Source organism: Arvicanthis niloticus, chromosome 8 (genome assembly GCF_011762505.2).
Source record: "Arvicanthis niloticus isolate mArvNil1 chromosome 8, mArvNil1.pat.X, whole genome shotgun sequence".
Lineage (NCBI taxonomy): Eukaryota > Metazoa > Chordata > Mammalia > Rodentia > Muridae > Arvicanthis > Arvicanthis niloticus.
The window spans coordinates 12,249,836-12,394,014 of NC_047665.1; the positions used below are offsets into that span (position 1 = coordinate 12,249,836).

Consider the following 144,179-nt stretch of genomic DNA (forward strand, 5'->3'; position numbering starts at 1 on the left):
AGGCCACCCGGGAGCCATTTCTGACCCAGTCTTCCACTTTCTCTTCTCAGCACAGGCCGCTCACTCCTCAGAGGCTATGTTGAGTGCATCTGCATTCCTGACATGGGGCAGACTTGGGCAAAGAGATGCAAAGGTCTCAGGATTCCATTAGTCCCTGGCTCTGGAGCTGGGCACAATGACTGGGCCTGTCAGACCACCGCAGTACAAGAGAGGAACAACTCAGTACAAAACTCCAGTGTAACAACCTGTAAGGTTGACTGACACCTCTCACTTAAGAGAATAGTCTGAGATGAAATTAAATAATCAGTCTTTATTCAAAACAAATAAGCCCTCTTGCTTGCAGGAAAATATGCAAGTAAGCTCCATCCTCTAAGACAGAAGCCACATTCATCCTATGTGCATTTAAAAAGATTTGTAGACACCAAACTGAATCTATAAATTTGATATATACTGCTTCTTTGGAAAGTAAAAACTAAAAGCATTAATTTATGTCAAAAAGTCATGTTAGAAATGAATTTTCTCCTGAGGCTCACCTAAGCAAATCCTTCAGCACAAGGCGGCAGGGCTCCGCCCTGAGGAAGGGCCCTCTACAGTCCCCAGAGCACAGCTCCAGTTCCACCATCCCCACACTTGGATGGGCGGCACTGTAATAGTGGGTCCTAGGCAGCCACAGTTCCCAGGACCACATTCGCCAGCATCTTCCAGATCCAGTGTGCAGAGAGAACCAAAGCTGAATCACCAGGCTCTTAGGAAAGGTGCCCATGGGCACATCTGAACATCCATCCTATGGACTCAGTGCTATACCAGGTGCTTCCTTTGCCCTTAGGCCAGTGAATTTCCAACTCAACAGTCACATAAATACATCAGGCCAGTAAAGACTAAGAAGTCTTTTTTCCTGCCTCCCCCATCCTTACCCAATACACAGACACACAGGCAAGAACTCTTCTTATAAATTCAAGTTCATCATCTGAGAGGTTGATGCCTCCAGTGAGTCTTCCAGCTCCAGGGCACGCTGACTGTATGCTTCCAGGTGCTTTCTCCAAATCTCAACTGAAACAGGAGAACAACCCAAGTGACAGACACTAATAGGTCACAAACCTCCTTCAGAGGCAGGAATGAGTTACAGATGTTCACTCTGCTCAGGTCCCTGATGAGCTCTACTTACCCCACACCCCATCTGCTAGGCTGGCTCTCCCCTAATGACCAGTATCAATCAGAGCCCCTAAAGAGCACATCTCAGTGGACAATGGACCTGAGAGAATGCCTTTGCCCTCCCAAGTTGGTCTTAGGTATAGCTGCCTGTAAGCCACCTCTGTCCACACTTGGCTCAAAGTCTAAGACCATCAATGGTAACTTGCAGCTTCTGATATCTGCTGATTAAGCTCTCAGAGGCGATGGGCAAGAGTGATGGCTTCAGTCCCGTCTAGACCTACCGTGGCCTACTGCAGCTATTTTTTTTTTTTTTTTTTGGTTTTCGAGCTACTGCAGCTATCGTAAGGCACCAGTGCCATGCTGCCCTCCTACCCTCCTGAGGTTCTTTCCCCGAGCACTCACTATAGTGTGGCTCCTCTCCAGTGGAAGCTAGGGTGCCTTCTTCAGTGGACTGGATGGGGTCCTGCATGAGTGGGCTGGGAGGGGTCTGAGGCCCAGGTTCTCCTGCCTGCTCCTGTCGCATCGTCTCCAACATGGTCTTGTATGCCTGTCGGGCTGCCATGGTCAGCTCAACCATCTTGTGGAACTGGTCCTTGAGTACAAGAGAGCACATTGCAGGATGTTTCCCTCCACAGCAAAGCAGAGGAAACAGAGGTTGTGGGGCCTCTACCTATGGCTGTTGCCAGACGAGGAGCCTAACTAAATATTTAGGCCCATGGTGCCTCTATTGGCAATAAACCTAGAGTCAAGTTTAACACTGAGTCACTTTACTCAGTGCTATTATGGAGACAAAGGCTACTGCTTTCTGAGAAGGTTCTGTTTTGGGATGAATTCTTCTTAGGGTCAACTTAACAGACACTATGGCCTGCATGTTGGTAAGCTTATGTCACAGGCCATGACCCCACCTTCTTCCCATGGACAAGGAACTAAGACACTGGGGCTCCACTCACCTGGGCCCCGTCGTAGCTGAAGATTCCTACAATGCTGACAGGAACTGCTTTATTCAAACTCCGCCCCAGTGCCTTGCGGTTGAGTGCAAACACGAAAGGGATGTTCTGCTCGCAGGCGCAATCAATGATGGTGTGCAGCGTGTCATCCAACCCACCTGCTCAAACACAGGTCCACAGGACACAGGTAGGTGAAACATAGCCCACTTACAATCACAATAAAGTCAGCTGCCCATACCAAATTCCACCAGGAAGACTCATTCTCTAAGGCAGACTGCACATTTCCCACTGTGCCCAGGGTAAATGAAGAGTTAGCACCACTCTGTAATAGGCCACTGACCACTGCTTCAGACATACCAGCTCTGTATCATCTCCACCGTCTTAAAGACAAGTGCCAAGTCCTCAGTTACAGATGAGAACTAGAGGCTCGGCTAGGCTAGGGTGCCATCACACTGCAGGGCAGTGCCTGGCTGGCACTGGATCCTTGCTCTTTACTAGCATGGCCTGCTTTGATGAGGTACCAGCAAGGCTGACACAGGAGGAGGTGAAGGAGCACCCTGCACAGGTAACATACCTGACCCCACCTGAGGATGACTCAGCAGAGGGAGTCAGGGTGCTGGGACACACACCTCTATGCTCCAACAGCAGCAAGAAGGAATGAACAAATCACCTATTTACCTCAGAAATCGAAGACCTCAGGAATAAACTCACAAAGCTCTCGAACAATTTTCAGAACACCATCAACATGCTAAAGGAGCAGAACACCTTGACCCCTGCTCTTTCACACACTTAACAAAAGGAACTAAATGTCAACTACACATTGACTTTGAACCCCTGACCCTTGCTCTTGGCACAGGATGACCTAAAGAGATCAAATGTTCACTCTACATTAATCTTGAACTTTAAAAGCTTGAAAACCGTGTGGGGCAGGGAAGGGAAAAGGGCAGCAGGCTGCGTACCCTGCCCTGTGCACTGCACTCTCCCTGGACAGCTGCAGGTGTGGCCCTGGGCTCTCAGACACCCTCTCATGCCATCACTGCTCTACAGCCTTCCCCTCAGGAAACCACAGAAGCATGGAGGCACCAGCTCTGACAGCCCTCCGACAGGGCAGGGCTAGGCATGCACAGAGCATGCAACACGCACTGATGGCACGAGGAAGGGCTGAGGGGTAGAGCTAACTAATAGTCAACCTGCCTCCCAAGCAGGAGACAGAAAGACCTACCCAGGAGGCCTATGACTCGGCTCCACTAGAAGTGGAGCTGTTAGAAAGCTGAAAATGCATCAGGCAGTGGGAGCCAAACCACTTACTTAGGGCTATGGGAGGAAATACTCCAGGGTCTGTCTAAGGGTCAGCTGCTGAGGTCTCTAGAGAGTAGGAAGCCTAGGCTTGCCTTTTCCATAAGCAAGCCTGTGTGACCACTTCAGTTTAGTCTCTACCATATGGCACCAGCAGACACACAGACAGCCTGGAAGGTCACTAGCTCCCTGCCATGTTCTGGCTGGTGTTAATCGTGGAGCAGCAAGGCTGGCAGAGGTGAGCTGCTGGGTTGCACATGGAGAGCAGCGATTGCTGCTCCAAGGTCTGGGTGACTCAGGCCTATTAGGAAACATCCAGGTTTGGAATGGAAATGGTGACTGGAGATCATGGCTCGGGACTCAGTGCCAGGATCTGGACTCTTACCTCCAAGTGTGACTTTGGCTGAGTTGAAAGTTACACACAGGTAAGTGGAATAGGCCAGGGACATGGCTCATGTGTCCCAAATATTCCCCTCCCTTGCCGTTCTAGCCGAATGAAGAGGGTGTGTGAGTGAGGGATGCACTCTTCCTAATGAGTCCTTCCACCATGGAAGCCAGGACACAACACGTCAGGCAAGTCCTCCCAGAGGCATGATGGGAAGGCAGACAAGTTCACTCTCACCTCACACACAGCCTTCTTCCAGGCCAACAGATGGAGTACTGTGACAAACCCACATTAGCAATGAGTGAGCAGAGAAGTTTACCACAGACTGAACAACTCTGCCAAGGAGACCAAAGCCCCCTGCGAGGGCTCTAGCAACCCCACTGGGCTCTACAGCTCCAGCTTGGACAGCAGACTCACCCTCCCCTGTTGTCAGAGGAAGGCCTTTGATCAGGAGGTTTAGTTAGTGTTAGGTAGGACTCAGTTGGTAGCACACTAGAAAGTGACTTCTCTGTTGAAACTAAAGCCAGCTGCCAAGGTGCCCACTGACCATGTGCACGGCTCACTGTGGGGCAGATTACTGGGCACTAGCACGATAGCCCATGTGCTGTGGGTGCTGCAGGGCTGTCACCTTTAGACTGTGTCTTCTCACAGTTGGGAGAGATGATGATGCACTTCAGCTTCCTGAGCTTCAGGTGTTTCAGGACCTCCCTCAGCCCCAGCACGAGCCGGCGTTTTGTCTTGGCCTTGACGGGATCCTTCTGGTACATCCGGTCTTGGAAGCGCACCAGTTCCTTGAGCAGACCCGTGACACAAGCATCTACTTCTTTACTAAGCATCTGGCTGCAGTAGCTGAAAGGAACCCAGGGACAGGGAATGCAGACAGCATCAGACAAAAGCCACAGAGACACCAACACTCACCAGGACCATGCACCTCCCTCTACCACAGTGGGGAATGCCATGGGAGGCCCTGCCCTGCATGCCTTGTGCAGGCTCTATCAGGTTTCTCCTCTATGTGTCACCCTGCTCTGAACACAGGCACCTGGACAGGCTGCCCTGAGGAGCCCTGTGAACAAGGAGGCATGAGCACTGTTGACTGCTTATACCCTGGAGAACTACACTGAAGCCAGGAATGGCAGGCCACACCTGCAACTCCAGTACTCAGGGGCTGAGGAAGCAGAAAAGTGAGTTCAAGGCCAAGGCTAACAGTAAGTCTGTCTCCCAAAAGGAAAATACATAAAAAGGAAGGAAGGAAGGGAAGGAGGGAAGAAGGGAGGGAGGGAGGGAGGGAGAAAACAGAGGACAGTCTGGAGGGAAAAAGAAAGGGACATGACACTGAACCTGGAGGACCCGGTTATTATCTCTGCCCCTCACCCTATCCCAACTTCAAACATGACTAAGGACACCTCTTCAATCATCACTGGCGGGACAGAACCATAGTACACTGAACCAGATACACACTGCAATAGGATTCTATCCCCACTGCATAACTAGCTACTCGGTTAATTTCAAACACAGGATTAAAATGCTTTGCACCAGACACTACAACCTACACTGTTGCCTCCCAACAGGGGGACGTCAGAGCCAGCCCCAACCCAAGCCCTAGCAGCCAGTGCTCACTCACTCCCGGAACCTCCGGCTGTGGATCTTGGGGAAGGTGGCACTGTCAGGGGTAGGCTGGCAAGCCTCTGGGTCCCTCTGGAACTCTGTGCCAGCTGGCTCTTCTGACTCACCCTCAACCACAGGTGTAGAAGACACTGATTCTTCTGTCTTCTCTGGACCTTCAGAGAGGGGGGAAAAAATCACTGTGCATCTCTGCAGGGCTTCACACACAGTGATGGGCCTGCAGAGCAGACGGTCTTGGTGCCAGAGACTCACCAGCAATCCAACTTGCGCAGCGGGGAAAAGAGGAGCACTGCAGCTTTAGGGGAGGCAGGGACTGCTGGGGTGGCTTTCTGGGCTTTCCTAATGCTCCCTCCCCTTCCCCATGTCTCTGTCCTTACTCATTTTCATTGTGGTAAAATAAAGAAAAGTTACCATTAAATGTGCAGTTCAGTGCCAAAATCTACCTTTTACATTTGGACTCTAAAGAAAGTTTAAAAAGCAAGGTTGGCTGCTAAGCACAGTGGAACCCACTTTAATCCCAGCACTCAGAAAGCTGAGGCAGTGACCTCTGTGGATTCAGGCCTGACTGGTCTTTATACTGAAATCCAGGCTAGCAGGGCTACAAGTGAGACCCTGTTTCAAACAACAACAAAGAACCCTAGAGTTAGCAGCACACAGGAGGCTGAGGCAGGAGGACTGCCATGGATAGGCTCAAGGAAGGCCTAGGCCTAGGTCAGTTTAAAGCTAGCAACCTCAGCAAAAACCAAAATCACAACAAAAACCAAAGCAACACAGAAAACCAAATCCAAAACAAGCAACACAAACATATTCGTGTTGAACTGTGGCCATGTGTAACGTACCAGATGGAGTCAGTAATGGAGTCAGTAATAGCTCGGCATCTCCAACCAGTTACTTCCACAGAGCACCAGAGTGAAAGCAAGGTAATTCAAGAACACACTCCTCAGCCTGTTGTGGCAAGCACATCACCCTGGGACAGGGTGGGAACACGGATAAGGCTTATCCACACAGCTGTGACAGAGAGGTGTGGGAGGAGCTGAACAGCACGCATGCTCCAGGAAGAGCTCGTCTTTTCCTAGAGACACCAACTACACTGGAGGGTAGACTCATGTCCACTAGCCACCCTCTGCCCTTCCATACTGGGCACACTTACGCAGCCCGATACATACAGTACTGAAAACACTGTACTGGGCCACAAGCCAGAAAAGGAGGTGGAGTCAACATGGCACACACCACAGTGCAGTGACACAGTCCTCTGGTTGGTACCAAATGGGGGCAGTACCTGGGGAGGTCACTGGGCTGTTGGCTCATGCTGTGCAGTCCTTCAGCTACACACATGTGCACCACGCACACTCTCTGAACATACAATCCATAGAAAGTCTTCTGAAAAACCCAGACACATTCATTTTTATGACACACTTGGTAAATAGCCTTATGGTTGGAAATCCCAGCATCATCCCAAGACCAAACCTTGGGAAGAGGCTCCTCTGTCTGTAACGCTAGATTGTGGAAACCACATCCTCCAGGAACCATGCTGACTTGCATTTTATTTTACCACAAGGTCCATGTGTGTGGGGTTGGCAGAGTCCAGTTTTTACCACAGCTCACCATTCTCACAGTAGCTCCCACCTCAAAGATTATTTCAGGTACACACATACACCCACACACACACACACACGCACACTCAGAGAAACTGGTACCTGTGGGGTTGTCCTGGCTTGGGCTTTGGTTACTGGCACCACTCTCCACGTCCTTCGAGTCATCGCTGGCCACCGTCAGGCTCACAGCACTTTCCTGGAGTCGCTGCTGCATCCTTTCTTGCCGTTCTTTCAAAATTATCTTTAAAAAGCCAAACCGAACCAAAACAAAACAAAAACCAAACCAGAACAGAACAAAACAATTAAAACACCCTACATACTTGCAATTAAAAGATAAGCTCTTCTTCTGCCCAAGAAGTGTCCGAGTTCAGTTTGCCTAGTCATGCCTCCAGATGACTTGCCCCTGCATGCCACGACTGGCATGAGCAACACAGTTCTCTCCGGAAACACAAGACTCAGGCCAGTTGTGTGGAACAAGAGTTACCCACCACAGACATTTAAACAGATACAGAGCACGCATCGTAGGGCCAACCGGTGAACAGAAGGTGTGCAGAGAAACTTCCACAGTCACTGGCAGAGTGCCAGGAAGAAGCATCGTATGTGAAGGAAACTGCAATTCCCCCATGCCTGGTGCCTGGACTGCCACACAGGAACAAGAAGACACTGTCTTTGCCTCACATCCACTGTCTTGTTGGGAGGGTAAAGGATCATCTGCCAGAAAAAACTGACATGATCTGGCGAAACACCAGTTTGTAATATAATCCTTAACAGTCAAAGGTGTGGGCCTGTGCTCTGGGTCAGTGGTGGGATGCTTGCCTACGTAAGCAATGCCCTGGCTTCATTCCCCAGAACCACTGGAAAGACAGAAGGGCCGAGAGTGGCAGGCAAACAGACAGAGGCCATCAGTCTTCCAATGTCTTGCTTCCATGGAACCAGTCCACATACCTTCTTCAGTGAGGTGGGCTTCTTGGCCTTAGGTATCTCCCTCTGCTTCCCCTTCTTCATCAGGGGGGCACTGGAGTCCAGGGGGTTGTGTGGGGTCTTCACCTGACTGGAGCGGCGCCCCCTCTCACCCGAGGAGGCCTCCTTAGAAAGGACAGGCACTGCTCCAACTGTAACACAGGGGTGCCATATGGTCCCTGCCTGGAGGTCCTGGCCAGCTCAGTGCAGGCCAAAGATCAATAACTGTACCTACTACCTTGTCCCAAGAGCTCTCAGAATTTGTCTAGGCATGTCTCTGCCACTCCCCTATGGAGTGTCATGTTAAAATAACTAGTGTTCCATCCACGCAATCTCACTCATGCAGTCCCTGAGTCCCTTACACTTGTCCAGGTAGGCTGCTGCTCACTCACAGCACAGCAGCCTGCAGCTACAGACACTTATCCTCATATGCTGCTGGGAGCAGACACGTGACTAGATGGCCCCCATTTACCCCTGCTCGCTTGCCTGGCACCTAATGGCACTACTGAATCCAGCCCCTCATCTGGACCTCTAAATTGTACAGTTGAAAAAAGCTGAACTTATATAAACTTCACAGCAACAAACCAAAGGGGCTGGAAGTTAGTCCATCATTTGAATGCTTGCTCTGTAGTCATGAGGATCCCAGCACCCGTGTACCAAGCCAGGCATTCTGTGTACATCTGTAACCACAACTCGAAGGGGATCAGAGAGGAGACGACTGAGGCTTGACAGTTTCTGGCCTAGCTGAGAAGGGAGGAGCCCCAGGTTCTGAGAGAAACCCTACTTCAAAAGAAATGGACAGGACAGAGTGATGGAGAATATCCACCACCCTCTGCTGGCCTCCATGTACCTGCACATGTGACATACTTGCACATCCACAGACGTGCCACAGGAGCGCTCCACTTGTACTGAATATACCCTGTCCAGAGTGGTGTCTGTGGTGGTCTAAATGAGAAAGGCTCTCACAGACTTACATATTTGAATGTTTGGTCCCCAGCTAAAGAAAACTGTTTAGGAAGGACTAGGTGTGGCCTTTCGAAGAACATGTCAATGGGACGGGCCTGAGGTTTCAAAAGCCCACGACAGATCCTGCTGCCTGTGAACAGGATGTAAAGCTCTCAGCCACTGCTCTAGCACCATGCTATGTCTGCTTCCCCCCATAATCATTATGGACTAACCTTCTAAAACTCTAAGAGGGGCCTCAATGAAATACTTCCTTTTGTAAGAGATGCCTTGGTCAAAGAGTCTCTTCCCAATGAGAGAACAGTAACGAAGACATTACCCCATTCACCACACAAGGGAGAGCCACACATGCAGAATTCAGAGAAGGCCCTGAGAAAACAGCACCTTACAAGGAGATTTTATGTCACAGAATCTCATCATGTAAGGGGTAACTGGGCCAGCAAATGGTCAGCCAGCAGGAGCACTAGCCCTGCAATGACAAAGTGAGCTCCAGCCCTAGAACCCACAGTAGGATAAACGGGATGTTTGGGTTTTCCAAGACACGGTTTCTCTGTATAGCCCTGGTCATTCTGGAACTCAGTTATTAATCATTACAGATCATACTTAAATATATTTGAGATTTTTTTTGAGACAATACTCTCACCATGCCCTGGCTGTCTTAGAATTCCCTATAAAGACCCTACTGACTCATCTGAGTTTGTCTCTGTCTGTGGGGTGAGCATCTCATCTGCTGCTCTGTTTGTTCTGTTTCCACTGAACTTGGCACTCCTGACACTAATCAAGTGGCACAGATGTTCAGGCTCATTTCTAGATGTTTCCACTCTCCTTCACTGTCCATGTTCATGTTTATCCCAGCACCCTCTGTGGTGGTGGTAAGTAACTTTATGAAGAAGAAACTACTTAGAGAACAGCCCCTGGGGAGCCCACCTGAGAACACGACGGGTCTGGAGGACGGCTTGGCATGTGGGGCATGCTGCTGTTTCTCCAGCGCGGCCAACATGCCCCCCAGGTCCAGCTGCACTGGAGTCTGGCTCTTCTTTCCACTAGTTTTAAAATCATTCTACAAAGTACAAATTTACAAGCTTACTCCTAATACTGTATTTTATACACCAAGATTTACATTTTCCAAAAATAAAAAGAAAATGAATAAAGACTACATTTTTTTTTTGCTTTTGATTTCATTAAATCAAATAATTAAAAATCCACATTATCTGCCCTCATTACTGTGGTTGGTTATTCCTTTCCATTTCTATCTGCATTTCCACTATGTGAATTTCAGTATGTGAATTAATAGCACATACTGATAGGTAAGAGATCAAATTTTACATGAAATCTTTGGCTACAGTAGTCTTTGAAGACGGGATGGAGGCATTCCCTGTAATCCCAACCATTAAGAGGCTGAGGCAAAAGGACTATTTCAATTCAAGGCCAGCCTGAGCTCTAATGTGAGACCTTGTCTCAAACAAACAAACAAACAAACAGATAAACAACCCCCCCCCCCCACACACACAAACAAACACCCTAAACTACATGTCTTCTGGCTCAGAGCTGCCTGGCTGGCTGGAAGAATGCTCTACTCTTTAGTACTAGGCAGTCTGTCTCCCTCCTGACAACCACTGCAGTTACTAGGTCTAATGACAAACGGGATGAATTGCTTCAGCTTAATAGTGACTCAGTTGTTCTCCCTAGAAGAATACAGCAAAAGAAATTCCTACGCAAAGACATTTGGAGAGCAGATTCTCTCTAGTTTGTGTACTAGGACAGTTATACCAAAAGCAACAGTGGTTGTAATCTTAAACTGACCTGTGTCTGCTGTTTACTGTGAAGTTTCGGCGATTCCCCTCTGTGTTTTCTTTCAGACGCAACTGACAGAATGGGGAATTCCTCAGCATCCTGAGGAAAGAAAGCACACCATCAGCGTCCTCCATGGGTGAGGAGCAGCTGCACACAGGCTTTCCCTGATGCACACCTTTTTCTATTAAGAGCCACAAAAATTCTCAAAGGTGATTATTACACAACATCTTCAAAATGCTACCATGGAAGTTTGGGCTTTAAGTCTTGGAACCTGCTTTAAGACCACAGTTCTAATACTCCTGCTGCCCAGGACCCAGGACTGCAGGAGTCCTCACAACCCACCATACTTCCTTATTAGGAGTTTATCAAAACTCTTGTCCTTTAAAAGACTCGTGTTTTTCAACAGAGAAACCCAGAAAGCCACTATCAGCAGATGTAAATATTCTGGGATTTATACCAAACAGAGTGATAGACAAAGGCAATAAGCCTGCTAAAAACAGTTTAAAATCACTTAAAATTATCTTACATCATTTTGTTGGAATTTTGTCAGCATTTTGGGTACCTTGCAGCAAAGTCACATGGGAATTAAAAGGCTTCAAAAAGCATGACATTTTGCCCTACACCTAACTGCTATTCTGGAGTGTTCCAAGACTCCTTGGGAATGACCTTTCTAGTTCTGTGGGAATGTCCTGGGCGGTTCCTTTGGGAGATCTTGTGCCTATACAAATAGCAAGGCTCCCAAGTCAGGTATGGAAGAGTGAAAAAGACAAACAGGCCAGTGTGAAGAACAGGATGGCTCTTTAGTGTATGTGAACACGATCATAGGAATCTTAGAACAACAGTGAGTATTTCTGGAAGTTACTATGTGGGATTCTTCTGCCTGGGGTCTATAAAAAACTGATGGAGTTTAACTTCTCTTTACTAGTCAAGAGTCTCACAAGAACTTGGCGAGAAGGCGGCCTGTGAAAGCTGGCACTGGGAAGGGAGGAACACAGCGCAGGGTAGAATGGGGATGAGCAGCTGTTAACCTCTAGCCAGTTCTCTCCAGTGTCCACCTGCTCAGGAGCTTACCCAGAGCCCTAGAAGATATCCTGGGAACAGGAGGAAAGGGGAGGACAGTGTGTTCGTTCTCTTGTAATTGACAGTTGTCACATAGTCCTGGCTATCCTCTAGGTTCACACTCTGTGGAGCTGAGGATGACTTTCCAGTCCCAATCCTCCTGCCTCTGCCTCCCAACTGCTGGGAACCCAGGCTTGCACTACCATGCTGGGGACTCTCACATTCTGGAGCAGCATGAAAAGGTTTAGATCTTCCATGTCTAAGAAAACCCCACACATTTACCACATAAAGCTCATAAGTAAATTCACATACTTCAATCCTCGGTGGCTCCTGAACCGCCAGGACTTCATAACTTGACTTAGACTTTTCTTTCTTTTTCTTGTTCTTTTTGGAGCTTTCGTTTTGTTCAAGTTCACCTCCTTGTGATGCTTTGGCCTAGACAAAATAACAAAGAGGCTGGCTCAATATTAGGTACTCTTTCAGAGGTCCTGAGTTCAATTCTCAGCAAACATATGATGGCTCACAACCATCTGTAATGGGATCTGATCCCTCCTTCTGGCATGCAGGTATACATACAGATAGTAACTTCATATACATAAAAAGAAATCTTAACAAAAAAAAAAAAAAAAAAAAAAAGGAAAGAGAAAACTGTGGATCTTACAGTATTTAGTGACTCTCTGACCTGTGTCAGCACAAAGTTAAAACAGCAAGTGTAGTGCTTTTCTGGAGACTGGCCCTGGACATGATAGAGTTGAGTACCTTCAGAGGGTCAGACTGTCAAGGAGCTGCTCACAGTCAATGTGTGCTGTTCTTGCCAGCACACGGCAGGTTTCTCTCACCTACATGGGCACCAGACTCCCATGAGCTTCTGAACAAATACCACCCTGACCTGCTGGGCTGACCACCACTTCCCCAGGCTCCCAAACATGCTGCTCTTGCCTGAGGCTGATATGCCCTGGCTTTGGGTTTTTACTTACTACTTATGCATGGACTGGTCGTTCTGTCTGACCCAGCTCATTTCTAGGCTACTCCTCCATCTATCTGACAACTTTCTGGACTTTGTTCTGGGAGCACTGGCAACTACTCTGTGCTCTGTATCTATACAAGTTCATCCTTTCCCATCAGACTGAACTCTTTCAGCACTAGAATGCTTCATGGTTTTGGAACTGTTCTATCCCAGCAGAGTTCCTACCAGGAGTAAAATGCTTGGTAGCTATAGAAAAAATGAGCAACCTTACTAACCCAAAAAGACTGCCTGCTACATTTAAGTAAAAAAGTCCAGTTTTTAAAGGATTGTAAAAATGCTAATTATGGTTTGCTTGTTTGATTATATAAAAGTCTAGGCTGTAAATTAATGGCAGTGCATGTGCCAAGTCCTGGGCTGATTCCCCAATCCCAAAGGAGGGAGGATACAAGCATAAAATGAAACTCAGTGTCTTACTCAGCTTAGTCAGTGTCTATTCCTGCTCAATATCATGGATGTCACTTACTGGCTTGCTTCTCCTGGCTTGCTCAGCTTGCTTTCTTATAGAACCCAGGGCTACCAGACCAGGGATGGCACCACCCACAAGGGACCCTTCCACCCATGATCACTAATTGAGAAAATGCCTTCCAGCTGGATCTTATGGAGGCATTTCCTCAAGGGAGACTCCTTTCTCTGTGATAACTCCAGCTTGTGTCAAGTTGGCACACAAAACCAGCCAGTACAACTCACCCCTTGTCAACTTGACACACAAACATATCACTATTAAGCCCCAACCCTTACTTTCTTATTCATCCCCAAGATCTAAATAACGTTAAAAGTCCCACAGTCTTTACAAATTCTTACATATTAAAATTTAATACCTTTAAAATATCCAATCTCTTTTGAAATTCAAAGACTTTTTACAATTAAAAGTCTCTTAACTGCGGGCTCCAGTAAAATACTTTCTTCCTTCAAGAGAGAAAAATACCAGGGCACAGTCACAATCAAAAGCAAAATCAAACTCCAACCGTCCAATGTCTGGGATCCACTCAGGATCTTCTGGACTCCTCCAAGGGCTTGGGTTACTTCTCCAGCTCTGCCCTTTGCAGCACACACCCTGTCTTCTAAGCTCCAGCTACCTGTACTCCACTGCTGCTGGTCTTGGTGGTCATCTCATGGTTCTGGCATCTCCAAAGCACTGCTGTCTTCCACTGCGACAAGGCTTCACCAATAGCCTCTCATAGACTCTCTTCATGGTGCCAAGCCTCAACTCCTTTGCATGACCCCTTCCATCCTGGACCATTGATTGCAACTGAGGCTGCACCTTCACCAATGGCCTTCCATGGCCTCTCACAGTGCGGAGTCTCAGCTGCTCTCATGACCTTTTCATGTTTTCAAAACCAGTACCAGCTGGGTGACTCTTACACATTACCAAGAACAGCTGCAGCACGAGGTACGACCTTGGCTATCTCTGGAACACAGCCTCTTTGTGCTCTCTGAAAACTTTCCAGAAGATTTCGCATCGATGATTCTAGTCTCTTCTTAATCACCACTAATTTCTTAGCTCCAGCTAACCAGCATCAATAGTCCCAGTAAGGCAAAGGTTTCGTTTTAGTAGTTCTGGTATCTTGTTAATCACAGCTGATTCTTCAGCCCCAACTAACCAAAACCATAGAATCTTCACAATCAAAACAGCAATGGCCCTGATGAGAGTTTTTAATCTTCCCTCTGAAATTTCTCAAGCCAGGCCTCCAACTTCTGCACTGTTTTCAACATTATCTTCCAAGCTCCTACAGAACATCCCACAGAGCTCTTAACACCCAATGGCTCTTCTAGCTCAAAGTTCCAAAGTCCTTCCACAGCTCTCCAGAAAACATGGTCAAGTTGTCACAGGAATACCACACTATGCTGGTATCAATTTGTCTTAGGGTTTCTATTCCTGCACAACATCATGACCAAGAAGCAAGATGGGGAGGAGAGGGTTTGTTCAGCATACACTTCCACATTGCTGTTCATCACCAAAGGAAGTCAGGACTGGAACTCAAGCAGGTTAGGAAGCAGGGGCTGAGGCAGAGGCCATGGAGGGATGTTACTTACTGGCTTACTTCCCCTGACTTGCTCAGCTTGCTTTCTTATAGAACCCAGGACCACCAGACCAGGGATGGCACACCCACAGGGGAGCCTCCCACTCCTGATCACTAATTGAGAAAATGCTTTCCAGCTGGATCTCATGGAAGCATTTCCTCAAGGAGGGAGGCTCCTTTCTCTGTGATAACTCCAGCTTGTGTCAAATTGACACACAAAACCAACCAGTACACTCTGAAAAACAACAAAACCTCTTCTTAATCTGTTTTTTGTTGTTGTTGTTTTGTTTTGTTTTTTAAGCCTGCAGCATGGTATACAATACTCTCCTAATGCTAGCTTCTCTGAAGGGTGGAAATGAAGAACTACAGACAAGGGCCTGGGCCCAGGTTCAATCTCAAGACCAAAGTGAAAAAAGTAACTGAAATTTAAAAGAATTCAAATAGGTATGGAAGAACACTCAGATGACTGACTCTCACAGTAACACCTGCCATTTGCATAACAAGATTTCACAATGGAGAAAAAAGTGTATCACTCAAAGCAGGACTGTCCTAGCTGTAGGATGCAAAGCACCCCCACTAGGCCTCTGGCCATGCAGACCTGGACCAGGCATTTATCCCACAGGTTCTGCCTCTCAAGAGCTGGGGTTGTATCAGCTGTCATGTTGGTCAAGCATGGTGTCTAACTTTTATTACAATTTTTCTAAAATACTTTTTGTTTGATTCCTTTCTTTCTTTTGAGGCAGGGTCTCCCTGTAACTTGGGCTGTTCTGTAACTCACGATGTAGACCAGGCTATTCTCGAGCTCACAAAAATCTGACTGCCTCTGCCTCCTAAGTGTGTGGATTACAGGCATGTACAATGATATAGGGAACAACTGTTTTGAGTATTCTGAAACAGATTCACTCCTGTGTGTTTCCTCACTGTGGACACATGACCAGCCAACACCTATCTATCCTGCCACCATGCCTGTTATACCATGATGTATGCTCAAACTCTGAGACAAAGCAAACCAAACCCTTCCTTCCTTGAAAACAAAAAGAGAGAAGCTTAATAAAAAACCTGCTGCCGGGCAGTGGTGGCGCACACCTTTGATCCCAGCACTTGGGAGGCAGAGGCAAGCGGATTTCTGAGTTCGAGGCCAGCCTGGTCTACAGAGTGAGTTCCAGGACAGCCAGGGCAACACAGAGAAACCCTGTTTCGAAAACCCAAAACAAAACAAACAAAAAACCCAAAACAAAAACAAAACCTGTTAATTTAGAAGACACACATCCCTCACCATGTCTTAGGACACTTGCTTAGATGACAACTTAGAAGCCAAAAACAATCACCAGACAGAAGGCTCCTCTGCCACCTGTACTCAGTCACTAGAGAAGGCCAAAAAAAAAAAAAAAAAAAAAAAAAGACTGATGTGAGTTCAAGGCCTGAACTGCCATGTGTGACCCCCACCTCAAGAAAAAACAAAACAAAACAAGGAGGGAATAATCTACTCTGAAATCCTGTCTTGTAACAGGTAAACTTAGTATTATGTGATCAAATCTGAAATTCAATTATTTTACTACCATTACTTTAGTCGTGTATATTTATTTAATTGCAACTGAAAAAAGTCTGAAGGAAAAAGATGCATCAAATGCATATCAGAGCAGAAACTTTAAGGAGCATCTTTTCTTCAAAGAATTCAGGAGCTGTGTGTCCTGTTGTGGCCGAGTACCAGCATGTCCAAAGGACAAGGGTGTTCTCTCTGTCTCTGTCTCTCTGTCTGTCTCTCTCAGGAAACAAACACACACACACTCAGCCCAGCTGCAGTCTTGCCAGACACGTCCTTTGCTCACAAAGAAGAGCTTTCTCATTTCCTGACTAACATCCCATTCTTTTATCAAGGCTCAAGTACAAACTGCTCAGGCTGGTTGGTATCGGACAGACCACACCACTCTCTGATAGGACCCAGGAAGGATGGTGCCCAGCTGGGGCTACAGCAAATCCATACATTCACAATCGAGGCATGCCTCGTTGTCCCTTTTTCCTATCGTGGTACACTTCATGTAACATAAACTACATCCAATATGCTTAAGTGTATAGATCAGTGGCATTACATCTATATACACATTAATGTTACCAGGTAACTCCAGAGCTTTCTCAAGCCTGTCACCATTAAGCACTAACTATCCATTCTTTTCCCAACCTGACATTTAACCATCTTAACTGATTTGTTTGTTTTTTTGAGACAAGGATTCACTATGTGGCCCAGGCTAGCCTTGAATTTACAATCCTCCTGTGTCAACCTGCCAAGTGCTGAATTCTAGTTTCTGCCACTATACCCAGAGCCATCCTTGATCTAGTAATGCATACCTTTGGAGCAGGATGAACACGCTTTTCCCTGTTGTAGGAGGAATCTGAAGATAAAGCCTCACATGTCACACTAACAGTTTTAACGTCAGCTGATGAAGTAGTCTTCTTTAGGTTTATCATGGAAGTCACATTTTCTGTCACTGCTGCTGAATCTGAAGACACTGTCTGCCGAACAATATAACCCATTGGTGTCCAAGACAACTCTGCTTAAAGATAATCACAATTATTGAACGATCTCAACAGTAAACCAGAGTTCCCCGATTACTCAAACATTCAGTTAATGTGATAATTATTTTATTACTCACAGCATAACAAAAATGACCGTATCAGCTAGGTGGTGGTTGTAGAGAGAATATCTTGTGTACTGAATGGATACATCACCTGTTAATTAAAAAGCCTATGGCCTATGGCTTAGGCAGAAAATAGAGGTGGGACATCTGGGAGGAGAAAAAATTCTGGGATAGAGTCAGGTGGGAAATTGGCCTGGGAAGATGTGAGGAGAGAGATGCATGGTCCCTGAGCACAGGTAACCAGCCAATGTGGCAGAATGTAGGTTAAAATACATAGGTTATCTTAAGTTCTGATTCTAGTCAGAGAAGAGCCTCGCTATACAGCCAAGGTATTTGTAAATATATTTTGAGTCTGAGTCTTATTTCTAGGAGCATGGGGCTGGGAGAAAGAACCGGGCCCCAACTTCAACAAAATGGCATTCAACTTAGAGCAATTAGAACCCAAGTTCAACTTAGAGCAATTAGAACCCAAGCTTACAACATGAAAAACCTGGATAAAAAGCTGGTAAAAAAAAAAAAAAAAAAAAAACCAAACCAAACCAAACCAGTCAGTCTAGCAGGACAAGAGGTCTGGTCTCTTCAAATAAATAAACAAGTAAACAAACAAAAACAGACCAAAGCCAAAGCTTCCAGAAAGCATAAAACAAGCTGCAAGGAAGGGAGTTTCCTGGCCAAGGAGCAGGAGCCTACAGAGAAATAGTTTGGAAGGTGACTTCTTAAAGAAGCCCCTACTAAATTTAAAAGCAGAATATAGAAGTTGGGGCTTCTCTCAAAAGCAGAGTGGCCCAGGGGGAGGAACCAGGCTCCAGTTTCCACCAAGGCTGAATGTAGCCAATATGGCAGCAGATGGTAAAACCAGGAGACCTCCTGGAGACCACAGCAGCTAGATAAGCCACTTCAGGTTCTCCCAAGCTTGGCATGGTAAGTCAGCCAATCCTGTCCTATGGGAATTAAAGCTTTGCATTCAATGTTGGGGAAAAATGCAGCCCTAGGTTCAGTGCTAAATGTGGAAGGCCTAAACACCTCTCCCTGTAAACTAAGGGTTAGGGGTGTGGCCAGGCAGAGCACTGTGTCTGAGCTTCCTAACAGCAAACATAGGAGACAGAGGCAGGCAGCTCAGTGAAAAAGAGCCTGGTCTACACTATGAAGTCAGAGTGGGACCTTCTGCTATCACTTGCAAATGACAGTCTAAGATTCAAAATGACACATTTTTTTTTCCTTAAGGGTTCTATGCAGGTTTTTGCTTAATAAAAAGTAAAAATGTCATTAATAATTTAAAAAATAAATAGATATAAATCTTAAATTTATATAAAGAGAAGGGGTATATAAGTATATTTATAAGGTATGTTTATAATTTGTTGTAATTTCAAATTAAAAGACAATGCTTTTCTGTTGCCAAAAAGCATTTGCCCTAGGAAAGATACATTCTGCTGGTCAATGTGAGGACCCAGAGTTGTGTCTGGGGCAGAGCTGTTCCACTCTAGCCAATGAAAAAGAAAGCTATGTTCATAAGAGCTAACATGGGGTAGAATTTCAATCTCCTCTGAGCAGACAGCCTATCTCCTTGGAATATGGGGCTCCCACAGAGAACTAACAGGAGCTCATGAGAGCTAACTTAAAAATGGGTGTCAGGCTGGCGTGAGTAGCCAGTCTTTATAGCCATGGGCTCCCACAGAGAACTGGTTATGCTCAACCTTGTACATGGCACATACTGTTTGACAGCAGAAGTCAAGGATCTGCAGACCTTCGCTGTCACAGTGACTGGCAACTTACTTCATTACAACACCGTGTAAGCACACTACAGCTACTCCTCTGATGTTCATCAAGTTCTACAGGAGACCAAACAAAAGCACATCCATCATCAGGGATGACAAATGCCCGTCAACCGCCTGTCCCACACCACAGAGCTGCTGAGACAGCCTTGGCAGTGAAGCACTGCCCTGGGGAGCACCATACTAAATACAAGACCACAGAGCCCATGCTCCAAGGAATGCTATGGACCTTTTGCCAGGATAAGCTTCTGTAACCATCTCAGAAACAGAATCCCCTCAACGCTTTCTGAATACCTGGCTTCCTGGGGGTCTTGAAAGCCCACCAGGTTACAACCGTTTTCCTGGCAGGAGAGAAGTTCAGTAGTCGCTCTCATTCCTCATTCTAAGGAGCATACTTCAGGGTGCAAGGCAGTAACAGTTGGAGAGCTAAATGACAAAGCTCCCCACACAGCTACATGCTACCAAGTACTTGTAAGCCAAGGCTGCTCTAGAGACAGTCTTTTAACTATGGAAAAGGTTGGGTTTGTTTGTTTGTTTGTTTTGTTTGTTTGAGACAGGGTTTCTCTGTGCAGTCCTGGCTGTCCTGGAACTCACTCTGTAGACCAGGCTGGCCTCTGCCTCCCAAGTGCTGGGATTAAAGGTGCACACCACCACCGCCCGGCTGAAAAGGTTGTTTTTTATAAAAATAAACCGTGTTTAAAATGCAACGCACTTATTAATTTTTAAGTGGAGAATCTGTTGTTGTATGAGATAGAATCTCACTGTGAAGACTAGGCTATTCCAGAACTAAATATAGACAAGGATGGCCTTTAACTTGTGGCAATTCTCTCGCCTCACAATTCCCAAATGCTAGGGTTATAGGCCAGCATTGTTTTAAAACTTGGTCTAACTTTGAATAATGCAAATATCAAGATATTACTTAAATATATAGATGTTCTGGGACTCTGACACTCATTTAGAACAGGGCTTCTCATTTTACATGGCCTATCATGGATGGGCTCCTATATTTTATACAACACTGATGCTACTGTTTCAAAACTATCTTAAAGGTAGCTCCAAAACAAACAATATTTTAGCACACTGGTGTAAAATGTGCTTAGCAAACAGCATTTTGTGGCTGCTCTTACCTCGTGTACATGAAGGGGAACTGGTAGCAGAATTATTGGTCACAGCTCCATCAGTGTGATCGGTTTTCACAATTTTGCCCTAAAAGGACCCCATCGGATATCATTAGGGAAAAGTCATTTAAAACAACACAGAATTGTATACATTTTAGAATGGCCAAATTATACAAAAGAAACAATCCGGTGTGGGGATGCAGAGCAGGAGGGTGCTCACTCACTGCTGGGTGAGCACATGAGGCCACTATGGCAAAAAGGTAACGGCCTACAACTGAGCTAACAAACATGAAAACACAGACCAGTGCATGTTATCAAGTGAAAGCCACTACAGAACACGTGACTCCAACTCTACAATGTTCCAGAAGACAGATGATCAGAAAGGCTGCTGGTGCTGGGGAGAAAATAAAGGTGAAACACAGATCTTCATGGCAGCAACTCTCCTTTTCATGACATAATGACAGACACATATCATTCTCTGTCCACCTGGAGTGACACAAGTGCCAATTAGGAATGCCAGGGGTAAGAGGCATGCCCATGAAGTTGTGTAACTGTAACACACAACCAGGGTGGGCTGGCATGGAAGCTGGGGATAGACAGGGCAGGCAACATATGACCTCTCTATTTACAGTGACCCTAGAACTGCTCTAAAACAATCTAATTTAAAAAGTACACAAAACTCAGTCCAACTGTTATCTGCTTTCTATTTCAAACAGAAAGGAATCATTAAACTTTCCCCCGAAAACACAACCTACCTACTGTCTTACAGCTTAGGTAGTACCTTTCAACTTCTCTGCCTATAATGTAAACACTGTATATTATTTTCATATAGGTTCGAATAATTGGTTCACACTACTTTAACATGGCAGTTTTATATACTATCATCAGCAGAGGCGGTAGATGGTTCAGTGTGTAAGTGTTGCATGTGGTGGCGCTTGCCCCCCCCCCACACACACATACACATGTAAAAAATCAAATAACCAAAATTATAAACTCACATACTCATATATAACTTTTCAGGGCAGTATCTGTAGTGAGAATTTTGGAAATTCCCATAAGAAATATTATGGGAATATGTTTTGTTTTAGTCCCAGGTGTGGGATACGGGGCTGCTTCAGACTGTCCACAGCAGCTGACTATGACTGTCTCATGCTTTGGTGGGGGCGTGACATTTGGAATTCTGGAGACTTTTCAGAGGGTACATAAACGCTAGGGCCCTGAGGGTATGACAGGCTGTCGTTAGTTGTGCATGGTTAAGTAGTCATGTGCAAAGAAGAAACAAGATCAAACTTGCCCCAAGGAACTCAGGCTCTAATCAGCAGTAAGTGGTCTAATGATGTCTCCCCTTTCCAATCCCTCACTTTATTCAGGGAACTCTTTCCTTTGCCCTCTACCCTTTTCTCTTCTATCTAGTGTTAGGGGGTTGAAAGGGTGGAAGAAAAGGGATGGAGAAGGGTGGAAGAAAGAAGAGCCCACAATGTAGCCAAAGACAGCTACAAGTATCCCTACACTTCTACAATTCAAAAAATTCAACAGTCCAACCAAGCGTGGTGGCAAAGGGCTTGAATCCTAGCATTCAGGAGCAGAGACAGGTGGATCTCTGTGAGTTTGCCTGGTCTACATCATGAGTTCCAGGACAACCAGAGTTACATAAAAGACCTTGTCTAATAAAACAAACAGATGAACAACAACAACAACAAAAAACCCTAAAACCCAATGGTCCTAATAAATGTTCACACACCAAAATACAAAAGAAACCATCAAATCAAAATGCAACATCCACAAAGTCAAGAAACACATGTGCCCTCCCATGAGGTAGGCTCCTTCATCCACTGACTGGGGGCATGCAATGGTGCGTGGTACAGAATGCAAGGACATCCAAACACACCCCAGAGTGACTGCAAAACCAGCATAAGCAGATAGATATGTTTAAGCTGTGCTCTTAGGTGTATGGGTGATTTATCTGCATGTATGTATGTCTGGGAGCCATCTGTATGCCTAGTGCCCACAGAAGCCAAGAAAGGGCTCTGGACTCTCAGAACTGGAGTTACAGATGACTCTGAACTGCCACGTAGGTGCTGGGAATTGAACCCAGGTCCTCTCAAAGAGCATCCAGTGCTCTACCCACCGAGCCATTACTCCAGCCCTTAAATTATTTTTAAGTTTAAAATGAATTTTAGGTTCATATGCCTTACAAATTTATCTGCTTGCCTATTTATTTATTTATTTATTTATTTACTTATTTTTGGTTTTTCGAGACAGGGTTTCTCTGTGTAGCCCTGGCTGTCCTGGAACTCACTCTGTAGACCAGGCTGGCCTCGAACTCAGAAATCCACCTGCCTCTGCCTCCCAAGTGCTGGGATTAAAGGCGTGCGCCACCACTGCCCGGCCTGCTTGCCATTTTATTATTTCAGTATGTTCAAGAACCTACATTACAACTATTGAAGCCCAGCCCAGGATTGGGCTATAGCTCAGCACATGGGCTTCAGTCTAGCTCTTGTTAGTCAGTACCTGTGCTTATCGAAGCCACACACACCAAAGTAAAAACACATGTGCTTTTCATAAAGATAACTGTCAAGCTCACAAAGACCAATCAAGACTACAAATGACTTACTTAATCAAGACGGTTTAAATGAACTATAGCTAGCAATAGGATAGATCCAAATATCACGGTTGTTGTCAAAAAATACTTAACTGGCCGGGTGGTGGTGGCGCACGCCTTTAATCCTAGCACTTGGGAGGCAGAGGCAGGTGGATTTCTGAGTTCGAGGCCAGCCTGGTCTACAGAGTGAGTTCCAGGACAGCCAGGGCTACACGGAGAAACCCTGTCTTGAAAAACCAAAAAAAAAAAAAAAAAAAAAAAAAACCTTAACTGGACAAAAACCCCAGAGGATTTTTAAATATTAAGAACGTAAATGCATACTCCCTAATTGAGGGAACTCTCTTCTACTTCTACGGTGTATGATCATCATTATTTAGAGGAATTTAGAAACTCTTGTTTGTGTGCAGCTGAGGCTATGACATTGTGCATGTGTGGAGAGGTCAGAAGACAGCTCGGGCTTGAGTTCCTGTCCTGTAACAACCTTGAGATAGGGTTTCTTGTTCACCATTGGGAACCTACCCCAGGCTGCTGGCCCAAGCTTTAGGTGATTCTTTGTCGCTGTGTCCCATCTCTCCACGAGAGCCCTGGGCTTACAGACATGGGCTGTGTCTGGCCTGTTCACTGGTTTTAGGCATTCAAGCTAAGGTCCTCGCTCTGGCACGGCAAGCCTTTACTCACTGAGCCAACCCCACAGCTCCCACACTGTGCAGTATTATTTTATTATTTTTATTCAATATTTTATTTATTTACATTTCAGATGCCATCCCCTTCCCCATGCCCCCCACCCACTAATTCCCTATCCCATCCCTCCTCCTCTTTTGCTTTTGCACTGTTTAAATTACACGCAAGTATTAAGGTCAGTTCTAGGTTGAAGGCAGACCAACCTAGAACTGACCTTATTTTAAGACCAACAAAGTATACAGCTGAAGAGATAGCTCAGCAGTTACAATTATGTATAGCAACTGCAGAAAACCTGAGTTTGGTTTCCAGCACCCACGCAGGTAGCTCCCAACTGCACCTAACGCCGACTCCTGGGATCTGATGCACCTGCACTCTGGATGCACCGTTCTGCTCATTCATGTTCATACACAAGCACACATATGCACTTCAAAATGAATCCTTAAAAACATGAAGTGTCAGCACAGTGCTTCATGGTATTTCAGACAATTACTTTAAAAAAAAAAAGAAAGAAAGAAAGAAAGATTTTCCTGACATTTATAAATATTAACGATATAAAAAAAATGGTTGTTTTTTTTTCCCTCAAGACTAAAATGCTCTACTACCAAGCAATCTGTGTAAATCTTACTTCCATTAAGAGAAAAACTTCACCAGGCAGTGGTGGCACACGCCTTTAATCCCAGCACTTGGGAGGCAGAGGCAGGCGGATTTCTGAGTTCAAGGACAGCCTGGTCTACAGAGTGAGTTCCAGGACAGCCAGGACTACACAGAGAAACCCTGTCTAAAAAAACAAAAAAATAAATAAATAAATAAATAAAATAAATCATTGAGAGAGAGAGAGAGAGAGAGAGAGAGAGAGAGAGAGAGAACTTCACTACATGCTTGGATATGTAACATTCTCTGTACAGGTGACCTTGACATAGAGATCAGTCCCTTCCTGGTACTGTTCCAGCTGGCCCACATATTTATTAGGTGAACGGTGACTTGAACTGTGACTTTGATGCAGCCGATAATCTGCCTTACTGTACACACACTTGACAGAGCACTGTGTGGTAATACAATTAGGGCCCAAGCATAGGAAATGCAACAGAATGGCCTGTTTTCTCAGGTATCAGCCACCAGAGGCCTTTAGACCTTTGCAGAAGATGCCTAAAAGAATACCAAGAACAGGGAGAGGAAAACCTTTCCTGATAAGAGGGAACGGGAATGGATGTGTGGCCTTATCTTTTTCCTTTTCCTCTGCTTCCATGCTGTCTGGTCCTCTTCTCTCTTCCTCTCAGGTAGGAATATGCCACAAGCCATTTTTTTTTTTTTTTTTTTTTTGGTTTTTGAGACAGGGTTTTTCTGTGTAGTCCTGGCTGTCCTGAAACTCACTCTGTAGACCAGGCTGGCCTTGAACTCAGAAATCCGCCTGCCTCTGCCTCCCAAGTGCTGGGATTAAAGGCGTGCACCACCACTGCCCGGCCGCCACAAGTCTTTTTAGGAATTAAGGTTATGGTTGGGATCTGAGATGTCATCAAAGGTACTTGTGTTTGAACACATTCCCCTGACCTGATGGGACTGTTTTACACCTGCTTCCGGTTAAAATACGCAGTTTCCTGTCCATACAATGTGAACGAGCCACCACCTTATAACCTACCACACCTTCCTTCCATTATGATGCCCTGCCCCCTCTGAAACCACGAGACAAACAAGTCTTCCCTCCCTGCGATGGGTATCTTAGTCATAACCACGTAACTAACAAAATAATCCAATACTATTCATTCCCTAGAATTATGAGACAGTCACAAAAAAAAGGGGGGTGGGGGTTAATTTGGTGGACTATATATAACTGAGACTGCTGTAGTAATCACTGCTGAATTGACTGTTAATGGTGAGATAAGACAGAGATGTAAGTAAAAAGCCTAGATATTTCAGAAGCTCTATCACGTAAGTTTTAATTTAATTTTTTTTTTTTTTTTGGTTTTTTTGAGACAGGGTTTCTCTGTGTAGCCCTGGCTGTCCTGGAACTCACTCTGTAGACCAGGTTGGCCTCGAACTCAGAAATCCGCCTGCCTCTGCCTCCCAAGTGCTGGGATTAAAGGCATGGGCTAACCACTGCCCCGCTACTATTCCAGTTTTTAAATGAGACATATTTATTTGTGAGTGGGGGGGTAGTATGCAAGGGCTACCTTTTCAAGTGCTTGTTTGGAGGTCAGTGGACAAAAAAGGTCACTATCTCTTTACGTGCTGAGACTGCAGTGGTAGAAAGGGTGCTTTAAGTGGAACTATCAGACCTCTTCCTTCTAAGGCACTCAAGGCCCTTACCTTTGATCTGCTAGGTTTAAAAGAAGCACATCAGATGGTCCTTTAGAAGACAGCAGCACTAGATGGTACCACTGTGCTATCATCAGGCTGGCAGGGTAAAAGCCAAGGCCTCTCCCCAGTACCTTTACCCTAGCAATGAGGCTGGTCTTCATAGCCCAGGCAGGTTTTAACATATCAAGTGTTTAAAGTGATACAACATAAAGGTATGTACAGACGTCAAAAACACAGACCAGTCCTTCTACTTACCTCTACCATATCTGCAACGGGCTTGCCTGCTTCTCCCAGGAGAGACATGTTACTGGCAGCAGAGCCAAGAGGCCCCCACCTGGGCGGCTTCTGTGTCTCTGGCACATTACTGTTCTTTGGACTCTGCAGTTCAGGAAAGTCCAACCTGCTAAACTCAAATTCGGGTTTTGAGGTAGATGCACTTTTTGCAAGGACTCTGGACTTGCGGTCGGGTCGCTTGTGACAACCATCTGTAATTACAGAATGAGAAGTTGGGGTAGAAGTCAGGATGCACCTTGCTCATTAGCACCCAACCCATGGACTGGACTCAGAGAAAGGAGTGCTGCAGCAGGCTGCTGTTAACGCTGGCCTCCATGGCTCTTCATTCTTATAGCTGCACTAGCTACAGACGACAACAGGCATCCACCGGAATGGACATGTCGGGAGAAACACTACAACTGGTGAAAACAGCCAAGCCTGACCGCACAGCTGGTCATCTTAATCACACACTTCCAAGCTGGGCAAACTTGAGGGGAGCCTCACAGATTTCTTTCAAGCAATCAACTCCCCATCCCATCTCTAAGAGCAACGTGAACGGAGGCTGCTGCATGGCGCTTTCCCCCTCTTTCCCATACCTCAGGCATGGACAGTGAAGTGACTGCAGTTCCATGAATTCTCTCAGACAGTTCTAAGGCCAAAGCTGGGACATCTACCATGGAAATTTCCACTTTATGTGCCAGCTGGGTCATGAGTAGAGTAGATGAGAATAGAAACATTTCTTAAACCAAGTGATAGAATTACACAGATGTTCATAGAGCCAGTTAAATACACACAAAGCTGTAAGCTGAGTGTACTGGCGCACACCTTTTATCCATTTAAGAGGCAGAAACAGAAAATCTCTGTGAGTTCAAAGCTGGCCAGGTCTACAAAGGGAGTTCTCGGACAGCAAGAGCAACACAGTGAGACCCTGTCTCAAAACAAAACTAACAACAGCAACAACAACAAAAAGCGAAAGCTATAAATCATTATAGAAATAGCTGTGGGGGCTGGAGAGATGGGAGACAGCTTGGCTGCTCTTCCAGAGGACCCGGTTTAATTCTCAGCACCCACATGGCTGCTCACCATGGCCTCTAACTCTAGCTCCAGGGTACCTGACACCTTCACCCAGATATGCACGCAGGGAAAATACCAATGCACATAAAATGAAAACAAATCATTAAGAAAGGAAAGAAATAGTCCTTTCTGTGATCAAACCGTACTAGTAAATAATTTACAGAAGAACTGATGCAGCTGGGAACACAGCTCAGCAAATGCTCTGTAGACTCGGGGGCATAAGAGATCTTAGACATACCTTTTCCTAAGTACAAGGCTACATATGCCAATAATCCCAGCACTTAGGAGGCGGAGGTAGGAGGCCCAAAAATTCAAGGCCAATCTGGTCTATACAGTAAGGCCTGGTCTCGAAACTAAAAACAACAGAGGTACCAGGTAGACCCCTAGCTTTCAGCCAGGTTGGAACAGAAATTTTTGAGTTGAGAGATGTATGTGTAGTCTCCAGTAACCAGAGTGCCCAGGTCCAGTGCCATATAGCATGGGATTTTCACTATACCTAAATCTTTCTGCTACTTCACGCATTCCCAGAATGAAGAGAGGCGAGTTCAGGAATAAGCATGGACACACAGTAGAAAGACTATGGTTGTGAAGCTTGAGCTCACCACTGGATGCTGTGTGACGGTCCTAACAGGCTAAGGAAACTCTGCCTATACAACCCATCCCAACCTCCCACTACTGCCTGAGAGAAATGACGTGTAGAAACCATAGCATGTCTGATGGCCTCAGCGAAGCCAGGCTCCAGACACATTTCTTGGAGCAGTCATGATGAGCAAGCCCACGGGAATGGTACTGTTTCGAGAAAGCAGGACAGACCGGCATTATACCAGACTTTGTCGCTTTACCAGATTTCAAACTGCTCTCAGCGCGAGAGGACAGGTGACATGACCCTCTGGCTGGTCTCGCCTCACAGGGCACCGCACTGTCAGCCCTTCTATTGCTTGACTTTTGCTCTTCACATGCTCTTCTCTCATCAGAGGATTTTTTCTGCAGGAGAGATAAAAAAATAAAAAACTATAAAATAAGAAAACTACTACCTGGGCTGGAAACATGTCTCAGTGGTGAAGAGCACTGGCTGCTCCACCAGAGGTCCTAAGTTCAGTTCCCAGAAACCACATGGTGGCTCACAACCATCTGTAATGGGATCTGATGCCCTCTTCTGGTGTGTCTGAGGACAGCGACAGTGTACTCACATACATGAAATAAATAAACATTTAAAAAAAAAAAAAAAAAAAAAAGCCAGGCAGTGGTGGCGCACACCTTTAATCCCAGCACTTGGGAGACAGAGGCAGGTGGATTTCTGAGTTCGAGGCCAGCCTGGTCTACAGAGTGAGTTCCAGGACAGCCAGGGCTACACAGAGAAACCCTGTCTCAAAAAAACCAAAAAAAAAAAAAAAAAAAAGAAAAGGAAACGACTACCACACTGATCAACTTTAACAAAGCAAACCAGTAAGTAGCCACAACTCAAACATTTAAGAAAAGAATAGAGCAAACCATTTGTAAAAAGGCTACCACAAAAGGTAAGCAATACTCGGACATCACAGAACACACTACCTTCTGACACTGTGAACACTCAAATGATTAACAGGAGGACTCCCAAACCCACACTTCCTCACCTTAAATACACCTTTTGCTTCCTGAGGAGGAGGGCACACGTGCTCATTTCGGGGCTGTGCTGTCCGAAAGCCTGGATGACACTGTGCTTGGCTGTAATCGTACTGCAGGGTTGGCATTGAGCAAACACTCTGTGCAGACTCTAGGGCGTAAGTGGGATAGGCAAAAGGATGCAGCGCTATCTCGGAAGACACGTGCTGTGCTGGGAAGGTAGGGGCTCCGAAAGCCATGTCTTCGGGATACAGTTTTTGTCTAAAAAGTGTAAATTTCAGTTGCAGATTTCATAACACAAATCAAGGACATTATTTTTAAGATGCTAATTTAAACTTTTTAGTATATTTTCAAGGATCATTTACTTTCCCATTGGAAACTCCCCTATCAATAACCAAATGAGGGCTAGAGAGCTGGTGCAGTAGAGTGCCTGACCCACAAGCACAAGGCCCAAGTTTGGGCTCCAGAGCCTATGTGAAAAGCAGTTCACTGCAGTGTGCTCCTGGAACTCCAGCCTGGAAACGCGGAGTGCAGGACCTTGATGCTCACTGCACAGCCAGTCTAGCTGACTGAGGAACTTGAGCTTCAGTGAGACTCGTTCTCAAGGAATAAAAGAACAGTTGAGGAAAGACTCAACACCAACCTCAGGCTTCCACATGCAAGTGCACACATGTGCATTTACCATACACACAAGTGCATGCACACACATACATACATACATACATACAGCCAAATAGAACCTCCTCTTCTTCCTGCAAAGGATACTGCTGACCTTTTGTTTAAAACTAGTGAACTAGGGCTGGGTAACAGAGCTCAATGGTAGAGAGCTTTCATAAAATGCACAAGGCCATAACTTCAATCTACAGCACCATGAAAAAGTAATGTGAAGTTAAAAACTGAGTTCAGATGCAGTGCCAGTGCAGTAAGAGCATGCTCCAACAGCCTTGCACCCGACTTCTGGTCAAGTACCTGACAATGCCTCAGACACAACAGCCGAAAGGCCATTCATTCCCTTGTAGTGAGAGAAAGTGCACTACAGCCTGCACGGCTTTCCTCCAGGTCCTCAGGAGCCTGCCCTTTCAATCCCCCACCACATCAAAGAGGATGCTGTACATCGCAGAGGCCAGGAGCCATAAAAGATGGGCACTTTAATAATTAGTCAGTAGACTGGGGATTGACCCTGAGGCCCTGTTTATGATAGAAAGAGATCACCACTGAGCTCTGTAACTTGAGACGGGGTCTCAGTAGGCTGTCCAGCCTGGCATGTTATCTGTCTGATCCTTCCTCTGCCATCTTCCCATCAGTAGGCTGTCCAGCCTGGCATGTTATCTGTCTGATCCTTCCTCTGCCATCTTCCCATTTATCCTTCCTTCTTGCGGTTTCTTTTTCCAATACAAATGTGAATTTGTTTGGTTCACTTCTGCTTTGATGGCTCTGAAGATCAAGGCCAGGGCCTGCCAAATAGCAAAGAAGCACTCTACTGCTCAGGGCTATCCTTAGTCCTGACATTTGTGACAGTATCAAGTGTAAACAAATGAACCCTGCAACTGTACTTTCTAAGTACCATAGTCTCCGTCCTTTCTTGGATGAAGTTTTAGCACAGAATACAGTTAGGCTATAGACCCAGACCTTTGCTGATTGAGGAGCTTCCTTTCCTCACCTGCAAGGCGTCCTGTAAGATGTTCTATATGTTTCAGAGTATGTGAGGGTCTAATTACCACCACCTCCAGGAAATAAACCTTTTACATGAGGCAAGGCATTTAGAAAATACATACTCAGTCGCTGGTGATTCCTGCACAAATGGGTAGTAAGTGGCAGGAGAGCCCGGGAAGACACATGCTTCTGAGGACTCTGACCACGCCACATTGAGCCCAGCAAACTTAGGGACAAATGGTTTGACATCAGCTGACAACTTGATGCTATCCTGAGGAAGAAAGGAGGGTGGGGATGGGCTTTAATGCTCTTGAGATTCGCCAAATGCAGACAAACAAAAACCAAAAGAAAAGTGCTCCATTCTAACAGGCCCAATGCTGATGAAAAAGGTGCAGAGCAAAGACAAACATTTGTTTGGCAACAATATCTCCTTGATGCTTTTTGTATTATTAGAAAAAAAAGAGGTTTCTGGACCTTACACGTGAAAAGGACAACGAATTAAAGTCGAAGGAAAATCCAACCTTGTTATATAAGAACCACAACTCGGAATGTTTCTGAGGATTTAAACGTGGAGACAGTTATTTTTACATCTTTCATCTTTATACATGAGCTATACAAGAAACCTGGACCTGGTGTAGCCAAAATATACCCAGAGAGTGCTCGAAGCTGTTGTCTAAAACACATTGCTGACATTTACTGTCATCTAATTTCTCAACAAAAAGCACCAAATATCTGATTTGTACTTAGTAAACCACACAGAACCTTTGCGAGAAAATCATCCCACGGCCATGGTGCCTTGGAACTCAAAAACAGAGCTTTGTTTTGCAATACAGAGTATGGTTATTCTGACAACTTTATCATCGTGTTTGGCCAATTTAGAGTGGATTTGTGACGGCCAGTGCGCCATCTAGCGGTCACGCAAGGTGCGGACGGGAGTCTAAGGAGCCCGAGGCGGTAGGTGGCCTCTGTGGCATCACTTCGCTGGCCGAACCGTGGGAGGGTCGAGCCACCCCACCCCCGAAACTCAGGCCTGGTGGCCCCGCGCGTATGCCTAGATCTGCAGCCCACCCCTTACCTCGCCTTCGGGCTCCCGCGGCCGCTCCGACGCCATGGCGGCCACGGAAGAGCCCGCGCCCTAAAGCCAGCGGCGCGTCTAACCAACGACTCGGCGTTTCCGCCTTCCTGCGCGGCGGCGCCAGGACGTACGTCACCGAAAGGCGACGGAGGCCTTCTCTGCCGGAAGTGCTCGGCGTGGCGGGCCTCCCGTGCCGCACGTGGAAGGCTTGGACAACCACTGCTTTAGGAGGTGGCTTCTGGCCGGTCAGTAAGGGTGCGGCTAAGCTCTGCTTACGTGGACCGGGCCTCGCCTCGTGATGTGACACTAGGAGAGGCCAGGCTGTCTCTGAGCGCCCTAAGGTGCTCACTGATGCTATGCAGGAGGGAGACTCCTAGGAAAAATGAGACCTGCAGATCTAGTCAGTGGTGAGCTTCCAGGAATATGGAATGTGGAGTTTCTAGGCAAGGTAGGATGTCAAGTCAGAGTGCTTACAGGCAGATTAAGAAACCAGAACTAAGAATGGTCGAATGTGTTCACTTATGTGAGACTTATGCTGGAGTCTGGAAGTTCCCGCAAAACACAACTTAAAGAAACCAAGAACAGAATTATGGAGATGGCTGGAAGGACAGAAAAAGATGGCCTGCAATGTGGGGCATTTGGCAAACAGGCAGGCCTTTGAGTCATATGTAGGTTTAGAATTAAACACCAGCACCGTTTTTCAAGCAAGACACCCAGGCAGTGGCCAGTTCTTGTTCAGGTACGCTGTCCTTATAGGTTTAGTGTATCTCAACACACGGAAGGATGTGGCTCTGTAGTGTTTACTGTGTTCAATGAGCTGTAATAACTCCTGCTAAGTAACAGTCTTGTTACTGGCCACTCAATTTATATTTTTTTTTCATGGCTATCCACTAATGTGTACTTAGTTTCTTGATCCACACATACACAAAGATGCATACATGTGGTTTCTGAACTTCTAACTAAAATACTTTTCTCTGAAATCACTAGATTTTTGTAGACTCGTGGACACCATAAAATAGTAGAGTTGGGTTTTTCTGTTCACTTGCAGAACCAAAGTTATTTGGTAAATAAACTGGCAATAAAGCTGTAAAATCTACTTTTATTTAGAGTTACTATTCTATTCTCACTCAGTAACCCATCATTTGGAGCTTAATATCTTTTTAAAGTATGTTCATTTTCCCCAGGAGTAAAAATTGAAGAAACCAAGTCAAATTAATTTCAACAGTAGTGATATAAATGCAATATACAAACTTTATTTTAACAAAACAGGTAAAGTAAAACAGGCATTTATATTAAGAAAAAACTACAAGAAAATTTCTTCAACAACTTAAAATAACCCTACTTGCAGTTGCGTTTAACTGCGCTCTGTTGCTGTGAAGAATACAGCTCCTGCACAGGTGTGGATGAAAGCTTTGTACATTCTTCAAGTATTCACTGAATACTACCTTATATACACATATACATTAAATTTGAAACATTAGATGATCCCAGTTGTACTTCATTTCTGCTGTTCTTTTGGAAGAGGTCGTCGAAAGAGAAGAATATGCGGCTCTGTGGAAAGGAAATATTTATTATTAGGTTTCATGTCAAAACCAGTCATTATCTGAAGTGTTTTAAGATGAATTGTCAGTATAACACTAAATGCAGACAATCTCTTATAGCACTGCTCCACTGTTTTAATCTTTGACCTACTTTGGAAAATAGTTTACCTACAAAAGCATTTCCAGTGAAGAGAAACGTAATCTCTTTGGAAAAAGGACAGCTAATTCAAGTGAGCTACCGGATCTCAGGCTAATTCACATCAAGAAAACAAAGTTGATACCACACAAGCACACTATATATATATATATATATATATATATATATATATATATATATATATATATATATATATTTGCTAAGCAAGTACAAAAGTTCAATCTGTCACACAAAACAAGCCCACCAGAAAGCAACGTGTGGTGGTTATATGCCTGTAATTAATTCCTGCACTTAGCTTAGAAAGGGTTGTTCTAGTCAAACCTGGTCTCTGTAAAAAATGACCTTAAAAGATAAAATTAAACCAGGAGGGTCCACCTAATACTTCTGTATTCAGTGTGATAAAAAGGCCAGCAATCTGTAGCTAAGTTCCTCCACTGCTTTTGTATAGGAAGAATTTTTGAACTCTTAAATATATCTGCCATAATTCCAAGAAAGACTCCAAGAAAGTTTAACAATGCTGTTTTTTCAAGTAAAAAAAGATAGCATCAATTTCTATATATGTGCAGGATTTAAACACTTGTTTTATGCTGAGTAAGCCACTTTATAGGTAGAAAGAATAACATTACTTTCCTTATAGCAAAGCTTACCTGGCTCATGAATCATGTAATGAACCCATCCTAGACTCTGTTGGACACCAAGTCTCCTCCACTCCTCCTCGGACATCAGATGAGTTTTGGGTACTTGTTTAGAGAGTTCTCTGGGTAACATGACATGCCTGTTAAAATATTCAGCTAAAGATTAGTGCCATCTTTACTTCCATCATCACTTTATACAGGTACCTTTGGGATACTTGAAAATTTGAAGGATTTTGTCCTCAAAACAAACTCAATTCTCTAAAGCAACTCTAGATTACGACAGTATCTGTATCAATCTTGGGTATTCCCTATAGCCTATAGTTCTGGCGTTTGATCGCTTATGTTCAAGTATTAGGCCAATAGTAAGCTGCACAAAAACGAAAGGCATTTTATTCTGTAGAATACTTGCTGTTGAGTAGTCTTCCAGGAATAGAACCTTACTTAAAATCGAAGTTGAGCACATTATTTTACACCTTACCCTCTCCTATAGCTTCCTTTGGTCATGAAGCAACGCTTGGTCTACAGGATATCGGTAGAAAATATCCAAGTACTGAAAAGTATATGCAAAGAGCAAGATCATACCCAAGTAAAAAATATTCTCTCCTGTTAAATAGCCTGGTGGTATCAGGATAGCTAGAACAGCAAGGTAAAGCCAGAGGCAATTCTAAAAGAGAGTTGTATAGAAAAGGAAGGAAGGAGCCTAGTCCCAGGATTAGTTGTCACCTCAACTAATTACTTTTAGTTTTAGTTTTGAGATTACTAAACTTTTAGTAAGGGGTTTGGGGGTGGGGGAGACCAAACTAAAGACAGTTAATGTGTTTCCTGTTACTCCATACTAGATCTATAGTTCTTGTATATATATTCCAGTTTGCTTAATGCTTCAAATTAAAAGCAAAACTATGCCTCTGGAACTTTATGTAGACCTTTAGCTTCCCAGCAAAGCGCATTTCCAGAGCTTTAGGGTAGCATGTGTTTCTAACATGAAGCCAACAGTCCTTAGTTTTCCGTGGAAAACCGACACTAATCTTTTCTTAGTAACAGATCTAACATAATTTAATGAACAGTTAAGCTAAGTCAGTAATGTATAATTATTACAGAAACCTTGGAATCTCATTATTGAGACTTAAATTAGCTACATCACTAGTGACTCAACTGTTTGTGACCCCCACCCCCCACCCCTATTATGCTGTGGTGCAAGCTGGCCTCAAACTATCTTTTTTGCCGTAGGCCCCCAAGTGCTAAAATTACAGAACTGGATACAACATCCAGCCAGATGTTTCTTTCTAATGAATTGACCATTAGATTTATAAATTTCTAAAATGGCCAACAGACCATAGAAAGACATTTCTTTAGGCTCCTGTTTGAAACCAACAGCTTCAGTACACTGCTGGCCTTGATTCAGGGCCAAACAAACACACACAATGCACATATGCACAAGCAAATTTGTACCTTTGCCTGCATAAAGCATTTTGTCACCACAAAGTATCTCTAAATGTCAGCCTCATTTCACCCTTTTTGGTTTTAAGTTTACACAATGTTAGCAATTAACAATTTTTGACTAATATAGTCTAAGTCAAGTCTGTGAGATGGAGATGCAAATTCAGCTCTGGAGTTTTGAATTGGGATAGTGCAATCCATAACCCACTAAGCACCAAACTGTCCATAACATCCAAGCTGTGGCTATGAGTGCAAATAATCCTTAAATCAACGTTACCACATAAGGTTAATGATTATACCCCATCACTGGCACTTCCAGCACCTATATAAATATTCTTAGCCACACTCATTCTTGAAATACTTACCACTCATTCTTGAAATACTGCTTAATGTTTTTGTTATTGTTACTGTTTGGTTGCTATAGATCTAGTGGAAGCAGGAAGGATTGCCAAGTTTCAGGGCACCTTGGGTTACCTATTTTTGAGACGAGGTCTTTCTCTGAACTCAGGGAGACCCTTTAGATCCATTCAACTTCCAATATTTAGGACTGTACAAAATACCCCCATGACCTTATATTTTCACTGATATCAGCCCTAAAAGACAGACGTGATGCTTGTCTATTTGCTTTCACAAACAATACTGTCCCTTCAAATACAATGGGCCTCAAGTATCTCCTACATAAATCATGTAGGACCACTTCACCAGGGGTTGGTCATGGTGTACATGATTTTACCTGTATAGAACTGATCATGTACAAGGAAAACTATTCCCAAAACTTAGTTTTGGTTGGAATACAAAAAGTGCCATGTATGACCACTTTACAAAGCACTCAAAGAAGTCCTCAATTTTATGTCTGTAAAGACAGGCTCCCAAGCTGGGCACGATGGCATACAGGTAACCTTCCCAGGACTGTCTACATGGAGTTCCAGAACACTCTTGGCTATAGACACCACCTCAAAAATGCCAAAAAAGCACTCCCATGATATTAGAGAAGGGGCAATCTACCGTTCTAGTAACCATCCCTTGACAAAACCACTAAGTTATGAAATTTATCCAACACATAGTTCTACTTTATACAAAGCATCCTAGGCTCACACCTGTGTGATCACCAGTACACAGTCCCTTTCAAGAGTACCTCTCTAATTCTTTTTTAAGGTTGGTCAATTAAGCTCAAGCCAGGTGTGGCGACACACCCATAATCTTAGCAACTGCTGAGGCAGACAGAATAGCAAGTTTTAAAAAGCCACTTCATGTTTCAAAATAAAATTTCTCGAGCTCTGGATTCTATTACTAATACAGCAGTGGGTAGTAGACTAACTCCTACTTTATATTGGAATTACTTAAGACAGTCCAGCAGTTCCTCCCAAACACACACAACGTATATACCCCAAGTTTAAAAAGTATCTCACTCTGGCAACTAAAGAAAACAGCCCGCTGGGCAGTGGTGGCACACACCTTTAATCCCAGCACTTGGGAGTTCCAGGACAGCCTGGTCTACAGAGTGAGTTCCAGGAGAGCCAGAGCTACACAGAGAAACCCTGTCTTAAAAAACCAAAAAAGAAAAAAAAGAAACAAGCCCATATGCATTTCCACCCATATAATTATTTGCCTAATTTAGAAAGGCAGTACAATTACTTTTGGTCATTTTTAGATATTCCCAAACTGGGCTCTGGGTTACTATAACCACCAAATATTATGCCAATTATCACATGGTTACCATTGTGAAGTTTGTAATTATTATGTAAACATTACGTATTTAAATGTATTAGTAAGAAAAAAACCCACGAGATTTTCCTACTTAAAAAACATTCAAGTTCATAGCATTAGTGCATCGTAAAACAGCCTGGAGAAAGTTTTCTGGCTGTGAAGACTTTTATACTAGGCTTGAGAGAATGGGGGTGGGGCGGTGAATCCACTCTCTTAAAAAAGTGTCTTATTCCTCAAACAGCATGCTGGACACTAACCTAAAAAAAGGGCAGCAAACAGAAAACAAGGTCACTATTTGCCCAAAGGAGGAACAGGTTTTACCCACCTGGTTTCTTGACCGTCTCCCAGAATGCAACGCTCTAATCCCAACCCACAAGAACCCAGCGGCAGAAAGGCCTTTGAAACCACACCCCAAGTCAGCATGGATACAAGTTAACTGTAACCATCCCTAGTAATTTCCACAATCCCATTTGCTAATTATATTAACGTAGGTACTACCTTCCAGCGCATCTCAAGGTTTAAAACTCAAAACTTCCTCAAAAGCCCCAAACGTGGCCAATATACACAAACAGTTGAAGATAATGTAACCACCTCTCCCCAATCCTTCCCAGGGCAACCTCGAGTTTTCAATCTGATCTTGAAGTACTTTAATAAAGCCTCTAGTTACTGCGTCTGGGGCCGTTACCCACCAGACACTCGGTAATCCCCGCCGGGTGCCTTTCCGGGGACTTCCCCACCAGGGCAGTGCGGGCCAGTGCGGTCGTGAACTCCCGGCCGAGGGGTTGCCCAGCCATCTAGTAACCCCCACCCCACCCCACCCCCAGCTCCTGCGAACCCTGCAACGCGACACAAAGCGCGGCTGTCCGGACAGAAGCTTCTGAAGGATCCCGAGTCCCGACCACCGGGTCTGATCTCCCAGGTCGGCCCTCCCCGCAGGCGCTGCTCACCGGTACTCGTAGTGCTCGTCGAAGTACTTGTCTGAGTAGTAGATCTGCTTGTGAGCCATCCTGCCGGCGCGCGGAGGAGAAAACAGGAGCAGGAAACCGGGCGCAAGGAGCTCCACGTCCGCCTGGGGCCGGCGCAACGACTCGAATGAGGCCAACGACCGCAGGCCCAACGATCTGGATTTGAATCCGACAGTCCGTCGCCGATTGGACGAAGCCACCAACCAATCACGCTCCGCGCAGACAGGTAACCAATCAGAGGCCTGTTGCAAGATTGGGAGGGCGGGAGTAAGGATTGGCTAGCGATACAGCGAGGAGCGCCCGGAGATCCCTAGAGAGACGGAGAAGGGCGGAGCCGAGTCGTTACGTGCCTCAAAGCGCGTGCGCAGTGGTTTAGAACGGGCCCAGGGGGCAGAGCCGTTGGGTGGCGGGAGGACACGAGGTTAGGTATCGCGGGTTTGGGGGCCGGAGCACCACCCGCGCGGGATGAAAGCCTGCGTTCGAGGCGGCTGCTCTTCTCTGTGGTCGGCGGACGGTGAGAAAGGTGTACTGCTGTGGAAGCCACTTTTGCTCGCCCTGCCCGGCGCGCCGGAATGTGCGAGCCCGCTTGGGGGCCGCCTCCGCAGACATGGTCGCTTACCTAGTCCGATGGCCGGGGCAGAGGAAGGCCAGCTGCGGAGAGTTCCGGAGCGTAAGGTGCCCTCCGCTGCCCCTTGTAGCAACGCTAATTACGGCTGGGTGCGATCTAGTCCCAGCTTAAAAAGATGTGCTCATGAGAAAAAAAGTTGCCAGGGTGTTAAGTAGTGGTTTGGTGAAGCAAGTTACAAGTAACAATCATTTTCTACAACGAGCAGGTGTCATTTTTCTGTTCAATTTTATGCGATTTGTTAGTTGCAGTGCAATGCGGAGTTCAGCGAGCCCCAGCGTCCTCTCAGTGAATTGCTCTAGTGTGGTTGTTGGAATAACAAACTAACCCTTGGCAGCTGGGCGTACTGACCCACACCTTTAATCCCTGCACTTCATGGCCAGGTCAACTTCCCTACCCCCTCCTCTTTGTTTATTTATTTTTTTTCTTCGAGTTAGGCTTTCGGCTTTCTGTGTGTAGCCCTGGCTGTCCTGGAACTCGCTCTTTAGACCAAGCTGGCCTCGAACTCAGAGATCCTCCTGCTTGTCTCCCCAGGTCTGGGCTTAAAAGTGGATGCACCACCAACTGCCCAGCGTCAGCCTAATATCTTTAACAGAGAGTAACAAAGTGTGACCCTGTCTAAAATTACAAAGACGGAAGTCAGCACAATAGATAGCCAAGTTATTGCAATTTTATTTCTCATGGAGTTGGGTAATCAGGTGCCTGCTGTCATTTTAACGACAGGTTTCCTGATTTCACTTGGCCCTCAGTTAAAGAGAAGGCAAGATCTGACTTCTTGCACAACTTAAAAGTTATTTTTAGCACTAAAATAATAAAGGTGCTAATTGCCTACAACATTACCACGTGGGATGACAGATGGGATTAAAATTTCAACATGTAAATACGAGGAGGATGTAAGCTAAGCATACACTCTAACAGAAATATGCTGAGATCTGAGTGTCTTGTTCTGAAAGATCTTTAGTTACTATTTAAGCAATGTTTCTCAACCTTAGTGCTGCAACCTTGGATGCAGTTCCTCATGCTGTGGTGATCCCCAATCATACAATTATTTTGTTGCTACCTCATAGCTATAATCTTGCTACTGTTACGAATTGTAAATAGCTGATATGCAGCCCCTATGGGAGCCTAGCAGATTGAGAACAGCTGATCTAGAGAAAGAACCCTGCTTTCCCAAGTCTCCCTTGATAGACTCTTAGATCTCCTGCCCACCATCATGTACATTTGCTTACACATGGTTTCTCTGCACTGCTTACTCTCCATGCAGTGAATGTAGAGGGCATGTTTCTTTTATTATCCATGTCTAGAGCACAGTAGAGTCTCAGTGCATGGTGAATACTCAATGAGCTGTTTTTTAAAAGAAAATTTTAAATAAACCTTCAGCAGGAGAATCTATTCCTAAGTAGGCATACCAGTGTACTCTGATAGTAAAGATGTGAATAAGCTGTTGAAGGAGATAAGTCTTTATTCCTAGATAAAGAATCTGGGAAAAACAATCTTTATAGGGGATGTATTTTGAAAGAAAGTACCCAAGTATGAAGGCTTGCTCTATTACCCCATAGGTCAGGCTAAAACAAAAGGATTGCTGAGAGTTCAAGGTCTCTCTAGGTTACATAGTACCGGTCAGCTAAAGTTACATAGTGAGATTATGTTCTCAAGAAACAAATGAAGTACTTTTCAAATATAGAGTAGTGGGATCCATTCCCCTGTACCAATTACACAGGTTTAGCAATTAACATTTTGCTAATCATGTTTCATCCATCCCCTTTCATCTAACCCCCTCATATCTTTTGTCCTGATTTCCTTTTGGAACAGAGTTTGACTATGAAGTCCAAGTTGGCCTTGAACTCATATTTATACACCCCTCCACCCCATTACCACTTAAGAGATTTAGAATTGTATGCTAAAATCATACGGCAAACTGTATGCTAAAAATCAGGGACAGCAAATGTCTATTTAACAATTTCCCTGTGTAATTTACCACATAAGTACTATAAAGCAAAAAGTATTCTAATAGATGCAAAAAGTAATAAACTTCACACACATATAATTCAAACTCAATAAGTCTACCTACTAGGCATTGATAATACTATTCAGAAATTAGAAGAAGGGGAAAGTTTAACTGGGAAGAGTATCCAAAAAGAACAAATTATTAACATAATTCTTACAAAGAAACATTAGAAGTAGTCCCTTAGATTTTTTTCTATTAGCTTTGTCATACACTGTAGACAGTGTATCCTTGGTCCCTCTCAGGAGCCTCTTCCTGTGTATCCTTGATATCCACCACAGTAACAGATTCTTGAAAGTGAAGTTACAAATTTACTAACTAGGCAGCAAAAACATGCCCTTGAAGAGTTACAAGTAAGTGTTATTGCCTTTACCCAATAGAGTAGTCTAAGTGACATTTGACATCTGAAGCTCGTTCCTAGGAGGCATAACAGCTTCTACTTTCTCCAGGAATGCTTGCTTTCATCTGGAAGACATATAGGGAAGACTAACTAGTCTTTGGATTAGTGCCAGCTTCCTTGGAACACAATGCAATCAGAGAGAAATGAAGCAATGGCCCAACCCTGTGAGTTCAGATATCCAACACTCATGTAAAGAACCAGAGTGGCCATGCACGGCTGTAACCCCAGCATTCCAGAGGGAGAGGAAGAGGGGAGGCAGGAGGATTGTTGAGGCTTCTTTGCCTCCAGTGTAGTACTAGGTTCATAGAGACCCTGTCTCAAGGGAATAAGGCTAAGAATAATAGAGCAAGACACTCAGCATCCTCCTTTGGCTTGTGCATGAACACCACTAACATACACACCACCCATAACCCTCACACACATATACACCACAGCCCCCCCACACATATACACCTCACACACCACACACATACATACACACCACCCATAACCCTCACATATACACCACAGCCCCCACACACATATACACCTCACACACCACACACATACATACACACCACCCACAACCCTCACACACATATACACCACAGCCCCCACACACATATACACCTCACACACTACACACATACATACACACCACCCATAACCCTCACACACATATACACCACAGCCCCCACACATATACATCACATCCCACACATACAACACACACACACACACACTTACAGGCTAGAAAGATGGCTCAGTAGGTTAAGGTGTTTGCCACTTTGCTGATAACCTGAGTCCAGCCCAGAGGACACAAACAGTGAAAGGAGATAATTGTCCCCACAAAGTTGTCCTCTGTTCTTTCCTCATGCCGTGACATGTCTCCCCTCCCAATAGATAAATGTAAATAAAAAGAATTAAAGCTCTTTCTCTGTGCACTGTTAACAGTAGTTCTTTTACCTTCTGTTTATTAAATGCATTATTGTTGCCTTTCTGTGTATGGACTATTAATTGTACAAAATGATAGGCTTCATATTTTCTTACCTGTGTATCAAACTTGTTTTTACTAAAAATAATATTTTTATTATTTACTTGTATTTACTAAAAATAATAAAAACGAAAAAACAGGACTGTTTTACGATCTTGAGACCCTTGACTACATGCAATTTTAAAATGAACATTGGGTTTTACTTAGATAAATTGATGCCATTTAACACCAAACTGCTCTTTGCTTTTGTCCTTGCTCCGCTCTGGTCTGTATTGGCCTCATAAAATGAACTGTGCTTTCCCTCCTTTTTTAGCACACAGACCAACTTGCTTAGAGATATAATTTATTTTGGTGTTATATCAGTATGTAGCTCAAAAGTAATTTTATTTCTTGGTTTTGTTGAAACAGGCTCTCTGTGGCCATGGCTTATCCTGAAGCTGTCTCTGTAGATTAGACCCACCTGTCTCTGCCTCCTCAGAGCTGTGATTAAAGATGCATGTCACCACTCCTGGCTGAGCTCAATGATTTCATTGATCTTTTCTAATCCCTCTAAAAGTTTGGGATGTGCTACGGATGGACCTCATCACACTTCTGCGTCTACCTGGTTCCTGTCCAAAGGCTTCTTCTAAAGGAAACATAAAGATGGAAAAGAGAGCTAAAATTATTATTTTATTGCCACTAACCAACTTCCTCCCAAGAGTGATGACTTTCAATAGATTTCACAGTGCTCTTTCCTGTTGAGGCATCTTCCCAGCCTAGGAGGAGCTTCTTAGAAAACAGAGCTCTGGTGTATAGTAAACACTGTCAGAACACTGGGGAAAACTTTACAGAAGCTCCAAATGACCCGTGGACAACACATAGAGAGCCTCCCACATGTCCACTTTAAAATGCCACTTTTAAGATGGCTGTTGTTGCCATGCGCAAATATGATCATATCTTGTGGGCTGTGATGTGAAGAAGATTTCAATACTGCTGCAGTTTATAACCCAACACTGAGATCTTTGTGGAGAAAAGCAGTGGTTGATTCCAGGGGTCAACCTGACTGGGCTAGAAACCATAAGTATCAGTATGGAAGAACATTGGCTACATCTGAAGGACTAATTTAACATATGACAGAGACACTGGCACATTCCTGTGGCGCCGTTCACAACAGCCAAGATATGGAACCAAACTACATGTCTGTCATATACGTGTGTGCGTGTGTGTGTGTATGATAAATTTTATAAGTAATAAAATAATGTCATTTAGAACTAGATGAAACTAGAGACCAGTACATTAAGTGAAATGAGGCAGAGTCTTCTAAGATATATGCCCACGAATTCTCTTAGGTGAACTCTAGAAGTCTCTAAAAGGTATGTACACACCCAGCAGTGGTGGCACACGCCTTTAATCCCAGCACTTGGGAGGCAGAGGCAGGCGGATTTCTGAGTTCCAGGCCAGCCTGGTCTACAGAGTGAGTTCTAGGACAGCCAGGGCTACACAGAGAAACCCTGTCTCGAAAAACAAAACAAAAAGGTATGTACACATATGTATAATATGAAGGTAGACAGGAAACTACTTGTGGGAGGAGGAAAAGGAGGAGGACTCAGGAGGTACCAAACAGTAATGGGGAACTAAGGAGCAGAGTACACTCCACACACTGAGGGTGCCAAAATAAAACCCATTATTTTGCATGCTGAATTAAAATATAATCTTCTGAAAAGGTACTTCACAAAGGATTATAGAGGTGCATGCCTGTAATCCCAGCACCCCAGAAGTTGAAGAAAGCAGTAGACAGGTAATGAGTAGCTATGAAAGGGACTAAAGCTGCCCCAAGATAATTTAGCCTGGGATCGGCAACATTACAACTCTACACTAAATTCTAACCAGCCGTTAGTTAGCCCAGTTAGACTTGTAGACTCTTCAACATCGATGCCATTTTTTTTTCTTGCCTGAAAGTTTGGTTGAGTGTGTGAAGGTGTGGGGATGGAGAGGGACTGGAGATTGACCCCAGGGCCTGGTACAAGGCAGGAAAGCACACTGAGTTACCAGTCCTGATCTGGTAAATGTTCAGGGGAAGTGATTTGCACACCCATCCCCACTCGTGATTTCATAGGCTTTTTTTTTTTTTCCTGGAACTCATCTCATTGACATAAGCAGCTGTATCTAAAAGTTTGTCTTCATAACTGTCACTTTGTTCTGGAGCCAGAGGCAAATGACAGAACTAAGAAAGTATATGGTCACCATTCTGGTCGTCTTGGAGATCAGATACCAGGAGCTCTGTGAGCAAAGCAGAAAGCATCAAATAATGACTCCAGGGTACTACACCTTCTAACGGCAGCCTCAAAAAAAGGAAGATGTAATGTTGCTCTCTGCCTGCTTGCCCTCACTCTCATTGTCTGGTGCATCCACCCTGCTGCTGAGGCGTCCCTTCCCTGGTCATTAGAACCTACTTCTTCCGGATTCCAACACAGATGGAAGACCAGCAGCTCTCTAGAAATTCCTTAGGACTCCAGCATCAGATTAGCACTGTCCCAGGTGGACAGTGGTTGCACACGCCTTTAATCCTAGTAGCGGCAGGCAGATCTCTGAGTTTGAGGCCAGCCTGATCTATAGAGCACGCTCCAGGACAGTCAGGGTTACACATAGGAACCTTGTCTTGAAACTGTCCCCCCCCCCCAAGCCCCAAAAGATGCCCAGTTATGTACAGAACAACTACTAGCCTTTCCACCAGGGGAGAGTGAATCTGTTGTACTATCCAGATCATAGCCTCTTAAGCTTTTCTGATAAATCCCATATAAATTAAAAATTTTAAAGTGATTTGGGGCTGGAGAGATGGCTCAGTGTTTAAGAGGCTTTGCAGAGGACCCAGGCTTGATTTCTAATACTCATTTGGTGGCTCACGACAAAGCACCCCGAGCTCCAATTGCAGAGAATCCAATGTTCTCTCTGCAGGCAGCAACACATTGGTGTGCATATGTATATGTATAATGTATATGTATATACAGGTAAAATATTCATAAATAAACCCAGTACAATTTTAAGTAAGAATTTAAAAATAAAATGACTCTTAGTATCCCTTCCCCCACTCCTTACATTGAGTACACTGACGCTTCTTGGGTCCCAGGCTGGAAGCCCACACACACAGCCCTTCAGCAAGAGCTCAAGGGAATTTTGGAAGAATACTGGGACTCTGACTGACAGGGAGTATCAAGTGTGCTTGAAAACTGTTGTTTGGGCTGGAGAGCTGGCTCAAGTGTTAAGAACACTGACTGTTCTTCCAGAGGTCCTGAGTTCAATTCCCAGCAACCACATGGTGGCTCACAACCATCTGTAATGGGATCTGATGCCCTCTTCTGGTGTGTGTCTGAAGACAGCTACGGTGTGCTCAAATAAATAAATAAATAAAAATCTTAAAAAAGAAAGAAAACTGTTGTTTATGGGGTTGGAGAGACGGCTCAGCAGTTAAGAGCACTGACTGCTCTTCCAGATGGACCAGGGTTCAAGTCCCAGCACCCACATGACAGCTCACAACTGTGATTCCTGTTCCAAGAGATTTAAACCCTCACACAGACATCTGTGCAGGCAAAACACCAATGTACATAAAAAAAATTAATTAATTAAAAAAGAAACCCATCTTGATATGTAACTCTTTCTGATTGCTATCTCATGGTCTTGCTTATGGATTCAGGATTACTATGTCTTTCCAAGTTCTCTCTTCTGAGCCTCCTTTTTATTTTCCTGTGCAAAGGCTTACCATTTTTACCTGACCTGAAACATGGGATCTTCTTGCAGAAGATCTCAAGTGCTGGGATTATAGGCACACATTATCATACCTAGTTATTTTATTATTACGGAGGGAAGGGGTTTAAATTGACTCACAGTTCCAGGGTACCCATGGTAGGGAAGGCAGGGTAGCAGGAGCTGAAGGTAGCCGGGCACCCTACAACCACAGTCAGGAAGCAGAGGTGGGGAGGGGGAGGGGAAGAGGAATGAATGCTGGAGCTTGGCTGCATGTTTCATTCACACCACAGTTAGGATGGATCTGCCCACCTCAACCAGCCTAGATTACTCCAGTTAATATTTCATGGACATGTTCAGGGTTTTGTCTCCGTAGTGAACTGAGTTCCAACCAAGTTGACAATCAGGGTTAAAAATCACAGCTGTCACTAGTTTCTAGAGAAGACACTGAGGGATTGACCTCCCTGTAGCAGGTGAAGCGAGGGAGAGAAGACAGGTGCAGATTAAGGGCAGATGCTAGACTTTCAGCCTGCTTTTGGTTACCTGTAGGCTCCAGTAAGGGCCCAGTGCTTTCCAGCCAAAGCAGTAGCTTAAGTGCCCGTTAGATGAGGTGTTTCTGTTATCTGGTGTCTTCTCAGAGTTTCACTAAGGACCACTGTCTTGGGATTTCTATTACTTTGGCAAAACACCATGACCAAAGCAAGTTGGGGAGGAAAGGGTTTATTTGGCCTACAGTTCCACACTGCTGTTCACCACTGAAGGAAGTCAGGACTGGAACTCGAACAGGGCAGGAGCCTGGTGGCAGGCACTGATGCACGGAGGTCATGGAGTGGTGCTGGTCACTCACTGGCTTGCTCCTCATGGCTGGCTCAGTTTGCTTTCTTATGGAACCCAGGCCCATCAGACCAGGGTTGGCCCCATCCACAGTGGGCTGGACACCCACAGCAGTCACCCAATGTTCTACAGCCAGCTCTTAGGGAGAATTTTCTTTTCAGTTGAGGGTCCCTCCTTTCAGATGACGAGCATGAGTCAAGTTGACCTCAGAGAAGCTAGCCGACTCACCTCCTCCCTTCCCGATGACATTTGCATATTCTCGATCACTTTCCAGTTGCCTTTTCCGTTCACCCAGGGTTGGTTCTGTGATGGCTGCTTTTGTTGTTGCACTTGGCTGGTATCCTTTCTCGGGGAGCTCATGTTGGATTCATGCTGGCCTCTGAGTCTGTGAAGCTGACCTTGAGCTTCCGGCACAAACTCCACAAGTCAGCAGCAAAGGGCAGAAGCCAAGCCATGCAAAGATGCGTTCCCAAGAAATGGGCCGCAAGGTTTCCTTTCACAAGATCCTTGTGCTCCCTTGTTTCTGCTTCAGTCTAGCCTTGTTTGTTTGTTTGTTTGTTTGTTTTCGTTTTAAAGACAGGGTGTCACTGTGTAGCTTTGACCAGCCTAGAACTCACTATGTAAACCAGGCTGGCCTTGAATGGATTGAGATCTATCGGCGTCTGCCTCCTGAGTGCTAGGATTAAAGGTGTGCTCTACCACACCCAGCTCCAGCTTTCTCGTTCGATACCACGAACAACCCAATGCCCACTCCATTTTAATTTTAGACTCCAAAGGATTGTAGTGGCTTTTGAATATTATCTGTGTAGATTAAAGTGTTAGAAATGAACAGTGAATTATCTGTGTCCTACAGAGGAACACACAGGAAAAGCAAAAGTAGCTCCGTAAGGCAAATCTTTATCCCTGATGTCGGTGGTGAGTGAGATTTATCCCTTTGGTAGGAGCTTGGCATCCAATCTGACACATGCTGTAACCTAACTTACTTCTACTAGAATGGGTCTTCTAAGCCAGTGGTCCTCAACCTTCCTAATGCTGCAACCCCTTAATACAGCTCCTCATGTTGTGATGACCCCAACCATAAAATTATTTTTGTGACTACTTCATAACTGTAATTTTGCTACTCTGATGAATTGTATTATAAATATCTGATTTGCAGGATATCTGATATGTGACCCCTGTGAAATGGTCATTGAACCCCAAAGGGGTCATGACCCACAGGTTGAGAACAACTGTTCTAAAGCTTCCAGTGTAGAGTGAAAAATTATAAAGGCCATTTTATGAAATATGTGTAGATTTTTTGCCTTACAGAACTGAAAATAAGATTTCAGGCCTTCACATTCCAGGTGAAGGACACTTGCTGGATTACATTCCTCAAGCCTCGCCCAAGGCAGGAAGGCATTCCTGATTACAGATAAAGATGCTACCACCTAGGTGGGGCCCTAGCCCTATAGCCGGAAAAAGTAAAGATAGCAATCTGAAATGGCCGGATAGGGCACAATGGCATGGTAAAAACCACATTTTTGAGAAGAATGCAGGGCGATTTCCACATGACACTAATCATTTAGAGTGAATACCTCTGAATTGTTCCACTGTTTTCATGTTTTGTATCTTTAACAACCCCATCCCACTCCCCTGGTTTGTGGTTTTTCCCTTTAAAACCCTCCAAGGACTGGCCGAGGGGGTCGGACCTTGACTCCAGCGCGAGTACCTGGTCAGACCGCTGGCTGCCAGCTCTTTCCCTAATAAACCTCTGCTGATTGCATCCAGGTATGGTTTCTTGTGATCTTTGGGTGGTCGCGATTCCGGAGGCTTGAGGAAGGGTCTCCCGAGTATGGGGGTCTTCATTTGGGGGCTCGTCCTGGATATGCGACCACCTTAATCCAAGAACCACGCTGGGAGGTAAAGGGACACCGCGGTTTTTTTCTGTCTGATTGTTGTGTGACCTTTTGTATAAATTGCCTGGTTTTTCATGTACTGATTTCTGGTTTTTCATGTGCGGGTTTGCCTAAATCGTCTGATTTCTCGTGTGCTAGGGTTGCCTAAATCGTGTGCTGTTTTGTCTAGGTTTATTTAAGTTATTTGGTTTCTAAGTTGTTTGTGCCCGTCTATCTGGATTATTTGGTTTCTGAAAAGTGCACTTCGGTTTGGACTGGCAGCTGTTTCTGTCTCGTGAGGGGCAGTAAACCATTTTTGTTTCGAGAGGGGACAAATGAGTGATTAGCAGACGTGCTGGAGAGTCACTAGCTGCTGCACCCCCAGAGACGTTTGGGGGTTCATCTAGGTGCCGGGGAGGACGTGGAATCCCTCTAGGCTGGCACAGGTTTGCATCTAGGTGCCGGAGAGGACGTGGAATCCCTCTTGGCTGGCACTGGCGATTGAGACGGGTTTTTTTTTTTGTTAGTCTTTTTGTGTGTTAACAATGAAAACTAGAGAGAAAAGGTCAGAAATGGCCACCGTGGTTGTTATGCTCTCATGGCAGTGTGTCTATTTTTGGGTTGTTCATTGCTGGTATGTTAGAAATCTGTTAGACTTGGTCCAGCATAGGCTGACCAAGCTGTCTGAATCTGTTAAATCTGAATCTGTGAAGACTGACCGCGTTGTCTGGTTATTGGAGTCTTACTTGGAAGGCGAGAGGCCTTCCAGAGGGTCAGGGAATCTGACCGTCAGGTTTCAAGAGCCTGAGCGCTCCTACTTGGGGAGAAGACGCGGAATCCTTCTCCACCTGGGGTCGTAACCAAATGTGGTTAAGTGTTATTTGTGCCACCCGTGGCAGGGGTGAGCTATCTGTGTTTTATGTACCACCCGTGAGAGGGGTGAGCTATTTGTGTTGTTTTTTTTTATATGTGTGTGTCTTTTCTTGGCAAATCATCTGTGTGTTAGCTGTTAATCTACTGTCTTAAACATCTTGAGTTAAAAATAGGTAACATGATTGCCGGCAGAGAGAGAAATGAAGCCGCCGGTACAAGAATACAACTGCAGAAAGGCGGGCAGGTCCTTTAATAAGGGGCAGCTACCTCGGTTCGTGCTCGCGGTTCCTGTTCCTACAGCCCGCCTACCTCATGTAGGGTATGCTTCAGGTAACAGCACATGGAGGGTGCCCTCACCCAGCCCGCTCACCCAGCCCCGCACTTGGCGGGCGACAACTCGTGGTTACCCCGCACAGCAACAGCGTGTAACGGCTACCTAGTTTGGTATTCCTGGCTGTACTGGGTACCTTGAGGTCACTAGTGCAACAAATGGCGGTTTTCCACCTGCCGCCTATGAAGATAGATGAGAACCCAGGTGATAAAAAAGAAAACAGCCGCAGCAAGATTGTTCACCTGAGAGTTACTTAATTTAGTTTAAAACTTACTTGTGAGGCAGTCTTGATTTACACAAGAAAAACTGATAATTTGCCCTGCTCTGTGGCTAGGAGAAAGGCACCAGCAGAAAGCAGAAAAAAAAAAGGGGGGGGGGGGCCAGCAGTTTTTTAGCTTCTGTAATAAGGAAGTTGATAATGATTTTTCCAGTTTAATACGTAAAGGAGTGCTTTTTTCTAAAATTACAGCTTAAAAGTTATAGGCTGCCCTGAGTCAGAAATATATATATATGAGTCAGAAATATATATATATATATATCCTTCAGTTTTGATAAATTTTCTAGCCATTACTGTTTGAGTCAATTTCATTATTTGTATGAGATTTTCATTAAGATTTGGTTCAAAGATGAGAGTTCTGACAAGATAAAATTAAAGAAGTGGTAGAGACTTGTGCTACTTTGTTGTTCTTGTTGTATATCACTTCTACCAAAGTTTCTATTTTGTTAAAAGTTAAATTCAAATAAGTGTCAAATGTAACTCAAGTTGCCTTTTAAAAATTGTTAATACTGTGTAAACCTTTAACATTGTAATAATCCTTGCTGTGAAATGCTATAGATAAGGCTATTCATTCTGATTTGATTTCTTTCTTAGAGCTTCAGAGGTGAGCTCACATTACACCTGTGGACAAGGTTTACAGACTGAATTAGGTTGTGGTTTCTAGTGTGATGTGAACAGCAGTCATGCAGCCTCACAAATGCATCAGTCTACACAGAGTTCAAAGCAATAAATAAGGTAAAAGCCTTGCTTTCACAAGACCTTTGCAGGTTCTGGTCTTCAGATTGGGGGCCCCGTCAATTGATCAGGCCGTGGTCAGCAGCAGGCCAATTTGGAGCAGATTTGACTGAGACCTCCATGTGACAGAAGGTAAGGGACACCCAGAGGCCCACGCCAGATTCCGCTGATAGGTCTTGAGAGAGAAGATTATATGAGACCCCACTAAGTTTGATCAGGACACATGAGGTTAAGCAGAGATCAGATAAGTTACCCACAGCCTTTCTAGACTAGCTCATAGAGACATTCTGTCAGTGTAGACAAGGCTCCAGAGGCTACAGAGACTACAAGATAAGTCATTGAAAGATTTAGGAAGTATACTACATATTAAAATGATTGATGGTAATAGCAAGTGAGAGAAGATTTAAAAGAAAGGAATAGAGAAGAGGAATAGAGAAGGTTTAGTGTAAGTCTAGAAGAAAAGAGTAGAGAAGAAGAATAGAGATCAGTTGCTGTGAGTCCACAGGAATAGAGAGGAATAGAGGAGACTAGAGAGAGGTGAAGAAAGAGAAAGGTGACAGGAAAGAATTTACAGAAAGCAGAAAAAAGGGACTCCAATCAAAGAGAGATAAAACTCTTTGAAAAAGACCAGTGTGTGCATCGCAAGTAAAGGAGCCAGCTTCAGGGTCCAAGAGGGGCCTAACAAATAGAAGCCAGGGCCAAGAAATCCCAGGCCTTGAAAAACATCCCAGATGGTGAAGATATTAGCTCTGTGTGAAGACAGTGATTAAGATAGACAGGGTCCTCCTCCAGGCCAATGGGCCAAAATATATTTATGGACTACCCGAAAATGGTGGACTAAGAGATGGGCTGGGTATCCCATTCATTTATGGTCATCCTAGACTGTTCCTACCCTCTGTCGGGTTGAGACTTACTCCCCAGGATTGGGATCCAGACAGGCTGCAACTAACTGACAAGAACTCACGGGTAGAGGAAAGGCTCCTCCTACTGACTCCAGCCGGGAGCCGAGGTAACGTGCTTTACAGACGGGAGCAGTTTTCTCCATGCTGGTCAGAGACAAGCCAGCGCTACTGTGGTGGACACAAATGTCATCTGGACTGACTCCCTACCCCTGAGATCATCGGTGCAGAGAACAACCTTGGAACTTGGGGCTGACAAGAAGACCAACATCTGCATGGACAACAGGTATGCTTTTGCCACAGTCCATGCCTGCAAGGCTATATGCCAAGAGAGGAAACACTGATGAAGCCAGCAACTGTGAGTACTCGTTGCCCAGGACACCAAAAGGGAGGAGACTCAGTGGCCTGAGGCAATAACCGGACAGATCAAGTGTCTTGATACGGCAGCCTGTTCCAGTTGTGGGCCTAAGAGATGGCCTCACTTAAAGCACAGAGTAAGAAAAAGAACTCAGATTGCTAGCCATCCTGCCAGATACTACCTAGAGAAAAATAGACAATGGCGGACACAAGAAGGGAGAACTATACTCCCCAGAAAGCAAAGGATTTACCAGGCTAAACACACAGATGGACTCTTAAGATATGAGTGCAACCAAGCAGCCAAGAGACTTAAAGCGTATAAGGGACCTTAGGTTCTGAGCCAGAGAAATAATAAGACTTAGAATAGATAAGAAATGCCTAGGAGAAAACAGCCTAGAATAGGGACCTTCTCGAGGTTTAAAGTGTCCTAGGTAATTAGATCAGATAGCAGTTTTAAGGTAAGTCAGGAATTGTCAGAGATTATAGAAGCTCCATTGTTTATACTGTCTCCAAAGCTCAGGACAGGTAGAGAGAATATACAGGACCCTAAAATTAAACTACCCTTGGGAACTGGCGCTGGCTAGAGTGTCCCTTGTTCTTGCTCCATACCCAGAATGCCCATTTTGTGTGAGAAATGATTTTTCAGGCTACTAAAAGACTGTTCCTGGTGCTGTGGACTATCCGACCTCCTTGAAGTTCACCATCACCACCTGTGACTGATGCCAACTGGAGAAGATCCAGATGCCTGAACAACCCCCTACTCTTTGGCTCCAGGTCTTCTGCTATTCTACAAGGCTAAAGAAGCAGCAGGCCTTGACTCCTGAGACCACCCAGAGGCACAGGGAAAATGCTGCCTTGGAGGGTGGGACTTAGTGTGTGTACACCCAAGGTTAAATGACAGCTTGTGATTACAAGATTGAAGTTGAAATGTGAATCTAGAGTTATATAGATTTGTTCCTTTTGCAATTTCTCTTTATTATATATGTGATTTTATGTATATGTAGACAGCTATGTGCCACAAAATGTGGAAAAGTCAGAAGACAACTTTGAAAGTGTGCTACAAAGAAAAGGAAATGTTTTGAAACCCCTAGTCAATAGAATAGAGCCCAAGAACCCCTGCTAACAGATACCTATTGCCTAAAATTGATAAATGGTAGACTTACAGCTCCGGGTTAACACCATGTGTTTCCACTGCTATCTTTGATGAAAACAAAGATTATTGTGTACTTGTCCATCTAGATCCCGCAGGTACTCTTGAACTGAGTTTGAGATACACCCTAGATGATTCTGCAAAGAGCCTATTTTCCTTGACTCTAGCTGTTACATTGTGACTAGGAGTGGCCATAGGTATAGAGACAGGTGTAACTACATTGATACAGACACCTCATTATTTTCATCAGCTGAGAGCTGCCACTGATGTGGATTTGAGAGCCCTAGAACAGTCAGTAACAAAGTTAAGTTGTTACTAGACTTGCTGTTTCTTAAAGGAGAAAGTCTGTGTGCTGCTCTAAGAAAAAATGTTACTATTATGTAGACCATTCAAGAGTGACCAGAGAGTAAATTCAGAAAAAAGTTAGACCAGAGACAAGATAGAGATGCACCGCAACTTTGATTCGAGAGTTGGTTCAATCCTCCCTTGCTGGACCCCTTGTGATTTTACTTTTGCTCTTAACCATAGGCCCCTACATTTAAAATAGATTAGTAACTTTTGTTAGAGAAAGGATAAATGCTGTTCAGCTTTTTGTGTTGCGCCACCAATATAAGACTTTGGGTCAAGAAAATGGTAATTATGATGACACTGGAGTTTAAACTTTTCTAAAGATCCTAATCGGAAAAAGTGGGGTGAGAATAGACTTATTAATAATTGAGTTTTTATGATTAAAAACATAGCCAAATCGGAAAAAGTGAGGAATGTAGAGTGAAAAATTATAAAGGCCATTTTATGAAATATGTGTAGATTTTTTGCCTTACAGAACTGAAAATAAGATTTCAGGCCTTCACATTCCAGGTGAAGGACACTTGCTGGATTACATTCCTCAAGCCTCGCCCAAGGCAGGAAGGCATTCCTGATTACAGATAAAGATGCTACCACCTAGGTGGGGCCCTAGCCCTATAGCCGGAAAAAGTAAAGATAGCAATCTGAAATGGCCGGATAGGGCACAATGGCATGGTAAAAACCACATTTTTGAGAAGAATGCAGGGCGATTTCCACATGACACTAATCATTTAGAGTGAATACCTCTGAATTGTTCCACTGTTTTCATGTTTTGTATCTTTAACAACCCCATCCCACTCCCCTGGTTTGTGGTTTTTCCCTTTAAAACCCTCCAAGGACTGGCCGAGGGGGTCGGACCTTGACTCCAGCGCGAGTACCTGGTCAGACCGCTGGCTGCCAGCTCTTTCCCTAATAAACCTCTGCTGATTGCATCCAGGTATGGTTTCTTGTGATCTTTGGGTGGTCGCGATTCCGGAGGCTTGAGGAAGGGTCTCCCGAGTATGGGGGTCTTCACCAGCATGAACTATTTCACTGGGGGTGTCTGGGGTTCTGTTGTCCCCTCTTGTAGTTCTAATTAATTACATCTTTTGTCTGTGTTTGAATTGGACTGTTGATCTTATGGGTCCCTCCCTCCTGCACCTAAAACAGATGCTTCCCAAAACTTGATTTTTTTTTTTTTTTTTTGGAGACAGGGTTTCTCTTTATAACCCTGGCTGTCCTGAAACTCACTCGGTAGACCAGGCTCGCCTCGCCTACCTCTGCCTCCCAAGTGCTGGGATTAAAGGCTCAGGCCAAGCCTGCCCAGCACCAAAACTTGATTCTTAAAAACAAAGTAGCAACATCTCTAAGACTGGCTAAGACACACCCTACCCTAAGGGTTGATGAGGCTCAAAGCAGGCTGAGCAGGAAACAATTTGGTTCTAAGACGCTCCTCCCCCCCCCACCCCTTTTAGTTTTAAATAGAACAAGATAAGAACCTTGAAAAACCTGTTCTTGTTTGGCGTTTGGTTGGTTTTTTATTTTATATGGGGGTGGGGAGGAGAACAAAGGCAGTATGAGACACGGTTCTCATACTGTAATGCCACAACTGCAGGTTAAAAATTGTCAGAAAGATGTAAAATATTAGTTATTGGCATTTTTAAACTTATTAACATAGATCCACTCCTTTAAATCATATATAGAGGTAGGCATTGCAGTGCATGCTTTTAATCCCATTTAGGAGGTGGGTAAATTCTGTGGAGTTTGAGGCTTGCCTGGTCTACAAGCTTCAGGCCAGTCAGGGCTATAAGAGAAAAAAACAACAAGAGAAAAAACAACAACAACAAAAAACAAACAAGAGACAGAGAGACAGAGACAGGAACAGCAGACAGGAACCAGTTGAACAGTTGAAGTAACCTTAATTTTCTCAAGGCGTCAGTTAGCCTGTTTTTTTTTTTTTTTTTTTTTTTTGGATGAGACTTTCTCTGATCCTTAAAGGTGTGCCATAGCAGGGAGTCTGACTGACTTTCCTATGGGGCCAAATAAGAAATGAAGTGTCTTTGAAGTGAAGGAAACATCCCTCTCACCTGCTCAGAGGCTTTAAGAAATAATCAGACGGGTTAGGGTTTTCTCTATTCCTGTCATGCTCCCAGATGTCCCGGGTGGATCTGAGTATAGCTGGTATAAGGGCTAGAAACCCTTGCAGGTTAACTCATCCCGCAGCTAGAGTTTTTGAGGCAGGTAAGCATAGGAGACTGTTTAGTATGCTGGGACCCCATTTAGTACCGGGTTAGGCACTCCTTGTAACAATGCACTTTGCAACCCCATCCTGCGTAGGCTACGTGCACTTCCATCTCTGAACAAGTTTGGTGTCCCACAACTTGGAAGCCCCAAACCCACACACCTCCGAGGTGGACAGTGTCCCAGTGAAAGGGCATCCTGACATGGGATCCCAGGAACCATACAGCTCAGAGAAGAAGCTGCCTCTGAGGCAGAGGCATTGCAACTCCTGGGGGAGGGGATTCCCAGCTGAGCTGCAGAGCTCAGGAGCCTCAGCTCTGCTCCACTTCTTTACTTTTTTTCATTGCTTCTCGGCTTTTTCTGTTGAGAGACACATCAAGCAGCAAACCTTATGAAAGGGACTTATTGGGAGTGTCCAGATGACTCCAGCGGTGGCTGCCTCTGGATGACAGCAGGGATCTGAGCAAAGACACTGAAAAAGATCTGAACCTTCGTATTAGATTTCTTAAGGGGTGGAACTTTCTAGATATTTCCAGGGTGAGGGTTGGTGGAATTTCAAGTCCTGAGCTTGGGAAACTCGGGGATTGGTGGGTTTTCCTATTCAGGGATTGGTGGCTTTTGTTCAGACAGTTCATCTCCAAGGTTAACATAATCTGGGTGGGTCCTATTGAGGGTCTGGAGATGAATTTTGTGACAGTTACAGAAGCTGGGCAGTTAGAGAGGCCTGGAGGAGGGGCCTGCCTTGGTGATTTACAAATGTTATAAAGTTTACAAAAGGAGTTCACCTTGCCACTTGAATCAGAGTGAACACCCACCCCTGCTGAAGATCAAATTTAGATAGGATTGTATTCCTGGAGGAATTGCAGAAATTACTGCCACCATCAAAGACATGAAAGATGCAGGAGTGGTCGTTCCCATCAAATCTCCCTTACCTCTCCTATCTGGCCAGTGCAAAGGACAGATGGATCATGGAGAATGACAGTTGACTATTGAAAACTAAATCAGGTAGCAACTCCTATTGCAGCTGCTGTACCAGATGTAGTTTCGTTACTTGAGCAAATTAACACATCCCCTGGTACCTGGTATGCAGCTATTGATCAAGCAAATGCTTTCTTCTCAGTTCCTGTCCATAAGGACCACCAGAAGCAATTCAATTTCAGTTGGCAAGCTCAGCAGTTTTGTCTCATGGATATATTAACTCTCCGGCCTTATGTCATAACTTAGTTAGAAGGGATCTTGATTGTCTCTTCCACAAAATATCACACTGGTGCACTATATTGATGACATTACCCTCTGTAGACCAAGTGAACAGGAGGTAGCAACTACTTTGGACTCATTGGTAACACATGTGTATCAGAGGATGGGAAATAAATCCAACCAAAATTCAGCAACTGTCTACACCCATGAAATTCTTAGGAGTCCAGTGGTGTGGGGCATGCAGAGATATTCCTTCTAAGGTGAAAGATAAGTTATTGCACCTGACCCTCCCACTATGAAGAAAGAAGCACAACTTTTAGTGGGTCTGTTTGGGTTCTGGAGACAAATTCCTCACTTTCCTGTTTTACTCAGGCCCATTTACCAAGTGACTCAGAAAGCTGCAGGCTTTGTGTGGGGCCTGGAACAGGAGAAGACTGTTCAACAGGTCCAGGCTGCCGTGCAGGCTGCTTTGCCACTTGGACCATATGATCCAGCAGAGCGGATGGTACTTGAGGTGCCGGTGGCAGATAGAGATGCCGTTTGGAGCCTGTGGCAGGCCCTTGTAGGTGAGTCACAGAAAAGACCTTTGGGATTTTGGAGCAAAGCTCTACCATCATCTGCAGACAACTATTTCCCTTTGAAAAACAGCTCTTGGCCTGCTATTGGGCCTTAATGGAAACTGAACATTTGACAATAGGACATCAAGTTACCATGAAACCTGAACTGCCCATCATGAGCTGGGTGTTATCAGACCCTCCCAAGTCAATAGCAGCAGTCTATTATCAATGAGAATGGTGTATACATGATGGGCCCCAGCAAGTCCTGAAAGCACAAGCAAGTTACGTGAAGAAGTTGCTCAAATGCCTATGGTTTCTACTCCTGTTATAATGCCATCTGCTGCCACGCATGCGCCTATAGCTTCATGGGGGTGTTCCCTATGATCGGCTGACTGAAGAAGAGAAGACAAGGACCTGGTTTACTGACAGCTCTGCACGTTATGCATGCACCACCCACAAGTGAACAGTTGCAGCATTACAACCGCTTTCTGGGACAACCCTGAAAGATAGAGGTGAAGAAAAATCTTCACAGTAGGCAGACCTTTGGGCAGTACACATGGTATTACAGTTTGTTTGGAAGAAGAAATGGCCAGATGTACAACTTTTCACTGACTCATGGGCTGTAGTCAATGGGTTGGCTGGATGGTCACAGACTTGGAAAAATCACGATTGGAAAATTGGTGAGAAAGACATCTGGGGAAGAAGTGTGTGGAGAGATCTCTCCAAGTGGGCAAAGGATGTGAAAATATTTGTATCCCATGTAAATGGTCACCACAAAGGTGACTTCAGCTGAGGAGTTCAATAATCAAGTTGATAAGATGACCTATTCTGTGGACAGTCGGCCTCTTTCCCCAGTTGTCCCTGTCATTGCTCAATGGGCCCATGAACAAAGTGGCCATGGTGGCCAAGATGGGGGTTATGCCTGGGCTCAACAACATGGACTTCCACTCACCAAGGCTGACCTGGCTACAGCTGCTACTGAGTACCAGATCTGCCAACAGCAGAGACCAACACTAAGCCCCAGATATGGCACCGTTCCTTGAGGTGACCAGCCAGCAGCCTGGTGGTAGGTAATGGTTCTGCCAGTTCCATGGACTTACAGAATGCCTTATCCACTGTCATGGTATTCCACACAGTATTGTTTCTGACCAACGAACTCATTTCACAGCCAGAGAAGTGCAACAGTGGGCCCACAATCTGGAATCCATTAGTTTTATCCTGTTCCCCATCATCCTCAAGCAGCTGGTCTGATAGAAAGATGGAATGGCCTTTTGAAGACACAGGTACAGTGTCAATTAGATGGCAGCAGCTGGGGCAGAGTTCTTCAGAAGGCAGTATGAGCTTTGAATCAGCATCTGATATATGGTGCAGTTTCTCCCATAGCCAGGATCCATGGGTCCAGGAGTCAGGGGGTGGAAAAGGAAAGAGTTCCACTCACTATCATTCCTAGTAACCCTGTAGGAAAGTTCTTGCTTCCTGTCCCCACAACACTAGGTTCTGCTGGCCTAGAAGTTTTGGTTCCTGAGGGGGGGAGTGCTCCTACCAGGAGCCACAACAATCATTCCATTGAACTGGAAACTCAGACTTCCCTCTGGTCATTGTGGCCCTCTAATGCCCTTAAACCAACAGGCCAGGAAAGGAGTAACAGTGTTAGGAGGGATGATAGATCAGATTACCATGGGGAAATTGGATTGGCTCTCCACAATGGAGGTAAGCAGGATTATGTCTGGAGTGCAGGAGATCCCTTAGCATGTCTCTTAGTACTACCATGTCCTGTGATAAAAGTCAATGGGAAACTACAACAGCTTTATCTAAGTAGGATGACAAAGGACACCGACCCATCAGGAATGAAGGTATGGGTCACTCCTCCACGAAAAGGGCTAAGACCTGCTGAGGTGCTTGCAAAGGATGGAAGAAATACAGAATGGGTAGTAGAGGGAGGTAGTTATAAATACAAGGTAAGGCCATGTGACCAGTTGCAGAAACAAGGGTTATAAAGTAATGGGAATGCATCTATTTTATTTAGTTAAGAACACATTTGTATAGATATTTGTGCTTTCTTCCAATTTCTTTTCACACCAATCAGTATTTAAGTTGAGATACTAAAAGAATGTTTCTAAGGGACATTGACCTATTCTAAATTTATGTGTTTGTGATTGTACAAGGAATAGTTATATCATGTTAGGTGTATTTATGACTTGGTTATTGCTTCATTTGGATATGAGATATGATTTATGTCAAGTTGACAAGGGGTAGATTGTGGTGGCTATTTCTGGTTGTCAACTTATATCTGGAATGAACTACAATCCAGAATTGGAGGGCTCACCTGTGATCCAGATCTTGAGGCTGGAAGACACAAGTTTCTGACCTGGATCTTGACTTGGAGATCTGAGGCATAGTGGCCTTGAAAAGCTTAGGCCCAGGCAAGGTAGTACACACCTTTAATCCCAGGAGACTGAGGCAAGGAAATCTCTGTGTTCAAGGTTAGCCTGGGACACAGCAATTCCAGATCCAGGTGTGGTGGTACACACCTTTAATCTGGGCCACACCTTCTGCTGGAGGCTTCCATTAAGGAAAAAGGAAGGTTTGTTCTTTTTCTCCTGCTTGTATTTCCTTGCCAGCACATCTGTTGGAATCTGTTTCTACAGAAGGCCAGCTGAAACAACTAGCCTTGTGGGACTGAGAAACTACTAGATTCCTGGACTTCCCATTCACAGTGACCCATTGTTGGGTTAGTTGGACTCCAGACTGTAAGTCATCACAATAAATTCCCTCAATATAGAGAGACATTCCATACATTCTGTGACTCTGGAAAACCCTGACTAATATACTCAAGTGTACTCCCAAAGTATCTGGGTATGAAGAATAGACAAGCCAATCTGACTTGAACTGGATCCTAAACCAGTACATTGCATGCCCTGTAATGCAAAACTGTGTTTTTAAGTAACCTTTTAAGGAGAAGCTTATATTTGCTGTCTTATGCCTATGCATAATTGGATATATAAAGTCAGATGCATTATGGGTAGTGACATGAACAGTAAGAAACAATTGAAATATTCATTCAAAATACAGAATGACCTAAATTACCTGCCTTAGTAGCCAGGCTTTCCGTACTGGCTCCTCCCTTAGTAATCAACCACTCTGTGCTGGCTCCTCCCCTTGGTAACCAGCCCCTGTGTGCTGGCTCCTCCCCTTAGTAACCAGCCCTCTGTGCTGGCTCCTCCCCTTGGTAACCAGCCTCTGTGTGCTGGCTCCTCCCCTTAGTAACCAGCCCTCTGTGCTGTCTAGTTTTATGTCAACCTGACACAGACTTCAATTTAGAGGAGGGAATCTCACATGAGAAAAAAACCTCCATAAAATGATGCTGTAGACAAACCTGTAGGGCATTTTCTTAATCAGTGATTGGTGTGGGAGCCATTGTGGGTGATGCCTTCCCTGGCCTCTGGGGTTGGATTCCATAAGAAAGCAGGCTGAAGAGGCCTTAAGGCGAGAGCTGAGAAGCGGCACTTCTCTCTGGCCTCAGCAGCAGCTCTTGCCTTCAGGTTCCTGCCCTGTTTGAGTTTCTGCTCTGATTCCTTTGAAACAGACTGTGATGTGGAAGAGTTAGCCAAATAAACCCTTTTCTCTCAAAGTAGTGTTTCGTCACAGCAACGGAAACCCTAAGACATTCTCCTTTTGAACTCCATAAAAGAAATCCCTGAACAAGAATTAGGCCTCTTAAGACCTTTCAGTCATACGGTTCACTGTTAGTCTTGACAGGGAATCCCCCTATAACCCTATCACTTTGTTCTGAGGGAAACATCTTTTGTAAACAAGTGTGCTTCATGGCTTCTGTGTGCTGGCCAGTGCATAGCCATCCATGTCTAGCAGCAGGGTCACCTCTAGGGTTCACAGCTTGTAGCCCTAGCAGGAGCCTGGCCACTGCTGTGGCAAATTAGGGGGTCAAGGGCACAATAAACCCTGGAGCTAAAAGGAGGGAAGTGAGACATGTGAGAATCAGTGGAGCAGATGTTGTCAGGGCTCTTCTCACACAGGGCTCCAGGAGGAGAGCCCCACGATCAACAAGGGGTGGGGGGATGGGCTGGAGAGATGGCTCAGCGGTTAAGAGCACTGTCTGCTCTTCCAGAGGTCCTGAGTTCAATTCCCAACAATCACATGGTGGCTCACAACCATCTGTAATGGGATCTGATGCTCTCTTCTGGTGTGTCTGAAGACAGCTACAGTGTACTCATAAATATAAATAAAATCAATCGAGAGAGAGAGAGAGAGAGAGAGAGAGAGAGAGAGAGAGAGAGAGAAACCGGAGAGAAGATAGAACAGCTGAGTGGCTCTGATTGACAATATGGAAATGATCTTCCAAGGTCAATTTGAATGGAATTTCTCAGACTGAAAACCACGGCCAGAGTTTCAGACCTGCTCATTCCACACATAAAAAGAAAACCAAATTAAGGGAGTAAGTGAGGTGACAGAATCCATTGTCATCAATGTCCTTGGCCTCAGTGTCTGCATCAGTTGTGTCAGGCATGGCAGAAGGGTTGGCTGCTCTCCAACCCTTCAGCAACACTTATAGAACACAAGCCCTCCTCATTGGAGGGTGACTTCCAATACCTTGTGGTTGCATTTAATTTCACTCAGTAGAGATTTAGAGTGTATCTTTTAACATGGTGAATCCCACCAGGCAGTGGTGGCGCACACCTTTAATCTCAGCACTTGGGAGGTAGAGGCAGGCAGATTTCTGAGTTCCAGGACAGCCTAGTCTACAGAGTGAGTTCCAGGACAGCCAGGGCTACACAGAGAAACCCTGTCTCGGAAAAAAACAAACAAACAAACAAACAAACAAACAAAAAACCCAAAAAACCTTGGTGAATCCCTTGCATTCTGATAAGAGCAAGCTTATGATAGATGGATGAATAGATAGATAGATCTATAGATAGGTAGACAGAGAGCAACACATCATCAAATCAGGCATTTAACACAACCCACAGAAATCACCTTGGGACTGTAAAGCAGCCATCTGGAGTTACCAACATAATCCCAGAGTCCCCAGAGTAGAGCGATTTCTAGGGTGGGACTCCCAAGTAAAAGAACAAAACAAGGATGACATCATCAAGCCTGCTGCTCACAACATCCAGTAGGCGCTGAGTGGAGAAGCAGTCTCTCAGAGTTCCTAACTGAACTTTCACTCCATGTCTGAGCATCCCATGGCTGAACTTCCAGTTCTGTTTTCTGCTGTAGGCTCTTTTACATCATGGGATAAACAATAGTCACTTCTGTTGGAAGTGGTTCCCTTTCCAGCTTTCTCAAGGGTGCACTTTGAATTTTCAGGCTGTTTTGCTGTTCTCTGTCACAGAGTTCGGGGTATGTCCTTGGGGGACACATTGTGTGAAATACGCTTGGGCCTGAAATTGGAAAGGAGTAACCCCACTTTCAGAGATAGTCTCTCTTTCTCCTACTCTTCTTCCCTCCCTCTCTCCCTCCTCTCTCTTTTTAGTTCAATTGAAATTATTATTGCATATGTGTATACTATTTTCAAAGTTTTATTATATACAAAATTTATAATCTCCTAAAGCCTATCTATTTATCTTCTTTATTTTTAATTTTTAAATTTAAAGCATTTTAAATTAACAATATTTTGATCATATTTCTCCTCCTTTAACTTCTTCTGAGAGGCCAAACCTACTCCATCTTGAGACCAGCCTCCATCTTAAAGAAAAGCCTGACAACTTGACCTACAGCAGACCCCAAACTGTACCCAACTATGTACCAGGAAGGACCCCACGGCTTATTCTTGGCCAGAGTTAAAGATTAGTCTGATTGTTTCAGATGTACTACTTTCAGACTGTTTGTGATTGTATACGGTCTTGCTTCAGAGCACCCACCTGTCGACTTATAGTCATTCTATTAAGATGCTTGTCAGACTTGACACCCTCTCCTTCACCCCCTTACTTGTTCCTATTTTCTTATAAGAACTTGTCCTGCCGAGAGTATGAGGCTTCTCTGCCTTCTCTACTCGTCTTGCTGTGTCAGGGTTGGGTTGGAGGCGAGCCCAAGCCCAAGCTTGTACTAAAGAGACCCTAATGCTATCATTACATCAGAAACGGCTCCTTGGTGGTGTTTTAGGGTTCGCAAACGTTTCCTGGCACAGCACTTCCAGATCCTCTCTTCCTCTCTACCCACCCAACTTTATGTTTTTTTCTCAAAAAAAAAATAAATAAATAAAAAATAAAACCCCAATACAACAACATCTCCCACCTCCAAGCCCACCATACTGTAACCAAATAAAGCCACAACACACACACACACACACACACACACACACACAAAACTGTAGAGTCCAGTTATATGTTGGTTAACTACTCCTGAACATAAGGCCAGTCCTGGAATGACATACCCAGTGTCACTCTGATGGAGAAAACTGATTTTCCTTCTCTCAGCAGGTATAAGTGACAGTTCAGTTTTTAACCTTTACGCTAGTGGCTAGATTATTCATTCATTCATTAAAAAAAAAAATCTTACAATCACCTTGATTTGATGCATATGATAGAGGTCCTTAAAGAAGAAATTAGCAAGTCCCTTAAAGAAATCTATGAAAACACAAACAGGGGAAGGAAATAATAAAACTATTCAAGACCTGAAAATGGAAATATAATCAGTAAAGAAAACCCAAACTGAGCGCAAACTGGAAATAAAAATATAGGAAATCAAACAGAAACTAGAGAGGCAAGTTTCACCAACATCATATATGAGAAAGAAGACAGACTTTCAGGCACGAAAATCTGATATCTATATCTATATCTATATCTATATCTATATCTATATCTATATCTATATATCTTGGTAAAAAAATGTTAAATCTAAAAAATCCTGGCACAAACATTCAAGGAATTTAGGATACTATGAAAAGACCAAGTCTAAGAATAATAGAAATAGCAGGGCAGTGGTGGCACACGCCTTTAATCCCAGCACTTGGGAGGCAGAGGCAGTGGATTTCTGAGTTCAGGGCCAGCCTGGTCTACAGAGTGAGTTCCAGGACAGCCAGGACTACACAGAGAAACCCTGTCTTGAAAAACCAAAAAAAAAAAAAAAAAAAAAAGAATAGAGGAAGAAGAAGAATCCCAGGTCAAAGGCACAGAAAATATTTTCAACAAAATCATAGAAAAAACTTGGTCCCTAACCTAAAGAAGGAGATGCCTATAAATGTACAAAAATCTTACAGAATACCAAATAGAATGAACCCTTGTCACATAATAATCAAAACAGTAAACATACAGAACAAGAGAGAATACTAAAGGCTGCAGTGAAAGAGATCGAGTATCATATAAGGAAGACCAATCAGAAGTGCACCTGACTTCTCAGTGAATACCCTAAAAAAACAGAAGGGCCAGGACAGATGTGCTGCAGACTCTAAGAGACCACACATGCCAGCCCAGACTACTAAACCCAGCAAAACTTTCAATCACCTTAGACAAAGAAAATAAGACACTCTATGATAAAAACCAAATTTAAGCAACATCCATCTACAAATACAGCCCTACAGAGGATGCTAGAAAGTAGACTACAACCTAAAGACATTAATTACATCCAAAAAACACAAGAAGTAAATAATTCACACCAGCAAAAAAGGAACACACACACACACACACACACACACACACACACACACTGCCACCACCACCATCAACAAAAGTAACAGAAATAAACAATTATTGGTCATTGATTACGCTCAACACCAACAATAGTCTCAATTCTCAAATAAAAAGGCACAGACTAAGAGAACAGATGCAAAAACAAGATCTATACTTCTGCTGCATCTAATAAACATACCTTAACATCAAAGATAAACATCACCTCAGGATAAAGGGTTGAAAAAGACTTTCTAAGCAAATGGACCTAAGAAATAAGCTGGTGCAGCCATTTGAATATCTGACAAAATAGATTTAAAGCCAAAACTAATCAGAAGAGGTAGTGAATGTGCCAGAAGTGGCATGGCCGAGGAAGGGATGGTGTAACACCGTTCCCATCCCTGAAGCAGAGCCAGCAGGGCATGAGTCTTCTCAAGTGCTTAAGGCTGTGGGAAAGAACTCTGAAAATGTGAGTTCAAGCATCTATAAATCAAAGTAAGAACTGTTCTTTCCAGGATTTCTCAACTATGCAAAATACAAGGATGCAATATGAACTGTATGAGGGGCTTCACTGACCTGAAAGAACAGAGACCCCTGCACTAATGAGCCAGCTTTGTCAGAAAGATATTAAGAAGGGAAGGTAAAGAGATTTAATCTCAGGGTAAGATCCTCTATAGCTAAGCTTATTGTTTGTGTTTGTAGTTGAACAAGGGATAGTTGGACTTTTAATCTGGAATAAACTACAATCCAGAAATGGAGGGCACACTTGTGATCTAGATCTTGAGGAATAGTGGCTGTGAAAAGCTTAGGCCCAGGCATGGTGGTACTCATCTTTAATTCAAGGAGAGAAAGGCAAGCAAATTCTGAGTTCAAGGTCAGCCTTGGACAGAACAAGTTTTAGGTGAAGAAAAGCTTAGGTCCAAGAATGGTGGTACAAGCCTTTAATCTCAGCCTTGAGGAGACAGAGCTATGCAGATCTCTGAGTTCAAGGTCTACAGAGCAAGTTCCAGGACAGCCAACCTTAGGCAATGAAGGACTTGGAAAACAGAAAGCTGGTGATGTAATAGAACAATGGGATCATGTTCCAGCTTTAGCAAGCAGCAGAACTCAGAGGCTTTGGCCATGTGGCTCTCTCTGTCTTTAGAGTCAAGGGACTATGGTCACAAAACTCTGATTCGTGGAATAATCCAGAGGGAACCTGGGGTAAATGACTGAAATGATATGCAATCCTAAGGAAGTAGCTGATGCAAAAGAAAACACTGGGCTGTGGTCTGCAAGGGAGATCTGTCTCTAGTAGAACACAGAGCTGTCAGCTTGCATCCATCACTGACTCTAAGTCGTTCATCTGCCGCTCACAAACACCCCTTCCTCAGGACCACAAAACAAGCTGAGGCGGGTCTTCGGCACAAAGGAATGAGAAGTCCACCAAGAGGGTCCTGCAATTATTAGGATCTATGTCTGAACACAAGGGCACCGAGATTGTAAAATAAACACTTCTACGGCTTACATCACCCATTGACCCTCACACACTGATAGTGGGAGACTTCAATACCCTGCTCTCACCAGTAGACAGGTCACTTAGACAAAAACTAAACAGAGAAGTGCTGGAGCTAACCGATGTTATAAACCAAACGGACCCAACAGATATTCACAGAGCCAGTTTCTCAGAAAGTAAAACAATGTATGACAAATCAGTGTGATGCACACAGCACTGTCATGCAGTGTGGCTTCTCTTGAGGATGTTTTTCCTCCAGCTTCAATGAGAAACAGAATTGCTAAAAAAAAACAAAATAAGACAAATAAAAACAGGAAACAAGCAAAACAAAACAAAAAACCCAAAACCCAAAACATTTCTTTTGAAAATATTGCAAGAAAAGTTCAATTTTATATTTATTTATTTATTTATTCAAGACAGGCTTTCTCTGTGTAGTCCTGGCTGTCCTGGAACTCACTCTGTAGACCAGGCTGGCCTAGAAATCAGAAATCTGCCTGCCTCTGCCTCCCAAGTCCTGGGATCAAAGGCGTGCGCCACCACCGCCCAATTTTATTTTTTTTTAAATCAGGAAGCTATAAAGGAAACAAACTTATTTTTAGGAATTCAAGTGACTTTACGTAGGAAGTTCCTAGCCCTACCAGCAATTAATCATGTGTGTGGTATGTGTCATTATTTCTGCAGTGACATTTAGAATGGAAAATGTTACCTGTGAGACAATGCAATCTTTCTTTCTTAAAAATACAAAAAACAAAATCCTAAAACCCCCAAATAATACAGTGTGTTTAGATGAGGTCTGTCTGTAGTCCTGGCTAGCCTTGAACTTACAGAGATCCACCTGTCTCTCCCTTGCGCTAGGATTAAAGGCACAATCCTTTAAAACAATGTGTTGCAAATACAAATGTATGTGTCAAGGCGAGTCTATTCTGTGAGTTCTGGTTTTGTTTATTTTTTCTCCCAGAGGGACAAAGAATGATCTATAAATTTAAGTCTCTCCTTCAAAATCATTCTGGAAGGTAATTCTAGATAATCCATAAAAGTTAATGATAATTTAACTAACTGTCTTGATTCAAATCCTGTTGAACATGAGGCTTATTAGAAGGAGAAATTTGAGTTGTGGGGAGTTGAACTAGTTACTTTTCTTACAGGTGTGGCCAAATACCTGGCAAGAAACAGCTTAAGGGAGCAAGAAAAGGTTCCTTTGAGGAGGGGGTCATGGCCCTAGGGAACACAGACACGCGGGTGGTGGGGAAGGGACAGCTCTGTTTGGTAGAAGTGAAAACTGCTTCGCATCTGGATAATCCAGGGAGCAGACACAAATCCTGCTGCTCAGTTCACTTTTTTATTTTTTCTCTTTTATTCCATCCATGGTCCCAGCCTTTGAGCCAGGTAGTGTGAACCTTTCCCCACAGTTAGTTCTTTCTGAAGCACCCTCGTGGGCCCATCTGCAAGTATGCTTCAGTCTCCTGGATGATTCTAAATCAAGTCAGGTTGACAAAGATCGCCCATCACAGGGCCATCTTTTCTTTGTCTTCCTCCTTCTTTAAAAACATTATTTATTTTTAATTACATGTGTCTACGTGTGTGTGGTGGGGGATATATACATACCTGTGAAGGTTCCTGTACAGGCCAAAATAGGGTGTCCCTGGAGTCCCTGGAGTCCCTGGAGGTGGGAGTTATAGTGGTTGTCAAGTCACCTAATAATGTAGGTGCTGGGCACTGAAGTCAAATCCCTAGCCAGAGGAGTCTGTGCTCTGTAATTGCTAAGCCATCTCTTCATTCCACCGGATTCCTTTCTGTGTGAGTTCTTTCTTTGCCGGGACTGGATAACTTTACTGCAGGCTGTGTTGTTACAAAGAGAGTCTGGCTTCCCTTAGCTTTTCTTGCTCCCCTCTTGATGAGATCAATGGGCAGGTGGGTGGGGAATACTGGTTTAGAGCAGCTCACTTAGTTACCTCACTTTTCTTGCTGCTGTAACAAAAAGCAGTAAGGAGGAGGGGGAGGGGAAAGGGAAGGAGAGGGAGGTGGGGAAAGAGGGCGGGGGAGAGAGGGAGAGGGACAGGGAGGGAGAATGAAGAGGGGGAGGAAGATGGAGAGGGGACGGGGGGGGGGGGGGGGGGGGGGGGGGAGAAGGGGGCGAGCAGCCTATGAGGTGGTGCTGCACACATTGAGCTTTCCCACTTCAGCTAACTCAGTCTGGAAACACCCTACAGATATGCCCCAGGCTTGTTTGTTTCCTTAGTGATTCTAGATCCTGTCAACCTGACTAGATTAACCTCCAGAGGAAGCAGAGGCTCTCCTGCAGTGTGGCCTTTGAACTGTCACCTGGGTACCAGCAAGGAGCTTCAGGGAAGGAAGAATGCAAGCTAGGTGGCCAGGACCAGGGTGCTTGGTGATGGGGTGGGCTCTCTCTGAGACAATAAGAAGTTGTCTCTCGTGTGTGAAATAGAATGGAGACTTCATGTCATTTGACTTAATATGCAGAGCCAACTGGCTTTCGTTCCTCTGTGGCACCACTGTGCACATGAAGGACACAGATGACCTAGAGTCATGCTGCTTCCTTTGACATGGCCACAGCAAACTACAGAAAATCTAGTATTAAAAATAAGTCTTTACAAGAAAAAGCTTATACTAATGGATTTTACAGTCCTTGGCTCCTTTGAGTAAAACCTAGTCAGTCAGGTGACATTTAACAATAAACCCACCAACACTAGTCTAAAGCCTTATATAAAAAGTGTTTGGGATGAAATATTGATCTTTAGCCACCCATTCTGCAATCCTGAAAATAGCCACAAGGGGGTGCACTGCTCCTGATGTTTATCAGCTGCCCACTTTCAGAACTGGGATGACCCAGCTTTCCCTCCCTCCTCTTCCTCCTTCTCCCTCTCTTCTCTCTTTCTTCTTCCCTCTCTCCTTTCTCTGAACCATGGACTAGCCTCCAGTGGTAGGATTCCCTCTCTGCATCAGATTCCAGCCTACCTTGTGTGTAGCCATAGGCTCATAAGATTTCTGCAGGGAGGAGCCAGCTCCAGTATCACTGGCTAAAGGATGCTGGGGTGGCAGAAAACAACCAGATTTTGCTGGACAGGAAGCAGAGGATTATGACAGGTTGCACGATCCTGCATGTTGGCTTGTCTAACAGCTTTTAAAGTGGCAAAATAAAACAAATTAACACCAAAAGATCTCCCAACCCCCAAAGTCCAAAAACCCAAAACAAACAAACAAACCACTCAAACATAACCAACAGGCAGAAAAATAGAAAAATAAGAAGGTATGTTTGTCACATAGTATTAAAGATACCAGGAAATTGTGTGTTCTTCCTAGGAATAAGTACTATTAAAATACTGAACTATGCACATTTAATATCGATATCTAACAAAATTTACAATAGTATTGGCTTGTTGATACATTATAATTAGATGTATTTCAAAATTTTAGTAGCTCAGTAAGACGCTAATCCACAAAGCTTCAGAATTTGTTCACTTGGCCGGGTGGTGGTGGCGCACGCCTTTAATCCCAGCGCTTGGGAGGCAGAGGCAGGTGGATTTCTGAGTTCGAGGCCAGCCTGGTCTACAGAGTGAGTTCCAGGACAGCCAGGGCTACACAGAGAAACCCTGTCTCGAAAAACAAAACAAAACAAAACAAAACAAAACAAAACAAAAAAAGAGAATTTGTTCACTTAGATGTATGTGTGTGTGTGTGAGTGTGTGTCTGTGTGTGTATGTGTCTGTCTCTCTGTGTGTGAGTGTGTGTGTGTCTGTGTGCATGAGTGTGTGTGTCTTTGTGTGTGTGAGTCTCTGTGTGTGTGTCTGTGTGTCTGTGTGTATATGTTTCTATGTGTCTGTGTGTGTGTGAGTGTGTGTGTGTGTGTATGCATGGGGGTGTGTGTGTGTCTGTGTGTGTGAATGTGTGTGTGTGTCTGTGTTTGTGTTATTTTAGGATAAGTATGAAGTCTTTAGTTTTCTCAGTAAAAAGAAAATGAATTATGTTTTGTTTTATTGTGTCTGAGATAAAATCTCATTCTAACCCAAACTAGCCGAGAACTGTCAGTGTGGCCCAGATTGGTCTTGAACTCATGATCTTCCTGCCTTAGTGGCCAAAGTGTTGGGCTTATAGGCATGGACCTCCACTACCCACTAAGAAAAATCTTCCTGTCTGATGTTTTAACATCTGGATCCTGTAAATTATAAATGTATGTATGCAATTTCAAACGAAAACAATCAGAATTAAAGAAGACTAGTAAGACACAAGTAAAGAGTAGCCATTCATCTTGTGACTCACAAACCAACACACGGAGAGACACTGCCAACATGGGCACAGCAGGAGACCGCAGCCCTCAGCATCCCACAGACACACTGAGTTTGGCAACCACCCATGCATATGGGTGCCTTTGTGGAGGATTGGGGGCTTAGCAGAGAGGCTCCAATACCTCATTAGAGTAAGGGAAAAAAATAAAAAAAGGAACAAGCCTAGCAGGGAGAGCAGATCAGGCAGGTTCACTGTCTCATAGACCTGTCCCCATCTGCAGAACTCAGTGACAAGAGCCTCCTCCAGCCGTGACTTCTTCCACGAGGGAAAACAAGAACATAATGAATGCCTGGTTTCCTAGTCATGTGGGAGCCCAACAGACCTGGTTCTTTTTTTTTTTTTTCCCCTACTCAAACACTGATGCCTTGTCTTGAATAAATAGCCCGGGGCTAGCTAAGAACAGGGAAAGGGGGTGGGGTGGGGTTCATAATGACTGGGTCATGGAACCCAACAAAGGACAATTGGTCTTCCAGATAGATTCCTTGGAAGCTCTGTCAAGAGGCTCAGGCACACACCTCCTAGACTGCCCCATGGCAGATGCTCCTGCTAGAAGTCTAAGTGGGCCCCCAGGAACTCTGCATACATCCCAATACCTCGAGTTCTCCCACAAACTAAAGCTGATATTCAACTTGATGAGATCTAGTGTCACATAGATTACCTTCTGGGTGTGCTTATGAGTGACTATCTTAAATTAGCCTCTGGGTACCTCTTATCTGGATTAGGCTAAAGAGGTAAGAAGACCTGCCCCAAATGAGTATGACATCACCTCATGGGCTAGGATTCTAGACTTAAAAAAGAGAGTCGGGCATCATCATTCACCTCTCTCTGTTTCCTGGCTGTGGTTGCCGTGCAACCTGCTGCCTTGCACCTCTGCCTCTAGGATCTCCACAGCACAATGGACCAAACTGTGAGCAGAATAAACTCCCTCTTCCATTGCTTTTGTCAGGCATTGCATTACTGAAATGAGAGAAGTATCCAACAGTGTGCATAAGCCTCTCTATATTGCCCCAAGCACACTCAGGCGACAAGCTGAACTCTGCAGAGCTGGGAGCAGGCTCTTAACCTTGATCACTCGGGGCATTGTTGCAGGGAAAGGAAACAATCCAGAGCTTGGCTTAGCTTTATGAGACACACATGAGGCCTACATTTCCAAGGCATTTCCCAACTGTGAACCAAAGGGATAGAGCCACAGAAAAGACCAGAGGGACTCCCAGAATTTCTAGCTCAGGTGACTAGTGGAAGCCTGTCTCTTTCAAAGCCCAAAGCCATTCAGTAACAACTGGACATGCCTGCTTTTCAGATGTGAAGGTAGCAACACAAGGTTTCAAGAACACGGAAAATCAGAAACGTCAGTGAGCTATGAGGGAACACAGAGGAGACATGGTGAAAGCACACTCCGTGGACAAAATGAGAAGTTCAACAGAGAAGTAGAAACCTAAGAGGGAGGAGGAGGGGAAAGGGAGAGGAGAGGGAGAGAGAGAGAGAAGAAAGAAAGAAAGAAAGAAAGAAAGAAAGAAAGAAAGGAAAAGAGAGAGAAAGAGTGTTAGCTAGAACTTTTGGGGTTCTAGCTCAAGAAGTAAGTTTAGAAACGTGATAGAATTCCAACAGCAGGCTTGATTAAGCAGGAAAATGATTCTGTAATCTTGAGAAAAGCCACTTGAAGTTATCCCTTTAGTCAGGGGGGAAAAATCAGAATAAAAAAGAGTGAAGGGAATTTACAGGATGTCTGAGACTTCCCAGTGTGAGGCTGGCGTGGACATTCTGGGTTCCACAAAAAGGGAAAAGGGAAAGAGAGATCAGAAGAAAGCTTGTTTGAAGAAATAATAGCTTCCAAATGATAAATCCCCAACTATTGAGAAAGATATGGGCATCAAAGCTTGTGAATTCAACGTTCTTAAAATCAGATTACATTAAGATATATAATTATCAATTTATTAAAAGTTAGACAGAATTTAGAAATTACCAAGAGAGAAGATTCCTGTCACATGCGTCAGAACCTTCACAAGGCTATCAGCAGATTTCTGAGCAGAAATCCTGTAAGGGGAAAGACTAGAATATTGTAATCAATGAGAAACAGACACACACACACACACACACACACACACACACACACACACACACACACACCATACATACACACATCAGCTCTGAGGACATCTAGGCTGAATGGGGAAGACTTTCCATGCAAGCAGGAGCAGGAATGGCTGTACTTATGCAAAGCAGACTTTAAGTAAAAAACCACCATAAGACACAGCGGTCATTTGACCACGGCCAACTTGTGAAAGAAAGAAGAGTACAGGCATATGTACTCACTGTGACAGTACAGAAATGTATAAAACAAGCATATCAGCAGAATTGAAGGAGCACACAGACAACAGTACACTCACAGTAGTAGTCTTTAACACCTCGCTTTCAAATGGATACATCAACGAGGCAAAAAAAAAAAAAAAAATCAATAAGAACTTGAATAACACTGTAACACTTAGCCCAACAGATCTGACACACAGAGATTTCCCCCAACAGCAGCCGAATGTGTATCCTTCTAGATACACAGCTTGGATGCAAACTGTAGAATGTGTATTCTTCTTAGATACACAGCTCAGATGCAAATTGTAGGACAGATCATATGCCAAAGTATTGTTTTTGGTAACAAATTTAAGAAGATTGAATGCTGGTGATGGGCACTCCCAACACTTGTGAGTGTGATACAGGAGGGTTGTTGCAAGTTTAAGGTCAGCCTGGGCTATGCAGCACATTCTAGGTCATCCTGGGCTACAGAGTGAGACACTGTTTCAACAAAAATAAGAACAAAGAGAAGATCAAATACATTATCATATTTTTTTCTGGTCAAAGTAGAAACCTGAGATCACCATCAGGAGGGAGGCTCTCAAAGGTGGGCAACAGACTTTAGGGCATCCTAAGCGTAGAACTCCGGAAGGAAATAAAAATTAGTATGAGGTGAGCAAAAATGAAACCACAGCTTAAAGGATGTAACTTCAGAGAGGGGAATTACCAGTGACTTCTGCCTATGCTAAGAAAAAAGGGAAACTTCTGGAATAAATAACCTGGCTTTACATAGGGCACAACCAGAAAATCAATATGAAGTAAGCCTTAGGTTATCACACAGAAAGAAAGACCAGAACAAAAATAAAGGAATTAGAGACTGACAAGGTAATCATAGGCAAGAAAAGCATGATTGACTGGTTGTAGAGACAATCTTATACGTAGCTTGTGTTAGTTTAGAACTTAACCACAGAGCCCTGGTCTGCCTTGAACTCATGGCAATCCTCCAGCCTCCCAAGTGCTGGGATCAAAAGCATGAGCCTTAGTGCCAGATTTGAGTTCATAAAAAAAAAATTTTATTTTTATTTATGCGTGCTCGTACATGCATGTACGTGTGTGCATGTTTGTGTGTGTGCATGCACATGTGTGTGCATGCACATGTGTGTGCACATGTGTAGGGGTGCCTGTGGAGGTCAGAAAAGGCTGTCAAACCCTTTAGAAATGGAGTTACAGATGGGTGTGAGCTAAGAACCACACTTCTCTATAGGAGCAGCGACACTCTCAACAGCTGATCTATCTCTTTGGCCCCAAGTTAATTTTTTGAATAGACAAAATTGACAAACATCTAAAAGAGAGGTTGAGATTGAAGGCATGGGAGAGGAAGGGCACACAGATGAGATTATAAACAACCATTATAACAAAAATGCCAACAACCATCATAAAACACTATGACAGTTACGAACTAACAAACCAGATAATATACACAAAATGTATACATTCCTAGAAATACAACCCATCAAACCGAATGATAAAACATAAAAATAAATATTTCCAAATTTTATAAGGCCAGCATCATCCTGATACTAAAGTTAGACAAAGACACAACAATAAAAGAAAGCCAAAGGCCTATATCTTTGACACACACAGATGCAAAAATCCACAACAAAATACCAACCAACAATTCAATAAGATATTAAAAGGACCATTGTCAGGGCTGAAAGGACCATGTCTCAGGACTACAAAGATGTCTCATCATACACCAGTCAATAGGCATCAACACACCACAGAGGGTAAATAACACTGGTGGTCATCCTAATACATGTAGAAAAATGCATCTAATGAGATTTCTTTCTTTTTGAGGCCACAGAGGGAGTGACCCTGATGGGGACAGACCATGGCAGATGTTGGTGAGGAAACCAACTTTTCCGCACCATTATACCATCATAGAAAACAGTGTGAAGAGTCCTTACAACGTTAAAAAAAAAAAAAAAATTGTTATGTGACCCTGAAAGTTCCAGGAAAATAAATTTGGGGATCTGATCCCTGCAACCTGTGTTCACTTACAGCGTTATTTCCATAGCTGGGGTATAGACTTGTGTGTCAATGTATGTGATGACTGCACGAGAAAATATCCCGTGGAATATTACTCAGACCTGAAAATGGAGAAAAACCATTCCATGTATGAAGCCATGGCTAAGTGTGGAGAGCACTGTGCTAACTTAAATGAGCCAGACAGAAAGGACACGTGACCTTGGTTGTATAGCAATCAAAATGTACTGGGCTCAAGGAGGGATGAGGTTGGGACTGAAGGCGGTCCAGTTTCAGCTATGCAAGATGAGTGCATCCCATCCTGGATACCTAATGTCCAGATGTCTGTCTGTAGCTGGCGCTGCTGGACAGTGTGCATTTGAACTTGGCTGAGGGAGGCTATCTTAGATGTTCTTACCACAGACAAAGACACAGCAACCACAAGAAGCAATGGATGCGATGACAGGCAGTTATTTCAGAATGTACATTATACACCCATCAAAAGACGGCATTGCACAGCTTAAACATAGACAATTTTTACCAATTACATTTAAATAAACCTCAAAAGCACCCTTTCTTGGAAAATAGAAGCTAGCCCAGTGTAGCATTTAATCAATGTGACCCAACACAATGAAACAGTAGAGCAAACGATGATGGCAGAGCAGATGCCAGTGGCAGTGAACGGCTCAGGATACAGGCTCCAGAAGTATGCTCCCTGAAGCAGCGTCAGTATCAGTGATGCCCAGATCTTCTGGATCAGGAACTCCATGGTGCCACCCGGCAGTAGGTGTTTTAACAAGCCTCCATGGGGGCAGGGGTGGTCTGAGAATCAACACTCAGTACAGGCTAGAGTGTCTTCTCTCCTGCTCCATGTCACCCTAAGCTCAATCCTTGTGTTTGGAATTAGGGAACTACTTGTTCTTCTAAAATAAAATTTCATCTAGAATAAATCTCAGTCATGAAAGGTATTTAATGCAGATGTACAATTAATTAAAGGGGAAGAAAATCATTGATACATGCTCCCTGTGCCCAGCTTGGGAACTACGATGGTACTTAGTGTTAGCGCTGTCTGTTACATTTTAAAGCAAGTGCTTCTGGGGTAGAGGCCATTGGGCAGTGAGGGTTGTTGGTTTTTTTTTTTTTTTTTTTGCTTGCTTTTTGTTTTGTTTTAATAACAAAATCTTTCTTTTGGGTGAGAGGGCTTAGCAGTTGGGAGCACTGGCTGACCTTGCAGAGTATCTGACAGCCACACAGTGGGTCACAACCACCTCATTCCCAGGGAGACTTCATGTCCTCTCTGGCCTCCTCAGGAACTGCATGCATGTGTGCACAGACATACGTGCAGACAAAACACCCACACACATAAAAAAAAAAAAGTCTCCTTCTCTCCTAAAAAAAAAAAAAAAAAAGCCCACAGTATTGGTTAGATTTAAACTATTTCAAGGCAGAAGAAGCATAGCTTTAATTCATTACACACCACCCCATCCGTTCTTGTTCATACACTCCTCATCTATGTCCGACAGGAGTCAGACCTCCCTAGAAAACTTCAGACTCCATACTACTGGTTGAAACATTAGTTTCAATTATTCAGTGCTTCCGTGATTTTGTTTTTTAAATTAATATGGTTCTCATTTAAATTCTCTGATTCTCTTCTTCCTTTAATTTTTTTTTCCTTTTTGCAGAAATGTCTGAGGCTCAGGCAAAGACTGATTAAACTAGCTACACAAGCATTAAAAGTTAATGCCTTTGTTTCATTTTTACCCACATACCAGTGGTTACTATGGTTACCAAGAAGGGTTCAGGTTGTGCCAACTTGCAGATGTGCTAAAATGTTTTCCCCGGCTCAGTCTCTTAGTCACTACAACATTATAGTCTATAGTTTCCAGGGAAAACATTTTTTTTTCTAATATTTCAGGTTAATTTGGGGGAGCTTATATCCAGTTTTACATCCTTAATTCAATCAACTCACTGTAAATAAAGCTGTTGTTTTATCTACTAGGGGGACAGAGCAGACACCCAACACCAGGGAGAACTTTGGAGCTGTGGTCTTTCTCTCCTCTTGATGTACTAACTTGTTTTTCTTGAGGAACCACCTCATTTCAGAGGTAAGATGGCACCCCATTGTCCAGAGTGTGTAATCTCTGTAGGAGTCTTAGAATTAATTACCTGAGCAGAAAGCAGGAGAAACCAACTAGAGACATGGCTATTTCATGGACCGGGGAACCAGAGCAGAGACACAGCCAGAACCAGGCGCTGGAAGGTTCCCAGTTGTTTTCTTCTCTTGGTTCTCTCCTGGAATTCATTTGGAATTTAATGTGTAGAGCAAACAGAGCTGACAACCGACCTTTAAGCATTTGTAGTAGTTCACTGAATACGCTCTCGTCTTCCATAGCTTCGGTCCACACCCACCTCAGAGCGCTGCCTTCTCCTTGTGATCGAACGACTCTCCAGTTTCCTGGCAGCCATTTTATTTACTTTATTCTTGTTTTGTATGTTATGAATTTTTGTTGACACAGTGTTTTCTCTGTATCCCAGGCTAGCCTCAGATTCACAAAGTAGCCAGATAAGAACTTGGACCTTTGCTCTTCCTGCCTCCCCCTCCCAAGGGTTGGGATTACAGGAGTATGCATCCTCCTTGGCTTCATGTAGTGCTGGGTACTGAACCCAGGGCCTTCGTGCTCGGCCAGCACTCTAACCAACTCCGTCAGGCCTCCAGCCTAGTTACAAACGCTGAATAACGTCCCCTTTTGTGGCGCTTCCTCATCTTGTTGGTTCATTACTCTACCAGTGAACACTGCGATCCTTCTGCCAGCAGGCAGTTGCAAGCAACGTGGGTGTGTATATGGGCGTGAGAGTCTCTTGGAAGTCCTGATTTCAGCAGTTCTGGGTATATATCCAGAAGTGGAATTAAATTAATTGCAACAGCTGGGTGGTGGTGTACGCCTTTAATCCCAGCACACAGGAGGCAGAGGCAGGTGGATCTCTGTGAGTTTGAGGCCTGCCTGGTCTACACAGTGAATTCCAGACAGCCAAGGCTATACAGAGACCCTGTCTCGAAAAACAAAAACAAAGAATTAACTAATTGCAACAAGTAATTTATATGTGTATGTGTTTTATTGTTGTTATTTTTGTTCTTCAAGACAGAGAAACCCTGTGTATATAGCCCTGACTATCATGGAATTTGATCTGTAGGTAACCTCAAACTCAGAAATCTGCTGCCTCTGTCTTCTGAGTGCTGGGATAAAAGACCTGTGCCCCTAGTGCCCAGTTCTGTGTTCGGGCTATTTTGAGGGGCTGCCATGCTGTTTTTTCACAGTGGCTCACGTTTCTCTGCATCCTCAGCAACACTTTAACCTTTTGCTACCGTGCGGATCTTGACCATTCTTGTGGGTAGGAGATATTACCTTAAGTGGTTTTGACTAATGTATCCCTGATTGTTAGTGATGCTGACTGTATTCCATGTACATGGACATTTACATGTATGTGACTTTTGCAGCGGTGTCTGAGAAGACCTTTCCCAGGTATAACTGTGCTGCTGCAGTTGACCTACAGGAGTGCTTTGTAGAGTTTTTCTCTGTATCCCTTCTCGATATACAGGTGACAAATGCTCTCCCCCATTTTGAGATACATTTTCACTCTGTTCATAGAGTCATTTAGTAAGTATCAGCTTTGAATTTTGATGAGATTCAGCTTACCTGTTTTCTTTTGCATGTAGCATTTTTCCTTCATAGTTAGGAAATCATCACCAAATTCAGGATCATGGCTCCCTCCCGTTTTCTTTTAAAATACATTTATTATTAATGTTATTATCATTAGATTTATTTTTATTTTATGTGTATGGATGTTTCACTTTCATGTATGTCTGTGCATCATGTATGTGCATTATACAAGGAGGCCAGAACAAACCCTCTGGAGCTGGGGTTACAGATAGTTGTGAGCTGTCATACAGGTGCTGGGAACCTAACTCCTGTTCTCCCAAGAGCAACAAGTGATCTTAACCGATGAGCCATTTCCAGCCATTATTATTATCATTAATTAGTGCACACAGGTGTGTGTGTGTGTGAGTGTGTGTGTATGCCGTGTGTGTTGATGGTGTCCCAAAGGCCAGAAGAGCGTATTAGATCTCTTGGAGAAGTGGGTATTGGGAGCTAAGCTTTATTTATTTATTTATTTATTTTTAATTAATTGTGTGTGTGTTGTGTGAGGTCTGTGTGTTTATGTGTATATGTGTGTGTGTGTCCTGTGTATGTGAGTGTGTGTGGTGTGTGAGTGTGTGTGGTGTGTATGATGTATGTGTGTGTATGGTGTGTATGTGATGTGTGTATGTGTGTGTGTATGGGTCTAAATGTGTGTGTGGTGTGTATGTGATGTGTGTATGTGTGTGATAGTGTGTGGTTTGTATGTGAATGTAACATATACTCCTAGAATTTTTGTGGATTCTGGGGATCTGAACTCTGATCATTATGCTTGCTATCTGAGCCATCTACTCTGAAAAAGAATTTTTTTTCATAGTCCTGGTTTTGGGTCTGATGTGTGGTAGGTAGGTGCTCTAACAAAGCCTCACCTCACCTGAATACTGCTGTCTTCATGGACTGTTTGTAGACTTCATAGCCAAAGCTTGAGGCTGCTGGACTATTGGGACTCCTTATTAAAAAATTCATTATTATAATAATCCTGTTATTATTATGTTACTATTCTTTTGAGACAGTCTTGCTATGTACCTCAGCTGGCCTCAAACCTGCCTCAGCCTCCTGAGAACTGGAATTATAGGTGGGCAACACCACATTTAGTTCAACATTTTTTCCCTGTATAGTCTTTTGAGACAGGGTCTTGCTACGTGACCTGAAGCTTGCCACCCATAGAGCAATCTTAAACTTATAGGAGTCGTTTATCCTTCTACTTCAAAAATGGTAACCATATTATGCTCCCAAGTACAGCACTGGGGAGAGCTCAACCGGCTCTGTTTCCTGTCGCCTGTGTTGCTGATTGGACAGGACCCAGTTTGAGTTCACCTCGCTGGCTGTCCGCCCCTGGCTTTCCGGGAGATGGTACGGGGTCTCCATTGCGCCCCTTGGACTTTTCTTTATCCCAGGCTCGGAGAGCAAGGACTCAAGCCAGAGGAAGTTTGTTTCTGATTCCTCTCATTTCCAGCTACACTCCCGCCACGTCCTCCTGCATCTTCTTCAGTTCTTTCAGCCCCGAGCACATTGTCCACACCCTGTTGGAGCTCCCAGCAGCTTGGATTTTCTGGACACATCCATCCACTCTGGTGTATCCTCTGGCCTTATCCCTCCATCTGCTTTCTGTTCTAGTTGACATCTTTCTTGACTCCTGCCGCGTAGGTATTTGATGTTTGCCTTCAGCTCGTACCCACTGTTATTGTCACGGGTCAGGTGTCAGTTTGAATACCATCTCACCTGTAACTTTTTTTTTTTTTTTAACTCTTCATCTTGGTTCAGTGTTCTCTTCCTTCTAGTGGATGCCATCTCTGAAGGACCTTGGTTCCATCTTGAATCACTTGCACGATGAGGAATCTGTAAGCAGCAGTGACACAGCAGGACCACTGTAGATAACTAAAGGAAAGAACATGGGCCTGGAGCCTACTTAATTCTAGGATCCGCCTGACTGTGTGTCAAGCAAGAAATTCATCAGCTCTTCTCTTGGCTCTCTGACCGAGTCACTAGACTGGAGGACTTAAAACTCTCCATGCTCCCAGAATCCCTCACAGTCTGCACAAACAAATGTGCCATTCCTACATGCTCCTTCCACACAAACCTCAACACTCTCACACTCTACACATTCATCCCCACATTCCACACTCTCACGCCCCATGCCCACCCCGATTATACTCTTGTACACGCAGGACACACTCATCTCCCATACTCACGCACTGTTCATGTCACACCTCCCACACGCTCGTGCACATCACACACATTCACAGCCTGACCCATATACTCCCCAGCGTGAGTACACTAATGCACACCCTCCCACCCACACACCCACAGAATGGTGTGGGTACTGCCATGTTCTGTGCCTCAGAGGTAATTCAGCCCCCCCTCAAATCTCAACACATGCACAGTCAAGAGGGCTTCTGGGTGGTTTTGGCCACCACAGAGAGCCTTTACAATTTGTAAAGTTCCTTGATCAGAATTTTTCCCTCTGAAAAGATAGTGAATGTTGATCAGTGTTCTGCATTTTGCAGAGTGTCTGCTGTTGTCTGTGTACAAGGCCCCAAGAGTGCTAGTTGGTTGTGTTTTGGTTTGGTTTTAGTTTTGTATTTTTAATCAGTTAAATTAGAGTCTCTGAAGCTCGGGTGGCTACAGACCTCTGTCACCCAGCTTTGGCAGTGGAGACAGACTGAGACCCAGGGTCCACTGGAGAGCTGGCCTAGTGGAATTGTTGAGCCCAGATTCCTATTTTCTGGTCTTATCCTCACATGTCCCTTTCTCATATATGGAGACAGAGAGAGAAAGAGACAGAGAAGAACTCTGATATCTTCCTCTTCCTACGGTCTCCATCAAATTAGGGTTCTGCCCTCATGGTCCAACTAAACCTTCTATCCCCATCTACATATATGGAAAATATAAAATTATTGAGAAAAATATACTATGTCACTTTGTCCCATAGCTTTATTCTTTTTTTTTTTTTTTTTTTTTTTTTTTTTGCTTAAAAAAAACCCAACTCTGAAGAATCAGCTAGTCATGTAAGAGTGTCTAGAACTGGTGGGGTGCACTCTGCTGAAGTGAATATAAGTTAGCCCAACCATGTGGATGGCAGCCACTCACTTGACAGCCTACGCCTTCCTTGATTCTCTAATCCTGTAAACTTAGTCTATGGAAATAATTGGCATGTGCTTGAATATTTAGATGCAGGAATATCCAGAGGGGAAGCTGGAGAGATGGCTCAGAGGTTAAAGCACTGACTGCTCTTCCAGAGGTTCTGAGTTCAATTCCCAGCAACCACATGGTGGCTCACAACCATCTGTAATGGGATCCAGTGCCCTCTTCTGGTGTGTCTGAAGACAGCTACAGTGTACTCGAATACATACATAAATAAATCTAGAAGAAGAAGGAAGAGAAAGAAGAAAAGGAGGAGGAAGAAGAGGAGGAGGAAGATGAGGAAGAGGAGGAGGAAGATGAGGAAGAGGAGGAGGAAGATGAGGAAGAGGAGGACAAGGAGGAGGAGGAGGAAGAGGAGGAGGAGGAGGAGGAAGAGAAGGAGGAGGAGGAAGAGAGTATCTGTCCATCCAGAGGGAGAGTTTTAGAATAATAATATGTCCAAAGCAGAGCTGATTGAAAAAAATAATTGTACCCCCATGTACACACAGAAGGACAGAAGGACAGTGTCTTGACATCAACCTCTGGCCTTTACACACACTTGCATGGATGAGCACACCTGTATACACACATGCTCACATGCATACAGCACGCATGCATACACCACACACACACACACACACACACACACACACACACACACACACACACACACAGACAGGCTGATGCATGTTCAATGGACATGGATGTAGCAGGAACTGCAGGTCCACCTCTATGTAAACGCCCAGGGCTACGCAGCCACAAAAGCATCTCCTGCAGGAGGACCTATTTGAAGACTGCCTGAGAAACCAAGGATTGCTGGTGCAGACAATGCCAGCCAATCAGGAACTGTTGTTTAGAAGCGATGCTTTCTTGGGACCAATGGGGCGCCCGTGGAGGGTATTAAAGGAGCTTGCAGCAGAGCTCAGATGAGCTTGCTGTGGCGTTTCTCACTTGCTCCTGGAGTCTGTGTTGTTGACTCTGAAAGTCAACACTCTGCCACCTCACTCACCTCCAACCCCCAAGGGCAGGTAGGGTCAGGTGGCGAGCAGTCCAGGGCACGGGCAACACAAAGACAGTTACCAAAAACCAGACACTCAAAGAAGAAACAAGAGAACTGTTTATGTCAGTGAGCATGGGCACATACATGGATTCAGACACGCCGCACGCAGGCACGCATGCACGCACGCACGCACGCCAGCCCTTCAACAGAGCAGGTACGTCTAGACGTGCCACACCCCTTGTGGACTGGCTTGAGGTAGATGAGAGAGGAGTGGATAGAGAGGCAGGCGGCTCTGGAGGGTATAGCAACATGAGACAGGACCTCCCTCCTCACAGACAGACTATAATTATGTCCTGATACTGAGAGTGCAGACTACGGAACGAACTCAACACCACGGAAGGCTCAAAGTGCACCCTTGATAAAGTCCTGCTAGGTGCTGTTTGAGGAAGCCGGTTGATCATAAAATGTCTGTGGTTTTCTTACGATTACTTCTTCCCGTATTTTCATTGCTTTTGTGTTTTGCAGAAGGCTTCATGCCTCCCAGAGAAGCTGGAATGAATCCGCTCGCTCTGTGTTATGGCAAAACACGTGTTGCCATGGTTTCTGAAAACAAAATTCCAATGAGCAGATGGAGTGGCTGAGGGGAGAGCGCCTCATTGGTGTAGAAACAGGGAGCAGAAATGGGGCTAAAATAGACGCATTTCAAGAAGTCCTGCCATGGAGAATCGCACTGACTCACTGCCAACAGTATGGCGGTGTGCTAATTATTGTGTTAAACATTCTTAATTGATATATATCTCATAAAAATTAGCAAATTCAGTACCAACGTTTAGTGTACAATATGCTTTATTTTAGTCAGTAATATTTTTAAACTTAGGGAATGTTGGAGAGGCATAGATGGAGTGGAGGGATTGATTTAGAATTCGCTGCGAGTTGCTGATGAACTGTGGGGACGTCGTGAAATGGGAGACTGTCTAAGTCACCACAGGATCTGAACTGTTACTTTCCGTAGAGCACTTGTATTCAGAAATTACAAGGGAAGGAAGAAGGTCAGTAGTCTATTATTACCCACACTGTTTTCTATGGGCGATTCCTGTCTAGTGGCCATGCAGAGGGAAGATTGTGTTTCCCTGTATCCTTTGCAGCTGTTTGTAGTCATGTGGCTACAGTCACAATGCCCTACAGGGTGTTTCGCTTTGCTCTTGCTCGTTCTATCTCTCTCTCTCTCTCTCTCTCTCTCTCTCTCTCTCTCTCTCTCTCTCTCTCTGTCTCTCTTTTCCTCTCAGTCTCCCTCCCCCTCTCCTTTTCTCTCTCCCTCTCCCCCCTCAGTGTTCTATACTGTATACTTGTATATGTATTTCTGTTTGTGCACATGTGTGTGATGTCCATGCATGTGTGTGGAGGCCAGTAGTCAACACCCGGTGTCTGCTATCACTCTCCACCTTAAAAAATTAATTAATTTATTGCTTTTTGTCACAGGGTCTTTCTATTATATAGCCCTGGCTGTCCTGGAACTCTCTATGGAGACCAGGCTGGCCTCAAACTCACAGAGACCCACTATCCTCTGTCTCCCAAGTACTGGGATTAAAGGAGTGTGCCACCATGCCTGGCTTTCCACCTTATTTTTTTGAGGTAGAGTCTCTCACTGAACCAGGAGCTTCCTGATTGGACTAGACTGACTGAGCATCAAGTCCGTGGGATCCTCTGTCTCAATCTTCCTGGATACCACCATGCCCATCCAGCAGGTTTTGTTTTTGATGTGGGTCCTGGAACTCAAAGTCAGGTCCTGTATGCAACAAGCACTAACCAATGTTTTGTGTGTGTGTGTGTGTGTGTGTGTGTGTGTGTGTGTGTGTGCTCGCACATAGCTCAGAGGCCATGTGCCATCTCCCTAATCAATGTTTTGTTGTTTTGAGACAGGATGTCACTTACTGCCCAGACTGACCTTGTCCTTGTGATCTTCCTATCTCAGGCTCAGAGGGTTGGAATGACGGGCATATACCACCATCATCTCTACCTCTTTCCCCTTCTTGGAGACCTTCCCTACACTCCAGTAGCCTGCACATGCTGGATGTCTTTAAGTTTGTGCCTCCTGTTTGGTTTCTGGGACACGAGTGCTGCTCAAACTTAACACGCATGCTGTTCTCTGGCCATCTTAGACATGCACTAGGATGGGAAGAAGTGTATCTGTGGAGCATGGGTTAGGGTTATAAAGGAAGCAACTAGCTTACCCCTTAGGAAGAACTCTCCCACGGTGATGGAGTCCTCTAACCTCCATCCTTCTCATGTTACATAGCAGAGTCTTCAACTTCCTGTAGTGCTACAACTGGGGCTTCCAACATCCTGGATCCAAAGCACCCACTCTTTCCTGAGGTTCCCCAGTATCCTCCAGCTAACATAAAGCATAGCAACTTGCCCAAGGAGACAAATCAGTGTCACCCTTGACCTGTCTCAACCACAAGTTCCCTTTCTTATACCATGACGCCCCAGAATCCACTCCTCTTACTTTCATAGCCTGGGCTACAATACCCTGCCTCCTGACAGGTACCTTGTACCCACTCGTGTCCATCTCTGTCCTGTCATAGACACAGTGACCATACTGCTTTCTGCTCAATAGGTGTCCACCTGCCATCACATTCTGAAATCTTGGCCTGGTTCGTTCTTCCAACCTTGCTGGGCGTCCTCAGCTCTTCTCTCTAGTGTCTGCTCCTCAGCTACAATGGAGCGTTCCAGTTCTTCCCGGGGCATTTGTACACCCTGCTCTATCATCCAGAAACACTGGCTTCCTTCTTTCCTATCTTCGAGCCTACAGGTTTCAGTTCTAACATCTCCTCAGGGAGCCTGCCCAGTCCCTTCTTAAGAGGTATGGTCCCGTTGCTAAGCTTTCAGAGAAGGGTATATGGTAAGTAGTTTTGATGTCAGCCTGCCTTCCCTCTGCCTCCCTCTGTTTCTTGGCATGGTGCGTTTTTCTTAGCTGCTATCCTTGGACACCAGACTTTCAGGTTCTGCTGCTTATGGAGCCCCAAACCCTCAAGGAGCATCAAACACCAGCTTGCATCTCAGAGCCGTGTCTGAAGCTCCCAGCTTCCTGGGCTGAGCTGTTATTAGCCTCTCTAGCTTTCTAGCCTGATGATGTCCAGTGTGGAACGCCTCAGCGTCTGTGGTTCTGCACACTGGTCCAATAAACTTCTTCCTGGTTATTATCATTAAGGAGCTATTAGCTCCCGCTACAGTGTGCTCTAGTCACTGTTCTTTTTGTCAAGTTCTCACTATCACAGACTGGGGCTGATTTTTTTGTTTGTTTTGTTTTTTTTGTTTGTTTGTTTGGTTGGTTTGTTTTTCTCATCATCTTCCTGGAACCCAGTACAGAGCCAGGCTTTTAGCTCATGCTGAGGAATACATTCGGAAACACTGGGATGATACCAACAGTAGGACCCATTTGCCCCACATCATGTATAAATCTGAGGGCGAGATAGAAGTGATGTGCTCAGTTGTCTCACTAGGCTTGAATTCCAGCTGCTGCACTTTGTGGAAACATAGTTTGGCATACATAACACACCGTTCTACACCTCAGCATTCCGATACACCCGGACACCAGGAGGATCTCTGGAGATGTGGATCACCATTGAATATAACTTCAAAACACCGCCCAGCCTCCATTTTGGTGGAACAGATGTTCCTATAATCACTAAACCCAGTGGTGTCACTGAATACAAGGTACACACTGATCTAATAAAGGACAGCCCAAACCAAGTGGTTCTGAGAATCAGACCCTGCTTCATGTCCCCTTTGATTTCTGGGTCAGCATGGTGCTGGCCCCACATTAGACACACGGAACATATGCTTTAATTTAATGATTGAAAGAAGTAGGCTACAAAATATACAATGTAACCTATCGTCTACTACTGACCTACATTAGTCATCTATGATCTATGTATTGTCTACTTGTCTCTCATCTACCTATAAATTACCTAGATTGTTTATCATCTATTCATTATTCTCTATACTGTCTATTGGTCTATCTACCATCCAACTACCCATTATTGATCTTCCTACTCTACTATCTATCTATCTATCTATCTATCCATTATCTATGTCTCACCTATCATCTGTCCGAGGCATCTGTCCTATGTGCTTTCTATGGCTTCAGCTCAAATCATTGGCTTTAGTCAAATGTCGTCCACTGGTCTTAAGCTGAGAACAGCAGTTCCTGTTTGTGTGACCTTGATCATTCCTGGCACCTGGAGTGATTCTGGCAAATGACACTGATAAGTCACCTGAGGCTCCATGTGCTTGATCACTGTGAGCACTGGGTCACAGTGCAGTACTGTTTGGGGGAGTCATGGAACCTTTAGGTGATGGAGCCTTGCTGGAGGACACACATCACTGGGGGCAGCCTCTGAGGGTTTATGGCCTCATTCCACTTCCAGTTTACTCTCTGCTTCCTGTGTGTGGAAAAACATGTCATCGGCCAGCTTCCTGCCACCTGCTGCTATGCCTCCCCCACCACCCACCACCATAGACTCTCCCTCAGGAACTGTAAGCCAGAATGAACTGTCTTCTAAGTCCCTTTTGATCATGGTGTTTTCTCACCGCAACTACAACAACAACAAAAGCAACAGAGCCATGTTTTCTGATATGAGAGAAGAAAAGCCACCAGAGCCACAGGTGAGCTGGAAGGAACACCCAGAAGAAGTCTGTCTACACATGGTCCATCAGATGGCTCGGCTGTCTGAGGGTTGATCTACTAAGGGTGTCTTCTCAGAACTCAAGACCTGGTGGAAAGAGACCAAACTTGTCTTAGGCTGAGAGGGACCATCTGCCTCAAAGTTCAAGAGCCAGGGTGTCCCACCTGCCTCCACCCTGCATGATTTCTTGCCGGGATATGTCAGGGAAAGACTCAGTTCAGAGCCAGCTATGTTGCTTATGTGTGCATATGTGTGCACTGAAAGGCTAGAACTCTACCCTAAGTGCCATCACCTTGTGTTTTTGAGAAAGGATCTTCCAATGGGATCTGGTTCTCACCAATCAGGCTAGGCTGACTGGCTGGTGAGCCCCAGGTATCCAACTGTGTCTGCTGCCCTACTGGGATCACAAGCAGATGACATCACACCTGCCTCTTTTAATATGGGTTCTGGGGCCTGAACTGGGGTTGTTTTGCCTGCACCTCCCAGCCCAGCACCTCCCCAACCCTACCTGCTGTGCTCCTAACAGAAGCCTCATTGTTTTACAGATGCCCTTCTCCCACCCCTCTTATTCTGAAAACAGGAAGCAAATTTAGACTAGGTCTAATCTGGGAGAACAGGAGACAGAATTCCATGGCACCAATGGGATAAAGCAGTTTCCAATCGAGGGACATTTAAAGCAGAGGTAACTGCTCACACGAAGTGAAGACTGACGAGGGCTTTCTTTTTCCTGATGGAATCTGTCAAGACACGCTTGTTTTCAAGCTTTTCTTTGCTGCATCACAGAGAAATGAGCCTATCTATTCTGAGCTATAATCTGAGAGAAGTTGGGTGTGTTTGAATGTCAACACTTAGGGGTGTGTGTGTATGTATTCTGGGGTTCAGGTCTCTCCTGGGGAGAAACTAATTAGCCCTTGGTCAACCCTGGGCATCAAAGGAGTCCTGTATTGGGAGAGGTAAGACCTGTGAACAGCTTTGAGGAATAGACCCCATGGCCAACCTTCAGGGTGAGGACTTGGGCTGCAAATTTGAGGTTGAGTTGTTCTCATGTGGTTTGGTTAACCACTAGGGAGACTTTAATAATGTCTCCTGATATTCACAAGGAGGGGACCCAGGCAGTCCTGAGAGAAAGAGGTCAATGAGGTGATCTATTAATACAGCAACTGGAAAATCAGGAAATTAAAAAGGAAATATCCTTTTCCAAGACTAATCCTTTGGCAGAGCCTGCCACTGGCTACATTGGCCATATTCTTGGGAGGTCTGTTGCCTGCAAACCTTTGATTTCTTGGTTTCTCTTGCTTCAGCATGGAGAGATTGCCTAACCCTCCATGTTCCACCCCTAGGGAATGTCCAGTCACCAGAACCTGACTTCAGCAAGAATCCTGTTAGTGGGTTTAGCCAGAACTTGGTTCCCCTGTTACTTCCTCTTAGAATCTTCCTATTCGCTAATGCACCCCCAATTCCCCTAGTGCTCCACCACCACCACTGCTCTGTGCAATAGGTTCTCACCTTCACTATTGGAGTTTGAAGTTACAATATGGAGCCCAGTCTTCCTTTCCTTTGTACTTCTCTGATGTGGTTCCTTCATCCCGCCCCACTTCCTCCTCTAATAGTCACTTGACAAATGACTCCATATATGTCACATAACCTCTTATGTGCTGTTAGCTTTGTAGCCTCCCAAAGTGTCCTGCCTTGACTTCCCTCAGTGACCAAGTGTGACCTGAGAGCTGTAAGCCAAAATAAACTCTTTCCTACCCGGGTTGCTTTTGGTCATAGTATTTTATCACAGCAATAGAAACCTTAACTCAGAAACATTCCCACCATGATGGACCCTATGCGATCATGTGATTGTGAGCCAAAATCTTTCCTCCTTCAAGTTGCTTCAGCAAGTGTTTGGTTGTGGGGAGCCGACAGAAGGTGGCTATCATCCTTGCAGACATCTTGAGACATATACCCTGACAAGAGACTTGTTTACAATAGCCCACAACAGCTGAGCACACTCTGATAACATCTTGTTTTCCCTTGGGTGTGTGAGACTTAAAGGTGTGATTTAGAGTTGAGACTAAAAGGTGTGACTTAAAGGTGTAATTTAGAGATAAGACTTAAAGGTGTGACTTAAAGGTGTGACTTAAAGGTGTGGCTTAGAAGTGAGACATATAAAAGGCGAGAGGCAGACAGAAGAAATTATTAGATACTTGTACTTGGAAGAGTACTTGAGACTCAAGACTTGAACTTGGAAGAAGACTAGTGACTGGGAAAGAGACTTAGAACTTGGAACTGGGAAAGAGACTAAGACTTGAGACTCATTACAGCTGGAACTAGGATTAGGACCTGAGACTTGGTACTAGGAACAAGGGACTTGGAGAGAAGAAGAGAGACTGAAGAATAAACAGGATTGAATCACACTCTGTCCGGTCTCCATTCTTCACGTTCGTCCTTACTCTCTCTCTTGCTGAACCCCGACCCGCAGACTGGAGCTGCTTGGGGCAGTGCGGGCTCTGACAATTTAGCTCCCAAGGCTTTTGGCAGTGCAGGTTCCAACATTGACAGAGCGGTCTGCGACATTTGGTCACATGGAGGAGGGAAGGAACTAGTACAGGGAGAATGAGGGATGTGCAGAATGAGGGATCAGGTTCCTCCCCTAACCTGGTACTCTCCCTTGTCTCCCTATAATGTCTTATTCAGTACACATGGTGCTGAGTAAGTGGAGGGTGTCCTTGCAACCATGCATCTTTAGGGGCTGGAGTGCATACAGCTCTTGCAGACCTGAATTCAATTCTCAGCACTCACAGTAGGTCTTTCACAACGGCCTGTAACTCCAGCTCTAGAAAATCTGATACCTTTGACCTCTGGAGGGCGCCTGCATTCGTGTGTATACATATATACATGTGTGCATGAACACACACACATGCATACACACACACACACACACACACAATCTAAATCAAAGAAGTCCTTAGGTTTCCATGGGTGCTCTACACCGACTGCATCCTCAAGCCAAGTCCTTGCAGACTGCTCCCAGGAGGCTCTCCTGAACAGTCAGGAGGCTCTGCTAGAGCCCAGACTCCATGCCTAATGCATAGAGAGCACTGTTTGCACAGAATGCATTGGCTCTTGATTTTACCCTTTCGCCAACATGGATTTCAAGCTCTCACTTCCTCATGATATAAAATGTAAATATTTACATAACCTTAGCGATCCAGTTATAACCAGTGTGCCTTCTACAAGTGTGTTCAGGTTCCTGTTTGAGTGTCTTCAGGCTTCAGGGTGTGTTTACTAAGGCCACTTGAACGACCCTGCTGTCATTTCTCATAGGGAGAGCATGTATGGAGGACATGTGGGTGGGCCACTAGAGGGATCCTGAAGAGTATGCCTTCAGTGAGGTACCAGCTGTTTGAAGGAGGCCTTTGGCAAAGTCAAAGAGGAAGTCAGGGAGAATCTGAAGTCTAGCAGATCTGCATGACATCTTCCTTGGAGTCTGGTGCCCCACCACAGGTTCAGAGAGAGAGAGAGAGAGAGAGAGAGAGAGAGAGAGAGAGAGAGAGAGAGAATATCTGTTCTATGATGTAGATTTCAAGAGCCAGGGAGTAGAGTTGTATCTAGTCTACCAAAGGCTGATTCAGGACTTTAGAGCAGGATTAAGGCTGGCGAGTCAACCCACTGGAAACTGAATCTTCCTGAGTGTATTCTGTCTTCTCAGTTGTATACTACTTATACCTAGAGCCACTGGAAGGAGTCTATTTTCTGTGGCTGTAACAAATACCTGAGTACCTTATAAAGAGGTTTGTTTATCTCCCAGTGTCCTTACCAGGGCCACTGGCCTTTCACATCCTTTGGAGAAGGTGAAGGGACACCAGCTAGGGTATGAGCACCAGCAAGGAAGGCAGAGGCTGTGGGGGAGCCAGTCCAGTGCTTTGTAACCACCTGGTCCAGGAGAATTACCCCTCATCTACCACATAGAGCCCACTGCTGTAAGACAACATTAGTCATCCCACGAAGGCGATGTCCCTGACCTGATTATTTCCTCCCAGGCTCTACCTCTCAAAGCCACCAGCTGTCAACACTCCCACACCGAGGGCCAGGTTTCTAATGGATGACATCGTAGGACAAAACTATCCAAGCCTGAGCACATCCTTCTGGGAAAGTCAGCCCAGTCTTGAAAGAATTAAGGTGAAAAGACTGAGGCCAGCAATGGTGTGGACAGAAACGCAGGGGAACAGGATTGACTTTAGGGGAGGTGCCCTCAGCCTCCTAGCTTGTCCCTATCCCTCCAGGATCTAATTTTTAAATTTGGGATGTTCAGAATATTAAAAGAAAAAAAGAAAGCTTTTTCTCCCCCTCAGTCTCCACACAATTTTGTGCCACAGTACTGCTCGAAAGGCTGTGCTCTTGTCTGTCTAGGTATTTGTGTGTCAGGTATCTAACGTGGCTAAAGTGAACGAGTATGGTCAGACTTTGGGAGCTTGAGGAAGATCAGAAGTTCAAGGCCAGCCTTGGTTACTCAGTAAATTGGAGGCTAACCTGGGCTGAGACCCTGCTTTCCCACCACTACCCTATCCTCTTGAAAACAACAACTGCCAGGCGGTGGTGGCGCACGCCTTTAATCCCAGCACTTGGGAGGCAGAGGCAGGTGGATTTCTGAGTTCGAGGCCAGTCTGGTCTACAGAGTGAGTTCCAGGACAGCCAGGACTACACAGAGAAACCCTGCCTCGAAAAACAAAAAACAAACAAACAAACAAAAACCCCAACAAAAACAACCACCACCAACCAACCCTACCAAAACAAGAGCAGTAAAAGAAACTCATGGTTGCAGAACTTTCTGGAACAATGTTGGAATATTTCAACGTCACCGCCTCAGGGGCTCAGGGAACTGGAACTCCTGTAGAAGTGAATTTGAAGGAGCTGGGGAGTCGATGTACGGTGTGGGATCCAGAGATCATTAGTTGATGGAGACAGGACTGGTTCTTGAAGCTCAAGGAAGGTCACGGTGGCCTGCCTCTCTTCACGCTGGGGCTAGGCATACCTCTAGGCAGTGAGACCCTGGTAATTGATTGCAGTTTGCTTAATGCCCTTTTGAGTAAACAAACCAGACACAATGTGGGCTGTTAAAAGGGATGTGGGCGGGTCTGACCTCAGCCATGGATGCCCCAGGGATGCTGGCCTGTCCTCATTTTTCCACCTCTAAGAAGTCCAGTTGTCTTCTTTCTTGGGTGAGGGTGATGGGGGACAGGACTGCTGGGTGCTTTAATGGCTGGATAGAGGACTTGCTGGTCTGGCTGGCTTGGGAACCTCTGTAGAGGGGCTCTGGGAGTTTCCCTTGTGCCACAGGTTTTATTTTTTGTTTGTTTGTCCTTTAAAGTTATAAATACTTATAGCCAATTTATTTATCTTTTTTTTTTATTAATTTATTTATTCACTTTACATCCAGATCTTAGCCCTCCTTCTCGTCCCTCCTCCCAGCCCCACCCTTGTTCTGCGGCTTCAGTATCATTTCCTTTCCTGTTTGGAACCTTGAACCTCACAGACAATATTAGGAGTTTCCAGGGCCTCCAGGGGTTTTATGCGTCGGGACAGGAAGCACACTGCCTCCTTCTCTTGGGTTGGGACTCTTGATCTGCCGCCAGCTGCACGCAGCACCCACGCCTCTATAGCTGCCACTTGCCAGCAGCAGCCTCGTGAGCCAGCAACACCCACGCCCCTACAGCAGCCACGAGCCAGCAACACCCACGTGCGCCTGCAGCACCCAGTACCCCTACATCACCCACGCACTGGCACCACCCACTTACATGTGTCCAGCCTTAGCGTCTGCCGCACCCACAAAGTGCGCAAAGGGAGGATGCCACAGTCAGCCAGAGTTAGGATAACCAGCCAGACCACCACCGGGCGGAGGGGTGTTGGTGGTACAGAAGGAGCGTCTCAGGAGGTGGAGCCCGTGCGAGCCAAGTCAGCGCCCAGGCGCTTATCCTACTGAATTACAAAAGAATTTTAGGCTCTTGCGGTAGAGGACCTGGAGGGTGGGGCTGGAGCAATCTAGCGTTGGCCCCTGCGGAGACTGGAACCTCCCAATGCTAGGATTTAAAGCAGGTGAGGCAGGGAAGCAGACAGATCCACCCGAACCGAGAAAACCCAGCGTAGAAACGAGACTTTAGTTTACAGAAGCCACCGCGCTATTAGCAGGAAGGAGTCCAAATGACTGGCGACAATTTACACCCTTTTGCATTCTCAAGTTTCTTCTTTCTTCTTTCTTTTAGTGAGGTGGCTGGTGAAACCCCTTTCAACAATTTAAAAATAGATCAGTGTTCAGAATGTATTTTAGAATGTCTGCCTAACGTAAACACTGTTAGAATTTAGGACTATAAATAGCTTTTGAATTATTTATACCTCAAAAAAAAATTTTTTTCATTGTAATCCTGAGGTTAGTCCGTTAGTTTGGATAAGAAGAAATAAAATAAAACACAGCCATTTCTACTTGAAATTGAATATGAAATTATAGTATTAAAACCCAAATAATATATTAAGAGGTGAGGTTTATCAGTGTGTTACAATATCAGCCTGCCAGGGAAGTTGTACCCGTTGGTAAAATAGTGGGACTAAAGGTTAGAGAGGTAGCCAACTACTTTCTGCCTGGATCTGAGGCCTGTGCCACAGGAGAGGATGTAAGGTTGAATTTGTCCCATGGACCTTGGCAAAAGCCCATGGCTCAGAAGGCCACAGGTTCTAGGGAGGAACAAACATGTTGTCAAACTGACCATACGTTAGTACTATTCTCAGCTGTGGCCAAAGAAGCTCCTCTCTGCAGCGTGCAGCACTTACTGCGGAGATAGACCCCGCAACTAGAACAAATGACTGTTGAGTCCTCAGCCCTAAGTGGGACATCTGTACCGCCCTCTAGGGCAGGTTCAGGGGAAATCTGGGAAGGGGGGTTGGAAAGAATATGAGATGAAGGATTAAGACAAAAGCTATACAGTTCTGTATTCTGCATGTCACAGGGCCGTTTGAACTCGTGAACTCCCAGCAGCTATGGGAGTTACTGGATTAGTCAACATCACAGCAGGCAGCACTGACTGGACACATGTATACACACACACATGCACACATGCACACATACACATGCACACATACACATGCACACATACACACATGCACACACATACACACATACACATACATGCACACACATACACACATATACATACATGCACACACATACCACACACATACATGCACACATACATACATGCACACACATACAACACAATACATGCACATACGTACACACACATGCACACATACACAAACACACATATACATACATGCACACATACATACATGCACACACATACCACACAATACATGCACATACGTACACACACATGCACACATACACAAACACACATACACATACATGCACACACATACATGCATACATACATACATGCACACACATACCACACACTATGAAGGTTCTGGAGTGCCTGAGGGAGTAGGAGAAATATAGATGAGGTAGATAAGATCAGATACATTGTTTACATGTATACAATTGTTAAAGAACAAATAAAAGATATTAGTAATGAATGTGAGGCTTAAACCATGTGTTTCTCTTCTTTAGCCTGTTGACATGGTGGGTTAAGTTGCTTTTCACATACTGACCCAGCCTTACATTCTTGTAATAAATCCCACTAGATCGGATTATACAGTTCTTTTTGCACATTGCTGGATTCTGTTGAAGTTAAGTCCTAGTTCTTCCTTCCAGCCCCATGCTCCCAGAAATAAGACTCAGACTCAAAATCTATTTACAAATACCTTGGCCATATAGCTAGGCTCTTCTCTGACTAGAATCCTAACTTAAGACAACTTATTTATTTTAACCTACATTTTGCCACTTGCCTGGTTACCTGTGTTCAGGTACCATGCGTCTTCCTGGCAAATCCCCACCTGACTTTCTCCCAGAATCCTTTCTCCTTCCAGATATCCCATCTCCACTTCCTGCCTAAGCCATAAGCTTTTTAATTGACATATGATGCCTCTATACAATAAACAAGATATTCTCTCCACGGGATCCAATGGAATATTTTATTAAGGGGATATTTATAAGATGAGAGAAGTTGGGCGTAGTTTTCTGTACTGCTTTGTTTAGTTTTGGTTTCAGGACAATAGAATTAGAAACTATTTCACCCTCTTTGATTTTCTGGATGAATACGTGAAGCATGAATGTTAATTTAGTGAGTGGTTGCTTCAGAGAAAACATGTGTTTGGCAAGTTCTTTTCTGCAAGCTTCTTAACTACCAATCCAAATTCTAATGGCCATAGATTCATCACTAGTCGTGTTACCTCTGCTCACATTGCTTGTGGGTTTGAGGAATGGGTGTATTTTATCTAAATCACTGTGTATGTAAACTGGAAGTTGTTCATAGCACAATCATATCTGCCTCTTAATGGGTGGGGAGTCTGTTTGAGAGAGCCTCTGCCCCATGCTGTGTTGATATTTTGGATCTTCTGTTTTAACTCTGTCACTGACTAGAGGTATACCGATTTGAGTGGTTGATGTTTTTTCCCCCAAAGATCTAGCATTTTGCTTTATTAATTTTCTCTACCATGTTCAAGTTCATTGGCTTTGTAATTTCTCTCAGTCACATCTTCTGTCCTTGCACCTTCACATTTATTTGGACCTTCATTTCCCATTAAGTGAGAGAGAGAGAGAGAGAGAGAGAGAGAGAGAGAGAGAGAGAGAGAGAGAGACAGAGAGAGAGAGACTCTGAGATATGTAAGACCTTATTTTCTAATGTAATCATTTACTGCTAAGGACTTAAGTTGGTATTGTTAGTTTCATGTTATATATTTTGCAGATTCTGTTGCCAGTGCAATATATATCCTGGTCCCACTGCACCTCAGGAACAACAGCTTCTGTGTGCCTGGCAGGCTGCACCTGGGAAAAACACTTGCCCAGCTGTCCCTGTCTGAGCAGGGTGTCTTAATGTTCTCTTTGCTCAGTTCTCTTTGCTTAATGTTCTCTTTTAAATTAAAGACTTTGGGGCACTCAGCGGATGGGTTTTTGCCTCAAAGGATTTTTCCTGTTACCTCGGGACAAGGCAAGTGGCTTCTCATTAATGGTGCTAATATCCTTAATAATTACAAATAATTTCTTTAATAATTACAAATGTTTTGTCCTTACCAGCTTTGTCTGTGGCTGGGTTTTAAGCTCATTTCCTTGTCAAACTTCATGCTTTCCACATCTTTCTGCTCCATTTTCTGCTTTTTGTCACTGTAAATCTGACTAAGAGCAGTAAGCAGCAACCGTGCCACAGTCTGGCTGTTACACTGTCTTAAAAATTCTTCTACCAGCCGGGCGGTGGTGGCACACGCCTTTAATCCCAGCACTTGGGAAGCAGAGGCAGGCGGATTTCTGAGTTCGAGGCCAGCTTGGTCTACAGAGTGAGTTCCAGGACAGCCAAGGCTATACAGAGAAACCCTGTCTCGAAAAACAAAACAAAACAAAACAAAACAAAACAAAACAAAACAAATTCTTCTGCCAAACAAATTGTATTTCTTTAGACTAGCCTTGCTCAAAAAATTAAAATAATCGTATTTCATGTGTGCATACTATGCCATGCTTGTGTGGTAGCCATAGGTTGTGGAGACAAGAAGAGGGCTTGGATCCCCTGGAAATGAAATTATTGGCAGTTGGAGCTGGTGACATAGGTACTGGGGTAAAAACACTTAATCACCAAAAGCCCAGTTCTTGATAAAGTCCTTTTTTCTCTCTGAAACCTCCACAGCCTGAATTTCTGTTGCTATTTGTCATGGCTATTCTCAGCTGTCAAGTTGACTACATCTGGAATTAACTAAAACCCAAATGACTGGACACATCTGTGAGAGATATTTTATTTAGTTAAATCATTTGAGGCTGGAAAATCCACTTCTAATCCAGATATTTGAGGTAGAAAGATAAACCTTGAATCTAGACCACACCTTCTGGCAGTCAATAGAGCATGGAAGAAGGAAGCTTGCTTTCTTTTTTGCCTGTTTGCTTTTGTACCGATCTCATGAACAAGTCCATTCCTTCACTGGCATTGGAGCCTACCTCTTCAGGATTCTGATGTATACTTCAGACCAGCTGAGACATCCAGCCTTACAAACTAAATAACTTACTGGACTCTTGAACTTTCCTTGGTAGGTAGACATTGTTGGACTAACTGGACCAGAGCCTATAGGTAGGTATGTGCATGTGTGTGCAGATGCCTGAAGTCCAGAAGAGGGCGCCAGATCCTCTGGAGCTGGAGTGATAAACTGTCAGCTGTCAAATGTGGGTGCTGGGAACTGAACTTGGGACATCTGAAAGATCAACAAATGTTCTTATCTGCTGACCCATATTCCCAGCTCCTAGATTTTAAAAAGCTATCAAATTTTGGCTTTAGCTTCTTATGCTAAGTTCAGGAACCTGTGGGGTATTAGTTCTTTGAATATCTTTTCATCACTCCTCCAATGAGACTCCAGTAATATTAGTGCTAGGCTTTTTGTTACTGCCTAACAGATGCCTGAAGTCCTGTTCATTTCTCAGTCTGTTTAATCTCTGCCATTCAAGCTGACCACATTTTGTTACTCTGTCTTCATGTTCATTGATTTTTATCTTGTTATTGCTGTTCTACTTATTATAGAGTCCTACTGGTGAATTAACATTGTTTCAATGAGTCCTTTGACACACCTCCCCCTCCCCCTCCCCCTCCCCTCCCCCTCCCCTTCCTCCTGTGTGTCTCAAAGATTTACTTATTTCATACATTGTAGCTGTCTTCAGATACACCAGAAGAGGGCATCAGATTCCATTACAGATGGTTGCCTCTTGGTTTGCCTGATGACTTACTTTCTTGCATTTTGTGGAGACATTTTGGGCCTTGCCTTGCTCCTGATCCTAGTCAAATTCTCCTATTCAGTGGACAGCCATCTTATTCAAATCTGATCGGCTTTTATGGGATGCAGTTCCTAGGGCATTTTTCAGAAGTTTGAAGTGCTGGTCTGGTTTGCTTGTGCCCTGGTTTGCTTGTGCCATTGGACTTTCACAGTGACCTCTACTCTGTCACCTGTAGGGGAAGACACCTCCTCTGTGGCAGCCTGGAGATTCTGAGTCAGAGAGGAAGTCCCTGTGCATGTGTCAAGTCTGACTTTGGCTGGAGAGTCAGTCAGTTCTGGCCTGTGGGGGTATTGTCCCATTTGCTTGTGCCCTGGCTGTGGAACAGGTCTGAGCTCACTGGGGCTCTGAAACTGCTGTTGTGTACAGATCAGCCACTCAGTGCTACAGGAGGCCTTCATGGATCCCTGCAAGGTTCCTGGGCATCCCCTTTCCTGATCCTTTGGTATGGAAAGAGGAGTAAAAATGTTTGGTTCATTTTGTTCTTGTCATGTTTGGTCAATCTAAATTTTCCCTCCCTCCCTCCTTCCCTCCCTGTCTTCCCTTCTCTCCTTTCTTCCTTCTGTCTTTCCCTCCCTCCTTCTCTCCTTCTCTCCCTCCCTCTCTTCCTTCTTTCTTCCTTCCCTCCCTCCCTCCTTCTCTCCCTCCCTCCCTTTCTTCCTTCTTTCTTCCCTCCCTCCCTCTCTCCCTCTCTCCTCCCCCTCCCTCCTTCCCTCCTTCTTTCTCTCCCTCCCTTCTTTCCTCCTTCCTTCCCTTTCTCCTTCCCTCTCTCTGTCTCCCCCTCCCTCCTTTCTTCCTTCTATCTTTCCCTCCCTCCTTCTCTCCTTCTCTCCCTCCTTTTTTCCTTCCCTCCCTCCTTCTCTCCTTCCCTCCTTTTCTTCCTTCTTTCTTCCCTCCCTCCCTCCCTCCTTCTCTCTCTCCTTCTCCCCCTCCCTCCTTCCCTCCTTCTTTCTCTCCCTCCTTCCTTCTCTCCCTCCCTCCCTCTGCCCTTCCCTCCCTCCTTCCTTTTCTCCCTCCCTCCCTCCCTCCTTCCCTCCCTCCTTCCTTCCCTCCTTCCCTCCCTCCCTTCTAGTATCATCTAGCAGCATGAGTTCTTTTCCTCTCCACCACTTAAAAAATTAAAAGACAGGAAAATAGCTTAGTGCAGTGTGGAAATAAGGATTATTGACAGCATTTTCAGTTTCTTGGACAGAGAAGGATCCCTAGAGCAGGGGACAACAGCCACAGTAAGGAGTTCAGATTTCTACTTGGGTTTGGGTTTGTGTCTACCTTCCCACCCTTTTCTACTTGTCTAAAGCTGTCTGTGGGCCCCTTCTATCATGGGGATTGCATCTGTCTGTGTCATTCATAATTGGCTCAGGTGCAAGTGGGCACCTCAATCTTCTCTGCTCTTCGTGGTATAACAAGTACAGAGAGACCCACTGTGTGTGAGAAATGGGCTACATTTCAGAGAAATAGAAACTTATTTCTGGGGACAAAAAAGCCCACACAGAAATGCAGACTTACTGCCTATTGCTGGGGACAGAAAGCCATAAGAAAATCTCAAACTGGGTTGTGTATGTTCCTCCTTCTCCCATTCTAGGTCCAGCTGCCTGATTCTCTCCCTCCCTCCCTCCCTCCGTCCCTCCCTCCCTCCCTCCCTCCCTCCCTCCCTCCCTCCCTCCGTCCTTCCCTTCTGTCTGTTGGTTCTTGGCTTCAGGCTCCTTCAGCAAGCAGCTGACCTATGCAAGAGCTAAAAATAAAACTCAGAGGCCTCCCCACCACGTTATCCCCAAATCTCCAAAGTCTACAGTTATTTTAAAAAACATCTTTAATGGATTGTAAATCAGCTGTAATCCCCCCCCCCCCAACACACACACTTTTAGCATCTTTCCTGGCTACCTATGAACTTATTTCTAGGGTCTGAGCTGTTTTTAGGGGGAGTTATGAGGGAACATGAGAGTACAATATTTTCTTTTGAAAGTGGAAGCTGCAGTTTGTAGCGGGGTAATTAGTTCACTCTGTACTCCTGACAGGTCGCATGTGTGTACCTGTCCAAGAGCTATCAGGATTCAAGAGTGAAACACACACACACACACACACACACACACACACACACACACACGCACACACGCACATGCACACGCACTAGTTAATTTTAATATGCTTTGACTAGTTTAATGGCTGGGCAGTTCTTATCCTTCCTGCTGCTAGCAGATACTCCCCTCCAGTACTCCTGAGTTAGCATCTTTTAAAATCTAGATTTCATCTCTGCTACCCCAGGCCCAATTGAGGAAGTGTCCCATGGCCATTTACTCTGATTCTCACATCAGCAGGCCTTTAGGTCTGCTCTTTCTTCTTCCCAATCATGGCTATCCCCCTTCCTCTTTCCCAGTTTCTAGCCTGCATAAATCTAAAGGTCCCACCTCAGTCTATCTGCCCAGCCATTGGCTGTAGGCTCTTTATTGATCAGTCAAAAGCCAATTGGGGACAAATACCTTCAGTGGTTGGACATGCAGGTTCTCGACTTGGGGGATTGGATTAATTCAAAGCATTAGAACCAATCCCCAACAGCAGTTGACATTATAAAACATGGGTTACTACCCAGTAATGTGTAGCCTACTGTGTTGGGTTCTCTCCAGGCAAAAGAGCCTTTAAGAAACAGCAGGTTTCTTAGAATGGTTTTCAGCACTGATCCCTGGCTCCCACAGCCTGACAGCCTGGTATGGCTATGCTTACTGGAGCTTCAGGAAGTCTCTCCATGGTATGATCCTCTCTGTTCTGACCCTGATACAGAGCAGGAGGCAGCAGTGTGTAACGTGGTTCCCACTGGAGTTTTGAGTGTTTTCCTTTATTTTGAGCTGTTTTGTTTTTCTTGTTTTTAATTTTCATGAGACAGCTCATGAGAGGGCTGTGCCTCAGCTTCCATGAGGTGGGAAAGCAAAAAGCCCTGTGCTGGGGGAGCTTCTAAATGAACAAAAAATAGACCATCTCAGATGTGGAAAATGCCTGGCGAGCCAGTGGGCTTACTGTAGAGGGAAGTGTAGTCTCCACCTGAGGATGGAGAATGACCATGTACATAATGGGAAACAGAATCCTGGGCTGTCCAGAGCAGACACCTTAACTGCATGATGAGAGGTCCAGGTAGATTCAGAATACCCAAGTTGGCTTTATCATGCATAAAATTTGGAGACTTCCATAATTCTCTACTGATTTCCTTCCTAGAGTCTGGCCCACCTGAAATGGGTGTATGCCATCTGTACACACTGAAAATGTGTTTGGGTGGAGGGTTGGGGGAGACTTCCTCCAAAGTCTTGTTGCTCCCCCTACTCTGCATCTTTTCAGAGATAAGATCCAGATAAGGCCAGGCTGAGATACATAGGAAGCTATATGATAAGACTTTATCTTTAAAAGGAGTTGGGGGGATGGTAATCCCTTGGATTTCAGAGTCAGAATCAGGACCGTAGGGACCTGAACAAACCTCTCAGCCCCTCCTCAACAAGTGACTTGCATCTAGGTAGCTTCCTAACTCAATGACCCATGGTCATTGACCATGACCATGGTCATGACGAGCACTCTCAGTTTTTTGGCTTGTGGGAATCCTGTGAGACAGGTATGAGAGGACTCTACAAATTGCTTGCTGTATAGTCAGCCCTTGGCAAGGGATCACCGTAACTTTGATTTTTCAAAGCCTACTTTTAATGATAGTTCTTAAATGTTTTAACCTCCCTTCTGGCCCACCACCCACCAGAGGTAGTGGAAAAGAAAGGCTATGGGGGCAGTGGTCCAATTTAGAAATGATTCTTTGGAGCAACTCCCATCTGTGTTGTCTGGAAACCAGCAGTTTCATTCACAAGTCAGCAGCGGCAGCTTGATCTACTCGCAAATACTTCACGGGTATACCAGCAGTCCAGTTCAGTAGTGTTGGGATAGAAGGTGGTTGCATGGCCTAACAGAGACAGCCAGGCCTCAGCAGAATCAATATGAGTCAGCAGAGGGACTAGGGCCAACAGGAACACCAGGACAAGTTCTTGGCTGTGTCTCTCTCAGCAAAGTAAAGATCAGCAAAGACTTGAGACCAACAAGCACTGTACAGCTAGCTGTACCAGTAAGCCCCAAGCCTCTATCACTATCTGTTGAGTCCTAGTTATACTCCCTCCATATGTCAGGTGTCCTCCATGGGTCTTGCCTCAGCACGTGCATCTTTCTCAACTGACATCACTCTGCCAATCAGCTGGAGCCTGAGGAAGTGACAAGAAACTGCAGCACACCACCAGAAGTTGTTTGGTGCGTCTCTCCCTGTGGAGTCCAAACAAAAGCAGCTCGACTACACAGTGTAAGGTAGACCAATACATGCATGCCATTAGTGAAGAATCCTTCATCACGTGTCCTTTCATGCTTGCTTTAGCAGAACATCTTTTCATCTATGTCTGCTTCATTGAAACATTTCTTTACAAGTCTGCCTTAGCAAAACATCCTTTCACTTGCATCCACTTCAGGAAAATACTACACATGTTTGCCCCGGCAAAACACCATCCAACAAAACTGACTTTCCAAAGAACCCTTAAGTTTCCACTTGTGGCCACTATTTTTAGGTTTATTTAGGATTGGTGACAAGATCATAAAGGAAGTGGGTGGGTTCCTAAACCCACATAGGTTTGACACAGGGCTAACCATGGTTCCTCTTGATTCATCCAGGCTCCACAATCTGTTAGGGCATGGCCAGAGGCAACCCTGGCCTGGGGAAGCGTCATTATTTTGATCTTTCCCTGGGAAGGTGTCCCTGTCCTCCCTCAAGGTCAGTAGTGTTGGCCTGAGCTTGAGGGCTGGCATCCAGTGCTGAGCACTGAAGTGACCACACATAGTGCATGGTGCAGGGGCAGTTCCACAGGATAGGGTTCCTAAAATGGCACACTGAGAATGTTTTCCCTCTGCAAACAAGGAAGAGCATGGCTATTAAAAGAGAGCCTCTGGGTAGTTCTTTCCACCCTGTTCCTCAGTTTGTGGCTGTGTGGGATCTAACTGACACAGAGGAAGGACCACATAGGAACAACCAAGACTTGGTTGAAAAGAAAGGCTGGGGCCCATGAAATCATTAACCCTACCAAATATAGATTCCATTGTGAAAATCAAAGGAGCTTTCAGAATTCTGGGACTCTGGAGTGAAGAGTTTGAAGATTTCCAGGGTCCTTGGTGTCCCCCAAAAAGAAGGTTCTGCTATATTAGGTCTCTCCTAGTGGGCATGGGGTGAAATAACAGGTCTCTGAGCAACAGAGAAGACAGGAGGAGTGAGTCTCTAGGAACCAGTGTTCGCTCTGGGACAAATGAGAACCAATCTTGGCACTTATTACTTTGACATCCCCTTGGGGGGCCTGGGCTTGCCTGTGTGTGGCTACCCCTTCTGGTCATATATGCCTGCTCAAGTTGCACCATGGGACACGAAGCTGGCTTTATAGGGATGTGGGCTCAGGAGCTGGACACTGTAGTCACTTCCTGTCAATGAGGGTGTGGTCCAACATTTAAGGGCAGGGCCAACATGATGTTCAGGGTAATATGCTTTCAAGATATCACTCCCCCCCCCCCCCCCCCCGTTTGTGCTGTGATGAGCCTGTGTAGGATGAGCTTTAGGGATCTGTCTGTCAGCGTTTCTCCCCATGCTCAGGTTACGGGTATCTGCACTGCCATACCAGATTTTTCCATGGATGCTGGGGATCTAACCTCAGGTACTTTTGTTGTTGTATAGCAAGTACTTTGCTCATGGAGAATTCTCCTCTCCGTTCTCCCTCTCCTCCCTTGCATAGCCCTCCCACTCCATACCCCCACCCCTCACCAAGAACACCTGCCTTGGGACTGTCAGTGTGGTCCTTTCTCCTTATGTGACATCTGGAGCTGAAGAAACAGGAATCTGGACACAGGCCACTTAAAGGAATTACCAACAACAAATAAAACAGCCAGTGAAAGTTGGCTTGGTGGAAGGTTCTGGACCGCAATCAGGATTTCTGATGGAATGTTACAGTCTGCCTGCCAGGATATGATTTCAGAGACATTGAAAGGGAGACTTCAAAAATATTTTGATTTGCTTCATTTGGGGGCTTTCTAAACATTTACTATTTAAAATCTTTCAGATTAATGATTCGAAATGCCGTTTGTTGCAACGGCTTATGTTTAGTGTCTCCTTGCCATTTATAAATGTTTAACAAAATGGGTCTCGGGTGGCATTTTGGTGATGCTTGTGATTGCAGTTACTGGTTTGTCTTGGGATTCTCGTGCTCAGGACACAAGAGAATGATGAAGGGCCTTGAACGGAAAGCTGACACTGTACTACAGGGACAACACGCAGTGGAGAATGGGGACCCTTAGGGAGAGAGACCTCTCTAGTGAAGGCCTCTCTGGATATATGGAGGGAAGAGACCTAAATGAAACATAAATGTGCCTGCCAACAGGCCTCTCAGGCTAACACCCTCTCCAGGCTGCAGACACCACACCGATGTACTTATGGGGTCCCCCCTTAGCAACAGAGTTGCCATGGAAACACATTGTGACTTGCTGAGAGGAAGCCGGCAGGAGGAGTCTGCAGGAATTTCGCATTGAAATAATTACAGTCGAACTCCGTGGGCTTGCTCGCTCAAGAGATGAATGCACCATGACTGGTTTCCCAAATTCCTTTTCAATGCATGTTTGTGACAGCCCTGCACCCAAAGGCTTGTCCCAGAACCTTGCTATTTTAAACCTATATTATATATACATTTTTAAAGTACATTCTAGCAAGCACTTGGCGGCTAATTATCATTTTCCCCTAGTATGGAGGGAGCCGTGTGGATTTAAACATTTGTCCAGTTAAGAAAATCCTGCAGTGTTTTTCATGCATGAGAGAAAGAGAGAGAGAGAGAGAGAGAGAGAGAGAGAGAGAGAGAGAGAGAGAGAGAGAGCCCTGTGAACAACTGTAAAGAATTGGATAGATTGGATAGAGTTTTATTCTTTGGTTCATATACTGTATATAACAATGATTAAAGCAGACACACAGACTTCATTTACTGCAGCACAGTAGATTCTGTTGTAACTTTTGGATGTACACGTGCTCATTTGCTTATGCGCAGCTGGTTCTCCATAGTTACACAGTTCAGGATCCTCTTTGCAGGAAATGGTGCCACCCAAGTGGGCTGGGTCTCCCCACATCAATCAACTCAATTAAGGCAACGTCCCCCCGCACCCCCCCCCCCCCAGACATGCCCACAGGTCAACTCAATATAGACAATCTTTGGTTGTATCTCTTTTTCCAGATAATTTTAGGTTGGCTCTAATTGTCAGTTAAAGCTAATTATAACACTCAATTCTGGAGAAAGTCACCCAGTGTGAGGGCGCTGGCATTCGTGAACACACGGTGAAAAGGTCATTATGGAGGGAGGTGGGGGTGGAAGGGGCCTCACAGAGAGGATGATGTGAATTCCACATCCCAGCCTGAACCCAGGCCTGCTCCAGCCTGCAGTCCCCAGCACACCTTAGTGACCCCGAGAGGCACTTGGCTCTTGTTTGCCAAGACCCCAAAAGGATGGGAGAAGCACATTACCTTTTCTGTACCTTAAGTCATCCCTGACCTTTGGTCTGACATTTTACTTGGAGAAGGAGGAGAACTGTAGTCTTGTTTCAGTGTTTTGGAGAATGTGGCAGACTTTGGAACTTTGGACTAGAACAGTGATTGACAGCTGTAGACAGAGCTTACAGGGCCAGTCAAGTGGGAGCCTGGAAGACCATAGTGCTGAGAGTAATAAAGACTTTTGGGGGCCCAGAAGAGGCCCCCAAGAGGCCTCCTCCCTTCAAGAGGGAAGGAAGCATCAGTTTTAATACAGCAGTGGGGCTAGAGAGCATTCCTATGATATTTTGGTAAAAAAAAAAAAAAAATGGCTGCCTTCTGCTTGTATCCTAAGGACTTGCCTGAGGGTAAATAAAATAGTAATGGGAAAATTTCTCTGGCAGAGGAAATTTCATGACTGTATGATGTTGAGTCTGTGGGGCGGTTCTTATTGACATTGTTCATGCAGGTCTACAGTCAAAGGAGCAAGTGGGGAAGAAAGAGATACAAACTGTACAGTGTGAAGAAAAAAGGCACCAGGAAGCTTAACGTTACAGCCCAGAACAAGCCAAGAAGCTGTGCAGGTTAAGGAGCTTTGTGTCCTTAAGGAGAGGTTGGGTCTGCACGGGAGTGAAGGGAGGGGTTTCCTTGGAGTGAGACTCACTCAGCTGACCTCCCGATTTGTGAAAGGGAGGTCAAGGCTCTTTCTGCTACCAGAAAACAAAGGTGTTAAAGCTCTGCTACTAATGTGCTTCAAGGTGGCCAGTGTCCATCCCGGCTAATGTGATTCAAGGTGGCCAGTGTCCATCCCAGCTAATGTGATTCAAGGTGGCCAGTGTCCATCCCAGCTAATGTGATTCAAGGTGGCCAGTGTCCATCCCGGCTAATGTGATTCAAGGTGGCCAGTGTCCATCCCGGCTAATGTGACTCAAGGTGGCCAACGTCCATCCCAGCTAATGTGATTCAAGGTGGCCAGCATCTATCCCAAGCTGATAGATGCACCTGGCTTGAAGGATGCAAATGTCAATGAGATCTTAGATCCTTCTACTGTGGTTTTAGAGAGCTGCTAAGGCCAGGTACTGTGAGACTATAAGACACTGTTTTATGAGGCTGTGTCAGTGAAGCCTGGGTTTTAGTGAGGCCCCAAGCTGTTGGACAGTAAGAAATAAAAAGATTAGGGTAGGATTTAATGAAATGGAGACTAGATGAACAACACATAGAAGCAGCCAAGGAGTTGATTCTTTAGGAAAAGAGATGAGATCAATGACCCCCAAAATAACAGAACCAAAAGACAGAGAGAAGAACTGGGCTAATAGTTGATAGGTGAGACGGGGTGGACGGGGAGGGGGATGTTACAATAGATTCCAGCGGAATCAGGGGATCATCAGTGAAGACTTGGAAAACTTAGATTCTAGAAACCTAAGAGACCTAGAAGAAATGGACCATTCCCTTTGTGACCTATCCAAGTTAAATTAGGATATAGACAACGTAAAGTGATCTAGAGCAAACAACAAGACTGAAGCAGTGATCTAGAGACTCCCAATTAAAAAGCCCAGGACTGCATGGATTTGCTGAATTCTACTGAGCCTTTAAAGAGGGTCTAGAAGCAATATTCAATAAAATAGATGGGAAGGAGTGTGAGCAAACTCACTTCATGAAGCCAGCAGTGCCCAGATGCCACAGCTGGGTAAGGACACAACAGAATACTACGGGAGACAGTGAACTGGCTTGTTGTTGTGGGTGATATTTAAAAAATGGCGCCCAGTCTGACTTGATCCCAGGCAGCCGCCATGTTCCCGCTGGTTCTCATCTGTGACTGGGGCTCCGGCTATCTAGAAACACCGGCCCTGGCACCCACGAGACACCAGCATGGGGGCTGGCTCTGCCAATTCACCATGCTGTCTCCACAAAGCTCTTCTGAACCCCAGACAATACCTGCCATTGTGGTACCTGGTGGAAATGAAGACTCTCAAAGCTTAAAGATTATCCAAAGAATTATATATTTGGAAATGCTCAATTAACAAGATGCCCACACAATTAGAGTTATTACCCAATACCTGGCCTTTAGATATAAATTGTTACCCAGGACTGCTCTTGACCAATTCATCCTCCATGGCTGCCAGTCTCCTCCTCTCTTCCCTCCTCTTCCTTCCCCTTTCCACTCTTCGCTCCTCCCTCATTAGCTCCTCCCAAATTATTGAGCTTTATTGCAAATGTATCGAGGAATAGCCCGCTACAGGCTCAGCAGGAAAAGGCACTTGCCACCAAGCCTGAGCATTTGAATTCTATCTCTAGAACCCCCATGGTTGTAAGTGAAGACTAACTTCCTTAAGTTGTTCTTTGGCCTTCATGTGTGTGCTTCTATGGCATGCATATGTATGTGCATGCTCAAATGCATGTGTGGACACACACACACATGAATAAATACAAACAAAAGAGAAAACTACATGTCAATTTCTCTAATAAACGTAGACAGAAGAATTCTCAATAAAATACTTGGAAACTAAATTTCAGAGCACATTGAGGGTCTTAAGAGATGGCTCAGTGGTTACAAAGACTTACTGTTCTTCCAGAGAAAAGATCATACACTGTGGCCAACTTGGTTTCATTTCAGGGATACAAAGATAGTTCAATGTATGCAAATCAATCAATATAGTACAGCACATAGGCTTAAGTACAGAGGATTACATCATCACTCAATAGATACAAAGGCTCTTGACGCTTGTCCTGGTTAGGGTTTTCATTGTTGTGAAGAGAAACTGTGACCAAGGCAACTCTTATAATGAACAATATTCCATTGCAGCTGGCTCAAAGGTGGTGAGGTTCAGCCCATTTTCACCAAGATAGGAAATGTGACACCATCCAGACAGGCATGGTGCTGGAGGAGCTGAGAGTTCTACATCTTATTCCAAAGGCAAACAGGCTAAACCTGGTTCCCACATGGCTAGGAGGAGGGTCTCAAAGCCCACTTCCATAGTGACACACTTCCTTCAACAAGGTCACACCTAATCCAACAAGGTCACACCTCCTAATATTGCCACTCACTGGGTCAAACATATTCAAATCACCACAATAATATAATAAATATAAAAACATAATATAATATATTTTAATGATAAAAGTCCTGATAAAACTGGGACGAGAAGGAATGTACCTCAAGACAGTAAAGAGTGAAAACTTGTATCCAAATTCGAAACCGGGAAAACCTGAAAGCATTTCTCCCAAAATCTGTAATGAGACAATGCAGTCCTAAGCAGAAAGAGCAAAGCTGCGGCTATTGCAATACCTTATGTCAAACTATATCCCAGAGCTACAGGAACAAAACAGTATGGCACTGGTGCAAAAATAGACACTGATCAGTGGAAGAGAAGAAAGGAACCAGAAATAAATGCACACAGCTACAGCCACCTAATGTTTGGCAAAGATGTCAAAAATATACATTGAAGAACAGTCAGCTTTTTTGACAAATGGTGTTGGAAAACCAAACCAAACCAAACCAAATCAAGGTATCCACATGTAAAAGAGTGAAACTAGATCCGTGCCTCTCACCGTTCTCTCAGGGGATCCAATCTCTTCATGTAAGAGCCCACGCTCTGGAACTGCTAGGGTGAGACATGCTAAGATACGGACTCAGGCAAAGGAGTCCTGTAAAGGATTCCAGCAACACCGGAAATAACTCCAAGCCTCGACAAGTGGGATTGCAAGTAATTAGAAACACGCCCCCCACCCCCCATAAATGAAATGATTAGCAGAGTGAACAGACAGCCCACAGGATGGGAGGAAAAACCCTGCAAACTTCATTCAGCAGGGGTTTAATATCTGAAACATATTAGGAACTCTTAAAAAAAAAAAAATACTTCAAACTCCACAAATCCAATTCATTATGGGCTAATGTATGGAATGTTCTTGAAGGAAGGGACTAAAAGACCAAAAAGCATTCGAAAAAGTGCTCAAAACCCTTAGTCATAAGACAAATGCAAATTAAAATCACTTTGAAATTCCATCTCTTTCCAGTCAAATGCCAACAAATGCTGGCAAGGATGTGGGAAAGGAAAATCTCTTAGGCTTTGCTGGTGGCAAACTGGTACAGCCACTATGGAAGTCAGTGTAGGAGTTTCTAAAAGATAAGATAGCACTAGACCATACGGTCCAGTTATTTGCACATCCGTGTTTATTTGTGCTAATGGAGCAGTCAAGATATGGGAACAACCTAGATGTCCACCAACCCATGAAAGGATAAAGTATGTCACACACACTCATCTGTGACGGAGTACGACATTGTGACATTTACTGGACAGTGATTGGGACTCAGGCCATTACACTGAGCGTAATAATCCAGACTCAGAAAGACAATCACTGCCCTGTTTTCTCTTGCACATATAACTTAGATTTAGATGTGTATTTACACAGATGTGGACGGTGAAGGCAGGAAAGGGACCAGACTATTTAGGAAGAGGGGTCACACCAGCAAGAGTGGGAGAAGGTAATGTGTTAGGGAACAAAGACAAAGAATAATAATTATGTGTGTATGTATGTCCGTATGTATGTATGTATACATGCATGCATGCATGTAGGTATGAAAAGGTCACAATAAAACTCATTCCTTTGTATGTTAACCCAAAAGTAAGTAAATAAATAAAAAAGAAAGTTCCCAGAATCTTGCTGGGAAAAAAAAAAAAACAGTGAATCTATTTAAATTTATACCACTGACTCAGTCAGACTGGAAGAATTTCTATCCATCTCCCAACCCAATTCTGATGCCTCATTTCCACAAGAAAATGGGGAAAGCTCTCAAGGATAATTCTGAGCTCACTGCAGAATTTCAAATACAAAATGTTAAGTTCAAATTTTTGTTGCTCTAATGACATTCCAGGGACTTTGTAAAGAAAATGAGTTTATTTGGTTTATACTTTTGGAGGCTGAAACTCTAAGATTGGGCTGCCTGTCTTTCTTCTGTGGAGGTGCAAGCATTCTTTGTGTGTGTGTGGTTCTATACAAGAAGCTGGTTTTGCAAACAGTTAAGGCGGAAGGCTTAATGACAGGAACACCGGGTTCCTGCAGTTTTGTATGTCTGAAAGTTTTCCTAACAGAGTTGATAAGCAACACAGAATCTAACTTATTAGATTTATTTAGTTTTATCCTGACATAAATGTACTTGAAACTTCCTATGTAGCTAGAACAGAGGTTCTCAACCTGTGGTCTCGACCTCTTTGACAAACCTTTACCTCCAAAAATACTTACATCCCAATTCATAACAGTAGCAAAAAATATAATAATTTTATGGGTGGGGTCACCACAATGTTAGGAACTGTATCAAAGGGTCTTAGCATTGGGAAGGTTATGTTCACCTTCAATTCTTCCCTAGTACCTACTTTTCAGAAATATGTTTTGAGAGTCTCTTTCTGTTGTTTGTGGCCCAGACTGAGACTGGAACACAGTGCCCTCAAGTGCAAAGGCCAGGGCTCTCTCTGGATTTGTATCCTGGTGCTCAGAGATAGGCACATTCAGATTCAGAGAAGATGACTGGCTCTCACAAGCTTAACTCTGGATGTCGTTAGGGAGAATTCCCAAGATAGCTACTTAGTTTCCCAGAAGCAACACTTGCTGGTATGTGGACTATCAAGGAGCTACATCCTGAGCTCAGGTTAACTGGAAATATGAATTCCTAAAACATCAGGAGTGGGCCTGAGAATGACTTTAACGGAGCAGAATATGGTTTGAACCTCGAGGGGGTGGTGCACTGAACAACCCCGGGGAGGGCCAAGGTCTGTCTGGTAAAATGCCCAGTGCAGTTCCATCTCGTCAGTGCTGCAGAGTCACCATGGTCACAGCAGCTGGCCACTTATTTCTCACATCATCCTGGTAGAGCCCTGCTGACCACAGGATGTGCGGCCATCCCCGGATCACATGATTCTGTAGGAAGCCTCCCACGGACTCCACTCAATTGGCTGTTTCCTAGCAACACACCCACCACACTGTCCACAAGCCCAGAGATGGCCCGACAGTAGCTCAGTGCAGACAGAAAAATCTGCCGCCAGCATCTCAGGAGGGGCCCAGCAACCTTTTGCAAAGGTGGCTCGTTCCTGTCTCTTGCTGGCAGAGACTTGCAGCGCTGTAAAAAGCAATGCCAGGCTCTTCTTGCCTGAATACCAGTGTCTCAGATGGAAGCTGTTCTCCCTGCCACATCCCTGAGAGCAGACAAGGCAGCAAGCCCCATCTGGCCTGTGTGTGTGTGTGTGTGTGTGTAGAGCAGTCAGTGAGCCACACAGATGTTGTCTCAGTATAACCTTAGTCTGTCCTGAAATACCCCACCGGTTATTCACATCTACAGAGTAAACTAACATGGTGTGTATTATAGGTGGTGTGGATATTGAGTAGCATTTCATAAGGGTTATTTCCTCCAGGGCCACCACCCAAGAGCGACCACCACCCAAGAGCAAGTGTCTGATGCAGGGAGGGAAACAGGTCAAAGCTAGCCTAGAGTCACAACTAAATATTATTCAATGGCAGCCATAGGCCCTGGCTGGGGAAGTGGGTATGTACACTACAGACAACTGCCCATCAACCCCTCAGCTATTACTGGGTTATGTACTACTGTATTGTCATGTAGTGTTACAGATTATTATTAGTTGTGTTCCTGACACGAAGGTGAAACTAAGGACAGCATCCCTCACCCCACCCCTGAAATCCATTGACTTCTCAACCCACTTATTTATTTATTTATTTATCTATCTATCTATCTATCTATCTATTTATGTATTTATTTATTTATTTATTTATTTATTTATTTATTTATTTTTGCTGATCTGATAAACATCTATCAGGAAAGCTAGCCCAAAGAGGTGAAGCCTGCCATTCCTAGAGGGTCTCACTGTGTGGTAATTTTCTTCTAATTTAATTACTTCCTCCCAGAGATAGGGTGGGGGGAAGCTAATGGACGAGGTTCAGGAAGATCCAGAGAGCTGTAAAACTCATAGTCTCAAGGTTATCAAAGCAAAAGGCAATTGCTAACAGCAGACTGTTCAGTGGGGCGGCTTGCAAGTTCCTGGGGATATGGCTTTCACCTTGGGGTGGGGCTTTTGGTAACATAGTTGCCTTTGAATTGCCCATGCTCCTGTAAGTAACGCCTCACCCGTACTCCAGTAAATGACTCGGATAAATTCATTGGTTCACCAAGGGTTTTGGTTCTTGAGAATCTCTGATGTCTCTCCATCCTTTTGGATCCCCTAAGGCCATCTCCACAGTGTGCTTTTAATGGTATCCTCTGCATTTGCCTTCTGAGGAAGGTAGGAAGATTCCTGCTTCATACCTGGACCCTGAAGGAGCTGTCAGTCACTTCCATCCTCCGGAGGGTGAGATGGTCCACTTTCTCCAAAGGCAATAGTTCTTTCTCTCCCTCTTTCCTGTCCCTCATTCACTTCCCTTCTGGTTTACTCCTTTACTCTATAACACACAGTAGTTTCTTCTCTGTTGTTCTCTATTACACCCTAAAATTTGTGTTTATGTTTTTGGCATGTATATGTGTTCACGTGTGTTTCATGTGTGTGTGTGTGCGTGCGCGCTTTCTTAGTTTTATTTTATGTATATTGATGTTTTGCCTGCATGTGTGAGCCTAGTACTGGAGGAATCCAGGAGTGGGCATCAACTTCCCTGGAATCAGAATCACAGACAGTTGTGAGCCACCATGCGGGTGCTGGTAATCTAACTGTGGTCCTCTGGGAAAGCAGCCAGTTCTCTTAATCCTTGAGCTCCACCTCTCCAGCGCCCCACCGTAGTTTTTAGACAGCATCTTTCATGAAAGCAGGACTCATTGACTGGATAGGACTGGCTGGCCATGGAGCTTCTGGGATCTTTGTCCGAAGCACCGGGATTTCAGGTGTACCCTACCACACCTGGCTTTTTCCTGGGTGGAAAAAGCCAGAACCTGGTGGGTTCTGAGTGCATGTCAGCCATTTCACTGACTGGTCATCTCTCTGTCTGGCCTCTCTTTGTAATATAGCCCATCTTCTATCTTCTGGAAAGCCTGAACTTTTCTGTCTCTCATTCCACTGGCGACATTGTCCTATGCTATCTAAATGATGACTGGCCACTGCCTGCGGGCTAAGGCTCACTGGAACACCATACGCCACACTTCTCTGAAACAGGGGTGTGTGTGGCCATGAAGATAAGAAGATGCGATCCCTGCACATTGTGTAGCCCCAGTGACCCTGGGCTCTCATTATGCGACATGGGATGTAAGCTGGGCTTGTGGTGGGTGTGTGTTGCTGGTTGGTGAGAACAGGTCCCCAGATGGATGGGTTCTTATCCTTATTTTACAATTTCTGGCTCTTTTGTTTGTTTTTGAGACAGGATCTCACCAATGTAGCCCAGGCTGTCCCACTAGAGCCCTCAACTGTCCTGCCTCAACCACCCAAATGCTGGGATCAGAAGCATGTACCACCTACCCAATATCTGACCCACCCTTTTCATATCTCATCTAGAGAATTTGGAATTTCTGGATTTCAACCTCGGCACTTGATGTCTCTACAGGGAAGGCTCCTAACCCTAAGCTGACCACTCCCACGCAGTTATTCCCTTCCCTTTCCACCTCACCTGGTTAGACACTCCACCCTGATGAACAACAGGACTTGACTCAGGTAGGAAACATGGGCTTAGCCCTGCATTCCTCTCAGTGGAGATGCCCGGCTGCAGGTGGTGAGGGAGAGCAGCTCTCAATGTCAGCGCTCAGGCAGGGTACTTTCTTTGCATTGTTATAGGATTCTCATCCATATCTCTGGTTACTAAAACAGTCCAATAAACTGAGTTATGAATAAAGATAATTTACCTCAGCTCCTTGGTCTGGTAACAGGTGATAGGATTCTTGTTAGCAGAGTCTGAGGTGGCTCAGGGCTTAAGACAGTGAGAGATTGGGAAATGTATGCGTGTGTGTGTGTGTGTGTGTGTGTGTGTACTTCAGTCTCTCTCCTTATATGTGGGTATGTGGTGTGTGCAGTTGCATGTTTGTGCTGGTGTGCTTGTGTGGAAGCCTGCATGTGAAGGACAGAGAACAGCCTCACTTTCAGTCTTTGGATGACAGCCACATTTCCTTTAAAAATAGCTTTTCATTAGATGCATCTTTGAGCATGTGGGAAAGGGTCAGAGGACAGCTTCACGAGTCTCTCTCTCTCCACTGCGTGGCTCCTGGGGGTTGAATTACGACCAAGCGTGGCAGCAATCTCTCTGGTCCCATTTTGTTTTTGTTTTTTGTTGTTGTTGTTCAGTTTTGTTTTGTTTTGTTTTGTTTTGAGATAGGGTCTCTTCTTGGCTTAGTACTTTGGGCTGGCTGGCTGTGGAACCCCAGGAATCTGCCTGTCTCTGCCTGTGTAACACTGGATCATCAGCCCATTTGTTTGTCTGTTAGTATTTTTGTTTTGTTTTTAATGTGAGTTTTTGAGGATTGAATTCAGGTCCTCTTGCTTGCAAGATAAAGCATTTTACTGACTGGGCTATTGCCCCCAATAGTCAGTCACTGAAGGTTCTCCACTCTGATGACCTAATCCCAGAGCATCCCAAAAGCCCCTCCCCTAAATGACAGACTAAGTTTTTCACCTTTTGAAAGAAAGGTGGCCAGGATTAGTTAGACTTGACATGAGCATCCAGTGAACACGTGATATTCATATGATATTCATGGTATCTAGAATTATCTATCCCCTTTCTCACCAGTGCCAGATTGTTGCAGGTTGACAACCCAGATGCTTGGACTTTGGGGAATAGTGCCTAAAATAAAGCGACAGCTAGGCTCCCCAGGGGGAACAAAGGGCTCTCCTGGGACCCACACGTGAGCAGAGCTTCCCTGCAGGGGCTGTGGAATTCCATCTGACACACTTGGGCTATTTAATTTATTTTCTTTTTTCCTGTATACCAAAAATATCCGTATCACTTTTCAGCTAACAGCAGCTTTAGCTGTACTATATGATATTTTTGGTACATTAACATCTAACACCAGCGAGTCTAATTGTTGTATGTAAATTTACACCGCCATTCATATTTTCTCACTCGGCTCTCCCTCCATTGGCCTCATAATAGAATCCAAAGTCTCCTGTTGGCTAAAGGGTTAAATGATGTAGCTTTGGGATCCCCTCTGCCGCTCGGGTGACTTAGCTTGCATAGGTCTTCTTTATTCCTTTATTAGGAAAGACTTCAGGGGGAAGAGGCTAGCCTTTGACTGGGTCTTCTGTGTGCATTCATAATAAAAAGCTGGTACATTCATGGCTGCTCCATGAGGTAGAAGAACCAGTGAATGAAAGTTTGGGTACATCTCACCTCCAAGAGAGTGGTCCTGCTTCACCCGGACCTGACCCGACAGTCTCCAATATCCTTATAAAGCTAATTTTCCCCATCTCTCTATACCGGTTTGTCTCTTCCCCCCAGGATTTTTGTAATCAATCTGGGTGGTGGTTTTTTTTTTTCTTTCTTTCTCTCTTTTTTTTTTTCCCACACTGCTGTTGGATAAAAGATCCCGCCCTTGATTGAAATGGAATCTTCCACTATTGAGCGAGCCTTTGTTGAATGAGTCATCGGCGCAGCCTCTCATTGGCTGAGGCCGCCTGAGCCCAGGGGATTGCCTGGCACCGGCTGCAAGGACCCGCTCCATTCACAGAAACGCTGGCTCGCTCGCCGGCCCTTTCATTCACACAAACAGCATCTCATTCACATTCTGTCGTTTTTTGTCTGCTTCTAATGAAGACCACGGTTTGGGCATGGTGGGGCTGACTTGCTTCAGATTGGAGGGGGACTCTAATCACCATCGAAATCGTCCGTGGGGTGCGCATCTGCTGTTGCTATGCGAGCTAGGGGAAGGGAGAAAAGAGAGTGCGGGGTGGCTTCTGGGCTAGGGCTGCCGCGCGGTTGGAGAGTGGTGGGGACGCGTTTGCTGCGCCTGGGCGGGCCTAGCGGCTCTGATCTTTTTCGTCCTCTGGAACCGGCCGCACTTGCACGCCCGCCATGGGTGGCTCTCCTTAAACTCCGTTCCTGGGGCTCCCAGAAAGCCTGGGAACCTCACTGGCTCCCGAGATCAGTCCTGGGCGTGAGAAGACTCAGGGTGACCTGCTAGTGTGTTAGAAGGCAAATGCATTTCGCTTGCACAGAAGTTACCAGGAAACTTTGACAGCGATTGACTTTTCTGTGGTGCGGGTTATCTATCTTAACGCATGAGGCCACCTGGCAGAGGCCAGCGAGGAGGGGATCAGTGGCTTTCAGAATCTTGGACAGACCCTCGGGGAGGGTGTCGATGTCCTATTCTCCCAAGCGCCAGGAAGAAGGAAGGCCTGAGCTTGTCACTGCAAGCCTAGGCCTGACTCCCAAGGATGAGGCCATTCTTGCTGTGGATTTGATGGGCAGTTAGAGCAGCCGCATTTTTTTTTTCCCTGCCTGACTGCAGGGCTGCAAGCAGCAACTGAAGGGACATTGAAATGGATTGGTTGTGCTACTAAGGCATGCTTCCAGGGCTTAAACACATTCAGTTGGAATAAACCTCGGAACGCAGCCCTCTCTTCTCTTTTTTTCTTTTTTGGCATGGATTTCTGGAGCCTGTTGCCGCTCAGCACAGAAGCACTGTGGTTTTTTTTGGAAGTAGATTTCTCAACTGAACCCTGAAGCTGAGTAAGGCTTCTGACTGCTGTAAATTATTAGGGAAGACCCCCCTGAGCTGTACTGAGAAGAAATTCCTGTGCAGATTTTTTTTTTTTCGTGAATTGGTCCAGGAATTGCACCGCCACAGATACTCGTCATGGCTGCTCTGTTGATCTGAACAAGGAAAGCAAACCACAGGAAACTGACAGGCTTCTTTTCCCCACCTTAAATATTCATCTGCTGGTGAAGGGTCCCCTCTTTTTCTTCCTTAAAAATTCTTGCTACTTTCCAAATCAGGATTCATCAGGATTCGCCTGAAGACTTCTTAAAAAGCCTTCGTCACATTTGAACGCATCCCTGTCAGACACTTCTGGGCTTCATCCACATGAGCTGAGCAAGGGAAGAACAAACCTTAGCATGGATTAACGGGGTTTCGGAAAGTTCAAGAGATCATTTGAAGGAACTGGATTTACCTTTGGCACAAATGCGGGATGGGGAGTGGGTAGGTGAAAAGGCAAAGATTGGAAGGAAATATCTGCGAAGGTAGAAAAAGGAAATTTGAGAACTGATTGGCTGTAGTTGCTGTCAGCGGGTGGATGTCGTTTTCTTCTCTCTCTTTTTGCTACAGGAAGTGATTTGCGGAGCTCACCGAGCCTTTGTTGAGAAGGGTCTCCTCAGAGTGAGTCACGCTTTTGCTGGGAGCAGCCCGGAGCAGCTGGGCGCTCGCTCCATCAGCGGCAACTATGACTTTTGCAAGGCAAGCGTTCCACCCCAACCCGCGGTCTCCAGGGCCCGCGCTGCGTGGCTGCTGCTCTGCTGCCTTGTAACGGTGAAAGGGATCGGTCGTCGGCCTCGGCTGTCCCTCTCCGGAAAGGCTGTCCTGGGACCCGGGCTCCTCGTCCCGCTCGGGGGACCGCGGCTCGTGTGCTATGCGCGGCAGTCCGCGCCAGGGCCGGCAGCAGCAGCGCCCGGGTGGATGCGGCGAGCCCACGGAGGGGCATGCTTCCACGCACCAAGTACAACCGCTTCAGGAATGACTCGGTGACATCGGTCGATGACCTTCTCCACAGCCTGTCGGTGAGCGGCAGCGGCGGCAAGGTCTCGGCGGAGCCCGCGGCGAGCCCCTACCTGGTGTCGGGCGAGGCGCTGCGCAAGGCGCCGGACGATGGGCCCGGCAGCCTGGGCCACCTGCTCCACAAGGTGTCCCACTTGAAACTCTCCAGCTCCGGCCTGCGTGGCCTGTCGTCGGCCGCCCGGGAGCGGGCAGGAGCGCGGCTCTCAGGCAGCTGCAGCGCTCCCAGCCTGGCGGCCCCGGACGGTGGCAGCGCGACCCCCGGGTCCCGCGCCCCGGCCGCCAGCATGAGCGCCACCAGGAAGAGCCGGGCCGGCGACGAGCCTCTGCCCAGGCCCCCGCACGCCAGCGACCAGGTGCTGGGGCCGGGAGTCACCTATGTGGTCAAGGTGGGTAACCCGAGCACACAGCTGGGCAGGGGTCTTGGGGACGGGATGCGGTGAGGAGCGGGTAGTAGGGGCGGCTGGGGACAGATGTCCTTCTCTGAAGCCCCAGGGTTCAGGGAACACAGACGACAGTTGGATGTGAGGAAATGCGCCCTCCTTAGCCATCCTCTTGCTTGACAGGGCAAGTGAACCAGAAATGCTCTGCGTGGGGAAAAGGTTGAACTGTCTGGTCACCTCGCATGGAGCCTGCTTTTCCCAGGGCATCGTTGTTGAAGCATGCTTTGGTCACCTGGCTTCATCAGATGTCCCTCTCTCCCTAGAGATCCATCCCTGAGATCATGGTCTGGCCTACTAGAGGTACACTTGTCAGACCTGGCAGCCAGCCTTCTCCCCGATGTGCCCTAGTGTCACAACTTCCGTGTCCTCCCCTGGCGGCAGGGTGGGCCATAGTTCCCCTCCAGAGCAAAAACAGCCCAGCTTCTAGAGGGCAGGGCAGGCGCTGCCTTGCTTCCTGCAAGATGGGGTCTAGCATCTTACCCAGAAAGATTTTCTTTGGCTCTGAACTGTTTTGGTTTACGGCAGTGGAGGAGCACTTGGGACTATTTTCAAGATGACAGAAGTCGTACCTTTTTAATGAACTAAGAGGGAATGAGACTGTGGCTCTTGGACCCACATGTTGGAAAGGAGTTTTTCGTGCAACACAAAGAATGATAATGATTTTTAAAACCCCAACGTAATTGATAGACTCCCTGCCATTCTCAGGCATGCCGTGGTCCGTAAGATACTCAGCCCATCTGCCAAGTGCGAATTTCCTCCAGCCAGACCAGCTGCAGCAGCCTCAGCCATGCTTTCCCCAGAGGAGGGCCAGGAGAGAGTCCAGGGGTTCATTTCATCGTGCTACCCCCACTGCCTCCACCCACCCAGGACATTGCTTTTCTGTTGAAATAGAAGCTGTCTCAGTCACTCATGTTAGCAAACCTGTGGGGCAGATGTCTAGCCTATAAGCAGCAGTTGAAGACCCAATTTAAAACTTCCACAGGGCACTTCTTCAGATAAAATGCAGTATCTTGGTAGCTTGGAATTAAATTCCCTAAGGACTGTCTGTGCATTATCTTTGACGGTATAAAACACATGAGAGCTCCCCTTCTCCAGCCTGCTTTTAATTTGTCCTCTCAGTTCCTGAACACAGATCATATAATCTCACCGCACTTTCACAAAGGGGACACAGATCAGCATAAAATACACACATTCTGTTGAGTTTATCCCAGAAAACGATGGATACTGCTCATTTAAATGATATGTCCAAGGCCCAAAGAGCAAAACCAACCTGACAAGCAAACAAAACCCAAGCCTGACAACCTTGGGGTTAAATTGTGACTGGGATACAGTCATTACCTCGGGTAGTCTCATAATCACATCCTCTGCTTGTTTTTGCTAAGTGTTTAAAATAGGTAAATAGAGCTGGGTAAGGCTGCTGGTACGTATCCAGGAGAACGAAGAGGGTTGCTTTACAAAATGAGGGACGTTTTTCATATTCGTACTTTAAAAGAACCATGTGGCTTGGTGTCGGCTGGACCAGTGCCTAAACAGTAGGTCAGTGAATCTGGAATTTGAATATTCAGCCAGACAAATTAAAGTGGTATTTTAGGGAGAAAAATCACTTTAATGAAGGCTTTGCCCTTGTGGGATGAGGCCGTATGACCAACATAGGAAGATAAAATAGTCTGCTTAGCCTGGGATCTCTCTGTGGGGACAGTTTTGAGTTATCCCAGTGTCAGCAGCCATATATCCAGGGCCAGAAAACTGATTGGGTTTACTCAGAGGCTACCTGTGTCCCCTGGAAGAGGGTACAGCAGTGCCCCAGAGGCACTTGCACACAGAGGTGCATGGCACCATTCAATAGTGACCTGAACCGGTGATATCTATAGGCCCAGTTGTTTGTCAGCAGTTGTGAATGTTTATGCTCCTGTGAGCATAAACCCAGGGGCAGTCCCTGCATCTCCGGAGAAGTTTGAGATCATACAAAAAGGAAGCTAGACACTAAAGGACAATTGTAGTCCTTGTGTGCATGACCCCTTCAACTAATCACGTGGCTCTCTGTTGGCACATGTGAGCAGATTTCCCACATTGTCAGGTTGAGTTCAAAACTGACTTGTTTTATTGAAAAACCACAAAACTAAAAACCTCTTACTTTGGCGTTTATCTGACGGTGTTACTGATAAAGAATTCTTCTGGAACCTTCAAAAGCCTGCATCTTAAACCTGGAACTCAGTTCTAAAATCCGAAGGTTTGGAGTTTGTGAAAGGGCTCACTTCCTTTCTATACACTTCTTTTTTCTAAGTTAAAGAAAGCCCTGGATGTTTTCTAGATTTCTGGAAAATTCCTACACTGCAACACCACAAAGGATCCATGAGAAGTACTTCCTGGTAGGTGGCAACTGGATGTCATACACAGGAGTGGTAACTCAGACACACCAGGCTCATCTACTTGAGAAGGGCACTGGATGGGCTTTGAGTGTTTGCAAAACGAACCATTTGTGTGGCAGCTGCTAATGCTGAAGAAGGATGAGAAACTGAAAACTAAGAAGAGTTCCCAACCAGCAGGCTTCCAAGCTCACTGTACACTTAACCCATATTTTCTGCCACCTCTGGGCCTGCTGTTAGTTTACCCCTTTCTTTCCATAAAAAAGCACCCCCCTCCCCCACATGCCCAGACAGGGTCTTAGTATCCCAGATTGGCTTTGAACTTAGTATATAGTCAATTATGACCTTGAACTTCTGATCCTCCCATCTCCACCTCTGTACGGAGATTGCAGGTGTGCATAGCCCTGTCTGGTCCATGGAGATCTCCTGGTGCCGGGGATCATACCTGGGGCTTCCAGCATCCTGGGTAAGCACTCTGACGATTTAGCTGCAACCTGAGCCTGCTGTTCAATAAGGGTAGGGGCTTATGTATTCTGGAGGGCTCAGCCTTAGACTTTGTCAGCCAGGTCTCGGTGGCAACACTACTTAAACCCCTTTAAGTATTCCAGACGCTTGCTTAATTGTGGTAGCGTAAAAGAGAACGAACAATAAGCCATGTCCCTGATAGACAGAATGGAAACCCTAGCAGCTAAGACTATGAACAGTGTTATGACATGTCACACTTGCTTTTTATTTGGATGTAACAGTCGCTTGGAGATGGCTGGAGGTTAAGGAGTGAGGTTCTGGGGCTGCCCACCTGTGTTGTGAGTGTGGCTGGCATGTGGATTTCTCAGGCTGCTCCTCCTTCTCTCTCCTAGTTCCAGTCAGGGAAACTTTAGGAAGGAAAGCTGGTCTGAGCCTGGCACCGAAGACCCACTGCGGACAAGCGGGTCCAAGGTCTGGTTTTGAAACTGCTTGGTGGTGGCTGAGACTACAGTTGTGGGCTGTGAGACTGTAGTCTGCATCAGGCCAGCCTTTGGCTCCAACGTGATCCTCACAAGAAGGGCTCTTTAGGACCATAGTTTAAAAGGCTGGCAGGGGTTGATGTGCTGAAATGTGACCACTTTGAGGGTAGGCCCCGAATAAGATCAAACCTAGGAGAAAGGCTTGACGTCCTTACATAGAGCTGTGCACACTCTGGTTGCCACCCCAGAGAGCTGGCAGACTGGGCTGCTCATCGATCCTGCTGACCCTCTATGTCAGTTTGTGGCATCACCCCTTTACTGGGGGTGAAAATGACAGGCTCTCTATGGGAATTTCATTATTGGGAATTGACCCTAGGGACACACACTTGCTCAGTTAGAATTCTACCACTGACTCCCCACGCCTGGAGGAGGTTTTACCAACTGAAAAGGAGGGAGTTGACTGGTTTTCTTTAGAGCAAAGGCTTTTTTTTTTTTTTTTTTAAATAAATGCTTTTAAAATAATTTTTTCACTGGTTTATGAATCTAGTGACATCTGGAGTTTGTGAGTCATCCGTTTTATTCATTAATCTTCTATTTATCTTTATGGATTTTTTTTTTTACAAACTAGACTTATTCTGAAATTTATTCTTAAATTTTGATTTGACTCATCTATAACGACATCTTTTTCTCACAGCTTTGTTTTTTTAGTAACTATGAGTAAAGTTCATCCAAAATTGTCATTGCCAAGTCCTTTTAAGTACATGCATGATGGCTTGGATAGTGAAATTAATTGGGTTTTTGTTTTGGTCCTAGATGAGTTGAACTTTAAAGGTTGATGTTTTCTCTTACAGTTGTTTAACCACCTTGTAATGTGTAGCTTGCATGCAAATACTGCCTAAAACATTTGAATAATAGCTGTAGAAATTCTCATGACATTGATGGTTAAGTTCTTAATTTGGTCTGGAAAAACATGCCCTCTCTTATGTGACATGAGTGTTGATTCGTTAAATGAATACACTTGACACATATCTATGCCTCACATCCCACTGCGAAGGTACATACATGTGCCATACGTCACACACATTATATACATATATACCTCACATCCCCCAACACACACACAACCACACCACACATGAAAGTACAACTTCATATCCCACATACTTACAAACATACATGTTGTTATAACTAATTACCATACACATACCATGCATTATATATGTACACATCTGTACATCCCACATACACAATCACAGATATACACAAATGCCACATACCATACATACACACTACATACTGTGTTACATACATACCCTTATACATACATTGTATAGAGATATGCACATGCCATATACACACATACTTATACCACATATCATATACATATACACCACACACATGTATAGATATATACACGTCACATACTACACACAGACTCATAGCTCACATCACATATACATGTGTCTTCCATTGTGCATATATGTGTGTGTGTGCTATATACAGTACAACACACAGATAGCACGTATCACATACACACACTGCATATACAAATGCCACACATTATACGTATACAGACACACACAGCACATGTCACAAACATACAACTCTCACACTGCGTAGATATATACATACTCCATAACACACACACACACACACTGCTTTCACACATGCAACACATCACATATCACATACTCACACACATGCTCCTTTCCATCTCTGTAACTCATAGGTGAATAACCAATGATATTGCGAATTGGGACAATCTTCATTCTCATTCAAAAAGCCGCATTTCTAGAAATACCCAGCTATCTAACATGTCTCATTTATATACATGCTTAAGAAACAAGTCACCCTGAATGATAAGCTGTCAGTGAGACTTTGTCCTGCACAAAACAGACCTGTGCATCAGGTTTTACCTTTCCACAGATGCCTATGTTTTAAAAGAAAGCCTTTGTGATAAGCAACCTTTAAGCAAAGCCCCAGTGACAGAGACATTGGCTCATCTTACAAGGTGTGCTGAACTGTGCCTTGGCATGGGTTATCAGGCATCAGAGTCTGGGCTGGTTGGTGAGAGGCAGGGCAGCTCTTTATGGGCTTGAATGGTCAGTTCATCTCTCTAGACCACACTGTCCTGTTTGGACGTTGTAACCAGGAGGCTGGACTGATAGAAAGGTTGGAATCATGATTGGGAGGGTTCTGGCTCTGACATCTAACCTAATTGGAAAGATAGGTCTGTGACAGGCAATGCACCTTCAGAAGTGCACTTGCCTGCGTGGAAGAGGGCTGGACTGCTCTGCCAGGGTTGATACCAGTGCCAGCTGGGTGGGAAAGTATGGTAGAGATGAGAAGGAACAGGAAGAGCTAGCATACTCATGAAAATGGATGAGGAAACTGTGGAATCATTTAATTCACAGTGAGATCATTATGAATATATGACTGAAATATGTGGATATATAAGACTGAAAGAAATGGCCAGGTGTGCATACATGCTATCTGGAGAGAAAACTTGTTACCATGTCAAACTTCTGATATTTGCTCAATAAAGAATACCATCCAGGTAGGAGACACTGAACAGGGATAGGCTATTGAGTGGGAGGATATTGCCCATGGTGTGTGCTCTAGAATGGATACTGACCGTGTGTGTGTATGTGTGTGTGTGTTTGTGTGACTGTACTCTAGCATGTATACTGTGTGTGTGTGACTGTACTCTAGGATAGACAATAACCATGGAATATGGTTAGCTGCATACAAGGATGGTTGGTGTTTGTGCATGTGTGAACTGTACACGCCTTCCAGTGTGCTTGTGGTAGTTATTGCTTTCCTGTAGTGGCAAAGCCAAGTCATTTAGTGCTACTTTGATTCCCCATCACCTTTCCCCCATGAAAAGCAACAACACTGACAAGAACCTCTGTTAAACACGTTTATCTGTCTACATGATCTCATGAGAGACTCTTTCCTGTGTGTTCATTTCTGAGTTTTGATAGAATTATGAACAGTGTTGATCTAGCTGGAGTTGAGGGGACAGAGCATCTCCTTTGGATCACTTGATCGCCAAGCAGTGTATCAAGAATGGAAATCTTACTTTCCACAGTTGGGGTCACATAGTGTGTCTTCATACTCATTAGGGGAGTTAGGAAAGGTATGTTGGGTGCCTCCTAACCCCCTGTCACCCACAGGAGATGGCTGCTGCTAGTCTCTGGAAGCTCACATCTTCCTGGTTTCCAGCTGGTGCCTCTTCGAGGGATTATGATTCAGAAATTGCTGAGTTGATAGCTATAGCTTGTCACGTTCCTGGGTACATTGATCTTAGGAGTTCGGGTTTAGGGATGTACTGTACTGTTCCAGAGTTCACCAATGAGATCTAGGTTTTTAGCTGTGACTTTCAGATTTTATGAGAAACTGGCCATGCACCCTGAATCTGCAGAAAAGGCATTTAGATAGCTTGGAGAAAGGTCCTTGTAGAATCCATGAGAGCTTCTGGGTTCCTGATCACCCAGTAGCCATGTGAATACATTGGGAACCCCTCAAAGTCAAGGTGGGGCAGCAGAATGCATGGTATCACACTGAGAAAAAAATGTTTAACTCATTGTTCTAGTGCTGAGGACTTCAGATTTGCAGCTGTACGATGGTGTCTTCTGAAATGTGTTCTTGTTCCGAAGATGAAATCTTCACCACAGACCCTTCATTCCCTTCTGCCTATTAGGGAGGGAGAGAAGCAAAGTATCCATTCAAAAGTGTGTGTGTGAATATATGCATGTGTATGTATGTATGTGTGAGTATATGTGTATGCATATCTGTATGTGTGTGTATGTGTGAGTATATGTGTATGCATATCTGTATGTGTGTCTATGTGTGAGTATATGTGTGTGAGTATTTGTGTATGCATATCTGTATGTATGTGTGTATGTGTGAGTATATGTGTGTGAGTATATGTGTATGCATATCTGTATGTTTTCCTCAGTTTCTCTCCACTTTATTTTTTGAGATAGGATCTTTAACTGAATCTAGAGATCACTAATGCAGCTAGACAGGCTGGCCAGTAAGCCCCAGGATCTGCCTGTCTCTGTATCCCCAGTCTCAGAAACCACAGGTGTATGTGTGCCACCTTACCTAGTTTTTATTTTAATGTATGAGCTGGGTCAAACTCAGGGGCTTGTGGACAAGCACTTTACTATCTGGGCATCATCCCAGCCCCTGTCCCAAGTGTGAAGTTTATTTTGCCCCAGCTTTTCAAAGTCCCCGGAACTTGGCCTTAATCTGGTCTCAGGTCAGCCATGCTATCTGCTGGGGTCATTCTGAGAAACTCCATCTGCTCGCAACCCATGATTAACATGTCTAGAGGCACATGCAGAAAATAATTTTAATACCGTTGCCTTTTACTTTGCAAACACTAGCGATTTCTACTGCCAACATCCCAAGCACAAAACACCTGTTAAAGAAAAAAATATTAAAAATCAAACTAACTATAACATGTTGCCTCACCATACGCTCACACCAATGGAGCTGAGTGACCTCTGAGACTGTTGAGTAAACACTTTTTAAAAGTAGATTCTCTTGGGTATTCTATCACAGTAAGGGAAAGTTGACTAACATGCGTAGAGCTGTGAATAGAGGTTGCGTGTGCATGTGCGTGTGCATGTGTATGTGTTTGTGCGCATGCGTGCGTGCCAGAAGTTAATATCAGGGGTTTTCCTCAATTGCATTCCACCTTAGTTTTTGAGACAGGATTTCTCAAGGAACCCGGAGCTTGCCAATTCTGTCATTTCTGCAGAAAGCCCCAGGAATTCTGCTGACTCCACCTCCACAGTGATAGAATTACAGGTGCATACTGTTGTACCCTCTTTTAATGCAGAATCTGGGGGATTGATCTCTGGTCCTCACACTTACATGGTCAATCCTTTGCCAACTGTATTGCCTTCCCAGGCCAGTGTTCCCAGGCCTGAGTTCTTGGCTTCTGAAAGTTTCGAGGCTCAGATGGCTATTGGCACTGGGAGCAGCCTGCATGCCCTCCTGGCATCACCACAGGAGTGGCACCAAGCATAGCAGCAGAATGCGTGGCATCACACATGTTAGAGCAACAGGGTCACCCAAGGCATCCAGGGTATGTGATCACTAAGATGGAAACCCCGTGGTCTTTTCTCTCTAATTTGCAAATATTCATAAAAACCAATAATATAGATGCAGTTTCCTCATTTTGAGATTTGCTCTTGTGGCACTCTGGAGATGGCTCTCGTTGCAAACATGAAGACCTGAGTTTGACCTAGAAACCAATAAAAAAAAAAAAAAAAAAAAAAAAAAAAAAAAAAAAAAAAAACAAAAAAAACAAAAAAAAAAAAAAAAAAAAAAGGCATGGTGGCATGTGCTTGTAATCTCCCATGCTAGGGAGGCAGTGGATCCCTGAGGCTTGCTGGCTGGACAGTTTAGCCTTCTTGGAGATTTCCAGGCCAACAAATAATCTTGTCTAAAATAATCAACAAACAAACAACAAAAACGAGGCTGGATGGTGCCTGAAGGACACCCAAGGTTGAACTCTGGTGTAGACACACACAGCACATACCCTCTCATGCTCCTACACACACACACACACACACACACACACACACACACACACACACACACACTGTGCTTCTTATGGAATGTTCAATAAAGGTTGTTGACAGGGGTTTCTATTTGATGATGACCCAATTAAAGCAAGCACAATCAGAAAGTGGAACTCGTTGGAGGTGGGCAAGGAGCCTGGATTCTGAGATGTCTCCCTACCGTCCAACTGTCCATGCCCATTAGTAGGAGAGAAGCAACAGGTGGCTGCTCTGCCCTCTCCACCCTCTCCTACGGCCAGGGGCTGGGGGTCCCAGCTGGTCTCGGAGGTGAAAGGCCTGCCTTGTTTAGGGACTTCGCTGTATGAGAAGCTGCTGGCACCTCTGTCTGAAGACCCGAGCTGCAGTTCTTCTCAATGAAGTCACACCTCCTGTAATGAGCATAACTTTTTTTTCACAGTGACATATTAACTCAGGTGGGAGAAAAAAAAAGAATTTCAAATATGGACACCCAGGGGAATTGTTTTTGCTTATGGATGGGGGCTACTTGAACAAAGGCAGTGTAAGGGTGGCTACACCCATGAAGAAAACAGCTCTCCCAGCAAGATTGATGGTTAGGTATCCCACATCCCTTGGGAGGATTGGGGCCTCCTGAGACCTTCTCCAATCACCCCCGGAATGTTGACAACCCCATCTGGTGTACAGCCCCACGGCTGCTGTGAGGTCATGTGACGATAGCCTTGGAAACACTGCTCCCTATCTTCTGACTTTAATAAGATTTCTTCCCCCTCTTTTGTAACATTCCCTGGGCCTTGGATGGAGTGATACAAATGTCCCACGTAGGGCCAAGAACTTGACAGTTATTTATTCTCAAAACTTTAACTAGTTATGGGTGTTGCTAGTTTACAACTGCTGCCCAGTGTAAAGAGAAGTTTCTCTGGCCAGAACGAGAGCAGCAGTAATCTATGGGTGTAACATAAGTATTTACAAGGCAGTTTGACAATGTGGCCGTTTAGCAGAACAATAGTAGTAGGTGCTCTGTTAGGGCCTATGAGCTCCTAAGCCATGTATGGTCTTTTGGCCAGTATATTAGTAGTCAGGGATCTTTAGAAAAATTCAACTGATAGATTAAAAAAAATTTATACATATACATATACATATATATATATGTGTGTGTGTGTGTGTGTGTGTATACACATAGAAAGATATATAATATATACACATATGACTACACACACGCACACACACACATGGATTTATTAAAGTGGCTTACAGGCTATGGTCTGATTATGCCAGCAGTGCCTGTCTCCCAACAGAAATTCTAAGAATTCAATAGTTCTTCAGTCCACAAGGCTGGATGTCTCAGCTGGTCTTCAGCATGCACAGGAATTCTCAAGAAGCAGGCTCTAATGTCGGTGAAGGACTGGACTGCCAGTGAGAGTGAGGACAAGCACACAGAGAGCAAGCATCCTTCTTCCATGCCTTTATGTAAACGCTGACCCAGATTTAAGGCAGGTCCTCCTACCTCAAATGATCCAATCAGGAAAAATCCCTCACAGGTATGCCCAGCTGTTTGGGTTTTTAGCTAATTCCAGATGTTATCAAGTTTACTATCGAGAATAGCCATCCAATCAGGTTTTACAGTACTAGACCTTAATTGCCTTTTGGAAACACTCCAGTATTTTTTCTTTTTTCCTTTGCTAAGAGATCTGCAACCCCATAGCCATGAGACATGCTCTGACATGGTACAGCCAGGAGACCATGCTCTGACATGTTATAGCCATGAGACATGCTCTGACATGGTACAGCCAGGAGACCATGCTCTGACATGTTATAGCCATGAGACATGCTCTGACATGGTACAGCCAGGAGACCATGCTCTGACATGTTATAGCCATGAGACATGCTCTGACATGGTACAGCCAGAAGACCATGCTCTGACATGTTATAGCCATGAGACATGCTCTGACATGTTACAGCCATGAGGCCATTCTCTGATGTTATAGCCATGAGGCTAATGCTCTGACATGTTACAGCCATGAGGCCATGCTCTGACATGTTACAGCCATGAGGCCATGCTCTGACATGTTACAGCCATGAGGCCATGCTCTGACATGTTACAGCCATGAGGCTAATGCTCTGACATGTTACAGCCATGAGGCCATGCTTTGACATGTTACAGCCATGAGGCTAATGCTCTGACATGTTACAGCCATGAGGCCATGCTCTGACATGTTACAGCCATGAGGCCAGTGCTTTGACATGTTACAGACATGAGGCTAATGCTCTGACATGTTACAGCCATGAGGCCATGCTCTGAAATGTTACAGTCATGAGGCCATGCTCTGACATGTTACAGTCATGAGGCCATGCTCTGACATGTTACAGCCATGAGGCCAATTCTCTGACATGTTACAGACATGAGGCCAATGCTCTGACATGTTACAGACATGAAGCTAATACTCTGACATGTTATATCCATGAGACCATGCTCTGACATGCCACAGGCATGAGGCTAATGTTCTAACTCTATCTTCTTGCCCATCCCTGTTCTACATGCTACAGCCATGAGCCCATGGTCTGATTCTGTCTCCTTCCCTGTAATATACCACACACTCTCTTCTGCCCTCTTTTCCTCCTCCTCCTCCTCCTTTACCCATGCCCCACGCACTAGCTCCTATGCACACAAGTCCCATCCACCTTCCAGATCATTCCACACTATCCCCCAGGAGAACCATTTTCGAACTCCACATTTCTGGGGCCAGCCTATGTCCCTGGCATTTTTCTCTTCTCCCCAACTTAGTACCGAAAGAGCAGGGAGCAATTCTAATTCACCAGCTTATCCCCAACTCCCAGCACAGCCTCCCCCAGAATGGGAGCTTTTTAAGTATCCATCGACCTGGAAAACTAATTTGTACATTGACAGAGCAATAGAGTGATGGGTAGGAAGGGATGACGACTCAAAAACAATCCAAAAATGAAACAGAAGAGAGTCCAACCGCTGCATGTGGATATGAACAAGAGAATCAATGGAGTGAGGGGAAGAGTCCTTGCTCTGCATGCAATAGGACCTGAGTTCAAATCCGCAGCACCCACACAAAGGACCAGGAGTGGATGCCGATACATATAACATCAGCATTGGAAGGGGCAGTGCCTTAGTTAGGGTTTGCATTGCTGTGAGCAGACACCATGACCAAGACAGTTCTTATAAGGACAACACTTAATTGGGGCTGGTTTACAGGTTCTGAGTCTCAGTCCATTATCATCATGGTAGGAAGCATGGCAGTGTCTAAGCAGGCATGGTGCAGGCAGAGCTGAGAGTTCTACATCTTGTTCTGAAAGCAATCATGAGAAAACTGGCTCCCATGTGGCTAGGAGAAGGGTCTGAAAGTCCACTTCCACATGGCACACTTCCCCCAACAAGGCCACACCTCCTAATCATGTCACTTTCTGGGCCAAACACATTCAAATCACCACAGGAAAGACAGGTGGATCCCAAGAACTCCCTGGTCAACAGCCTAGCTCAAGGTAACCTCGCAATCCAGTGAGAGACACTGTCTCATGGTAGTAAGAGAATAACAGAGGAAGATACCCAATGTCCTGCTCAGGCCCCTACATCTACGTGCATGGGAGTGTGCACACTCATATGCAGGCACTGCCTTGGCTGATCTTGGTCAGCAACTTGACTGGATCTAGACTCAACTAAGAGATAAGCTGTTGGGCACTCTTGTGAGAAATGTTCCTGATCAGGTTATTTGAAATGGGAAGATCTACCCGAAATGGGGTTGACACCTTTTGGTAGCAGCCAGATAGCAGGCATAGAAGAAGGAAACCTTGTTTCTTGTCTCCTGGCCAGTTCACCTACCCCAGTTGCAAGTTCATCTACCTGGCTGGGGCTGCGGCTGACACCTTCCCTTCACTGACATCAGAACCCAGCGTCCTTAATCTCCCTGCATGGAATGAAGACCAGCAGCCCTCCAGGAACCTTCCAGGGCTTCAGTGCCAGATCAGGACTACTAAATCATGCCCAAATCAGAGACTTCCAGGCATTCCCAGACACTTCCCTTTCCAAGCTCATGACATCTGCTCAGGCGCAAGACTGTTATTTCCACCTAACGACTCTTCAGATGTTCTTTCTATGTATGGCTTTTGTCCTTGTTCATGCCTTACTTATTGCAAACACTCCTGGGCGTGGCTAGCAATTGCTTTGGGGCATGGTTAGCAATTGCTCCAGAAGACAGTCATCTTATTAGAGGAAAATGTGATTGTTTCCTAGTGTGCACAGCAACCAGATCCTTGAAGCAAAAAGTGCAAGTTTCCTCTCACTGTTCTGCTTGATTCCGTCCATATCTATGTGTGTGTGTGTGTTCCCACACACAGGGGTACTTGTGGAGGCCATAGAGGTTGACTTCCAGTCTCTTTCCCTATTGGTGTCTACCTTCAGAAGGTTCTCTAACCTGTAACTCACTGTTTCAACTAGGCTGGTTGTCCAGCAAGCTCTATTCTCTTCCTGTCTCGGCTTCCCCAGTGCCAGGATTATAGGCATGCAGCGTTGTTTATGTGTGTGCTGGGAAACTCACATCCTATGCTTGTGTGGTAGATGCTTTACCCACTGAGCCACCTCAGACTCTAATGCCTCTAATTGTATTGGTCTTAGAGAAGGTCTGTGGCAGCCACATTTCTACTCTTCTCGGAAGCATTTGCTGGGCTGTATCTGTGGTGATCAGATGAAGGTCACAGTTTTGTCCCAACCTACACCATGAATCTGGCTGCATTCCCGTGCAAAAGGTCACTTCACAGTCTGCAAACTTTCAGGAGTTAGCGGGATTTCCCTAGTTTTCAGTTATAAGAACAAGATCTCAAGTGGTTTTTGAATTTCACCCATGTTCTCCCAGCGTCTAATAAGGTGAACCGTGTGCTTTAAAAATCAGTTTTCAGCTGATGCGACACATCATTCATCTTTCTGAAATTCCTGCCTAACTTCTCATCGCCCTAATTAAAACAAAAGCTCTTTATTTTTCCCTTGGTTACAGAATTCAATTAGAATTCCTTATATGAGAACAGCATCTCTCAGTTTGGTTCAGTTTAGCTGGAGCTTTACCTCCTATCCTCCGCCTCCCAGAGCTCCACTACACAGAACAACCTCTTTTCCTATTATCCCCCTGGGCTGACTCAGGCTTCTTCCCTTGGACAACCTTCACCTCATCTTATTCCAATGTGAGTGATGCCCTCTAAGCTTTCCAGACTCAGCTTAAATGAATCACCACGCTCTCTGGCCTCTCATGCCAGCAGGTGGTGGCTAATTGTCCGGGGCCTCTACAACTCTATTTATCCTTGTATTTGCCATTTCAGTTCATATGGAGATTGTACTCAGTGCTTAGCCCAGGGTCCTTGAAAACCCATGATGAATTAAATAATCCCTGTGTGTAAGGAAATGGTAATCTACAGAAGACTGTCACATGCATGGTATGAGGCTGTGAGTCACATGATGTGCTATGGTTATGTGCTTGTGTTCTCTAAACTTCCCATGTAGAAAATTTTAGCCCTTAGGGCAATGACATAAGGGGACAGGGGCTTTCAGAGGTAATTAGGTCATGAGTGTGTAAATGGCACTGGTGCCTTCCTGAAAGGACCCCAGAGAGCTCCATGACTCTCTTTATACCATGTCACAGCTATTTCCACACCAGATATTGACTCTAGTGACACCTTTACCAGGGACTTCTGGCCTATGTAGCTATGGGGAACACACATTGGCTGCTTAGGACACTGGCCTGAGCTGGTTAAAAGATGCAGGAAGCCATGGGTTGTGAGAAATGGGGTCAACCAGTTGCTGTGGTTCTCTATTTTGAATACCTGAGGTGGGTAATTTATAAGGAGAGGTTTACCTTTGCTCACAGTCTGGAGACTGGAGAGGCTGACCTAGAGTGGTAGGAAGCAGCAGGAAAATCGTTCATATTCAAAAGAGGCAACAGGCAACACTACCATCCTCCAGAGTAACACAATCTCTTGACACCTAGCCAGTCCTGTGAAGGTGAGGATATTCTCCTCACTGCCACACAGCTCTGGTCCATTCCTGAGTTCTCTGAATTGGATGACATCCAATCTGAGTTTCAGAGGGGACCATCCATACTCCATGTGACATCCATCACTTCCCGAGACTCTCCTGAGCAGAGGGTGGACAATATGCAAGGACAGGAGGAGAACAGAGGTAGCAGTAGCCCTTGAGAGTGGAAGATCACTGGCTGGGGGGTTGGTGTAGGGGCTTTTTAGGGCATTAGGAAGGGAACTCCAAGGTCTGGAGAGATAGCTCGGATTCTGAGTGCATACCGAGAGCACTTGAGTTCATTCCCAACAAACTCAATAACGGGTAGCTCACAACCCTGCAATTTCACACTCCCCCGCCCCCCAGGGATATAATGCTCCTTTCTGGTCTCCATGGGGATCTACATTTACATGCATGTACACACATACAGAAGCACATAGACAGAGAACACCTCCCCCTACACACATACAACTAACTAAAGTCTTTTAAAAAAATTAAATAGAAAAGAAGTAACTCGAAGGGCCAGGGAGGTGGTTCAGCTGCCTCCAGTGGTAGCTCTGTGAGCATAAGGACCCATGTTTGAAACCCAGAACACATAGGAAAAGCTGGGCATGGCCATGGGCACTTGGAACCTCAGTGCTGTGGAGATGGAGATGGGACGGCTGCTGGGTTTTGATGGCTGCTGACCTAGCCATAGGTTCTGTGATAGACCCTGTCTCAAAGCAATAAGGCAAACATGCACAGAGCAGGATATGTGACAGCCCCTGGCCTTCAGGATCACACAGATACAGTCATCTGCACGCACACTTGTGTATGTATCACACACACATAGACTACACTCACATACATGGTACACACACACACACACACACACACACACACACACACAACTAAAAAATGAAGATAACTCCAAAGAGCACACTTCGAAGTCTACTCTATTTGATCCTCCTCCATCACGGTTCCTTCTCTGCGCTGTTGGGCTGTGTGCCACAGCCCGCCCCACATCTTCCTAGGGTGCTCCATAGATCGGAATCATAATTAGCAGACCCGTGAATTCTCTTCCCCTTCTTCCTTGCAGCTCGCCACAGGAGGGTTTCAGTAAGTGACCAGGCTTTAATGAGTGCCTCATGAGCCCATTATTAAGTTAAAATGCTGCACAGACAGAATGTTTCCCAAACAGAAAGCTAAACCCTCTAATGCGTGTCCCTGTGCACCCACCTCTAATTAAAACACGCGGATTCATGGACAAGAAAAGGGGAGCGGAGTGAATGGATCAACAGGTATTTTTTGATGGCTCAATTATGCCCCTGGTTCTGTGGAATATGGTAGGTGGGGAAAAAAAAAACGGGTACAGGGTGGTTTTCTAAGGAGCTTATTGTGGGGAACAATTATCCTTACTTTATATTAAGAGCCCTGGAGAGTTAGAACACTGCAAGTGAGGCAGTTTACTCTGCAAACTTGAAAAGCTAGGCAGCCACCTAGAAAAAAGGTTTTTATAGTCCCAATTCCCTTGCCCCGCCCCCTCAATTTCTCATTGGCTCATTTCTTCAGTTTCTGGCTCTGCCCCCTCAATTTCTCATTGGCTCATTTCTTCAGTTTCTGGCTCTGCCCCCTCAATTTCTCATCGCCTTAGTTCTTCAGTGGGGTATGATCTACCCAATAGCATAACACAGTCCTCCCCAAGCTCTCCATTCTCCGGCTGGAACTTTTCTGCTTTTCTGGTATTTGGTTTCAGTCATGTATCAGACTGCCTATAACTTTTAAATTCTAAGATTAAACAACAACATAAAATGCCCAGGTACGCAGATACCAGCTGCTCCCTAGGGAAGACAGGGGTCTCGTGCAACCTGCTTACTCACCTGTGATTCAGGGACGAGCTCTAAATGCACGCCATGCTGGAGACGGACCATATCGGTATGTTTCGTATACTTCTGATCCCGCTGAACAAGGCAAGCACCCCAGTTTTAACAAGAAAAAGATGTGCAGTAACAGGTGTCAATTATTGGTAAGAGGTCTACGGTGAGCTGGGTTGTCAGGAAAGGTCTCATATTAATGACATTTCTCTCTGCTGTGACCAAATACCTCACAAGAAGGCTCACAGTTTGAGGATGAGGGGCGGGGAGGCAGGGAAGATATGTTGGCAGGAATAGACAGGAAGCCAGCTGGCTGGTCACAGTGGGTCTGTAGTTAAGGAAGGAAGGAAGGGAAGGGAAGGTGGGAGCCAGGTTATAAAATCTCAAGGTCCACCCTTAGTGATCCACTTCCTCCAGGGAAGCTCCACCTCTGAAGGCTCCACAGCCTTCCAAAACAGAGCCACCAGTGTGTGTGTGTGTGTGTGTGTGTGTGTGTGTGTGTGTAGTGTTAAAACACATTTAACATTCAAAACGCAACAGGTCTCAGAGAGGTGGTGGGATTCATTATCCAGATCTGAGTAGGTGGGCGGGTGGAGGGATTGTGGAAGGGTGAGATCTTTTGGGGTGGATGTAGACCTGGAAAGACTTCCTACTTCAGAGTGACTACAGTCAGCAGGATGCCTGACACTGAATGTTGACTCTCCTTCGGCTGTACACACAGGTTGTGACCTCAGAAGACTTGAGCTTCAACTAAGCGGGCTCAGATCTGGGGGCAGCATGCCTCTGTTAGAGTTCCTTCCATAACCCTGAGCTCCCTGACTGAGTGTGGCTGCAATGCATTGCTGACCACTGTGCCCTGCATTTCACACTGGCCTCTACCCAGCTGACCCTTCCCTCTGGAGCCTGCAGAACTGAGCTTCTCCTTCGCCAGTGACAGTCCCCCAGGAAGCAGAGGGCAGGCTGTCCCCTAGCCTTCTCTAAGCTACCCATCTCCCACTCTGTCCACAGGCAGGGTTCCCACTCTGTCTGAGATTCTCTCATCTGTTTGTATCCTGGTCTATAAATTACAGAAAACTTGCCCACAGTGAAGACTGCAGTGGTTGTTGCAGTTCTGGCCAATGTTGCTATAAATTATTCTTTGAGAGGCTTTTCCTGTCTTTTATTTTTACACACACACACACACACACACACACACACACACACACACAGAGAGAGAGAGAGAGAGAGAGAGAGAGAGAGAGAGAGAGAATAGATTGTTCTCTTATACATTACTTTTCAACCAGTTTCTCCTCCCTCCACTCCTCTTCTCTTTCCTCTTCCTTCTCTCCAAGATCCACTCCCTCTCCATTTCTTCTTCAAAAAAGACCAGGCATCCAAGAGACTATAGCCCAACAGGACAAAGCAAAATACAATAAGGCAAGTCCAAAGTCCCCTTATCAAGGCTGGACAAGGCAACCGATAGGAGGAAAAGAGTCTTAAAAGAGTCAAAAGAGTTGGGGAGATACACCTGCTCCCACTGTTAGAAGTCCTATAAAACACCAAGATAACAACCATAATATATACGCAGGGGACCTGGTGCAGACTTGTGCAGGCCCCATGTTTGCATTTCAGTCTCTGTGAGGCTATGTGAGCCCTGCTTAGTTGAGTCCATGGCCATGTTCTCCTGGTGTTCTCTCTCTCCTGGGACTCATACAGTCTGTCCTCTCCCCTCCTCTGCGGGGTTTCCTAATCTGTGTATGATGTGCAGCAGCTGAACATGTTGTAAGCATGGTTGATACTGATGATATCTGGAACCCTAGAGTTCTTTATGAGATGTGTGGCAGCTCAACATGTTGTAGAGTCTCCCTCTTAAGTAGCCTTTGCTGCTTTATAACCTTGGGGAGGGATGGGCCTTGTGAATCTAATAAGTTTCAGTGACTTCCTGAGACTTTTGAATTGTTTGCTTCCTGAGTCTTGATGAGCCTCTCTTTACAACTTTTGAGTTTTAACAAGACTTTCTCCAGGATGGAGTGCTTCTACTCTGAGGAAATTGATACACAACCGTATATTAATTATACACGTGTGTTGAGCATGTTGACTCTCCTCATGTCCAATCTCATTGATCCCCTTTCCCACCTGTTTTGAGAATGGTCTTGCTAGGTAGCTCAGACTGGCCTAGGACTTGAGATCCTCTTGCCTTAGCCTCCTGTGTTCTGGAATTCAAGCATGAGCAACTACACCTGGTTCAAGTCACACTTTCTTTAAAAAAAAAAAAAGTCAATATAAATTCATTTCCAGCATTTTCCCCTCACTCCTGACTGCCTAATAGGGCTACTCCACTAGTGTGAATTTCTACCATCCCCATCTGTAACACAACAGGGTAGGTGCAATCATTACCAGGAATTACACTACCCAGCAAACAAAGCAACCAGTCCACTGTAATGGTAGAATAAATCCTAGGGCAATGATTTGACAAAAATGATTAGAATCCTGTTAGTTGATTTGAAGGCATTTTACAAGGCAACGTAGAACAGGAGGGAGAGGGCACAGTGCAGGGCAGGTGTCCTGTAAAACCTGGCTGTCTATGTCCGCAATTCTAGTTAGAGGCCTCAGCAGCCCATCTACGATTGGCAGATAGAAAACATGGAAAAATGTTCAAAAACTCTTCCCTTGTGCAGTTCAGGGCTTTTGGCCTAGAAATGGTGCCATCTACAGAAGGCTGGGTCTTTTCAGTTACTTTTATGGAAGTAGAAGTGTCCTGATAATAAACCAAGACAAGAAAAGCACCAATTGCACGGAGATAAAAGGGAAAGCTACAGCGCAATATCTCTCAAGGGGTTAAATACCAAAATTTCAACAAAATATTGGCAACTGAAGCCTACACTATTTGAAAAGAATTCTATAACACAACCAAGTGGAATTTATCCCAGGCGTCGAAGGCTTGCTCAAGATTTGAAAATCAATCAATATAATTAGCCATGTCAAGAAGGAAAGAAAACCCATAAGGTCATGCTAATTAACACAGAAAAGTTACTCTATAATTGTAATATCCATTCATCATAAGAGCTTCTAGCAAACTGATAACTGGGGAGAGCATCTTCAGTTTGATAAAGACTCACAGGAAGTATGCAGTTCAGATCAGGCTTTGAGATAGAAGACTGGATGTTTTCCTCTCAGGGTTGAAAACAAGGCTTGGCATCGGCTTGCAGCATTTTTACTCAACACAGTACTGGAGATCTTAGCCACTGCGATAAAGCAAGACAAAGAAAGGCATGGGGGTTGAACAATAAAAGATAATGTGATATTTCAGTAGAAAATTCTAGAGACTCTAGAATAAATAAGTTGGTTTAACAAGGTTATGGGGCAAGCTATACATACACAGAAGCAAATCTAACTTCTAAAGAGCAAAACTGACACATGCAAATGGAAATGATCATACACCATTTGTCATCCCACCAGGAAAATGAAATATTTAGACTTGAATCCACCAAAATATGAGTAATATATGTTGAGAATTTTAAAATTCTAATGGAATAAATAAAGGAAGGCACAAATATGTAAGGCTGAAACACAATATATGGGTTGGAGAGACAGAGAAGTGATTGGTTTTCTGCGGCTCTTACAGAAGACCTGAGCTCAATTCTTAAAACTGATATTAGGTGGCTCACAATCATCCTGTAACTACAGTTCCAAGGGATCCAATACTCTCTTTGGGCTTCAATGGGCACCTGCACATGTGCATCCTGCTCAACACACCCCAACATAATTAAAAATAAATATTTTAAAAATTTGATTAAATAAATAAAAAGATATAGATAAGTGAAGACACACATCATGTTGCAAGAATAAGATTCATTACAGTAAGCTTTTCAATTCTTTCAAAAATTAATCAGTAGTTTTAGTGCAGTCCACATCAAAACTCCCATAAGGACTTGTATAGAGTACCTGTATATTACAAAATATATCTGGAAGCTGCAGACCCAAGGCTACCCAAGACATCTTTTTTTTTTTTTTTTTTTTGAGACAGGGTTTCTCTGTATAGCCTTGGCTGTTGGCTGTTCTGGAACTCACTCTGTAGACCAGGCTGGCCTCGAACTCAGAAATCCGCCTGCCTCTGCCTCCCAAGTGCTGGCTTAAAGGTGTGCACCACCACTGCCTGGCTAAGACATCTTAAATTGAAGAATAAAGTGGGAGGAATAACATTGCTGGATATTGAAGTGGAAGGTTCTGGATATGTCATGTAACACAGACTCACGTGGTGAAGCTGACTCATGTGGTGTTTTGTAAGACCTGTGAGAGGACATGTGATGTTTGAAAAGAACATAAATAGGACTCAATGGACAGTGATGGCATGCTCGCATAGCTAGCTTTGTTGAGAGAGGCACAGCAGAGAACTCCTGGCATTCCAACTGGTCCTGGTCACTCCTGATGACTCATGCTGATATGGTGGAGGCCTGGTGGTTTCTGCTGGATCATGCCACTGCTGCTGACTCCTGTTTGGTATCTTGACACTACTGAACTAGATTGCTGATATCATGACAACTAAGATTGAAATTACCCCAGAGAACTACTTCTAAACAGGTCCATATCCCCTTGCCCTATTTGCCATTTTTCTCCCCCACACTACCTTTGAACAGTGGGCTAGAAGGGGGGGAGGTGGTCAAATCATTTGAGAACCCTTATTAAAAGTAGGTTTAAAAAATCTAAACTTAAAGTTGGCACCCAACATGGGACCCAATGTTATGATCTATTCTATATCTAGAGGGCAGGCAAGATGGCTCAGGGGGTAAAGGTGCTTGCTACCAAGCCTGATGACCTGAATCCAATCCCTGAACCCCACATGATAATTTTTCTCTGACAGATACACATATAATGTAGAGCTTGTGTATGTGCATGGGTGCATATGTGCATGCAGACATATACACATACAAAAATAATCTAAAAAACTGAAAATTAAAGCTAAATTTGTGATAAAGCAGGGACAGGAAATGCAGAGTGATCAAGCACTGAAAAAAGCTCAAGTTGATTTTGATAAGGATATCAAACCAATTCAAATGATGGAGAGCATCTTCAAGTGTCCTAGTGGCAACTGGACATCCATAACTAAAAACATAAACTTTGACCTGAACCTCCTGCCCACACAGAAATTACCTTAAAATAAACTATAGACTTGGGTAGAAATGTAAATTATAAAACTGAAACAAAAAGAGGAAATATATGAGATTTGGGGTCAGACAAAGAATCCTTTGACTTGAGACCAATGTAAAGTCTATAGAAGAAAAAAGTGATGAATGTGATTTCATCAATTTAAAGACATGTTCTGCAGGGACCTGTTACATGAGTAAAAAGATGTTTAATGTTAATGTTTTAAAGTCATAAACAGTTACATAACAAATAATGAGAACTAAGCAGACAAAGAATGATAAAGGGAAAAAAGTCCAATCAGTAAGTGTACAAGGGATGCAAGATATCTCACCAAAAGGTAGACAAACACATGAGATTGTTATCATCATTAACAAAGGGGATATAGGAATTGATGACACAGGTCCACTGGTCCAGGCCTCTGATGGTTATTTCTAATTATCTACTTGCCACAACCCAGAATACCTGGGTTTCAACTGAGGAGTTATGTAGATCACACTCACCCATCAGAATGTCTCTTGGAGATTGTCTTGATTGTTAATTGATGTAGGGAGACCCAGGCCATAAGGGATGGGGAACAGCACTATTCCTTAGGCAGGGGTCCTGAGCTACATAGGGTAGGAGAAAGCTAGATAAGAATAATCTACCAAGCAAGCAGAATGGATGCACTCATCTTTCCTTGCTGTAGCTGTAGATATAATGCAACTAGCTGCTTGAGTTCATGCCTTGAACCCCTTGAAATGGAAGATTACAACCTGGAATTGCAATTCAAATAAACCCGTTTATTCCAGTAGTGGTTTGTATAAGAATGCCCCACCCCCACCCCCATAGACTCTGGTATTTGAACACTGGGACCACAGCTGGTTGGGTAGCTTCCTAGGCTGCTTATGGAGGTTTAGGAAAAGTGGTCTTGCTAGGAATTATATCACTGGAAAGTATATGGAAGACTTTGAGAGACTGTAACCTCATCCTAACTCCAGTTTGCTTTGTGTTGTGTTTGATGATGTGAGCTTCCTATTCTTGCTTCCGTGCTTATTTCTTGATGCCATGCCTCCCACTATATGAACTCTTGATGTTCTGAAACCATAAGCCCCTGAATACCCTTCTATACATTGCCTCAGGCATTGAGTTTTATCATAGCAACAGAAAAGTAGTTATACACTCCCCTAAGTTGCTTTGGTCAGAATAGGACAAGGCTTAACAGCTGAAACTCATAACCCAATCAATAGATGTTGGCAAGGTCCTAGGAAATCTTTTAGGAGAAACATTGGATACAGTGTAGATATTTAGGGTGACATCACTGTGCTCCATCACATCCCAGAACAAAACACAGCGTGAGGTTCATCTTAATGGCCAACTTGACAGAATTTAGAATCACCATGGAAACACACCTCTGAGCATGTCTGCATGGCAGTTTCTAGATTGGATTGACTGAGGTAGGAAGATCCACCATGGATAGAAGTGGAACCATTTCAGGAATGGGTATCACCCTAGACTGAATAAAAAGGAAAAAGTGAGCTGACACCAACATGTATCTCTTTGCTTCCCAAATGTAGATGCAATGTGACCTACCTTCTGCTCCCCGCCACCATGGCTCCCCCACCATGCTGGGCTGTGTCTTCTTGAACTGTGAACCCAAAGAAACTCTTATTCTCTTAGGTTCCAGGTATTGGGTCACAGCAAGGAGGCAAGTAGCTAACAGAAGGAGCATGAGAAACTCTTTAAGCATCTATTGCTGAGTTGTAAGGTCACGTGTAGAGGCTTACAACTTTGATCATCCAGAATTAGGGCTTGGCTTAGTTCTAGTCTGGGGTCCCTCAGGAAATTATTAGATGCCATCTTGCCTAAGGCTGGAAGAGCCATTTTATTTTCATTTTTAATTATGTGTATGAGTGTGTGTGTGTGTGTAACTGTGGGTGTCCACAGAGGCCAGGAAAGGACACCTCCTGGAAACAGATCCCCTAGAACTGGAATCCCAGGAGGTTGTGAACCACTCGGTGTGGGTGCTGGATTGAACTTGGGTCATCTGAAAGAGCAGCAATCACTTAATCACTCAGCCATCTCTCCAGTCCCTGAAGATCCACTTAGACTATCATTCACAGGGCAGCCCCCAGTGGTACTGGCTGCAGACAGGAAGTCTCCCACGGGGCTCCTTGCCATCAAAGCAGTGATGTCTTTTGTGGCTTACCCTAGAAACCACATTCTATTTCCCTCAACTTCTCTTAGTCATGTGTGTCAGTCAGGGAGAGGCTTCTGTAAGAGCAGGATTGCCAGGAAACCTCAGATACATACATGCAGCCATAGGCTATAGGCTAGGAAGGAACGAAGACTGTGATTGACATTAACATCTCCAGTGAGGGGAGAAGATTGAATGAAGAGCTTTTTGAAAACGGAGCGCTGGCTGCCTGAGCCAGGTGGAATGTGTTGTGCAGATAACCCTCATTCAGATGCCAGGTCAAGATAACCCAGGTTGGCAGCCATTTGAGACCGTCTAGGTAGTGTGTGTGTACATATGGCGAATGAACAGGTTTGGAAGCCTGTTGTATTTCAGGGTCCACACTAGGCCAGAGTCAGCAGCTTGTGTCTTCTTTTCAGTGTGGCTGTGTGGCGTGGTGCTTTTGGATCGCTCAGTAGCGATTCTGGCACAGTGGCTGGTGGCAGCAAGGCCACTCTGATTTCTATGGGGGAGATTTACTGATCAGTCTCAAGAGGTATAAAGGTATACAGTGGCATCATTCCCATTCTGCTCCCCAACCCGTAACAATGTGATCACCCAGAGTCACTACCGGTGGTCTGAGAATGAAATCAAGGTGGGAACAGCCAGGGTGACGAGACTTTAGGTGGTGATGAGCACGTTGAGAACAGACTCTCGGGAGACAGCTTCGGTGAGACAGCTCATTTAATTGGAGGAGTGGAACAAAGGCCTTTTAAACCTTTGGGGGTGAGTAGGGACTGTGGGGGTTGGTGTACACCATTGGTTAGGGCCAGGGTGCTGAGGATGCCTAATTTGCATAACGAGGAATTCCAGGCACTTGCTGGACATGACCTTGTAAGGAGAGGGGAAATTTAACTTGGTCTGGACCTG

At 44.9% G+C, this 144,179-nt stretch overlaps 3 protein-coding genes, 1 non-coding gene and 1 pseudogene across 9 annotated transcripts in view; 2 read left to right on the plus strand and 3 right to left on the minus strand.

Moving 5' to 3' along the window:
* Positions 1–290: 290 nt before the first annotated feature.
* Secisbp2 (SECIS binding protein 2) lies at positions 291–31,908 on the minus strand. 5 transcript variants are annotated; one of them, XM_034510095.2, is made up of 18 exons: positions 31,604–31,722; positions 30,651–30,799; positions 28,887–29,136; positions 28,116–28,257; positions 26,182–26,411; positions 20,358–20,436; positions 19,232–19,287; positions 17,169–17,333; positions 12,087–12,209; positions 10,725–10,814; positions 9,849–9,981; positions 7,944–8,110; positions 7,101–7,239; positions 5,402–5,558; positions 4,409–4,629; positions 2,103–2,257; positions 1,555–1,744; positions 291–1,050 (listed from the first exon to the last, which is right to left on the minus strand). In XM_034510095.2, the coding sequence occupies exons 1-18, from the start codon at positions 31,637–31,639 to the stop codon at positions 947–949; spliced, it is 2,586 nt and encodes an 861-aa protein (XP_034365986.1). In that variant the 5' UTR covers positions 31,640–31,722; the 3' UTR covers positions 291–946. The 5 variants fall into 5 exon arrangements, with proteins under 5 accessions (XP_034365986.1, XP_034365989.1, XP_034365988.1 ...); XM_034510098.1 differs by lacking the exon at positions 19,232–19,287 and having other exon boundaries at positions 17,169–17,371; positions 31,604–31,908; XM_034510097.2 differs by lacking the exon at positions 19,232–19,287 and having other exon boundaries at positions 17,169–17,374.
* Positions 31,909–32,836: 928 nt separating this feature from the next.
* Positions 32,837–38,191, minus strand: Cks2 (CDC28 protein kinase regulatory subunit 2). Its single transcript, XM_034510542.2, has 3 exons — positions 38,028–38,191; positions 33,949–34,076; positions 32,837–33,154 (listed from the first exon to the last, which is right to left on the minus strand). The coding sequence occupies exons 1-3, from the start codon at positions 38,084–38,086 to the stop codon at positions 33,102–33,104; spliced, it is 240 nt and encodes a 79-aa protein (XP_034366433.1). The 5' UTR covers positions 38,087–38,191; the 3' UTR covers positions 32,837–33,101.
* Positions 35,208–35,344, minus strand: LOC117714425 (small nucleolar RNA SNORA2/SNORA34 family). Its single transcript, XR_004607511.1, has one exon. It is a non-coding gene; the product is annotated as a small nucleolar RNA SNORA2/SNORA34 family (small nucleolar RNA).
* Positions 38,192–38,672: 481 nt separating the features above from the next.
* Positions 38,673–93,624, plus strand: LOC117713766 (uncharacterized; annotated as a pseudogene).
* Positions 93,625–118,341: 24,717 nt separating this feature from the next.
* The window catches only part of Shc3 (SHC adaptor protein 3), a 125,277-nt gene continuing 99,439 nt past the window's right edge, over positions 118,342–144,179 (plus strand). Inside the window, exon 1 of one of the 2 annotated variants that reach the window (XM_034510186.2) lies at positions 118,342–119,176. In XM_034510186.2, the coding sequence (XP_034366077.1) occupies positions 118,715–119,176 (462 nt within the window). In that variant the 5' untranslated portion in view covers positions 118,342–118,714. The remainder of the gene's footprint in view (positions 119,177–144,179) is intronic. The other variant, XM_076939038.1, reaches the window with a different exon arrangement.

Coding starts and splice junctions, on each gene's coding strand:
- Secisbp2 (XM_034510095.2), bottom strand. CDS start 31,639: ATGGCGTCGGAGCGGCCGCGGGAGCCCGAAGGCGAG. Junction 17,334..19,231: donor TTACACGGTGTTGTAATGAA/GTAAGTTGCCAG, acceptor ATTGTTCGGCAG/ACAGTGTCTTCAGATTCAGC. Junction 8,111..9,848: donor CAGACCCGTCGTGTTCTCAG/GTGGGCTCCCCA, acceptor CCTGTGTTACAG/TTGGAGCAGTGCCTGTCCTT.
- Cks2 (XM_034510542.2), bottom strand. CDS start 38,086: ATGGCTCACAAGCAGATCTACTACTCAGACAAGTACTTCGACGAGCAC. Junction 34,077..38,027: donor GACGAGCACTACGAGTACCG/GTGAGCAGCGCC, acceptor ATATTTTAACAG/GCATGTCATGTTACCCAGAG. Junction 33,155..33,948: donor TTACATGATTCATGAGCCAG/GTAAGCTTTGCT, acceptor TCCTTTCCACAG/AGCCGCATATTCTTCTCTTT.